General features: G+C 48.9%; 42 protein-coding genes across 42 annotated transcripts; 21 read left to right on the top strand and 21 right to left on the bottom strand.

Annotated features, from left to right (window-relative positions):
* Window positions 1-1939: 1939 nt before the first annotated feature.
* Window positions 1940-2686, top strand: VTN77DRAFT_9278 (uncharacterized protein; the record flags this gene model as incomplete). The annotated part of the gene is made up of 3 exons (XM_069425868.1): window positions 1940-2070; window positions 2129-2445; window positions 2505-2686. The coding sequence occupies 3 exons, from the start codon at window positions 1940-1942 to the stop codon at window positions 2684-2686; spliced, it is 630 nt and encodes a 209-aa protein (XP_069273959.1).
* A 614-nt stretch (window positions 2687-3300) lies between these two features.
* Window positions 3301-3936, top strand: VTN77DRAFT_9279 (uncharacterized protein; the record flags this gene model as incomplete). The annotated part of the gene is made up of 1 exon (XM_069425869.1): window positions 3301-3936. One exon carries the CDS (start codon window positions 3301-3303, stop codon window positions 3934-3936), a length of 636 nt encoding a protein of 211 aa, XP_069273960.1.
* Window positions 3937-4236: 300 nt separating this feature from the next.
* On the bottom strand, window positions 4237-4767 carry VTN77DRAFT_9280 (uncharacterized protein; the record flags this gene model as incomplete). Its single annotated transcript, XM_069425871.1, has 2 exons — window positions 4237-4262; window positions 4314-4767. The coding sequence occupies 2 exons, from the start codon at window positions 4765-4767 to the stop codon at window positions 4237-4239; spliced, it is 480 nt and encodes a 159-aa protein (XP_069273961.1).
* A 1096-nt stretch (window positions 4768-5863) lies between these two features.
* VTN77DRAFT_9281 (uncharacterized protein) lies at window positions 5864-7176 on the top strand (the record flags this gene model as incomplete). The annotated part of the gene is made up of 5 exons (XM_069425872.1): window positions 5864-6112; window positions 6179-6253; window positions 6312-6503; window positions 6635-6908; window positions 7001-7176. The coding sequence occupies 5 exons, from the start codon at window positions 5864-5866 to the stop codon at window positions 7174-7176; spliced, it is 966 nt and encodes a 321-aa protein (XP_069273962.1).
* A 547-nt stretch (window positions 7177-7723) lies between these two features.
* VTN77DRAFT_9282 (uncharacterized protein) lies at window positions 7724-10357 on the bottom strand (the record flags this gene model as incomplete). The annotated part of the gene is made up of 13 exons (XM_069425873.1): window positions 7724-7780; window positions 7842-8039; window positions 8104-8306; window positions 8389-8890; window positions 8938-8963; window positions 9023-9117; window positions 9170-9248; window positions 9303-9387; window positions 9449-9464; window positions 9529-9616; window positions 9708-9774; window positions 9878-10068; window positions 10126-10357. 13 exons carry the CDS (start codon window positions 10355-10357, stop codon window positions 7724-7726), a joined length of 1839 nt encoding a protein of 612 aa, XP_069273963.1.
* A 3734-nt stretch (window positions 10358-14091) lies between these two features.
* Window positions 14092-15962, bottom strand: VTN77DRAFT_9283 (uncharacterized protein; the record flags this gene model as incomplete). The annotated part of the gene is made up of 2 exons (XM_069425874.1): window positions 14092-15384; window positions 15456-15962. 2 exons carry the CDS (start codon window positions 15960-15962, stop codon window positions 14092-14094), a joined length of 1800 nt encoding a protein of 599 aa, XP_069273964.1.
* Window positions 15963-18054: 2092 nt separating this feature from the next.
* On the top strand, window positions 18055-19044 carry VTN77DRAFT_9284 (uncharacterized protein; the record flags this gene model as incomplete). Its single annotated transcript, XM_069425875.1, has 1 exon — window positions 18055-19044. One exon carries the CDS (start codon window positions 18055-18057, stop codon window positions 19042-19044), a length of 990 nt encoding a protein of 329 aa, XP_069273965.1.
* A 1703-nt stretch (window positions 19045-20747) lies between these two features.
* VTN77DRAFT_9285 (uncharacterized protein) lies at window positions 20748-22007 on the top strand (the record flags this gene model as incomplete). Its single annotated transcript, XM_069425876.1, has 1 exon — window positions 20748-22007. One exon carries the CDS (start codon window positions 20748-20750, stop codon window positions 22005-22007), a length of 1260 nt encoding a protein of 419 aa, XP_069273966.1.
* A 3223-nt stretch (window positions 22008-25230) lies between these two features.
* Window positions 25231-27900, top strand: VTN77DRAFT_9286 (uncharacterized protein; the record flags this gene model as incomplete). Its single annotated transcript, XM_069425877.1, has 3 exons — window positions 25231-25410; window positions 25468-25781; window positions 25845-27900. The coding sequence occupies 3 exons, from the start codon at window positions 25231-25233 to the stop codon at window positions 27898-27900; spliced, it is 2550 nt and encodes an 849-aa protein (XP_069273967.1).
* A 149-nt stretch (window positions 27901-28049) lies between these two features.
* On the bottom strand, window positions 28050-30605 carry VTN77DRAFT_9287 (uncharacterized protein; the record flags this gene model as incomplete). Its single annotated transcript, XM_069425878.1, has 7 exons — window positions 28050-28186; window positions 28327-28441; window positions 28509-29171; window positions 29249-29362; window positions 29421-29869; window positions 29934-30001; window positions 30385-30605. The coding sequence occupies 7 exons, from the start codon at window positions 30603-30605 to the stop codon at window positions 28050-28052; spliced, it is 1767 nt and encodes a 588-aa protein (XP_069273968.1).
* A 452-nt stretch (window positions 30606-31057) lies between these two features.
* VTN77DRAFT_9288 (uncharacterized protein) lies at window positions 31058-33593 on the bottom strand (the record flags this gene model as incomplete). The annotated part of the gene is made up of 9 exons (XM_069425879.1): window positions 31058-31405; window positions 31460-31725; window positions 31810-32075; window positions 32137-32299; window positions 32365-32622; window positions 32782-33092; window positions 33260-33322; window positions 33411-33464; window positions 33565-33593. The coding sequence occupies 9 exons, from the start codon at window positions 33591-33593 to the stop codon at window positions 31058-31060; spliced, it is 1758 nt and encodes a 585-aa protein (XP_069273969.1).
* Window positions 33594-33819: 226 nt separating this feature from the next.
* On the top strand, window positions 33820-34948 carry VTN77DRAFT_9289 (uncharacterized protein; the record flags this gene model as incomplete). The annotated part of the gene is made up of 2 exons (XM_069425880.1): window positions 33820-33865; window positions 33948-34948. 2 exons carry the CDS (start codon window positions 33820-33822, stop codon window positions 34946-34948), a joined length of 1047 nt encoding a protein of 348 aa, XP_069273970.1.
* Window positions 34949-35744: 796 nt separating this feature from the next.
* Window positions 35745-38373, top strand: VTN77DRAFT_9290 (uncharacterized protein; the record flags this gene model as incomplete). The annotated part of the gene is made up of 3 exons (XM_069425882.1): window positions 35745-36256; window positions 36306-37331; window positions 37395-38373. 3 exons carry the CDS (start codon window positions 35745-35747, stop codon window positions 38371-38373), a joined length of 2517 nt encoding a protein of 838 aa, XP_069273971.1.
* A 671-nt stretch (window positions 38374-39044) lies between these two features.
* VTN77DRAFT_9291 (uncharacterized protein) lies at window positions 39045-39632 on the top strand (the record flags this gene model as incomplete). Its single annotated transcript, XM_069425883.1, has 2 exons — window positions 39045-39422; window positions 39483-39632. 2 exons carry the CDS (start codon window positions 39045-39047, stop codon window positions 39630-39632), a joined length of 528 nt encoding a protein of 175 aa, XP_069273972.1.
* A 199-nt stretch (window positions 39633-39831) lies between these two features.
* VTN77DRAFT_9292 (uncharacterized protein) lies at window positions 39832-47191 on the bottom strand (the record flags this gene model as incomplete). The annotated part of the gene is made up of 7 exons (XM_069425884.1): window positions 39832-41150; window positions 41202-41963; window positions 42013-42915; window positions 42972-43708; window positions 43758-44094; window positions 44235-45668; window positions 45727-47191. The coding sequence occupies 7 exons, from the start codon at window positions 47189-47191 to the stop codon at window positions 39832-39834; spliced, it is 6957 nt and encodes a 2318-aa protein (XP_069273973.1).
* Window positions 47192-50114: 2923 nt separating this feature from the next.
* Window positions 50115-50657, bottom strand: VTN77DRAFT_9293 (uncharacterized protein; the record flags this gene model as incomplete). Its single annotated transcript, XM_069425885.1, has 1 exon — window positions 50115-50657. The coding sequence occupies one exon, from the start codon at window positions 50655-50657 to the stop codon at window positions 50115-50117; it is 543 nt and encodes a 180-aa protein (XP_069273974.1).
* A 761-nt stretch (window positions 50658-51418) lies between these two features.
* VTN77DRAFT_9294 (uncharacterized protein) lies at window positions 51419-53849 on the bottom strand (the record flags this gene model as incomplete). Its single annotated transcript, XM_069425886.1, has 15 exons — window positions 51419-51494; window positions 51553-51699; window positions 51763-51836; window positions 51900-51930; window positions 52005-52217; window positions 52304-52366; window positions 52434-52617; window positions 52672-52774; window positions 52834-52901; window positions 52957-53026; window positions 53097-53182; window positions 53249-53295; window positions 53367-53448; window positions 53523-53575; window positions 53647-53849. 15 exons carry the CDS (start codon window positions 53847-53849, stop codon window positions 51419-51421), a joined length of 1500 nt encoding a protein of 499 aa, XP_069273975.1.
* A 647-nt stretch (window positions 53850-54496) lies between these two features.
* Window positions 54497-55842, top strand: VTN77DRAFT_9295 (uncharacterized protein; the record flags this gene model as incomplete). The annotated part of the gene is made up of 5 exons (XM_069425887.1): window positions 54497-54560; window positions 54618-54719; window positions 54797-55077; window positions 55131-55593; window positions 55736-55842. 5 exons carry the CDS (start codon window positions 54497-54499, stop codon window positions 55840-55842), a joined length of 1017 nt encoding a protein of 338 aa, XP_069273976.1.
* Window positions 55843-56084: 242 nt separating this feature from the next.
* VTN77DRAFT_9296 (uncharacterized protein) lies at window positions 56085-57407 on the bottom strand (the record flags this gene model as incomplete). The annotated part of the gene is made up of 3 exons (XM_069425888.1): window positions 56085-56345; window positions 56404-56512; window positions 56563-57407. 3 exons carry the CDS (start codon window positions 57405-57407, stop codon window positions 56085-56087), a joined length of 1215 nt encoding a protein of 404 aa, XP_069273977.1.
* Window positions 57408-58453: 1046 nt separating this feature from the next.
* VTN77DRAFT_9297 (uncharacterized protein) lies at window positions 58454-59560 on the top strand (the record flags this gene model as incomplete). Its single annotated transcript, XM_069425889.1, has 2 exons — window positions 58454-58612; window positions 58676-59560. The coding sequence occupies 2 exons, from the start codon at window positions 58454-58456 to the stop codon at window positions 59558-59560; spliced, it is 1044 nt and encodes a 347-aa protein (XP_069273978.1).
* Window positions 59561-59954: 394 nt separating this feature from the next.
* Window positions 59955-60314, bottom strand: VTN77DRAFT_9298 (uncharacterized protein; the record flags this gene model as incomplete). Its single annotated transcript, XM_069425890.1, has 2 exons — window positions 59955-60017; window positions 60171-60314. 2 exons carry the CDS (start codon window positions 60312-60314, stop codon window positions 59955-59957), a joined length of 207 nt encoding a protein of 68 aa, XP_069273979.1.
* Window positions 60315-62818: 2504 nt separating this feature from the next.
* On the top strand, window positions 62819-64014 carry VTN77DRAFT_9299 (uncharacterized protein; the record flags this gene model as incomplete). The annotated part of the gene is made up of 3 exons (XM_069425891.1): window positions 62819-63316; window positions 63390-63492; window positions 63542-64014. The coding sequence occupies 3 exons, from the start codon at window positions 62819-62821 to the stop codon at window positions 64012-64014; spliced, it is 1074 nt and encodes a 357-aa protein (XP_069273980.1).
* Window positions 64015-64331: 317 nt separating this feature from the next.
* On the bottom strand, window positions 64332-65525 carry VTN77DRAFT_9300 (uncharacterized protein; the record flags this gene model as incomplete). The annotated part of the gene is made up of 1 exon (XM_069425894.1): window positions 64332-65525. One exon carries the CDS (start codon window positions 65523-65525, stop codon window positions 64332-64334), a length of 1194 nt encoding a protein of 397 aa, XP_069273981.1.
* Window positions 65526-66169: 644 nt separating this feature from the next.
* VTN77DRAFT_9301 (uncharacterized protein) lies at window positions 66170-67476 on the top strand (the record flags this gene model as incomplete). The annotated part of the gene is made up of 5 exons (XM_069425895.1): window positions 66170-66355; window positions 66451-66587; window positions 66687-66697; window positions 66766-67025; window positions 67171-67476. The coding sequence occupies 5 exons, from the start codon at window positions 66170-66172 to the stop codon at window positions 67474-67476; spliced, it is 900 nt and encodes a 299-aa protein (XP_069273982.1).
* Window positions 67477-68666: 1190 nt separating this feature from the next.
* Window positions 68667-70948, top strand: VTN77DRAFT_9302 (uncharacterized protein; the record flags this gene model as incomplete). Its single annotated transcript, XM_069425896.1, has 5 exons — window positions 68667-68937; window positions 68990-69049; window positions 69547-69744; window positions 69824-70425; window positions 70487-70948. The coding sequence occupies 5 exons, from the start codon at window positions 68667-68669 to the stop codon at window positions 70946-70948; spliced, it is 1593 nt and encodes a 530-aa protein (XP_069273983.1).
* Window positions 70949-71864: 916 nt separating this feature from the next.
* On the top strand, window positions 71865-73318 carry VTN77DRAFT_9303 (uncharacterized protein; the record flags this gene model as incomplete). Its single annotated transcript, XM_069425897.1, has 5 exons — window positions 71865-71983; window positions 72064-72372; window positions 72450-72677; window positions 72740-72776; window positions 72842-73318. 5 exons carry the CDS (start codon window positions 71865-71867, stop codon window positions 73316-73318), a joined length of 1170 nt encoding a protein of 389 aa, XP_069273984.1.
* Window positions 73319-73662: 344 nt separating this feature from the next.
* Window positions 73663-75784, bottom strand: VTN77DRAFT_9304 (uncharacterized protein; the record flags this gene model as incomplete). Its single annotated transcript, XM_069425898.1, has 3 exons — window positions 73663-74088; window positions 74154-74173; window positions 75628-75784. 3 exons carry the CDS (start codon window positions 75782-75784, stop codon window positions 73663-73665), a joined length of 603 nt encoding a protein of 200 aa, XP_069273985.1.
* A 1512-nt stretch (window positions 75785-77296) lies between these two features.
* Window positions 77297-78849, top strand: VTN77DRAFT_9305 (uncharacterized protein; the record flags this gene model as incomplete). The annotated part of the gene is made up of 9 exons (XM_069425899.1): window positions 77297-77353; window positions 77410-77447; window positions 77502-77555; window positions 77624-77630; window positions 77686-77730; window positions 77777-77934; window positions 78070-78126; window positions 78185-78539; window positions 78619-78849. The coding sequence occupies 9 exons, from the start codon at window positions 77297-77299 to the stop codon at window positions 78847-78849; spliced, it is 1002 nt and encodes a 333-aa protein (XP_069273986.1).
* Window positions 78850-80228: 1379 nt separating this feature from the next.
* Window positions 80229-81900, top strand: VTN77DRAFT_9306 (uncharacterized protein; the record flags this gene model as incomplete). Its single annotated transcript, XM_069425900.1, has 2 exons — window positions 80229-80565; window positions 80639-81900. 2 exons carry the CDS (start codon window positions 80229-80231, stop codon window positions 81898-81900), a joined length of 1599 nt encoding a protein of 532 aa, XP_069273987.1.
* A 398-nt stretch (window positions 81901-82298) lies between these two features.
* VTN77DRAFT_9307 (uncharacterized protein) lies at window positions 82299-84065 on the bottom strand (the record flags this gene model as incomplete). The annotated part of the gene is made up of 6 exons (XM_069425901.1): window positions 82299-82447; window positions 82526-82908; window positions 82964-83048; window positions 83107-83324; window positions 83383-83630; window positions 83694-84065. The coding sequence occupies 6 exons, from the start codon at window positions 84063-84065 to the stop codon at window positions 82299-82301; spliced, it is 1455 nt and encodes a 484-aa protein (XP_069273988.1).
* Window positions 84066-84855: 790 nt separating this feature from the next.
* Window positions 84856-85184, bottom strand: VTN77DRAFT_9308 (uncharacterized protein; the record flags this gene model as incomplete). The annotated part of the gene is made up of 2 exons (XM_069425902.1): window positions 84856-85107; window positions 85161-85184. 2 exons carry the CDS (start codon window positions 85182-85184, stop codon window positions 84856-84858), a joined length of 276 nt encoding a protein of 91 aa, XP_069273989.1.
* A 1837-nt stretch (window positions 85185-87021) lies between these two features.
* On the top strand, window positions 87022-88754 carry VTN77DRAFT_9309 (uncharacterized protein; the record flags this gene model as incomplete). Its single annotated transcript, XM_069425903.1, has 5 exons — window positions 87022-87241; window positions 87297-88144; window positions 88193-88300; window positions 88347-88513; window positions 88583-88754. 5 exons carry the CDS (start codon window positions 87022-87024, stop codon window positions 88752-88754), a joined length of 1515 nt encoding a protein of 504 aa, XP_069273990.1.
* A 1617-nt stretch (window positions 88755-90371) lies between these two features.
* VTN77DRAFT_9310 (uncharacterized protein) lies at window positions 90372-92495 on the bottom strand (the record flags this gene model as incomplete). The annotated part of the gene is made up of 4 exons (XM_069425905.1): window positions 90372-91285; window positions 91334-91514; window positions 91575-91974; window positions 92023-92495. The coding sequence occupies 4 exons, from the start codon at window positions 92493-92495 to the stop codon at window positions 90372-90374; spliced, it is 1968 nt and encodes a 655-aa protein (XP_069273991.1).
* Window positions 92496-96365: 3870 nt separating this feature from the next.
* Window positions 96366-97871, top strand: VTN77DRAFT_9311 (uncharacterized protein; the record flags this gene model as incomplete). Its single annotated transcript, XM_069425906.1, has 6 exons — window positions 96366-96486; window positions 96577-96602; window positions 96659-96695; window positions 96742-96815; window positions 96891-97270; window positions 97340-97871. 6 exons carry the CDS (start codon window positions 96366-96368, stop codon window positions 97869-97871), a joined length of 1170 nt encoding a protein of 389 aa, XP_069273992.1.
* A 3241-nt stretch (window positions 97872-101112) lies between these two features.
* Window positions 101113-103120, top strand: VTN77DRAFT_9312 (uncharacterized protein; the record flags this gene model as incomplete). The annotated part of the gene is made up of 4 exons (XM_069425907.1): window positions 101113-101127; window positions 101218-101382; window positions 101510-101994; window positions 102049-103120. The coding sequence occupies 4 exons, from the start codon at window positions 101113-101115 to the stop codon at window positions 103118-103120; spliced, it is 1737 nt and encodes a 578-aa protein (XP_069273993.1).
* A 1536-nt stretch (window positions 103121-104656) lies between these two features.
* VTN77DRAFT_9313 (uncharacterized protein) lies at window positions 104657-106509 on the bottom strand (the record flags this gene model as incomplete). Its single annotated transcript, XM_069425908.1, has 6 exons — window positions 104657-104933; window positions 104991-105348; window positions 105406-105603; window positions 105675-105931; window positions 106029-106231; window positions 106294-106509. 6 exons carry the CDS (start codon window positions 106507-106509, stop codon window positions 104657-104659), a joined length of 1509 nt encoding a protein of 502 aa, XP_069273994.1.
* Window positions 106510-107867: 1358 nt separating this feature from the next.
* Window positions 107868-108989, bottom strand: VTN77DRAFT_9314 (uncharacterized protein; the record flags this gene model as incomplete). Its single annotated transcript, XM_069425909.1, has 2 exons — window positions 107868-107982; window positions 108115-108989. 2 exons carry the CDS (start codon window positions 108987-108989, stop codon window positions 107868-107870), a joined length of 990 nt encoding a protein of 329 aa, XP_069273995.1.
* A 5728-nt stretch (window positions 108990-114717) lies between these two features.
* Window positions 114718-117508, bottom strand: VTN77DRAFT_9315 (uncharacterized protein; the record flags this gene model as incomplete). Its single annotated transcript, XM_069425910.1, has 7 exons — window positions 114718-114808; window positions 114890-115302; window positions 115430-115569; window positions 115690-116143; window positions 116225-116345; window positions 116481-116629; window positions 117266-117508. The coding sequence occupies 7 exons, from the start codon at window positions 117506-117508 to the stop codon at window positions 114718-114720; spliced, it is 1611 nt and encodes a 536-aa protein (XP_069273996.1).
* Window positions 117509-118541: 1033 nt separating this feature from the next.
* On the bottom strand, window positions 118542-120781 carry VTN77DRAFT_9316 (uncharacterized protein; the record flags this gene model as incomplete). The annotated part of the gene is made up of 9 exons (XM_069425911.1): window positions 118542-118738; window positions 118792-118936; window positions 119005-119065; window positions 119121-119276; window positions 119335-119835; window positions 119889-120362; window positions 120409-120473; window positions 120526-120566; window positions 120655-120781. The coding sequence occupies 9 exons, from the start codon at window positions 120779-120781 to the stop codon at window positions 118542-118544; spliced, it is 1767 nt and encodes a 588-aa protein (XP_069273997.1).
* A 760-nt stretch (window positions 120782-121541) lies between these two features.
* On the top strand, window positions 121542-123160 carry VTN77DRAFT_9317 (uncharacterized protein; the record flags this gene model as incomplete). The annotated part of the gene is made up of 2 exons (XM_069425912.1): window positions 121542-122013; window positions 122070-123160. 2 exons carry the CDS (start codon window positions 121542-121544, stop codon window positions 123158-123160), a joined length of 1563 nt encoding a protein of 520 aa, XP_069273998.1.
* Window positions 123161-124303: 1143 nt separating this feature from the next.
* On the bottom strand, window positions 124304-124628 carry VTN77DRAFT_9318 (uncharacterized protein; the record flags this gene model as incomplete). Its single annotated transcript, XM_069425913.1, has 3 exons — window positions 124304-124341; window positions 124403-124418; window positions 124476-124628. The coding sequence occupies 3 exons, from the start codon at window positions 124626-124628 to the stop codon at window positions 124304-124306; spliced, it is 207 nt and encodes a 68-aa protein (XP_069273999.1).
* A 1513-nt stretch (window positions 124629-126141) lies between these two features.
* Window positions 126142-126715, bottom strand: VTN77DRAFT_9319 (uncharacterized protein; the record flags this gene model as incomplete). Its single annotated transcript, XM_069425914.1, has 2 exons — window positions 126142-126328; window positions 126636-126715. 2 exons carry the CDS (start codon window positions 126713-126715, stop codon window positions 126142-126144), a joined length of 267 nt encoding a protein of 88 aa, XP_069274000.1.
* Window positions 126716-127618: the final 903 nt, after the last annotated feature.

The following is a 127618-nucleotide window of genomic DNA, read 5'->3' on the forward strand; positions in this document are numbered from 1 at the left end:
CTACGCTTAGCCGAATGGCTCAAAGCCGCTGAGGACGACGTATTTTTGGAAGACCATGTCGATGATGACCGCCCGCAGGGATGGAAGCCGAAGTCTAAGCGATGATGGCCAAGAATTTGAAGCTTTGGGCAGCTCAATTTAGACCAGGAACTGCACCCCAAAAAGCACTTCATAACAACTAAAGATACCGCTTTCTGATTGGTCAATTCAAAATAGGAACCCGGCGTACCGTCGCCTGGGGGCAGGCTCTTTTTGACCGGGGGGGTGATGTGACGGTCCGAACTAGGCGGTGCACTAGGCGGTGAGGCATATTGCTGGCAGAATCCGTGAGATATCTCGCTGGACCTCGTAGATAGCTTCTTCCCCCCAGCTTAGTCTCTTCGTTCTGAACCGCCTCATAGCTTCTAGATAAACCTACTAGCTAATGGGATTTGGGTTTGTTACAATCTCTACCTAAGAGTATCAGAAGCCTTTATGAACACATAAACTTAAAGGAACTTACTCATCCTTTGATGATATCTCTAAAGTTCTGCACTCCATTGTTGCACATTATACAAAGGAGTATCATCATTATTGATGCGCTAGATGAATGTACGGTCTCTGATGGAGGACGCCAGAAGTTTCTCAATGAGATTTTTCAGCATTCAGAATAAGACAGACCTCAATCTACCGACAAATTCGGGAAGACGGCGTTCGACCTCGCATTGTGTGCAGCAGGATGATGTGATTGTATCCTTGATTTGAGGACAGTGCACAGTTTCATGAGGCCACTAAGACAGGAGATGGGAGTCCGATCTATAGACGGCGATCATGACGAATTCGGTTGGGGGGAAAAGAATCACCGTATCTCCCCACGACGAGGAGGGCCATAGTTTAAAGAAGACGATAATTTTTCTAGCTCCCTTGCTTTCTGCCGAAGTTGTTTGAAGTATTTAACTTGAGAAAGAGCACCTAATAGCAAATTTCTCAGAAATTCGCTTAATTAACAGAAAACGATGGATTTGCTAGTTAGTGTAGGTCCAGTACTGAGTATGTACTGAGAAGCTGGGGCGTTTCCAAGCTGGAATCCAGTCGAGGGAATTCAGGAAAAAAAAAAAGAAGAAGAAAGGGAACAAAGCAAGAGAAGCGTCGCAAGTGCGTAGATCGAATCCAAGCAAGTAGAGAATCTAGATACATGAAAGTCTTGAAACATATGGACTTTGAGCTCTATCACGTGAGAAAATGAGGAAAGGAAACAAGCGTGCTTGGACCTACCTGGTTTATATATAGTACATGTAGGGAAAAGCTTTTTGCACCAATAGCACCACATCCGATAGTGCGAAGAACATTATCCCCGCCGCCCCGCAAGCTTGTCCGCTAGATGACAGGACTCCACAATGTTGCTTATCTTCAGACCACATGGTGAGATGCAATGTAACAGTGCCTAGCCTTTGCGATGGGCCAGGGCGCTTTTCCTTAAAAACCCATCCCCCCCCCCCCCCCCCTAATTGGCAATACAATTCCATCGCTGACTCTCCACAAGGGAGTACTCCGGACGTGCCTGATCCAGAACGGCCACGACCGTGGAAGAGTCGGGTGCTGTTGGCGCCGTGGCGCCTCCAGGCGCGTCCTCCGCCTGATACTACAAGACGGAGTAATAATTCTAATTTCTCGTCGTGTGTGCTAGCTCTGCAACCCCCGGTGCCTGAACACCGATTACCATCTTGTGATCAATAATGCCTTGCTTGATGGAGGTATCCAGAGAAGGGGCTGAATCCCTGTTTTGCCGAACTTACATGCCGAGCAATCTGGTCGTGAATACATGTAGATTTCAGGATGAGGAGTCCAGACTCAAAGGAGGTTTTGTCGGGGCATTCTTCTCATTCTTTTTCTACAGTCGCAAACGCCAGTCACAAAGTCGAAGTGTGCGAGCTTTTAGCCCTTGTCGCTCTCCATCGCAATGGCTGCACGACTGCTCGTCTTCTGCATTTTTGTATCCACCTCAATCGCGCAATACAGTCTTTGGCCAAGCATCAATGCTGATTCTCTGGCCCAAAGCCTTGGTGTGTCGATAGCTTGCCTGACAGCGCTGTAAGCAGACAATAAGTGCGGTGAATATTTCACAGGACTGACCAGAACTTTCTTCTAGGAACGAAACGGTCTCCTGCGATCCTACGCTGTTCAAACGGACCAAATCAGTCGACTACTACTTCTGGACCACTGATAATGTCACCACCCTTTGCACGAGTGAATGCCAGACGTCTGCGACTTCTTGGAATCAGCTTGTCGTGGAAAGTTGCGCGAATCAAACCATATTCTATAATAACAAGGCCATACCCGCGGATACAATATCTGGAAGGCAAGTCGAAGGATTGAACTTGGCTTGCATGATGTCCTCCAACGGAAGTTCGTGCATGCTTGAGTCGCAGGACTGGGTCGGTTCGAACATGTTCTACAATGCAGATGGTAAGAGACAGTTCCGAAGAGTTCTTCCGCAGAATGTACTCGTGCTCAAAATCCCCCAGGTACACTGGCAGACGAACAACCCTTAACAGCAATGTATGACAACGCAACCCTGTGTGATGAGTGCTTTCTCAGCATGTTTACCGCGCGAGTCAACTCCTCTTACTGGAGTTCAACGACTATATCTCCTCTGAACTCGGAAGTGTCTTGGAGTGGTGTGGTCAGGACCCGAATGTCACCTTGAACGCATATACTTCATTCCCAGCGACCACAGGGCCCCCGACAGCAACGACAACCGCTAACTCAACAACATTGGCGGTAGTCCCTTCGTGTACGGGTCAGGTAGTAGGGACATCTGCATATGGAAACATTTCCCAGCAATGCCAAGATGTCTCCTTAGAATATAATGTGCCAACGGGCTCGGTCATTATCGCTTCAGGAGGCAGTGACTGCAATATAACATCCTCCACCTGCCTGCCACCTGCGTGTGACATTCAGCAAATCGGACCGGATAACAACACTTGCACTTCACTGGCAAGTCAACTAACCGTTGTCGGCAGCAACGTAACCACGATGCAGTTACTTATGTGGAATCCCACTATTATCGGCACCTGTGATAGCCTGCAGGTCGGTCAATATATTTGTATCAGGTATGTCCTTGATAATTGGCAGCCCGGCACAGATACTTACTGACTCTCTATCAGCCCTCCCGGCGGCGCTTGGACACCCGCTATTGCAAACATCGCCAATGGTACTGTTGGAGATTCTGGTGGGGTATCGTAGACGTATGGCACTGGAACAACTGCAATCGCCACTCCTACCGACGGCATTACTACCCCAACGCCCATCCAGACTGGTATGACCACTTCCTGCGATGCTTTCCATCTAGTCGAAAGCGGCGATACGCAGAGTATAGCATCAGTCTGGACCAGTTCTACGCCTGAAATCCAGCGGTTGGTAACTTGCAGGGACCTTGAACTTGGAACATACGTCTGTGTCGACGTCCTTGGGTCAAATAGCAGTTCTACTACTACTACTGCACCTGGCAATACAATCAGTACCCCTTCTCCTATCCAGACGGGAATGGTGACCGACTGCGACAAATTCTATGATGTCCAGAGCGGTGACACCTGCGCTGGGATTGCTTCTCAGGAAGGCATCCCATTGAGTTCGCTGTACGCCTGGAATCCGGCTGTCGGGACTAGCTGCGCCGACTTATACCTGAGCTACTATATCTGCGTCGGTGTCGTCGCTACATCGACCACTTCGTCGCCCACATCCACATCATCCGGTGTTGTGACCCCGACACCGACTCAGACAGGAATGGTAACAGACTGTGACCAATTCTATCTCGTCCAATCCGGAGACACGTGTGCAAGTATCGTCTCTGCAGAGAATATTTCCTTGAGTGACTTTTACTCTTGGAATCCTGCTGTCGGTTCTTCATGTCAATCTTTGTGGTTAGGTTACTATGTTTGTGTCGGGGTAAGCTAAGCTGCACAAGGCAAAGATGGATAGTGCGTCATCAAGTACCTCCGTAAGAAAGTGATTATAACGGAATGAAAGAGTGATTAATGAGTTCCCTGCAGAACTGGATTTAAAATCCGGGTATGAACAAGTGGACCAGCTATGATGTAAAGCAGCACTGCCTTTGAACCTTTGGAGAAGAATCATTCCGAGCCATCATTAATGCTTCACGATAAAAATTCTGGCTTCGGTCTGATTTACCACAGCTTAAACCAGCTAAAAATTGAACCATCCTTAGTAGTGTCATGCTCCTGCTCCTTAGCCGCATCACGCTCTTTTAGCTGCATCGCGCTCTGCAATAGTCAACAATGATGCCATCTTTATAGGGGGTGAGGAATAAATACCATCAAGCTTTTCTGCAGCTTCTTTCATCATAATAAAAGCTTTCCGGAAGAAGGGCTTCATATGAGCAAATTGTGGATTGCGCCACTCGTCATATCTTGCCATTCCCCTCACGTACTCAAGAGGTGAAGGCGTATCCAATAATCCGGGAAGCCGAGGATCAGCACCATGCTGGAGGAGCAGCTCAATTATAGGAAGGTTTTCCTTGAGATACTTGAAGTCTGCAAGACCATTGTTAACAGCAAAGTCGAGAGGTCGGCCGAGATTTCTGCGGGCATCTGGCTCATGGTCGAGCTCATTAACATCAGCACCTGCCTCAATCGCTCCCTTCATCCTTGCGAGCTTAACCTCAATTGGGTGATCCGAGATGGGTTCATAGAACAAAGGAGGTCGAGATTTCCAGACCCAGCAACTCTCGTCTACTGTCTCCTCAGGCAGGGTCGCTTTCTCAGCCATATCCTCTTCTCAGTCATGCTCGCCTTCTCGGCCATATAATCAAAATTCAAATAGCATATCTCTAGGATGCATGAGGCAAAGGAAGAAGGATGAAGTTGGAAGTATGATGATATGGTCAGATCATGTTGGTAGTCGAGTCGCAGCATGTGACGGCCGAATAGTGGTCACGTGGACGGTAGGAGAGGCGGTATGTAGTAAATCCGGCAGAATTCGCCGAACATCATGCCCAACTCCTCTCCATCCTACGGAGTACATACTGATAGCTTTCCTTCTTTTCTTCTCCAGCTTTGGATCTTAGTCTAGTGCTACCGAATAGATTCAGTTCTTTTTGATCAATTCGTCACAGTTATTATAATTATAAGCTAAATGGACTTGGAGCATTGAGATTTGTATCCACCAACATCATGATGCTCACTTTCCTTTCCCTGAACTCCTCTTAGTAATGCTAGAATACCTTCCCCGCCCCTCTCTCTTGTCTCTCCGGATTACCTCCAAGGATTTCCTGCGCCTAGTTAACCCGCGAGTCTTCTCCGAGATCTCTTTATGCACTGGAATTGTCCCAGGGATCTTGAGCTCATCCAATCCATCTCTACATCATCTTGTACCTTCACCTCGTCCGTTACAACACTTCGCATTAGCTCAACATGCCGAAGTTTAGATGAGACAGTGGACGAAGAAGCAGTCCAAGCCATCCTCTCGGAACACCTGGCTCGATCAATATCAAATCTGCAGAATTTAGAAACTATCCTGTATGTCTGCCTCCCAAGTCGCCTGGTCTTCGCTTCTAGGTCCTAATACAATGCACGTACATTGCAATTGGACGCATATTCTTGATGTGGATCCTTCTTTCACCCTGGCACTTATTTCTGACAGCCTTTCCTCCGTACTCTCACTAAAACACGTGGCCATCTTGATCGAGTGCGAACCCACCAGCGGAGCACTCAAGCTCCCACCCCTCCGGAGTTTCAAGAGCTTATCTTCGTTATCTTTATCTTGCCCTGACGATATTCCCACGTCATATTGCGAGCGAGAAGTAGCGCCAGCCGTAGAGACATCGCCCGAATTGGCTCGGTTGAGTATCCGTAACATCTGCGAGATGGGAACATCTCGTGCCGTTAAAACCTGCGCCTCATTGCGAAAGTTCTTCGGGAACGAGAGACCAGATTTGGTGCAACTGAAGCTGGAGAACGTGCCCCTTCCTGTCACCGACCTTGAAGGATCCCTCACGCGTAAGCTACAGCGCCTCAGCATATCCACCTTGCCCGGTTCTCGTCGTATTGATTTCGCCTGGGATGGGCTATGGTCTGCCCTGGAGGCAAATAGGGTCGAGTTGTCTACACTAACAGTATCCGGCTCCGAACATGCAATGGATGAAATGTTTAATTACTTACTCTCCTACTCTGGGCTACAGGAGCTGAAAATCTGTTCCTTACAGATGGATCGGCAAGATCAGGAAGACATTGCTGGCATCCGTTTCTGGAATGAGGTTGTCCTCCACCACAAAGAGAGCTTGACCATGCTCACTGTGAAATGTCGCTATGAAGGCGCTTGGTGCTATGGGCCCATGGCGGCCACCGCAATTTCGCAATGCCTTTCGCTCAGAGAATTGGACTTGTGCGTGTGTAGTGTGGACTCTTCTTGAGCCCATGCAACGCTATCTCGAGGCTCGTGACACAGACCAGGTCGAGTTTCACGAGCCTCTTGAAGAGCCCTATGGCGCCTTACCGAACTGTGGAGTAAGTTTCCTACATACAATTCCTCCCAAAAGATAGACATCTATTTCTATCCTGCCTGTTCGCTTCCTCCTCTATCCCTGTCCCTTGCCTTCTTCCTAGCTAGTTATTTGTACTTGACTGAAAGAAATTAGGCCCTGGTTCTCTGCGACTTGAAAATACCGCTGATCAAGTTGAAGCTGGATCTCGCCTGGGACTCATCTGGCCGGTCAGCTGCTCTTCAGCGCGTGGAACGTGGCACTCGTACTAAGGGCAGCCCCGAAGGGTACTGGTCCCTCGTGCAGAGAGACCGCATAAGGGAGCGTATTGAAACATTGATACTTGGGATGCGAGCCCCAGCCTTGATGTCACAAAACTGGCCATCTGTCGTGGATGTTGATAGACGGTTGTTGAAGTGTCAAGATCTGAGTGAGTCGGGTAAATGGCGCTTTCAAAATAAAGGTCCGGCTTTGAGAATCGACAACATTGATCCGAATTGGGAGTAATTAATATTTGACTAGGCGATGCCCTAGGCGCGTCATTGTTTAATCCGTGCAGCTCCCAGCTACTGGTGACAGCAAACTATGAAGTAGCTCTCAGGGATGTAAAGGGGCGCGTTACAGCTGTCGAAGGGGTGTCCAAGTCTGCTGGTGGCGTGGCTGCCAAAGTTGAAGTTGCTCTCAAGGATATTAAATGAGGGTTAGATGGTTATCTGACCCCTCCTAAACAGACTGGTTTGCTGTGCAGTCTGCTTTGAATTGACTCTGTTCATATTACAGTCCTCTCTGGAAGGACACGCGTATAAAGGTCGTTGGAGATGGGTGTACGGAGGGAATGTTGCCTTGGAGCAGGGGATGGAATATAGGTTTGCCAGCAATAACTCGCAGGATTAGGAATGCTTTCCACTATTAACCTGATAAGCTCCATACTTTTTAGCAAAATTCATACGTATGTATATACAATAAATTGCTTAGGCTTCTGTTACTTGGCCTGTTAATCTGCAGCATGTTGCATGTATACTGCCGCGTGACATTCCCTTCTTTTTGGGCACTCGCCTCTTTCTAAAATGTCGCATCAGATAATCTTTCGTTCCGAAGCCTAACCATGCTGACAACAACAGAATATTGATCCGCAGAGAAGGGAAGAAATACTCAAGATGTGAGAATTGAACGCTCTGAGTCACTTCCCACGAATATTCATCAGATGCAATCGCTATATCCAAGGATCCGACCAGACAATGGTATCTACGTAAGAGCCACAACTTGAAAGTTGTAATTGCAGAGGTCTGAGCTGTCCGTTACCTGTTTTAAGAAATAGTCAGCATGACAGCGATCTCCAGAGTTGGCAAGTAGGATGGTTTACAGGAATGGGACCGGTTCCCGAGAGCACGACCGAGCCAGTAGATGTATCGGTAACGTTCACCACAACGGTCCCGACGGTGAGACCGCTAACATGAACCCCATTAAATCCTGGCGAGAGGCTGTTTGTCCCGAGAAATGTGTCGCCAGACCAAAAGCTAATATTGTACGACTCGATACCGGGACCCACAAGCACCGCAGCCTGCCAGATAACATAACCCTTTAGTGACATGAAATCGATGGATATAGGAGATGGATATCCGCACCGTCACGAAATCCTGAACAGTGTCGACTCCCGTCGGATCGCCAAGGGAATCTGCTGAGCAATCGGCTGCGGCGAGTAACGTGTGATGCCAAAAGACACCCTGGGCGGTCTTTCCGTTTGTCGGATACATGGTATCAGTGGTCGTGGCCCCGGATTTGTATGCCTTGATAAAGGCGGGAAGAACCTGCTGATATGCCGTGTGGTCTGAGTCATATGTCAGCGTCAGCTTGGAGTTATGCACGAGGAGGCTGTATCGACTGTTTTCAATAGGAGGGAATAGACGAACCGTAGTCCTCAGTGTATGCGGGGATGTTCGTCCCTGCAATGGGTTCAGGCCAGGAATTCCCCATGTAGTGACTTTCGCCAGCGTCATTCCAGGTCTGCAACTCCACCATGTCGGGCTGTAACTGAAGGACCTGGCCGAACCGATATTCCAGATTTTCTTCACCCCGCCGATACCAGTTATCGTTCGCGTCCATGTGCTTGAACTGCAGCGGGCTAACACCCATCATGAACGTCTTGTTTGCCGCACGGGCAGCGTTCAGATAGGTCACGTCATCGGTGGTAGGTACGACAATGTCGCCCTGGTCGGCAAAAGGCCACGAGTTCCAGTTCATGGCGCCATTCAGGGAGGGGAATTCGACGAAGAAGTCCGAGGTGACCGTAACATCCTGAAAAGCCGGGACAAAGTACACAGGATGACCGGCAGCCTCCATGACGTCGAGAAACTCGACTTTCCACCCATTGTTGACCGAGTCCTGACCGAAAGTGAACGTGCTTGCACCGCCCTGGAGCGATTAGTTCTCTGCAGAGGCATTATATACTTGCGACATACATTGAAAGTAGAGACGAGAGGCAATCCTGGAAAACGAGTCAGACTAGAGCTGTTGATCAAGAAGCTGGAATGACTCAGCCCGCACCATTGTAGTAGTAATATGACGAGTTGGTTACGTAAGAAAGGAGGAAATCGGTAAATTGGTCAGGATTGCTGAATCCCGTCATATCGAAAGAGAAGCTGGGCCGTTCAGGAAACTGTCTGCAAAACGGTAGGAAGAGGTCGGTCTTACAATAACTTGAAACCGTATACCGTGGCCCATTTGAACAAAGATTCCACCGTGTCGATCGCCCATGACTCGGTATCGGTAGCTCGAGTGTGTTAGCACGAGATCAAATCCCCATCCAGTGCATCTTGAAGCTCACCGAGGTTAAGGGCGAAGGCATCGGCGCCCAGCGCTTGGGCATCGAGGATGTCCTGTTGACAATGATCATCGGTGATGGTGCCGACCTGAATTTCAACTCCGCAGTTAGAGAGCAGGCGACGAGTTTCTACAGAGCTCGCAAAGTACCATGTAGTGGAAGAATCTACAGCATAGATCAGCTTTCTACATTGTCCAATGTCGAGGGCAATGGAGAAATATGTACTTACACTGGTCTTCCTGTCGGGCCTGGGGTTGGACTGGAGGATGCGCTCGTAGAGGATGCACTGGAGGACGTCGCAGTCGTCGAGGGTGCAACTAGGTGTAATTCAGTTCAAATTCCATTGCATCTCAATACGCAACTACATGAAAAAAAAAAAAAGGGGGAAATAAGCTCAGCCTCGCTTACCGGTCTGGCTGGTCGAGACGGAAGTAGCGGTCGTCGCGGTCGGAGAGGAACCAGAACCCGTCGACATCTAGAAGAATGCCAGCGCAAACGTTGGGTTACTTTGCCGGGAGTAAATGGCAGAGACAAGATATAATCCAATTCCTTGTTTACTTGCCCTCCCGGGAACTTACCAGTCTCGCCGGTGTTGCCGACGCGGTGCTCGTCGACGCGACACAGGACCCGGCAACTTGACTTGCAGCGTTGTAAACCCCCACCAAGCCTACCTCGCAGCAGAAGTCGTTTCCATTCAGACCCTGCCACAGCGACCAGCTGGAATCGGCACAGGATGGCGCATTTTCAACGGCACCGCGGCAGTCACTGGCTATTGAGGCAGTCAGTCTGGCGAGAGATGGTGCGATATGCGGGCAGGATCACTGACAAGTCGAACAGCACGCGGAGACTTGGTCTGTCGCTGCCGCATCGCAGTACAATGTCGAAGGACAACACCCCCCGTTGCCACAAGACACGGTGTTGGAAGGGCACACGCTGGACTGCAGTGACCACCCTTGGTTGATGGTGCGTTTCTCAACTGCGCCCAACTGGTGACGATTGTTAACAAATGCTGCTGCAACTGCGGAGGCGGCCAGCAGCCCATGAAGCAAGACATTCATGATTGATTATCTCTACTGACACCGAGGGAGGGAATAACCATAAAAATTGCACCTTGAACTCTCTCATTTGGTGGGCATCAACCTGGATTCTTATACATTATCTCTACCATTTGACCAACCCTGCGAGACAAAATTCCCGCAGGGCCGATGGCTTCCTCCACATGGTCATCCGGACAGGAGTCGCAATTACTGCGTGTTTCTCTTTGGCATGTTTTCACAGTCTGGCCGGGTAATCGTAGGAAGGCCTATGGGCATGGTAAGATGTAACATTTCGTGTGTACAGCAGAAACGTCATCTCCACGCCTCTGTCAATGTAACGGTAAATGCTGATAGAATACTCATCACAAATAGCAAATGATATCCACTGGTCCTGCAGAGTTCCGGCGAAGCAGACGCGGGGTAGCGGGGGAGAAGATCCCCCGAAATCAACGTTTTTCCTTGCATGTGGGGATTGCCTTAACAACAATACCGCACAATAAAAGCTCCAATCGTTTTTCATTCATACATCTGAGATCTTGTGGTTGGTTACAACGGTCCCCAGCGAGGTTTAACCTGTCTACTGGATCAATTAAGGTTATGGACTGTGCATACATACTCACTCGATCTTTTCTCCAACTTCTCTGGAAATAGTAATAATGTATCTTCGCATGATATACTATCACATTTCCTTCACGACGCCAAGGTGTACAAACATACCTTAGTTTTCAAAATAACACATTGGACCAACCGAAAACCGGAAATGCAGTTGCCTTTTACAAATTAGTGGACTGCAGGTTAAGATGTAAAGGCTTCGATATTTCGGGTGGCTCACGCTACTAATCAGAGACGAATACGCATGCTACGGTGCTACGGATTTCCCGCGAGTTGGACTGCGTGGCTAATTACCCCGCACCCCGCGGGGGAGAAGAGTCACAATGATACAGACATTTCACATGGCAATTGTTCGCTTCGCCCTATTGCTATATTGTCAGTACTGTGGACTGACCGCAGGAACGACGTTGGTGACTATTCGTGACGGTAGCGCGCAAGGTGGCAGACAAGCGGAATGATTGGAGTCCATTCTGCCACAACGCCCTAAAGCTGAGGTGGCTCAAGAAGAGAAGATGTTGAGTGTGCCTAGCATGGCCTGGCTATTCGACGAGTCTCGAAAGGGGCGGGAAACACTTCCTCCGCATATGTGGCTCGAATTTCTCTAGAGGTCTTTAACAGTGTGACCATTTGTGTTGCGAGCAGCTACGTCGATTTCGGATAGCCTCCCAGACTGTTGAGCGTCCAAAAGAATGCGTCTGGTGGAGTTGCTCCCCGTAGTTCGCAACAAGATGAAGCAACGTATCCTGGAGGATGGAGAGAACGTTATCGCTACCGGACACGAGTAAATGTAGAAGAGGAGTCGGGCCGAGGTTGTCAGTTCATTCAATGTCTGCTCCCTCCTCGACAAGGAACTCGGCCATGATCTCATTGTTTTGAGTGTCCGGAGGCCAGACACAAGGAGAGGTAAAAGGAGGTAGTAGTCATTTTGATCGGCCTGTTCGACGTCGGCTTTTGCATCCATCAGGAATTAAATACACTCTAGGTTAGTTGGTGCGACTGCCCAATGGAGAACGCCGCACCAAGTCTCGTGTGAAATCTCCACTCAGCTAAAAGAGTGCCATGTCTACTGCTTTTTAGCTGTTGGATCTTTTCTGGCGACATGTTGCCGGATATATTTGGGTTGGCTCCGTAGGAGATGAGGTCCCCTCCGAGTCCGTGGAATGGATCTTTGCGGTGGAGGTCGGCAATTCTTCCCTTGGATCCCTAGTAACAAGGCACAGAACTATCTTGTGCCAGACAGAGAACTGCCTCTCAAGGAGACAGTCCGAGTCCGAAACAAAATCTGGAGCTCATCCCTGGCTTCGTCGCCGACGTGTCTTCCTCCCCGAAGAATAGAGGTCCATGAACGACCAACCGGGGTACTAGGGATCGATTGGCAATACTTTGTGGCAACATTCGCACGAGATACTTACTAGCCTGTCCCATCCTCCTAGTAAGGATTAGAGCCAATTTCGACAAGCATTCTGCAGAGACTGAAACTTCCGCAGTAAATCGCGTACAGGAACGGGTAAGCAACTGCAGCAACAGTATACATCCCACGACTCACGTTTAGCGGGTTACTCCCGGGATTTTCGAACGTCCTTTCCAGATGCAGTTCGGCAGTAGGAAATGCCGTTCTCCCGTGTGGATGCTTTGCGTATAAATGGTACATCGTCGCTGTGGTAGGAGATGGAAAAAAAAATCAAAAGCAATAAAAAGAAAAAGGAGGACGAAGAAGAAGGAATAAAAGAGCCAACGGCTAGAACTGCATGCTAGACCTTTCTGAAACAGGTACTGGACGCTTGCTATGTCTCCTCGTTGCACGAGAGAAAGATTTTAGCGTTGTCTGGCACTACTCTTCCTTTCTTCGAAATATACACATGCTGTCCTAGGGTTGTCTTCACGATTTCAAAAGATATAGCCCTCGCAAGCAGCTATTGTGTAAAATATGATGTGACCTGAGCTGTAAAGGCTGATCGACGGCGATAAGAAGCCTCGTTGCATGGCGTATACTGCAGAGGATGCCCAGAGCACCCAGCAAACAACCAACCAACTATCATGTGCAAGAGCATGCGAGATTTAAGGCGCCTCCGCATATGGCACACAATGTTGGAGAAGTGGACGATCGATGCTAAAGGTTCTGCTCGTCAAAGCCCCGCTTCCGCTCTCAGCGCCGAAGTCATTGTGCGACGGAAGCATCGGGCTGCGACGAGTTGCCAACTCCTTGGCAGACTTCAGGGCCGCGGTCTTATCCAGCGCGGTGTCGATAAGAGAGCCCATGGGCTTTGTACGTCCTGGTATCATGCTGTTCATTGGAAGTCTTTTCAGCAAGATTGACTATTTGGGTTCTGATGTCATCATGTTCATTGGAGATCTGTCCCAACAACGTGGCAAGCTGCGCCCTGTGTCCCCCTGGTCGCGAGACATTTTCTCCAAGAGAAGAGCTCCAAATGTCGCTGCAAGGCTGTTTTACTTTCGGCGATAAAATGCTGTACTGGACCTAGCCACAAATCAGCGCCCTTGGTCCTTAAAATTGCGCGATGTGCCACGGAAGAAGACCATGATACCCAACTTGAGATTCCTCAATTCGGACTGCATCGCCTTTGCCCTGACTCTGGTCCTTCCCCGCTTGAAGGTATCTGCAGAGCGAGTAGGGTTTAGGTCGTTCACAAACTTTCCCAGCTCCACTACCTTCTTTTCTGCGAGCCGTATTGTCTAAGCCAGGCCACGGGACGGGATGAGTCTTTGGCTACCGGCAGCGTCGTTGAGTTCCATCTTTGGTGCTTGGTCTTGGGACTTTCAAACAGTGGTGACAAGGCATACGCGAGTATTCTGAAGTAAGAAAGGTATGACGTGGCCACGTGATTCATCAAGGGAAACTCATATTGGTTGATTCATTCTGACGGACTGACTGCCACTGTCTGCTTCAGCGGCGTCTAGAGGATCCTCGTCGTATTGACTCTTGGCTGTGAGTCTGACTTACAGATAAGTCACAAGTCATCCACGTAGTCCTACAATAAGCCTGCTTTAACTCCTTCGGAATCCCCTCGCTGTTTACTTTGATCAAAAAAAAAAAGGAAAAAAAAAAGGAAAAAAAAGAAAGAAAGAAAGAAAGCATGTCAGGTCAGGAGGACGGGTGAGTTTCCATCGATGGTTAGAACAGACTACATATTACTGTCTTCTTCTAACGCTAGAGGCTGATACTCTTCTGAGGCCGGCTGATACTTCTGTGACTTCCTGTACCATCCTCGAAACATACCAAAGATACGTATGCCACTTCCCACGAGAAAGGCTCCAACCAGGACGCATAACCCAAGGAGTAAAGTCTCCCCATTGCTCCATCCGGATTTCCTCTCTAAGACGTCTGTGACACCAAGAACCTTGCCTTGCTTGTCCAAAGCCGCGACACGGAAGCGGTTGTTCGTATTGCCTTGCGGGATCATTATCATCGACTCAAAGCCTCCTTTTGGAACTCGTTCTGCAACTTCATACTGCAAGACATTCGATTCTGAGCCGATCTCTGCCTCCAACTGCCACTCTGCCACCTCCGTAGCGCCATTCCAGCTCACATAGATCTCGTTGCCGATCAGACGGGCGGCCGGTTTGGTCTGAGGCCTGCCTACCCAAGAGCCTTTGAATACGCGGTAGGAAACGACACGTCCAAAGATAAAGTAAGCAGACGCGCCAAAGTGCACGTCACATAGAAGAGTCCCATCGGCGCTAAACTCGCTGAAAGCAGCACTCGAGCCCCAACCGATAAAAACATTGCCCGTCTCTTCCAGGACCTGCAAATTTCCTTGCGAGATTGACTTAAACTCTTGTGGGTTGTAGTATTGCGTCCGGAGGGTTGCAAGTCGTGCAGGGATATCCAACTCAATTGCCATGCCACGGCTTTGTCGGGCTGGGTCGAGGTGGCTATGTGCCGAGTTGTCCAGGACAGTCAATGTGTTGTTACCGTGCCAGCGTGCATCATGCTGCCACGAGAAATTCGTTGCGGCACCGCCGGAAAGATCCGTGAATTCATTGAGACGACCACCCAGGGTCCAGAGCAACGCACCAGTAGTGCTGTCGATGTTGCTGACAGTGTGTGTATTGCGCGCAGACACGAGATAGTTGCCCCATGGGTCTTTATCGACGCTATTGATGTGAAAGAAATCAAAAGGGTCCTCCTTGTTCTGTCCGTGACCATCCAGCTCCAGAAACGTGCTGTTGATAGGGAAATGCTCCGATGCGCGCCATTCGAAGATCAGCTCGCCCGTGGCGATATCAATCTCCTGGAAGACTCCATCGAGGATCCATCCTAACTCGGGCCCGCCAATGGACGACAGATCTGCAGGGATGGTGTCGTATATCGTCACGAGGGCGGTATCGTTCTGTGTAATCTTGAACTCGTGTAGGTCGCCGTCCATATCACCGACGGCGGAGACCACGTAACGTTCCGTATAGGACGAGTCAAGCTGGTGACATGACTTTTAGCGATCTGATCTCGGGGGATTGAAAAAAAAAAAGACAGTCGTTTGGTTTTTACCATATGCCACGATCCCCATCCGTGGCCCTTCACCTCGTCCCCGGCCCAGTATGTCAAATAATCTCGACCTTGATACTGTTGGACTCGGAAGTCCTGTGTCACCGCATCGATCTCCTGCATCCATACCAGATTGCCCTCACTGTTCAATATCATGGGGCCGGGATGTGCTACCGAATCACCCCGCGGGGCGAAGAAGATCAACCCGGTCTCACATCGTTGGTCCCACTGTAGAAACTCTACAAGCGGAGACTCATAGTCGAACGACACATAGCTCTGTGTACGATAAAAGCCGTACAAACCTAGGTCAAACCAACCTAAGTCCCAGCGGAAACGAAGCTTGGCGATGACGAAAACGTATAAAAGAGACAGAGCGCTGATCGTAGAAATCACGGCGACAGTGAGGAGTATAAGCTTGCGCAACGCTCTGCCTGGGCGACGCAGACTGGAGCGTAGGCTGCCGGCTACTGAGGCATTCCAGACAGGAGACAACCAGGCGACAGAGGCCATCGATACTGGACACAATGAAGTCGCCAGGCGGAGAGGCGTCTACCTCAGAGCTCTGGAAAGAAAGCGACCGGATGGCATACCATGGTCTTAAGAAGGGTGTCGATCATCGTCACCTTCTGTCTCGTATTGCTCGGTTTAATCTTTCCGGCTGCGCGTCCTGGCAGCTCTATGAATTGCAGACATGGTAAATATTGGAGCCAAGACGGCACAGAGTTCCAGATAGCTGGATAGCGTCCGAAGATAAAAAGTGTCAACAGCAGGTTCCTGACGTGCTGCAAGTACCGAAGACTGAGAGATCCAGCATTCTATTTGTCAAGTGACTGTGTCATCCCCGTCACTGTAACCAAGTTGTCTGCAGTAGCGTCTTGGCATCAAATAATAGCTACTGATCTGAATATACGGAGTATAGGCAGAATGTGCTGAACTCTCGAACAGGAAGATCTCTTAGTGCCATAATAACTAGAGCGGGGCCGGCGTGGTTGATATTCGCCCTGACAGGACAGGACGGCGCACGGGACGAGAGTCGTCGTCAGCTCCAAGATGCACGTGGAGCGTTTTGCAGACCAGAAACCAGCGATGCAGTTCTCCCGCCAATTGTACATTTGTACTTCTTCCGATAAATTGATCAAAAACACAACTCTCACGAATGGGTGTCAGCATGCCGTCAACAGCATAAAAGGAAATCAACGAACACTCGACTTGGAATGTCCAGACCTGGTTGTGTGTTTGAACGGCGAAGACAACCTTCCATCTCCAAGACAATATGCCGGGGAGATCATAGGTACGCTGACGTCATTAGTGTCTCGCCTAACGGATCGGTGATCGTCCCTTCTGATTGGACTGTTCCTGTCCACGAGGCCCTTCGCCTTGCGACGATTGGAGAAATTCAAAATCGATTGGGAAGACTGGACTACACGGCAGTGTTGCAAGCTTGATACGAATATCATCCTTGGTCGCCACACTTGCGCACTTTGGATCCGCTGGCTGATCCTTCTTCCACTCCATTCCTGCCTGAGGTATCGGCGCCTGCGCAGCAGCTCAATGCATTGACGCTTAGTCAGCAGCCCGTTGAATTGGCTGCCGCAGCCAGTATCAAAAAAAAAAAAAAGCAAACAAATCACGTGCTCACTCCGGTCAGGGAAATCGGGATTGCCTATTGTTGGAAAGGGGTGAATGGAGTGTTGATTGGGTGGAGGGTCCGATGGACCCGACGTCTATATAAGCTTACTCAGAGCTGACTAAGCTGAGGCGCTAAACTTAGAAGGGAAGGGCCTTCTAACACCTATCCCGTGGATCACATGACCTGCTTGACCTTCATCAGCACGATTCTTCAGGGCATTGTCTGGCTGTTCTTCACCTCTTTCGGAGTTATCATCTATCTGCTCCACGAGGGTCATCACGCCATTGCGCATGTAGTCCACCAAATGTTCCTCGACGTCACCGACAAGAGGAAGCCCGCAAAGTCTGCCCTCTACAAGTATGGCGGTGAAAAACTAGAGCGCGTCACATGTGTGCCTGATAGTTTGAAGTCTGAATGAAGGACGGCGGGAATCCCCGACATGGACATTTCCGATTCATGTATCTGATTCAGATGATTTTTGGTTAGAGAGGATGGATAGACTCGTCACGTATAGATAGATGTTCACGAACAAGACGAATACGAGATTGAAAGCCAAAACACCTTTGTCACGCTGTCGCTGCAGGCCGATATATATCTAGGTGGCCTGAAAATAAGCTCAAATAGGATTCCTCGGCTATGCCATTACCTGCGACAAATAGACGGCTGTCGAATATCCAGATAATCGCCATAGTAATATAATACCGACGGCCGAGTAGACGCGTTGAGATATGTTTTCTCGTTCACGCGGGAGTGGCTCAACCTAAAAATGTCTCGAGCACATCCCAATCATAGGATGACATCAGACCTTGGATCGCCTCGGACTCGCCGGATAAATGCTGTTCAAGGATTATGAAATCCACAGCGAGCTGTACAAAGAGAGAGGTTATTAAAGAGGTTAATTATGCCAATTCTCTACTTCACGCTCTAGTACCGAAAAGGAAAAAAATAATTCTATTAATTGAACTTTGTGACATGGCGGGGAGGAGCTTCGTGCCATCACAGCCATCATCTAGCCATCCAAATATTGTCGTTCTTGACAATGGCCTTTCTCAAGCATTACCAGACAACATCACTGGAGACATCTTTTCAGCTGGCCGAATCCTCCAGATTGAACAGAAAACCAAGTCAGCTGTGCCAATCGTCGAAAAGGCGGGCTTGACCGGTGTCGACGGTATTGATTACTGCAAGGCCAATGGTCGGATCTACTGGACAAACATGGGCTTCGCAGGTCGTAACGACGGAAGCGTCATGTCGTGCGACACGGACGGCAGTGACTTGCGGATAGTTCTTCCCACCGGAAGCGTGCACACTCCAAAGCAGCTTGTGATTGACCAGCAGGCAAATAAGATCTATATTGCGGACCGAGAAGGGTTGCGCATCCTCCGATGCGAGCTTGATGGCACCGACCTGGAAGTCCTTGTAAGGACTGGTGATTGGCACATCGAGCGGGATGACCAGACCAAATGGTGTGTTGGAATTGCTGTTTCACAGAAGATTGGAAGATTCTATTGGACGCAAAAAGGACCGTCCAAAGGAGGACGAGGTTGTATATTCAGCGCGAGGATAGCGACTCCTCCTGGCGATGTCGGCAGGAGAGGCGATGTTCAATGCCTCCTCGACCATCTCCCCGAACCGATTGACCTGGAGATCGATGAAGACAACGGAATTCTCTTCTGGACCGATAGAGGCGAGTTCCCCTTCGGTAATACCTTGAATAAAATTGATCTGGACGCCTCTGGCAGGGCTACGCTTCTGAAACCTGGTCCCATCAAACACAATATTATTGCACAGAATTTCGACGAACCCATTGGCATCCGGGTGGATCCTATGACGAAGGATATCTACGTCTCGGACCTTGGTGGGACGATTTGGCGTTGCAACGTTGACGGCGGGGACAAGCAGAAGATCTACGAGGATAAATCATGCTGCTTCACTGGATTAGCCTTGCTGTATGTGATGTAAGGGAAGAGGTTCTGCAAATGGTGTTTCAACAGCGGGCCCACAAATAATCTGTTATTGTTATTATCGTGGCCGTTTTATCCATGGTAGACAAGGTGCCACCTGCGCTACTAGATTTGCTACACATAATGCTAATTCATACGAAGATCACGAGATATCGAGAGGGAGAGAAATTTATTTAGGAAAAAAAAAATATAACAGCTCCCGGAACAACGTACATGATGCGGACATGCAGAACGGTTTGTCGTTCAAGACCTGTATGTCCGGTACACTTCGTGGAGTTGAAAGGGTCAGAAGAATGATCCTCTACAATAAGGGAATCCTAACTACACATTCTATCTATCCATCTAGACAGGTTGCTGAATGCCGGAAAATACTTCAGAGTGTGCAAATGATCCTTGCTTGGAATTAGTTAATTGGCATTCACGGCCTCAGGGGGCCTGTTGTTATTAACACCATTTGGAATCATAGCAATCGAGAGTCGTGCGTATCTAGTATTCAGTGCCCCTTCTGCCAGTCCCTGCATTGTATTTTATTAAAAACAAACCCTCATCTCGTACGGCTATTGTCTCTCTGGGCTCCTAGTACGGCTGGCTAAATGAAATGGATTTAGGCAATCATGCTTGGAAACTAATCCGGGAAGATCAATTTTAAATTCTCAGCAGGATCCGACAATTAGTAGATCGACTGCATGGACTATCACCTCATTTAGCAATCAAGCGTTTACCCGACTTCCCAGGATCCCGTGCTTTTAATAATATTAATATCTCTTGATGTCTTGGAGTAACCAACATTCGAGACCTATTTTTCTTGCATATGCGATCGATTATAGCAATGTTAAAAAGGAACTAGCCATCTAATCAAAATATTTTACCTCAATAGAAGAAAAGAAAAAAAAGCCGCCGGCGTTATTTCGGAGTGAGGAGTCTACGGGAATTGGATGCCCAAGGAAATCGTTAATATATAACATGTCGACCAGGCAAGATCGCAACTAAAATTAGGCCTGATGACCCGAATCGGCTGGGGGAGGAATACGGAGGCCTCCGGGAAGGCCCGGAAGTTAAAGTGAAGTAGCATTTCTCGTTTATATATAGTCCGTAATCATGACTGGAAACGAGCTGAGGAAAGCTGCCATGTCCTGCCGGGCCTGATGACAAGATGACAGGCTGCCAGCAATATTGATAGATAAAATAATGATTAGGTTCGACTGTCCCATATTTTTTCTCCGTATACTCGTGTTCATATAGTAGTTCCGCGGTACATTTCCTGACGTTTCTAACTCAACAATTCTCAACAAACGTTACTTGAAGTCCTATTTGCAACCAATTAAACCTACAGAAAGAATCTTGATTCCGATTTTATCAAAAGGTGGGGAACAACGCCTGCATGCTGACAACTTGCAGTGACAGGGCTGACGAGACGCCGAATGCGGTTAGGATGCGGAGTCATGACATCAACTTCTATACGGAAATTAATGTACTGCACTCGCATCACTGGCTATATATTGAATGAGACACTTGGTTACACGAGGCGTTCATCATGCTTCCCCTCACTGCTTATATATTGGTCGCCCAGACCTGAAGGGAGAAAATTCTAAAATCAAAACGACCCTAGCTTTGAATTCTGGGCTGTTAAAGTCCGTGTCTTGCAACTTGTGACCTTCTTTTATTGGTTATTCTGAGTCTCCTTTCGACTTATTCCTGGATATGGCGTCAAGTGAGAAAGAAAGGATTGTCATCGTGGGCACCGGCTGGGCAGGGTACACTCTTGCGTACGGCCTGGACTACAGAAAATACTCAATTACAATCATTTCCCCGGAGACGTCGTTTGTCTGCACGCCTTTACTTGCCAGCGCAGCCTGCGGATTGTTCGACTGTCGTCTAGCTCATGAACCAATCCGACGCAAAGACCTGCACGCCGCATACATAAAGGCCTACGTTACCGACATCGATTTTCACCACCAGATTGTATTCTACCGGCCGGCGTTCGAGTCGCTCAAAGATCAGCAGCTGCAAATCCCTTACGACAAAGTCATCATCGCGCCTGGTTGTGCCACCAATACATTTGGCATTCCTGGCGTGGAAGAACACGCCTTCTTCGTGAAGAATGTCAACGATGCCAATACCGTTCGTAGTCGGCTCAACGACAACTTGGAGATGGCCTCGCTTCCGTGCACACCCGAAGCCAAACAACGGCAATTGCTGCACGTCATCATCGTCGGCGGTGGTCCCACCGGCATCGAGATGGCGGCAGAGTTGATGGATCTCTTTGACGGGGATCTGGGACAGATCTACCCACACCTCAAGGGCAAAACCTCGGTGGCAGTCCATGACGTCGCCCCTCAGATCTTGTCTCCGTTCGACCGCAGGCTGCAGGAATATGCCACCAATACGCTGCGCAACCACAAGGTGGAGATCAAGGTCAATTCGCACATTACAAAGGTCACGGCCGACGCGATCGAAACAAAGGAAGATGGTCGGATCGGATATGGAATGCTGATCTGGGCCACGGGCAACAAGCCGCGACCACTGGTGGAAAAGCTCAACGTGATGAAGTCTGACCACGGTCTGAAGCGCATTCTCACGACAGACAATCTCAACGTTATCGGTCCGGATGGCAAAGTGATCCCCAATGCGTATGCGCTGGGCGATGCTGCAGACATCGACGGGAGCAGCCTGCCGACAACCGCTGAAGTGGCAGTCCAGAAGGCTGACTATCTGGTGAAGCTTCTGAATTCGGGTGGAAAATATGCGCAGCCATTCAAGTATCGGCAAAGATCGCTGGTGACCTATACGGGCGCCAGGGATGGCGTAGTTGGAGGGAAACACGACTACACGGGCTATGGTGCTTGGCTGAGCTGGCGGTCTGGCAACTTCTTCTGGACTCGTTCATGGCGCCGGAAGATTCTGATGTGCCTGGCGTGGGTGATGGATTGGATCGATGGCCGGGAGATTATTCGACACTGAAAGAAGATGTATGTACTTGGTAGTCGTAATTCGGGTGATATGTTTTCTTTCGGATATTTGCGGCAGCTGGAGTAGAGCTTGGTTCACATGTACAGTACTATGCACAACACTTGCAACGAGAACTCAGTACAGCTGATCCGTTCGTATCAGACAAACTTTTCTTTCTCCGTCCCCTCAACAGTTTCAAGATGTAACGTGTCAGCTCGTAACTCGTGCTTGCCTCTCATCTGATTCAGAACCGCGGCAGCTGTGCTGGTCGACGCTCCGCCTCCAATCTTCGCCTCATCGCCATCAAAGTACTTGGCGATTTCCTCCAGAGGAGTGTTCTGCATGTAGTCAGCAGAGATTCCACCATGTTTGTTCCAGCTCTATCCACTTACTTTGGTCTCAACCCACAAGAAATACACGACGACGAATATCACAGCGAGAAAGATGTCATAGAACTGCGGTAATTTGATCAGACATTCGAGTTAACGTTGTCACCGAATAGAAGTGTTCATAGCTAACACTCACGATGTAAAACTTCCACCCGGCATTTTCGACGCCAACCGGGTTGACATACTGATTTAGAAATAGTATTCTCTCATTAGAAGTGCGTTTGGAAGCGCGACCAGAGACTTACGAGAGCTGCTAACTCCAAAGAAAGTCAGACTGAGACCCTTGGCTCGGATCTCATACGGTAGAATCTCGATCGGATAAGCACTGTTAAGCCCCTGCCTGAAGACGTCGTCAGAAAAGGCATGACAAAACCATCCACTGACCCAAGGGACGCGGGACTACAATACCATCCACAATTAAAAGCTGTGTAAAAGAGGAATATCATCACGATGACCCCCTTCGCATCTCCCGCATTTCCCGTCATGTTGTATCTTGCAGACAGGGCAGTCCAGAACACGATGAAGACAATCATGGACCCGGTGCTGCCAAGGACCATCGGCCGACGACCGAAACGATCGATGTTCAAGGACGCCCATATCGCAACAATGAAGTTCCAGATCTGCAAGCCACCGTTCAATCCAGCCTGTTCCGAACTGGTGGTGATTCCGATCGTTTCGAGGACCAGAACAAGATAGTACGACACCAGCCCGTTGCCGCACCACTGCGAGAAAAATCCCTGGAGGTAGCAAATCAACGTCCGCTTGCGATTTCCCGGCGTCGAGAGGAGGTCCATCCAGCTGATGCGGCTCGCGAATTCCTTCTCCAGAGCTAGCGTCTCTTTGATTTCAAGGAAGCTCGCGTTGACGTATTCTGTCATCGCATCGTTTCCGTGGTATTTCTTCAGGATGGACAGCGCTTCGTCATGTCGATCGTTGGCGATCAAGAATCGTGGTGACTGTAGGATACATATCAGCATAGGCGCTCACCCAGTCTTCCAATGTTAACGGCCACCTCTGGAAGGAACCAGATGAAAACGATCTGAATGATGGCTGGAAATGCTTGCAGCAACGAAGGAATGCGCCACGCCCAGTCGCTGTTGATGTTGATCGTGCTGATAGAAACAGCTATTAGTCTAATGCTTTGCAATGGATTTCTCGAAACCTACCCAAATGTCACCCATGCCGCAACAATGGAGCCAAAGTACCAAGTCGAATTATAAATGGCCGTTAACCTGGCTCGATGCTGAGTATGTGCGAGCTCCGTGACCATCAATGGTGCGCTTCCATGATCGATCATGACTATATCAAGTGAGTTCCATAGCTTCTGCTGCGACTACGACCTTGTTGCACGAATTCGTATTTTGCATACCTCCAAATCCGATGATAAACCGAGCTCCGACGAACATGCCAACTAGACAAAAGTCTGATCAACACGTTGATTCCATGTACCTGCTATGAGTGCCGCTATCATAGAGCCATCGTACCCGTTCACCATGGAGGTGGTCAACGGGATGATGAGCAGGGCGTATAGACTTCGTAGACCAGGCTCCCGCCACCAGGTCACCTTGGGAAACGTCTGGTTTCCAAGGGTAAATGTTCCTTGGGATTGTGACGGAGCGGCAAGCTTGGGCGCCATGGCTGAGGCATGTATGTGCAATGAAAGACTGTTCGTTCAATTGAGTCATATCTACAACACTCCACAGGAGGCAATTACAATACTATATGTAGCTCTCGCAAACCAAACCATAGTACTACTGGACGCGGGGTAAGCTTATACCCTGTCACAAACTACTCGATTTGGACCGGCTTCATTGGTCAAAATATTCAAGCCGGAATGTCTCCGCGAGCTGTTATGATATTTTTTGTGACGCAGGAGGGAAACGAGTGGACGATGAAGAAGAAGTCGGCTGAGCCAAGCAAGGGGGTGAGAGGAAATGCCCAGAGAAACGTATGGTGACACCGAAGACGACGCGAGATCTATCCACAAGCAAGGACTGATTAATCGTACATACATACAAAAAGGAACCAGTTACCTAATGACGGAGATGGGCCTCTCGGATGCGACCTGCCATATGATGTATTGAAACTCGTCAAGAATGCAGTTATTGTTCAAGGAGGTGTTTCGCGGCTGAGAATATCATTAAGTTAGCTAGTCATCGAGCTACCTAAAGCATTATTACTGTAGTGTCAAACAAAGAATTCAGTCTCCCAAGCCGTGGATATCGACTACCATATTTGGCCCTATCAACCGTGGATGAGCATAATATTGCTGTTTACGGGAATGCAAAGTAATAGTTGATGGCTCTGGAACTCCTACTTCCTCTCGTAGTCTCGACCTCGAGTCATGAGTCAAACACATGATCGGCTATCTGAATATTTTAGAAACAATAGACGCTCACGTGGTGATGAGCCTTGGGCAGCTCCTACCAATCATCGATGAAACTACGTCTGTTCTGACACCAAAACCCTGGATTGTAAAGTGCTTTCCCCGCATTCTTGATAAGGGCCGGACTTGTTGCCTCTCTGGTCTAATTTACCATGCATGGAGCGCGCTTCGGCGGATTTCTCGGAGGGCGGCGCAATGCTGAGTTGTCCATACATACACACCTTCCTCGTTGGTCTCTGTGCAGGTTAATATTGTTCATGAAAGGAATTAGCTGGGTGGACTACGTGGTCATCCGTACTGTATATACGTCCGTCTTCTTCAAAGAGCGTTGATGATCATGATTGTGACAGAATCTCTATCCCATTCTTTATATCCACAACTTTCTTTCGTAGAGGGAAAAAGAGCACAGCATAGTCAAGACATCCAGATAGGGTGATATTAGGTATTACAACTGGACAAAATGGGATATTTCCCTTACCTACGAACAGAAATTGGCACCGGTTGGACCTTTAAACAAGCCGACACGTCTGAAGATTTCCTGCCTGTCGCACAGTTCCCCACAACGATCCATCTCGACCTTCTCCATCACGGACGCATTCCAGAGCCGAGTCAGGATCAAAACTCGCACCTGGTGCAGTGGGTGGGTGAAAAGAAATGGATTTATCGAACTAGCTTTGAAACTCCAGTCCTGGAAAAGTCCTCATCCTCGTCCTCGTCGGTCGACGGTGTTGTTAATCATGTCCTTGTTTTCGATGGCATCGATACCTACGCAACTGTCACTCTGAACGGGCACAAGATTCTCGACGCTGGCAACATGTTTCTCCAGTATCGAGTGGACGTCACAGATAAGCTTCGACAAGATGGCGCTAACGAGCTAACCATTCTCTTCGATTCTGCATATCTGGTGGGGAAGCAGCTGGAGAAGGAACAGGGATACAAGAATCTTTACTGGAACGGTGACTCCTGTCGCATGAATGTGAGAAAGATCGGGTGTCATTTTGGCTGGGATTGGTGAGTGGAAATCCAGACAGCTGTCAACGCACTCCCATCCTGATCGTAAAACTTGGGCTGTAGGGCACCGACGCTGTTGACCTGCGGGCCGTGGAGACCCATCTACCTCGAAGCGTTTACTGCTCGCATAAGCGATTTGGGTATTGATCTTGTAGTCAATGACGGGTTGGATGCGGCGATGGTGAATATTGCCGTCGAACTGGAGGGGAATGCTGCCAAAGGCGCTGCAGTACAAGTCGCGATATCTGATCCAGAGGGTAACCCTTTCTCGCAGACAGTTATCCAAGGTTCTGGAAGTTGCACTTTCACCATCCAAGACCCCCGATTATGGTATCCAATCGGCTATGGAAATCAGCCATTATACTCCATCTCGGCAGCGATCAGTGGTGGACACAAGATAACGCGTCGTGTAGGATTGCGACTGCTAGAACTCATCCAACGACCCATCCCGGGAAAACCCGGTACGACATTTTTCTTCCAGATCAACAAGATCCCCATCTACTGCCGGGGCTCCAACTGGGTGCCGGGGGATACCTTTCTTCCGAGAATGACGGCAGCACGCTATCGACAGTGGATCCAGCTCGCTGCCAGCGGAAATCAGAACATGATTCGTGTATGGGGTGGTGGGCTGTATGAGGACGATGTGTTTTACGACATCTGCGACGAACTGGGCATCCTCATCTGGCAAGACTTCATGCTCGGCTGCGGTGTGTATCCCGTCAACGACTTCATGCTGTCCACCATCCGGGCTGAAGCAGAATACAATATTCGCCGAATGCGCCATCACCCGTGCATTGTGTTGTGGTGTGGTAATAATGAAGACCATATGTTTGCGGAGCTGCATAAACTGGAGTACGATATCAACGACAAGAATCCCGACAATTGGCTCAAGACAAATTGGGTTGCCCGGTACTATTATGACAAGATGCTTCCTGACATCTGCGAGCAGCTGGTGCCACGGGTTCCATATCACAACAGCAGTCCCTACGGCGGATCCTACAGCAACGATCCCACCGTGGGCGATATCCATTCGTGGCAGGTCTGGATGGCCGATCAGCCACGGTATCCGTACCAGGACTACGAGAAACTGACGGGGCGGTTCGTGAGCGAATTCGGAATGAAGTCGTATCCAGCGGTGCAGTCGATCAAGCAGCTCATCACTGATGCAAAGGAACGGCATCCTCAGTCGCGCACCTTCGACCTGTGGCACTGCGCGCCAGAAGATCAACGGACGATTGCGATGTACCTGATCGACAATCTTCGTCATGGATACACGCTCGAGGAGTATGTCTACGCCACGCAGCTGAATCAAGCCGAGGCAACCGACTACGCTCTGCGAGCATTTCGTCGATTGTGGAAAGGGCCAGCAGCTGAAGAATGCGCAGGAAGCCTGATCTGGCAGCTAAACGACTGCTTCCCAGCAGTTAGCTGGTCTCTGGCAGATTCATTCCTGCGTCCCAAGTTGGCCTACTATGTTTCCAAACGGGACTTTGATTCTTTGATAGTCGGGGCATCGAGAAGGGTTGTCGAGCAGTCAGATACTGAATTCACAAAGGTCTTTATCCGGCGTGCTGTATACGCGGATATTTGGGCATCAAACGTTTCCACTAAGACGCTGAACATGAATCTCACCGTGTCGTTCTTCTCCGTCCTCGATGGTAGAAAACTATCCACTGTTGTCGAGGATGTGAATCTTCCCGCGAACTGCTCCATAGAATTGAAATGTATTCAGTTTGACGAAGACTGGGGCCTTCCACCAGAGAATGTCGTTGTGTTCACGAAGCTGACGAGGAAGAACGAGACCGTTTGCCGGTACGTCGACTGGCCACAGCCGTTGCGTCATCTAGACTTGTCAGGGGCAAAAATACACTTGCGGAGACAGGATGCTGCAACCACAGATGATAAGTTGGCAATTTCTGTGAATGTCGAAGGGGGCGTCGCCAAAGGCGTTGAGCTTCGTGTTGATACGGACGATCCCAACCTAGTGGATGCGTGTCGATTTAGTGATAACTGCATCGACCTAGTTCCCGGAGAGGAGCAATGCGTTCTCGTCACGCTTGAGAGTAGTAGTGGGAATTCTCTTGATTCACTCAAGATTGTCGAACAACATTACGTGTAGAATCCAAGCATCTGAATCAGAAAACTATGATATCGAGGGCAACATCTATACTCCTGACGTTAGATGGTATAAAATACAGTATATCTTAACACAAAACTAACTTATTCTGTGACCTAGCAACTAGCATTATAGCGATAGATAGTTGATTATCAATGCATCTGCGTATCCCACTCCTCTTCCAGACTTCGAATACCACGCTCCACGGGCCATGCTGTTTCAGTTTCTATCTGCCGTAGCATTTGTATGACTGCTACCTGCTCCGTGCGGTTTTTTATGGCGCGGCCACCTGTGGTATTAATATTAGTGAATATTTCCATTAATAAGCATAGTGATGAGGTAAAAAACCAAGTGGGAAAAAAATCAAGACAGAGAGAGGGGGGATGGAACTGGTAAAGCAACTTAACCGTGTAACCAGAAATAACCCACAGACAGCAAGAAGCCCAGCAGCATTCACGAGAGTTCCAGGATGCTTCGGATTGGGCGAGACAATCAATCCGCGTACAATCCCGCCCAACTGAGCCGTGTGCTCGGAGATTTCAGTCTAGCATGATAAATCATTTGATTTATCAGCATCAACGGTATATAGATGCACTCGACTCAAAACACACCTCGATATACCGAAAATAGCGCAAAAGATTGATCCCGCTTGCTTGGAGCGGGTAGTGCAGAGCCAGCAGGACTTTGCAGAGTTGGTAGAATTGCATCCCAATGACTGTTGACGGAGCATGATTAAAACCCGTCATATCGCACAAGGAGTTGCAAAGGCGTAGAGGTGTCTTACCGTGCCAGGTACAGAGATATGGGATGATTGGAAAAGGCTTCTCGTCCTTGATAATCGAGAGACGGCGGAAGGTATCTGGCAACCGCTCCCTCCACGAGTCGACGTCGCGCTGTAGCTCAGTCCACCTGTCGAGATTCGAAGCCATCTGCGGGTTAAAGTAGTGGTTGATCACCTTGGCAGCCAGCCAGGTGATATTATTCGTCCAGTCGTCATCCGAATCTCCCACGAAGACGACGTAGTAGGTACGGTCAGTCGTGTCGATGTTTGTGGGCGAGCTGTTCGGCAGAGCCGTCAGGATTTCCTGCCGCACGTAGGTCCAGAATGCCTTGTGTTGCAAGCTTCCTGGGCGGAATTTGTTGCGATTGTAATGAAAGAGGGAGATGCATCCGCGGAGATGCCGCTGGAAGTCAGTCTCGTTGCCTAGCATCTCGTACATGCGGAGAATCACGGTAGACAGGGGCAAGGCACTTTCAGAGGCCAGGGACAGATCCTGCAAAGCGGGTATCGATGATGCACACAGGAGTCGTGGTATTCAACTGCAATGAGAGAATCGTATGACGAATCTACGCGGCTGAGATGACTGGCCGAAAAGGCGAGAATGGCGTCCAGGAGCATGGGACAGGTAAGTGCGAGATGGGGAACAGCTATCGAGAAATGATGTTTGGGATCGTTGAGATCCAGCTACAAGATATCAAGTTAGAATTGCCAGCGGAGGATGTAATATCCAGCGAAAGCTCACCCAGCTAGCCAGATTATCAATGTAATGGCGCAACAACCGGGCCATCTGCGGATCTTCGAGCGGTGCCCGGGGTCGAGGCGTATAGATGGATAAATTCGAATGGAGACTCAGGGTGGGGGAATCCCCTGTCAACTCCAGATTTGTTACCAGTCCTTCTGAACCTGTCCCTGGGGACAAGTAATTGACAGGAGATAATGAAACGTGTGGAGGGGGGTTGGAGGCAGCATTGCTGGTTTGTGACGGTTGAATCCGTCTGTCTGCGATGGCAGAATGATCTGGCAGCAACTCGTCAGAGGCGTGTTCGTCAGGGTACAATTTCGACGGACCTTGGGTAACAACTGATGCGTTTTGGACATTCGTTGCTTGTAGCGTCCCAGTCGCCTGATCACCCTGTTGACTTTCGGTATCGTCATCGTCTTTGGTATGCCTCACTTGATGAATGAACCGAACTACGTAACTCCTAGATTAATTTCCTATCCCACGGAAACGTGATGGAGGAAGAATGACACATACGAGAAGAAGGTGTCTCAAGCCAGACATGGTCTGGCGGGAAATCAAAGGTCGTCGCATCCGGATCAAGACTGGATGTCGAGTCGAGTGTCGGAGTGGACGGAAACAAGCAGCTTCGTCGACCGATCTCACAATGACGGCACTTGGGCTTACGTTCATCGCCTGGTTGCATGCCGGGAATTAGACAACGAGCTGAATCAGGAAAGCTTTCCACTAAGTGAGGACGATGCGATACATTTCATGTGTCGTTTTTGACACGTTAAGCTACACAATTAGTCAACCCAGTTGACAAGGAATCCTCAAAAAAAAAAACAAAGGCGGACACCAGACCACACAGTCATGGAAAATTACCATCCTATCCAGCTGATGCATCAGCGATCGTCAAGCTCATACTATGGCCATTCTAATTGGCAGGGCAGATAGCATGCTGATGGTGATGACCAAACAAACTCACCGGTTTTCATCCGTCGTTGAATAATCCTGGCTCCCAAGACCGCGGTCGCCATCGTAGCAGACGCATGGCAGCGTCGTTGTCGTGAACAGAACAAGCACTTGGCTCGTTGAATTAGCCGGAGGAGAAGTCGATAGCCGAGCGATAGAAAATCGAGGCGTGGGATGGATCTTGATGGCGAAACAGCCGAACAGGATAGAATGCGGGGTTAGCGAAACTGTCATCTTGCTTCCCCGGATTTACTATTTTTGGACAATATTTATTATGGCCTTGAACGCATAGCAAGTCTTGTCCATTTAGGCGTTGGCGCTATGCCAGTACACTTCTCAAAAGACTTAACCCCACAAATCCCCAGCAAAGATAGTACTAAGATCGTCTACTCAGTAGACCATATTTCGAGGCTCGTCAGGGTGCTTAGACTATGTCCGAAATAGAAGACAATATCCACTTGCTCTATGTAACTAGGAGAGCCAGATATGAAGTGAAAAATCGATCAAGTCTTTTGTCTCTAACAGTAATGCGTATACGTGCTTCAGAGAGACGTATACGCGTTCAGAAATTTGCATTGTGTGAAGAAGAAGGCAGGTTACTGATAAGCCAAACCCCAACTATCCGGTAGATAGACACGGCAGATAGAGTGCCATCACGCCCAGATCGTCTTTTTCTTTTCTTTTTGTCAATCACTCATCATTCCTGGAACTTGCTCAACGTCAACCGAAGAAAAGACCATCTTGCGGCTCTTCAAACTCTCCTTCCTTGGACTTGGACTCTGAAAGATGCCCTCGATCTCCTCAAAGTTCCAGCCTCTCGTCTCGACAAAGATGAGGTGAACCACGAAAGCACCAAACGCGTCGAAAAGGATGTAAAACAGATAGAACCTCCATGAAACGTTTGCGATCGCGATTGGGGGCACGTACGTGTTAATGACCAGCACGATGTTACGGGTCAGGTTGTAAAAGGCGAGACACTTGCCACGCGCGTTGAAGGCGAGGACTTCAGAGGGATAAAGGGATTGACTAGGCACCTGCACCATGCGTCAATTAAATTTTTGGTATTTATTCCGACACAAAGGATTTACCCAGCAGAAGGCAAACACAACCAGGAAGATGTACAGAAAGGTGATCCCGACCCCGCTGACGACAGGCTTCCCCCCGTGCTGCGCGGTACAGGCCGTGATGATAGAAAGCGACACGCTCATCAGGATGCTACCGGTGATGAGAAGTTGGCGACGACCAAAGTGATCGATCAGGCAGAGACCGGAGAGCGAGGCGACCATCATGATTGGTGTCTGGAGCGCGTTAAGCAGGAGCTGGGTCTTGATGCTGGTAATGCCGACGGTTTTGACTGAAGAACAGATCAGCAAAGAATTTTTCAGTCCACCGTCATTACGGGGAGAAAAGGGATAAAAAAAATAAAAACAAAACGCACCCATCAGCGGAAGATAGTAGCTCGTAGGCGGAAGCTCAATCTCCGAGAACCAGGCCACGCAGATGGCAAGCAACGTCCGATATCGAGCACCTGGAGAATTGAAGAGGTCGCGAAAATCCCAAAACCGCTTATCAGAGCCTGTAATAGAGACCACCTGCTGCATTTCCTCCATCTCCAGCTGTACAATGGCCGAGTCCGGGTTGCCGTCGCCGTGGTACTGGACGAGGATCTCCTTGGCTTTGTCTGGTCGGTCTTGTGCCATCCACCTGCAGCAGTCAGATTGCTGTCTAGTAGACGTGCTTGACGGTTTCAACTGTATCTACTGACCATCGTGGTGTCTCCGGCATGAAATAGACGCACGCCAATAGTATCAAACTCGGCACTGCCTGGACGGCCAAAGGCAGCCTCCACGCCAGGACGGAGTTGTTGGGCAGGCAGCTGAGACCGAACTCGAGCCAGCTGGTGGCGATCGTTCCGCAGAAGAAGAAAGCTTGGTAGAGGCCGGTTAAGAAGCCGCGGTATTTGGGATAAGCCATCTCGACGACATATGCGGACCCGAAGCATTGGCAATGACGGCCCCGATGCCGAGAATAAATCGACCGGCCATCAGATCATGCCGGGTGCGCGCAGAGGCCTGGACGACTGCTCCGATAATGCAGATCAACGATCCAAATGCCATGCCGAATCGACGACCATACCAGTCGGCCAGCGGTCCGGCGAAAAAACAGCCACAGATTTGCCCGACGACATAAAGCGCAACAACGGCGCCGTTGTTGGCAGGGGTCAGATCGAAGTACGTTGCAAAATCGTGCTCTGCAGAGAGACCTCCTGGATGATCTTTCAGCAAGAGGATTTATTTATACTAAATACATACATACAAGGCATATAACAGATGGATAATGAAAGTGGGCATGCTGCAAGCAGAACGAGAACTCCGGAAAAGGCACGTAGTCGAGAGAGGTGCTAGCTTACCAAACGTATTGGCATCAAAACCATTCGTAGTCGAGCACATATATGCCACGGCCAGACACAGATACAGCTTCAGGAAGCTCTTTCGAAAGGGACGAGGATTTTCCTGAGCGAGGACCTCTGCCAGAGCCACGCTGCGAACTCCTGACACTTGCGCGGCGTCGTTCACTCTATCAGGAGCGTGCTCGACATGCTCCAGCGACGGGACTTTTACCGATTCCTGCTCTGGAATAGCCATCTTTGTCTCGATGACAGCTTCACGATTCCAGTGAAGAGGCTGGGGGTTCGTATACACTTGGGGAAGACCCGAGGTCCTGTGGAAGATTCCAAATACTAAGAAAGAGGTAAACACAGGATGGAGTCTCCTCTTTGAGAGAAAGAAAGATGAAGAAAACGCCGAACGCACGTCTCTTCTCGGGTATTGAGAGTGTCTGATGTCTATCTATATTGTCTGGGGGGATCGCTCAGGCTAGCTCCATACAATTCCGGGGATGTGGGGTATAGGGATGGATCAAACTCGACGAGAGTTTCTTTAATAAAGCATCTACAAGCACATCAAACTGCTATCCAATGCTGCAAATCTCAGGTATATCACGCGAAGTTGGCTGGCTGGTCCGCATTGACTGTCCTACGCAGGATCGCTCTTCAATCGCTTCGACGATGGTGCTGGTTTCAGGATCTCGGTCCTAGACGTCAGGGAGATTTGACAATATCCAACCCAAAATCACTGAACTCAACCCCGGGCCTGAATTGGGGTACTTCCTAAAATGGAGAACACTAACGCACGAACGCTTAGCGTTGCCTGTCAGATGCATGATCTCGGCTACCAGACGGATTGGTAACTACGCGAGATTGCGGGGTTTATTCATCATGCCTAATATGTAGCGAGTTTTCTTGGGGATGGTTGGCGAATATGTCGGCTGAAACAATATTGAAATATCCGCCGTTCAAAATTGTGCTGGCATATAATCTCCAAGGAATCGAGAGACGAAGCAACCCACTCGATGGGCCACGTAAATCCATCCTGTTCATACAGCAATAATGTCTGGAATCGCAATTATAGGTGCCGGAATCTTTGCCACTGAAGGTGCGACTCTGTCTGACGTACATCTTGTCTCAGGCAATTCCCATAACCATTGCTGGATAATGATCACACTGACATACAATAGAACATCTTCCCTCACTCAAGCGGGTCGACGCAAACCTCAAGGCCGTCTACTCGCGCTCAAAGTCCAGCGCAGAAAACTTCCTCTCTGCGGCGCAGAAACTCGGCTTTGCAGCTTCCCAGATAGACTTGTACTCAGACGACTCGGAACAAGGTCTCGACGACCTATTGAAGCGCCCTGACATTGCAGGAGTCATCATCGTCCTGCCTATTACCATCCAACCTGCTATCATCCGGCGTTGTCTCGCAGCGGGCAAGCATGTTCTCTCGGAGAAGCCCATCGCGGAGGACGTTCGTTCGGCGAGAGAGCTCATTTCGGATTATCAGCAGAAGTATGCTCCCGAGGGTCTCATCCTAAGCATCGCCGAGCAGTTCCGATACATGAAAGCAAACGAGGTCGGGAGACGGTGGATCGTCGAGGATAACGCCATCGGCACCTTGATCCAGGTCCATGTGCGGATGTGGCGAAATTTCAAGCCTGGGGGAAAGTATGTCGAGACAGCCTGGCGCAAGATACCAGCTTACCAGGGTGGCTTCGTCCTGGATGGTGGAGTACACCACATCGCGCTGGCGCGCTATGTCTCGGGTCAAGAGATCGTCGAGACGAGGAGTTTTGCAACCCAGCTTGCCGCGCATCTACCTCCGGTTGACACGGTCAACGCGGCGATCTTGCTCAGCGGCGGCGCTTCGGGGACTCTGTCCATGTCATTCGCATCTACTAAGCCAGCAACCGAGTTCGTGTTTATAGGCACGAAAGGGACGCTGACGATCAACATGGATGGCCCCAACACATCGGTCCTGAAACTGCAGAGTGAGGACGGCAAGCTTCTAAAAGAACAGACGGTCGAGAGCCAGGGTATCGACTGCGAGATAAAGGCATTCCTGCATGCTATTGCAGCCGGCAAAGCCGAAGAACGTGCCGGTGTCATTGAGGCTCTCAATGATGTGGCGGTTGTAGAGAGCCTTTATGCTGGCGGGGGTAGAGTTGATATCTGGAAGTCATAATCAGGGCTTTGGTACAGATTGTAGATAGATACAGCGCGAAGATATCTACTGATTTGTGTCGAGAACGGCAATGTTGACCGGATGTGAGAAGTAGTAGGGAGGATGATCCCCGCGCTTTAATTCTATCTGACTCTATCTCAAGTGTATACGGGACCCATACTGTGTCATGCAGTAGTGACATCCTTTAGAACGGCATTTGTTTGCTTGTGGCTGGGCAACCAGTAGGAGGAAATATATTTATTTCGAAGGCATCACCAGAGATGAATAACCACGACATAACAATGAGTTGGACAGAACTCCAGCCAGAATTCAGTACAGAACCGGACATTCAGACTCTCTCAGACACATGAACACGCCAAATTTGTACACTAATGCAAGTAGTCTACACAAGAATGCCGAGAGCAAACATCCCCCGAAAAGAATGCCATTGCCGATCACGTGTTCGGCAAAACCCCGTTCTTCGCTTCTTCTGGTACGTGGTGCGCCGTATCGCCTCGACAATAACTATCAATAGCCTGAATAATTAGCCGGGGAGAGCTGTTTTGTGATTTGTGAAATGCTGCCATATGAGTAAATCCGGGGATGGTGGTGATTAACTTAGTATAGCGTATAGCAGTTTTGAAGCCTGGGTGCAGAACGACATCGTGGAACGGGAAGAAATGTGCATTTCTCTCCTGCACTCGCTGGCCTCGTGCCAATATAACGTTCTGGACACACGAAGGCTGTCGTGTGCGATATCACGTTGAGTGTTGTCACTGTCACAATCCTTGCCGCACAGGAACAGCACAGCATGTCGATGCAAAGAATCATCCCCATCGAATCGGGCTGGATGTTCAAAAATACCTCCGAGCCAGATTCGTCCTTCATGCCCGTGGCCCAGTTCCCGACAGCTATCCACCTCGATCTAATAAAGCACGGCAAAATCCCCGATCCATTCCTGGACACGAACGAGGCAGCTGTGCAATGGGTCGGGGAAGAAGTCTGGATTTACCGCACGTTATTTCCTGCACCGCAAGGGCTGTCAAGTGATATCAAGGTCGAGCTGGTCTTTGATGGACTGGATACTTATGCAACTGTCTCGCTGAACTCGATGGAGATCTTAAAAACGGAAAACATGTTCATTCAGTACCACATCGACATCACCGACAAGTTGAAGGAGACTAACATCTTAGACCTCCGGTTCGATTCAACGTGGCTTGTTGGCAAGAAGCTGGAGAAGGAGGCGAAGGACAAACTGCTGTTCTGTCATAATGGAGATTCGTCTCGGCTGCAGGTCAGAAAGGCGCAGTATCACTATGGTTGGGATTGGTAGGTAACCTGCTCTAAGCGTCGGATATCAATTGACTGAAACTGTCAGGGGTCCAACGCTCCTCACACGCGGGCCCTGGAGACCTGTCTATCTGGACTGCTTTCTGGCCAGAGTAAGCGATTTGACTGTAAAGTGTGGTCTCTCCGCGTCGTTGTCTGAAGCCACCATTGACGTCCTCGCGCAAATCGATGGACTTCGTAACGGCAAGATTGAATTCGAGTTGTTTGATCCCGACCATAATCTTATTCAGAAGGAAGGAACAGAGCTGCAAGATGCAGTGTCCGAGATCTCATTTCACCTTGGAAACCCGCAACTGTGGTATCCTGCCGGCTATGGCTCTCAGCCCCTGTATACCGTCAAAGCCAGTCTCCTATCTGACTCGGGCCATCTTCTATGCACCTCCTCAAAAAGAATCGGTCTTCGACGAGTGGAGTTGATTCAGCGGCCCCTCAAGACAGCGCCAGGAACGTCATTCTTCTTCCAGATCAACGGAATTCCCATATTCAGCCGCGGAGCAGATTGGATCCCTGCCGACTCTTTCCTGCCCCGCGTCAGCCAGGACAAGTACTGTGCCTGGGTCAGGTTCACAGCGAAGGGGAACCACAATATGATCCGTGTCTGGGGCGGTGGAGTCTTTGAAGATGAGAGCTTCTACGCGGCATGTGATGAATGTGGCATCATGGTCTGGCAGGACTTCATGCTGGGATGTGGCGCATACCCAGTGACGCCGGCCTTCCTCGCACAGATCGAAAAGGAGGCCATCTTTAACATCAAAAGGCTCCACCACCATCCCTCCGTTGTCCTCTGGTGCGGAAACAATGAAGACAACATGTTCGCTGACCGGTATCCATCTGGCTATGACCCTGATGATCTAAATCCAGACCACTGGCTCAAGACGCGCTGGCCGGCACGCATTATCTATGATAAAATACTCCCAGAAATCTGCGCCAAATACATCCCCGAGACGCCCTACCATCCTGGGAGCCCCTGGGGAGGTCGGCCCAGCAACGACCCGGCGGTGGGCGACATCCACTCGCGGAGCGTGTGGATGAATGCACTGGAGATGTACCCATAGTAGTATTATCCCAAGCTGTCAGGTCGCTTCGTCTCCGAGTTTGGCGTGAAATCCTATCCAAGTCTGCGCACGCTGATATCCTGCATCACGGACCCTTCGGAGCGACACCCACAGTCGCGTACGTTGGATGCGCGTGGAAAATCTGCCTCCAAGACCCCATGGGCTGGTGACTTCCGGAATATCGCTCTCTACATGTTTGAGAATCTTCGTCATGGGTATTCCCTGCCGTTGTATGTGTATGCCTCGCAGCTGGTCCAGGCGGAAGCTATGACATTTGCGTACGTCTCCTGGCGACGTCTTTGGCGTGGTGAGGGACGCGAAGAGTGCGCTGGCGCGTTGTGCTGGCAGTTGAACGACTGCTGGCCTTGTGTCAGCTGGTCGCTGGGAGATTACAATCTGCGTCCCAAGCTGGCGTATTACACTATCAAACGTGCCCTTACTCCACTGGCTGTCGGTGTTGCCCGCGAGGAAATTGAAACAGGTCGCAGAGATGAATTCACACGAGTGCATGTGTATAAGGAAACGCGGCTGCAGGTATGGGCATCGAATTTCACGACGTCAAAGGCCAATGTAGATCTGCACCTACAGGCCTTCGAAGTCTCCACTGGCGCCTGCCTCTGGGAATGCAGACAGAAGGCAGCCAGTCTTGCGGCGAACCAGTCCACCGAGCTGATTGATATTCCTTTCCCAACACCACCGCAGAGCCGAGGAACAACCATCGTCGCAGCACAACTGCTTGATCCGGCCAATGGGACTACCATTGCACGATTTGCGGACTGGCCACAGCCTTTGAGACATATTCCACTGCCAAAGCCCACTATCAACCTGATTGTCGATGGCGATTTGGTCCGAGTCAGCGCAGATCTCCCTGTCAAAGGGCTGCAATTAATGCTGCAGGACGATGGAGATGGCGAGGATGAGATAGAATGGGACGACAACTGTATTGATTTGATGCCAGGCGATGAGCAGATCATCCATGCGAGAGGCCTGGCAGGTAGGAAGGTTCGTTTACTGCATTTAGCCATTGCGGCCGATGACTAGATAGAACGGAGGAGTTGCAGTCAAGGGTGGTATGGCTGCAGTGAAGCTCAGAAGATCAGCGCAGGAACAAGGTAGAGAACGCTCCAATCCCTGTGGTAGCTGCTAGGATCTCTCTCTTATATGATCGACTCATCTAATAGCAGAACGGTCAGTTTACATCATCATTCACAAGGTCACGTGTCATGAGCTGTTCACCGTATACTCGATGTATGAGCAGCTGATCACTGAACAGCTCTGCAGAATTGCCGGCAGCTCACACTCATATATTTCTCTTCTGCACGACTATCCGAAGAGAATAGATTGCCGAGGTACGTGAGGAGACGGGTCAAGAATCGGGAAATCGAAATATCCTCTGTTAACACGATGACATGAAACATTATTCGTCCCGAATAGGTTTAATAGAAGTGATCAGCAAACAAACGAACTGAAATTTGTCATCATGCTTACAAATTATGAGCTGATTACAAATTCGCGAGCGGGGTCCGCAATTTGTAAGCAGGATGACAAATTATGCTGTGGAGTCTCGAAGAATGAATGTACCGAGGGACACACATATTGGAAAATATATCCTCAATACCTGGAATGCGGGCGAGCTTGAGAAGTCCCAGAAATGAACAGGATAGTTCGTTGCTGTTTCCTCCTCATTTCTACTATACTATACTTTGGCCACCATGCCCCTGTACGAGTTCGAACACGCCATCCAGCTCTCTGCTCAGCAGAAGCAGGCCCTCGCTCGCGCGATCACTGACTACCATGCCACTACATTCAACGCGCCTCGCTTCATCGTCAACTGTCGCTTTATCGATGTGTCACACGGGCCCCTGTCTGACACGTACGTGGGCGGCAATCCACGCAAGATCAATCGATTGTTTCTCAGTCTGAGGAGCGGCACGGGACGGACCCCGGAGCAGCTGCAAGGGATGTCCGACAAGCTCAACGATATCTGGGACGGTATTGTCGGTAAAGACAGTCGTGAGAAACAGCTGCGTGGCATCTACATCAAGGGAATTCTTGACACCGCAAAGGAGGGTGGCTTTCACCTTCCCTTGGTAAGCCAATTGTTCCCGTTGTAATTGATAGAAACCCGCTGACTTCAAACTCTCTTCCAGCCTGGTCATTTTGAGGAATGGGTTAAAGTTAACACGCCTCGGTTCCAGAAGCTAGCAGCGGAGGGAGACCCCGACTTTGTTCAGCTCGTCGAAGAAATCGAAAGCCGTCCTGAGTTCCAGCGAGACCAGGGAAGAAAGGACGTTCTGTAGCTGGGACCTGCATATAAAATGCAGTGAAAACTGATGGACTAGTGGAATCTTTGGATACATAACAGTAGCACATGACAACAATACGAAGTCAATCCAAAGTTAGATTCGTCGGGTTGAAGCTCAGAATTGATATGACTCTTCAGAATGCTCGCTGACTACAGAAAACACCATATGATGGCTTCCCCTGGCCCCTTTCTAATTACTTGGCCAGCTCTGCATCTGAGACAAAGTGTGAGCCCCCAGCACACCGATATCCATTCTTCTGCTTGATCCATCGAAACCCTTGACAGCACACACCCATCTCTTGCAGTCTCTTCTGTGCCTTGCGCTCTTTTCGCCGTTCCTCTTCCCTTGCTTTTCGTTTCCGTTCCAGTTCATCTAGCTCTGCTTCGCGAGCTCTTCTCTCTCGCTCATGCTGAAGACGTGCCTCCTCATGCAAACGCCTTGCCTCATCGTCACCACACCTAGCTGCATCTTCGAGAGCGGTAGTGGCATTTGATTCGGCCTTTTGCGCCCTTAGAACCAATTGTTGTAATGATCGCTCCCTTTCCAGAAGGTCCTCGTACTCCTTCTGACGCGCTTCCGAAGCAAGCTTGTCCTGCTGTAGGCGGTGCCAGACCTCGTCAGTAACGCCCGGATCCCGTGGTATCTCATCACCGGCTGGTTGCAAGGTGGTTTCGAGTGAAGGTGAAATTGGTGGGTTGTTCTGAACTGTCTTTGCTGCAGACATATGCGTCACAGTCGCAACTGGAGTCATCGGACTATGCTCGAATGTCGCCTGTGGACCAGGGGAGGGTTGGATGTGCTTGTCTGGAATGACTTCTTTCCTATATGCTCTCTCTGTAATCATTGAGTCGACCTCTAAGAGGATTGCCGTCTCATTTACAGTGACCATTCCTTGAAATAATTCTGGAGACTTCATCACCTTGGAAAAAATACCTCTAGCGAGAGTCTCAATATCACGAGCATTTGCCCAGCTCGGCAATTCAGAGAGAACACGGAATCGACGTGTCAGTTCCTTGGCAAAGTCTTCTCGTGGGGACTCGAGAACTTCGATATTCAGATCTATCCCTCTCTTCACTAATTTGTTCTTCTGACGCTGCAGTTGCTGCGAGAATAATGCCGTGCATTCATCCACAGTCAGACCCTTGAATACCACTGTCTCCGGAAAGCGACTTGTCAGACCCGGATTGATCGACATCAGCAGGTTGATGTCGGAATCGTAACCGGCAAGGATGATGATGAGTTTCCGAGAAAACTTTGGCTTAGTGATACCGTCAACTATCTCATCCATGGCTTCCTTGGCAAAAGGACCATCCGCAAGACGATATGCTTCGTCGATGAAGAGAACCTTTCCGAGCCCCTTTTCAAGCATCTTCTGTGTCTTTGGGCCTGTCTGCCCAACATACTGACCAACAATATCTGTGGCTGAGCATTCCACGACCTCCGCAGTAGCCAGCAGGCCCATATCGTAATAGACCTTCCCAACCTTCCTCGCAGTCGTAGTTTTCCCAGTGCCTGAAATAGATGTAAGTAACACTCCTCAACGGGTTGGTGGTTCTCTCTTACCTGGAGGACCACGGAATAGAAAGTTAAAAGGAACCTGTTCTCGGGGATCCAGTTCCAACTTCCTCATGTTCTTCGCAGTCTGTTGATAGCCCTCTAACTGCTCGATGATCCCTTCACAGCCGATGACGCCTTCGAATAACATGCGCACGTTGGTCTCTGATCGCTCCCCACGATCGAAGTCTTCATCAAAGTCCTGCGCCTCGAGAATGGCCGAGTTGCTGGGCAACTTCCCTGTTGATAGCCGCTTCTGATGACTGGATTTAGCGGCGTTCAGCAAGATATCTATCTCGCCTGCGTTCCCGAAATGCGGCCGGTTTCTCGCCCGACGAAGAACTTCCAGAGCGGTCTTCTTGGCCTGATCTGTCGCCTCTAACCCCTGCTCATTCAGTTTCAGGTCGAGAATCTGACACAGCTCGTCGTCCGTAAAGTCCTCGAACAGAAAGGCCGAGTCGAGAGGAAATCTTCGAGTGAGCCCGGGGTTCACGTTCTGGAACATATCTTCCATCTGATCCTTGTATCCCAGTAGAAGCACGCACCGGTCATCTCCTGGTGTGCTCTGAACCTCGGCCACAATTGTGTCGATCACAGCCGTTTTATAGGGATCTCCCGATGTGCCACCTCCATACCCTCCCCCTCCGTACAAGCCATAGAACTCGTCAATCACGAGGACTTTACCAACAGTAGCAGCCAGGATGCCCTTCGTGTTCTTCTCCGACTCCCCAAGAGCGCTACCGACGAAATCCGCCGGGTTTTTGACGATCACTGGACGTGTCAGTACAGACAACAAGTTAGGCTTTTCAGGAATTCCCACCTTCGCCATTGGATAGAAAACCCAGATCAGCAAGTATCTGCCCGTAGAGTTTTGCGACAGTCGTTTTCCCTGTTCCAGGAGACCCGAGAAAAACACGGTTCAATGAAAAATCCACCAAGGGCTTCTCCTCAAGCTCCCGGGTGTAATTGTACTGGATGCTGCTGAAGAGTGCCCGAGCTGATTCCTTTACCGCGCCGAGACCAATGAGACTTTGAAGTTTTACCCAAGCTGCACAGTTCTCCAACACCTTGGACGGCTCAGGCCCAATGAGATCCTCCTTTGTTAGTAACAGATCGTCAACGGCAATCCCAGCTTTCCTCTCTCTATGAAGACGATCTGCTTGCCGTGCGGCGATACGAGCGACCATGTTCTCCACTGCGCGAGCGTTCCCAAATCCTTGGCGACCACGACCGCGACCGATGCGTCGTGCGACGATTCGACAATAGAGACCGGTCATCCCGTCCTCCACTTTCATTCTTCCCGCGTATTTCTTGCCAATCTTATGCGTCAAGATCTGAAGAAGTTCATCATCATCATAATCATTGAACTTGAGCTCATGGGGGAACCGGCTGGGCAAACCAGGATTATGGGCAAAGAACGCCTCCATCTCACGTTGATATCCTGCCAGGATAACGACCACCTTGCCGGTGAGATTTTCGACTTCTGGAAGGAGAAAGTCAAGGACCTGGACACCACCATAATTCTGACCCGACGCGAGCTGGTACGCTTCGTCTATAAACAGTGCGCCCCCACCGTTGTTGAGAAGATCTTCGATAAGCTTCTTACATCCAGATACCCCATCGTTCGCAAGACGGGAAGCAGTTGTTTCCACAAAGGAATTCCCAGGAAGGACTCCAACAGAAGTCAGAAATTTGGCATAGAGTCGAGCCACTGTTGTCTTGCCTGATTGTTGTCAGTCAACTCGACCTCGTGTAAAGACAACGACATGAAACACTTACCCGTTCCCGGATTACCAAGCAGAACAGCCCCAAATCGCTCGTCCTTTGTGTCAACATTTTGTCGAATAGCTGTGTCGACCCGTGCCTTGATAGAGAGAAATTTCTGCTTAACTTCCTCGAGGCCGATCATATCCATCAGAGAATCGATTGATTGATTTGTGGCACCTTCGAACTCCTTCTGGTGTTCCCAGTCCTCTTTGGCTGCTGACTTCAGGTTGTTAAGATTACCTTCGGCTCGGGTACTTGGACTGCTTTTCTTCGCGTCCGGAACGCGATTCCATGAGCGAGAGGGTGCTGATGAGTGGCTAGAGTGTCCATTTCTATGGTCCTGCGTCGGTAATTTCTTTGTGTTGTTCACAGTCGCTCTCAAATCTGCGAGATCTTGTCGGTGTTGTTGGAGGACCCTCTGTCTCTCTTCCTCTTCAGACTTCTCCCTCATGAAATCTCTCTGGCGTTCAATTTCGTCCTGGAGATCCATCAACTGCTGTGCATACTCTCGTCGCCTACGCTCACGTTCGGTATTGAGTTTATGGTCTCTCTGACGCTTCAGTTCTTTGGCACGGTCCTCTCTCTCACATATTCCGCACGAAACATTTTTCTGGAAGCACAGCCGGGTTGACTTATGCTTACGAGAACAGACCCATTCAACGAGCCTGTTGCATTGCATTTTAGAATGGTCGGAAAGTTGATGGCACCGCTGAGGACATTCATGAACGCCACATCCAAGTTTTACGCCACTGCCTCGGTCGTCAGTCTAGTGCCCAACAAGTTCTAGCGGTGGCTTACCAAGGCGCGGAACAACCCCCGTCAGGGCATTCCCTGTCAAAGTCTTCCTTGGTCTTGAGAAGGGCCGTTCTCTGGGGGTGCCGCTCGCATTTTACCGGCAGTCCATCATATAAGTGCCCGTCCGCGCTGAGTTTGTCTAGAAAAGGAAGCCAGGTTTCTTTGCCTCTCCGACTTTTCTTGAAGGTATTGGTATTTCCCATCATAATCAAAGCGTTGCGCGCTCGAGATAACAGGACGTTCAGTCTCTGAGGCGCAGCCATGAATCCGATGTCGGCGGCCGTGTTGCTTCGGGTGAGGGATACGATGACGATGTCACTCTCCTCACCCTGGTAGTTGTCTATAATCGTTAGCATTGGATGTGGTGCAAAGGAGATATCCACAAAAAACGGATAGAAGAGACAAGAAGAACAACGATAATAAGCGACGAAGAAACACATGAAAAAAAAAAAGTGCACTTGAATTAAGCCGGGGATTTACCAATTGTGGATAGTCGAATACGACGCTTGGTATACTGTGCACTCGCTGGAGAGAGGAGTCCAGCACGAACCAGATCATATGAATCAAGATCATTAAGGACCGGGTCAGTGTCCTTGATGAGCAGGTGTCGAAGAAGGTGCAGCTGCCCCAGATATGGTGTGAGAACGACCAATTTGTCCGTTCCATATCCTTGTTGTCCCAAATACCGTACGATTTTCAGCACCATCTCCGCCTCGAAGAGATTGCGCTTGCTGGATTTCGCGCCTTCATCTCTGCGATCTGATATTTCCGCGAAGTCGACCTCTAGATGATCATGGTGGAAGAAAATGACACGGTCTTGGAGACCACGAGGTTTGGGGCGATTTAATGTTTTCTCGTCATCCAGAAGATCAGGATAGCTGAGATGTCTCACCAGAGTGGAGATCTCTGGGCTCATGCGATGCTGTTTGGTCAGAGTAGTATGTGGATATCCTGCCAAAACAAGCCGTTCGAAGAGAGATCGGTTCAGATCATATCCGTCGCCTTTCTCGACCGTGAGAGCGTAATTATTGACCTTGGGACGCAGTTGTTTGTGATCGCCGATGAGGATCACCTGCTTGGTCTGAGATGACATGGCTGTCAGAACGTGGGACTCCAAGATTTCGCCGGCCTCTTCGAGCAATATCACTGCAGGAGACACACTTGTGAGCTCTTTAGCAAACTTTGCTGCGAACGTTGTTGTACAGCCGATGATGCGCTTCTGTTTGAGAATAGACAGAACTTTCTCGCCCCAAACCTTTTCTAAACGATCTTGGCAGCGATCAAAATTTTGGACGTGGCTTTGGAGGCTGACTACGCTCTCCTCGAGCAGAGTTTGGTTCCATGTGCGTATGCAGGCTTGCCGTGCAGTATCATCCATTGCCCAAACTTGTTGGGACTGCTCCGACAGCTCATCCGCAAAAACGCCCGCATCTTTACCCTGAGACCATCGGTCGTAGAGATAAGAAGGCTTTACTTGTCTTCCGCGTCTGCCCACTCTGGTCATGCCATTTGCTTCTTCGGGGACGGTCAATGCCTCGTAGAATGATGGGTCCTCGAATTCCAAAAACTCAAGTATCTCCTTGCTGCTGATGTTGAATTTGTTGTACGAATTAAAAGCATTTTTTAGAGACTCTTGTAATTGATATGCATTTGCTTCCAAAGTGCGGATCAGATCCCAGCTAGCCTGAGAGCGTCGGTATGTCGATCTCTGATTGAAGAGGCTGAGATTGGCAGTTTTTGCTGTTGATTTTGCCCCGAGCCGAACAATAGCATCTTCCGAAATACCAATCTTCAAAAAGTCCTCTAGAAACTGATCAAGCGCATGGTTCGTGTAACACATAACCAAGATGGTTTCGGAGGTGTAAGCATGGAACGCTTTCGCTAGCAATGCCCCGATAAAAGATTTGCCCGTTCCTTGAGAATTCATTAGTCTTCTGTGAATCATGCATGGTTGGGTAGAACTCAGCGATACCTGGAGGCCCTTGGATGAGGCTAAGACTCTGCCTCAATCCTGCAAGCAAGGATTCCAACTGCGATGGATCAAGCCGGATGGGAGTTGATGTTTGCAGAATATGTTGGATATTCCCAGCACCGCTCTCCTCTAGAGACCGTATGATGGACTCGGGAATCAGACCAGAGTGTGATGGCTTCTCCTCTGGATTATATGCCAGGAGCTCCTTTGCTAACGCGAGATCGGCCTTCTCCTGAAGGCATCTAAGGATCGGTTCGTATGCGAAGATTGGAGTGTCAACGAGCAGGAACTCAACATCGTTATAGAGCTTGAAGGCAGATAGAGTCTTCTTCAGCGCTTCCTCTCCGGAAATCTGCAAATTAATCACAGGATCGTCCAAGACCAGCGAATCAATATCCCGATCCACAGTGGCGAAGGCCACCACCTCTCCCCCGCGTATCAGGCACCCGAACGCTTGATGCTTCAGAAAAGTCTTATTTTCGTTCAGGAAGTCTCTTCGCTCCGCGACTGGCAGGCTCGTGAGCTGTCTGAGGCCAGACTGACAACGGATGGCCAGAGCGCATGGCTTCCATTTATTTATATCGCCACAAGAGATCCCGACGACGGCCAGATTGCGGAGGACTAGAGGTGATCTTCTACCTCTTTTCTGCCCTCTGGCAATTTTGAGATCCTCGCGCAGTTCTGACAGCATATCCTCCCGAAGGAGGCGGAACTGATTATCCAGGTGAATTGCAACGCGATGGTCGCTTTGTGCTTCAGAGACATAGTCTGCCCGTCGATAGAAAGGCTTGTCCGCTGCTAAAAGCTCGTCGGCGGTAGGCAAAATTGCGATTCGTCGAAAGTCCTCAAAGTCGTTATCATGACGACCTCCGGGGGCATTCTCGGGGTCTTGAGGGACGGTAAAGGATCTGACCTGCAGCGTGTGCCGGATCTTGTGTCCCAGACTGCGAATTTCGTGGGATGATGACTCCAGCAGATATCCATCGGCATCCACCGTCTGCGCATCTTCATCAATATTGACCTGGCTTGATTTGGGTAGCAGTAAGAGCTCTAATAGAAGCCAAGCAAACGCGTGTAGGGAGGGTTGACTCAAGGATCGAGCTTTGTATGATGCCAGTAGAGCATTCCACAAGGTTGGTGGCTCGGCAATCCTTATCAGGATCTCGTGGAGCAGGTGACCTTGGCACATCTGTTTGACGGCCGGTTCAGACAGATAGCGAATAAAGGGGGCCGTATTCTCATCGATGAAAGTTGGACTGACGTCGAGCCTCAGGCCGTACTGAAGAGCATTCAAAGCTGGGGGGCTGGCGACAAGCGTTTCAATACAAGCTGGCCGATCTTGCTGGTCGCAGATGGCCTCCAGCAATAGTTTTGTATCCGCGGCATTCTTGACTGTCCGTTTTCCCTGTCGAACCAGCGAAAAGAACTTTGTCAGCCGATTTGATCGAGTGGAATCCGCTGACATGGCGGCGGTGGGAGTGGTTTCCGAAGTGGAAAGCGACAAATAGTCCAAATCTATGTCCGTTGCAGGAAAGTGCTCTGGAGGAAATAGCAAACAAGAGGGTGGGCTGTCTGCATCAACATGAACACTGCTTGCCGTTAACACGTAGCAGGTTTCGCTGATGTTGAAGATTTCAATCGTCAAAGTACAAGTTTGTGGATGATTAGTCGGGAAAGACCTTGCAATAATGAACTGGAGCTGAAAAGGTTGGGTGGACAAATAAAGAGGGCAGCAGAATTCACACAAGTGAAAGACGACTTGTTTCTTTGTTTGTTGACTGTCTGGGTGTGCTTGTGGAAAGGCATAGAAGGCGATAGTCTCATCCTGCATGCATCTATCCAAAAGAACCATGCAAAACTGACGGATATAATATCCCTTCACCCACCACAACCTCAGATGACGTGTCTCCAGAAGGAAACAGGCAGCGCCGCATGACTCATGATAGCTGAGGAGTTCCAAAAGGCTGCATTGCTCGTCTGCTTTCTACGCCCCGCTGCTTCTGGACTACTTGACCGGAAGAATCCGAAATTTCGTTAACAGATTCTGAATTCTCAAGGGCTGAGCCTACAATCCGGTCGTGCACGATGTCTTCTGGTCAATACAGGTCGCTTGGATCAAGAGGCCGTTTGGGTCGTGGCATCTCATCGTCCTTTCATAGAATGAGAGGTTCATGGCGTACTGGGCCATCAAGAAATACCACCGAGATACCTCGGCCGCCATCGCCGCCGCTGGGTCCTATGTTGACAACACTCCGCCAAAGTGATCTGGAGGAATTTTCTGATCTGCCTGGGTCGTCCGCCAGGATAGTCGGTTGCAGTGACGTTGCATCATACAACTGGCTGAATAAGGAGGATCCTACCATAATAGTCCCTGGTCTGTTGCTCTTTTGACGAAAACAAAAATACGAGAAGTTAAACTGACTTGTGAACACAAGGGAGACCTCCTGCCTGGACACCGCTCACCACGCCCACAAAGCTCAGAGAGGATGATGGAGAATATTTCCGTGATCAAAACGCCGCCCGGTATCCGCCGCATCCCCTACAGCCTGCCGTCGAAGCCGTCCTCACTGTGCAGCCGCATTTTCCCACGTTCGCCATTGACATCTTCGCGTGTGCCAGCACGCTTGGCAATCTCCTCCGGTTCGTACAGAAGGTCGACAAGCCATTCCGGATCTTGGTTCAGGCGATTGATAGAACCGTCTTCTTTGTACGGAGGGAGAACTCGCCCAAGGAGTTGATCCAAGACGTGAAAGGCTTTGGTCACACATTTCCGGAGGCATACACGACCTGGGACGCGGATGTCAGGGGATCAGAGTCTCATCAGCGCATTGTCCGTTACGAGTTTGCCGGTCTGGACTGTCTTGTGCGATTCGAGGCGGATGGCTACCTCAAAGAAAAGGTGCCAGGAGAGTCCGAGGACTCGCTTAATGCCACTGAAGACGACACCATTGATGAGACACTTGCATCAGCCTTCGGCGATAGCACTATTGCCACCCGTCATACAGCGCAAGACAAACCGCTGACCGTGACGCGCGGCGGTCAACAAATTCCCAAAGAGGCTATCTTCGACCTGAAAACCCGCTCCGTCCGCAAGAAAGATCAAGATATTCTCGCCGAAGAACTTCCTCGTTTGTGGGTCGCTCAGATTCCCAACTTCATCCTTGCCTTCCATGACTGGGGCCTTTTTGAAGACATTCAGGTTCTGGATGTCCGTCATAAAATCCAACAGTGGGAGCGCGAGAATGAGGAAACTCTTCGCCGATTCGGAGTTTTATTGAAAAAGATTGTCGCTTTTGCTCTCAATCGGCGCGGGGGGAGGTTGGAGATAATCCGACGCGACACGGACACGTTGGAACTGAGGGAGCAGTGTGAAGACGCGTCCGCTGCGCTTCCAGCAGATCTCGAGACAGATTGGATCATGGGACCGCCAGGATCTCCCGATAACGGTTCTGAAGTCGTGGAAAAACGGTCGATGTCGGAATATGGTAGGGAAAGCGACAGCGTGGGCTGGGATGATGAATCGGAGAAAGATTTCACTGCTTGTTCGGCCGAGGACTGCGGGTACTGCGGCCACTGTTCCTACTAGCCATCGTCATCAAATCTGAATGTCACCCCAATCAGCCAAGGAAATCGATGAGTGAGTCAATTAATAGCAGAGATAAATGAGAGTACAAATAAATTTTATTTTTTTTAAAAAAAAAAATATACAGCGAATTATGTCTTCATGAACTCCGCATCTCGATCTTAACACTCCCGTTATATATATTTTATAACTCCGTCCATTGTCAACTCTATTCCCTGATTACCACAAACACCATTACAAAGGAAAGTGATGAAAATCGACCAAATACGGGGTTTTGGATTGTAAAAAGCCTATGTTTCTCTTATATATTTATTAGAGCAGTCATTAGCCTTCCAATATGATCTCCTTCCAAGTCTTCGACAAAATTGTTCAGAGTGATTGCTGAACATTCCGATGAGATTATCTCTTCGATGAATTGTCGACATGCTTCGCAGGCTGGCTGCATCTGCTCAATGGTCCGATCTCAAAGAGTGCCTAGAAACGGCAAAGATAATGGCTCCTGCTGGAGGCAACACGAATGCAAGAAGAGAGGATCCTTTAGAACTTGTGTTTTCTACAGCTGATATGTTACTGCCGATTTGTAATCACCTTATTTCCTGTAAGAACAAAAAAAGGCCAACAGAGTATGATTTATACTAGATTTTATCTCCCCTTTTGTGCCTAGCACTGAGTGGCTCACACTCTCTTCCCATTTCTTAGATACAGTTCCTTGTAGAAATATAATCATGTCGACTATGCCATTTTCTATTTTTATTTTTATTTTATTTTATTTTATTTTATTGTCACGACACGCAGGTACCTTAACTCAGCACAGACGTTTCCACATGACACATCTCCTGCTGATATCATGTCCCTTCTGACTCTCTGCTTCAATCTCCTTGACATGCTGCACACCAGCAGCTGCTGGCTCAACTTCAACAAATCCAAGCTTGGCATAGAACCTGCCATTCCATTCGAGGTCTCGATATGTTGTCAACGAAATATGCGAAAACCCCTCCTCACGCGCCTGCTTCTCCATCTTGGCTATCAGCTTCGTTGCAATACCCTGTCGCTGCCATGCCCGGTGCACAGAGAGCTCTGCGATGTAAAACCGGCTGTCCTTGGATTCTGCGGCGGAAAAGGCTACAGGCACATTGTCTGACGTGACTGCGACCCAGACGCGATTGCTGGATACCATCAAGTGAAGTAGCCCAGGGTCCATCGGCGGCATATCAGCGATCCAGCTGAGGTTGTGGATAGTGCGGAAGAGTGTGGCAGCAGAGGTCTCGACGGCGGCGAGTAAAGGCACTTCTTCAGGACGTGCATGTCGGATGCAGACCTGGTCGGCCTTGGATTGATTTGTGGCCATAGGGGGGATGAAGTCGCTAAATGCAAAGGGATATTATACACCTTTGAGGGAACGGTTGTCCTTTAATTCGTAGGAGTAATATTAATAATGTCACGAAATTACAAAACTTAAAATAATAGATCTGCTTGTGCTGGCGGAGAAGGTGGGGCAAGTGTCCCATTATCTTGATGGTTTGGCCATGAATTTGTGATGACCCAATTAATAGTCTATATACAGCAACCCATGGGTTATGGGGTACTTTTCAGATCCAGTTGTGTCAGATAGAGTCCAGATGAAACAACCAATGCGGTCGTGCTATTATACACGCAACAGTAGTGGAAAATATATACTTTCATAGCTAGTCGAACCATGGTTTTGACTCATGGATTAGTGCCTTAATCGTACCTGAAATTCTCCTAGATACCGTGCGAGTCAATTTTGGGCTTCTCTGTCTATAGTTCTCCCAGTCCTCCTGACGCCTACCATCTAGAGGGAAATTAAATTCGTAAACAGTGGACAAACTGAGACCGTTCGACATTTAAGGAACAAGACAAATCTCGACTCCATCCGGAAAACGGTTATGAATCCTCTCACCCGGTGTTAGACTTTGTCTTCTTAATTGTTGGAGCGATGACTTAAATGTATTGGGTAGTACTGATTGACCTTCCCGAGCCTATTTCTTCTGCATTTGTGCCTGAGTTCATTTCTTGAGTTCGACTCAGGACTGAAGCAGATCGTGTATGTAAAGAACTCCGAGAGAGGTCCTTTGATAGTGTCCTGTCCTACGCCTCATGGTCCACCCCGGTAATCAGCGCCTGATCAGCAATCTCACTTGATTTGCTAAGACCTGCGATCCTCCTGACGTGCTGTCAGCGACACTGGAAATTGTACATGAAAAAGGGAACTTCGACCGTACTTGTCTCTCCTCTCCAGGAACACCGCCAGCGTCAACGTGAGCGCAGCGCAAACAATCAACCCAACGGTGACCGAATTCCCTACCAGAAACCGAGGCGCGTAGTTGGTGTTATATGTTATGAGCTGGATCCAGGCGTTGAAAGCGTATCTGTGATAAGTTGCATCATATGGTGAGTAGAATATCAGTATGGGATGATGGTGATAAACTCACGCAACAGAATTTGTCGATCCCAGGATAATTTTCCTCTCGAGACTGTCCCCCGCGCAGACTTCGTTGACCATGGTCTTGATTCACACCAATTTTAGTGGACTATTTCGAGATTGTGTCTCATAGTTCCGGTAGCCTACCAGAAACACTGGACCCGAACCCATGGCAAACCTAGATAGATAGAGATTGAGACAGATTAGCCCTCACGTCTGCTTATCCAAGGTACTGGAAACTGTTTTGCTCACCCAGTCAGATAGTACGACGTCCATTTTAGTCCGAACGGGACTCCGTCCCAGATAGCCAGGTTCATCGCCGCGAAGAAACAGACTGCCAGGGAGAAGTACACGATAGGACTACGCAGCTGAATTGCGTCGCTGACCCAACCGTAGAGCAGAGTTGTGACAATAGTGACGGCGTTGATGACAGTAGGATACGTGTTGATCTCAGGGACGGTGTATCTAAAACGTCAAATCAAATATTCGAAGCATGTCAGCAAATCTGCATATTAATGCATGAGAATCGTTATCATAGCCGAGAGACAAACCTATTGAGACTCTTCAGCCAGAGGTTCATGTACGTCCCGATATTTTCGCTGCAGATGAAGAAGCTGGAAAGGACAATGACCATGTTAGCAGAAACTGCCATTCAAAACACTTTATCTACTTCGAACATACGTATAGTAAGCCGTGTACACCCAGAAATGCCACTTCTTGAGCACACGATACAACCCAGCTGTAGTTATGGGCTCTTCCAGATCCTTTCCGGCGTCTTTCATCCGCCGCAGCGCGAGCTCTTTCTCGTGGTCTTTCAGCCAGATCGCTCGAGTGTTGCTTGGGAGATCGGGGAGAGCAAAGTAGCCTGGATACTGCCAATTAGTTTGTGTCATAACACAATTTGAGGGTTCGGCCTCACCCCAGACTGCCATCGGGAACGTAATAATGCCGTCAAAAATGAATAGCCATCGCCATCCCGAGAGACCGCTAACTCCGTTCATTCCAGTGTACAGGGCCGCTTGCTGCGCTAGTCAGGTAGGCAGTTCATCAACTGAGAGAGGAAGAAGGGGGATCAGCATACCAGATAGCCGCTGAACATTGAACCAACAAAAGCGGAGCCAAAGAAAATACAGGCTCTCTTGGCGAGTTCTGTCGTTCCTGTTTGAGTATACATCTTCCAATATGTAAAGGATAGTGGAGCTACCTCTCTTCGTATACCATCCTCCCAAGACCGTATGAACGGCAGGATAAAACGTCCCTTCGGCCAGGCCAACCTATCGAAGGTCAGGACTGCAACAAATACATCAATATGCAGGGATTTACAAAGAATCGACAAATATAAACCTGGTATGGTGTTTTCACTGCTGCAGTGGCCAAGGTGACAATGACCCAGAACAGCTCCCATGAAGGACACCACACTGACAGGCGGACTAGATGATTCAGTTGGTTAATAGATCGTAAAACACAGCAACATCTCGCCTTTGAAACAAACATACCTCGCGTACAGATCATCTGCGAGGGAATCTGACTGATGACGTAGCCGCTTTGAGTGGGTTAGAAGATTCTGTCGACGACGATCCATCCAGGGAAGAGGTTGTTGGCAATCTGACTAACATAGTCCACATCGTCGTGAAGGTCTGGTACTCGTTCCCGACGACATTCAGTTCCTCCTTCATTCCGGAGACGTACGCATTTGCTGGAGACCTCGTCAGCTAGATGGGAATATTTTTTCCCGACGCATTAATTCCGTGATATGTGTACTGAACATACACAGATTATTGGAATTTAGGTTTTTCGAGAAATACGAGAACCCGGCCCGAGTACTGCACAGAAAGGATGGTTATCAGTATTTGACTTTGTACACAATCACAGGGACAATGCCTATTTCAAATACAGGACAAAGAAGTCGATCTTGGAGATGAACTTTCTCTCTTCGGGCGAATAGTCGAGACTGTCCCAGACAATGTCTTTCAGTCGCTGTCGAAACGACTGCTTGTGGTCTGATACCGATTCCGATTCATTCTGGGTATATGGATCTGCGGGCTGTACGACTGTCGAGAGCTCCGGAGATTTGTTCGTGGGAGAACCATCTGACATATTGACTGAGATTTGATCTCTAGAGATGCGTTGCGTATGTTGCAATGGCAAAATGAACAACAAAACTATTAGATATAATCACCTGTTCTCCTCACGCCAATGCACCTGCTCCAATAACGAATTGCATGCGCGGAATTGCGTCTTCACCGAGACCGCGCAAAGAAGCATTTAGCAGACCTGACTTCTAGATAAGAGACCACCACTATTGCTCTCGGCAGATTTACTACGGCTTAGTTGGAGCCGGTTACTCCTTATTTGCTCGTATGCCCATCAACCTTGGCTATATCTGGTGAAATATTTTGCAGCGGCTCGGAGGATGTCCCGAAATCTCGGAGACTACAGCGGAGTATTAGAACATTAGGACAAGGTTATTTTTGGGATATGTGATACTATTTGTTGTTGGAGAAACACTGGCGACTTACCACGTGATTGACGAGTCTACGCAATTATCTGGATAGATGATGTGATGATGGACCATTCGAAATCATCAGTGCGGTGATACCTAGGGGTCGAGTAACGGTGCCCCGGATATCTGAATTTCCCTTCATCGAAGCCTTAAACTTGCCCATTAAATGGGATTAGTGAGACATGTGTTCGTCCTCGAGTGTTGTACAACAGACAGTTCTCTCAAGGTAGTTGTTTGCAACATGCCTGCAAAGCCAGTCCCCGACTTGGAGCCATATGTGCCGCCGGCGCAGACCAAGGAAAAGTGTACAGAACAAATCCCGCTGCAGCTTGTTCTAAGTACTAACTACTCGCTATGGCCAGTGGACTGGGCTGAGCTCGAAGCCCTCGACATCTCTCGCTTAGATGAACCTGGTGGCAAGGAAGCCTTGGCGGAGCAGGTATTGAGATTCATCAACGAGAACGGTAGGCATCACTTATCACGGGGTTGTCGAGTAAGTGTCAGTTGGATATAGAAGAAAAGCTAACAGCCATATCTTAAGGCTTCTTCTACGTGACTGGCCACGGCCTCACGGATGAGCAGATCAACCGACAGTATGCAATTGGCAAGGCCTTTTTCCAACTGCCGCTGGAGGAGAAGATGAAATATCTGTGCAACACGGCCGTGGGGGATTTTCGTGGATATAAGCCGCGGTCTGTGGGAGATCTCAGCTCGAGGGACAACGATGAACGGTATAATATCCCCAAGTTCACTCCGGAACATGAACGACCGCATCCGCAGCTGATCCTGGACCATTACGAGGAGATCAAGGAGTTTTCCTTGGTAGGTTATTCAGCTGGTTATTGCGAGTATTCGCCTGACAATTCAATCGTCAGCACATCCATAACAAAATCCTCCTCCCGCTGCTACGCCTTTTCGCGTACGTGCTAGAAATCGACGAGGAGTACCTCGTCAATCTGCATCGCTACGAGGCAGAAGGACTGGAGTATCTCCGCTACACGCAGTATTACCCTCGCACACCAGAGGAGGATCAGAAACTGGACAACATCTGGGCCCGGGGCCACACGGACTACAACACGCTCACTTTCCTCTTCTACCAGCCTGTGGCTGGGCTGCAGGTTCTGAATACGGATACCAACACGTGGAAATACGTGAAGTCAGAGCCAGGCTCGATCATTGTCAACGTTGCCGATGCACTGGAATTCCTGAGCGGCTGCTTCTTGAAGTCGACTGTCCATCGGGTCGTGCGGCCCCCGAGAGACCAGGCTAATAAGCCGCGGCTGGGATTGATCTATTTCGCGCGTCCAGAGGCAGCGGTGAAAATGAAGCCCGTGAAAAGTCCGCTTCTAGAGAGACTGGGAATACAGATTCCAGATTCAGAGAGGAAGGCCCTGGAGGACGTCACTGCAGAAGGCACGTCGTCTAAAATCTTGTTCTGACAACCTGGGGGGTCTTCTTTGCTGACGCAGATAACCTTCAGAATGGGCAAGGGCTCGTATTGCAAAGGACCATCGCTTTCGCACTGGAGTCGTCAACCATCGCGAAACAGAGATTATCGCGGGCGTTCACCAGAAGTACTACGACTGAGATTGGGTAGATGTTCTTGAGACGCTCGTTCTGCCGAACTGCTAGAAGCTTTATTTCGATGAACAGCGTTCAGTCACCTCATTCTATCTAAAGTATTCCTCAAAAGTAAGATTAAAATATGCTGGTGCAATATTAGAGACAAGAAAGCAATCAAGTCGAGCCGGACTCTGCACCTTCACATAGTCTGAAGAATCAAAAACGGCGAATGAAAACCTTCAAAGACTTCCTCTTCTGATGACCTACTACAGCGCCGTTGAAGTCACATTGACAGTGACGTTCTGAATCGTACAACCACTCGCAGGGGTGTACGTCCCTTCCAACACGCTTCTCAACCACTCGAACGCCCTCGCATCGCCGTTGGTATATTCAGCAAGGTGTCCGCCAACCATATTGCGTTGATAGAGGATATTTGCTCCCACGGCGCAGTACTTGTCCACCAGTGCATCGGTCTCCCCAATTGGACTGATCTCGTCTGCAATCGCCTTGTAGACGAACAACGGCATCTGCGGGACGCCGTGGTATCCCCATCAGGCCATCTCGATCGAGCGCCTGCTGAACGACCTGCGCCTGCACATACGCCTCGCCATTGACGAAGTAGTCAGAAATATCCTGGTTCATGAACGTTGCGATCGCTTCAGCCCAGGTGATGTTCTTGGTCGCGAGGAACATGCTACGGTTGTACGGCCCTGCAGGGTTGAGATTCTCCACAAGGTATCGTACACTTCTGGATACTGGCTTGCAACGCCCAACAGGCCTAGCGGAATCAATCCCGCCCAATATTGCCCATTGACGGACTCGATCACGCTCGTGACGTTTGGTGTCAGGCCGCCCAGGTCTGCGCCGCTGAAGGTGAGCTCTGGCGCATACTGTACCTGAAGCTCTGCTGCCCACTCGTTTGCCAGTGCGCCGCCAGAGTACCCCCATAACGCGGATCGTGTGCTATCGCCGAGTCCCAGGCCAGAAGCCAGGACGGCACGGATGGAGTCGATGGTGGCATGACCGGACTGCACACCGGCCGTGAAGGACGCCAGCGGACCTTCGTAGTCGGGCACATTCACGTACCAGCCCTGGCTGAGGGCAGCAGAGAGGTCGCCAAAGGTACCTTCATAAAGAGAATAGAAAGCGTAGCTAGGGCTGGCATCGACATCGGCAGCGTCATAGGGGATCGCGTATGACAGGAGGTCCTTGCTCTGATCTGCGCGTTTAGACGTGTTCGCTGTAGTGTGGGATTGCGACGAGGGAATAAGCAGTGTCGTCACGGCCCACGAGGGCTTATAATGACTGTCTGTTGTGCGGTAGAGAATGTTGTAGACCGCGGAGGTGTTGGCCAGCACTGACGTCAGGTTTCCAGGGGCAGGACGAATGCGCAGAACCGTACCCGGCCTTGCCGACTCGTAGTCTGGAGGAGCCGTGTACCACGGGTCCTTGCTTGGAGGAAGAGGCGTCGACAAAGTTGAGGAACTTGGGGCGGAGCTTGGGACTGGTTGATGCGAAGTGGAAGGTAGTGCAGAGGAAGAAGTGAACAGAGTGCTGCATGCTAGCAGCAAATGAAAGAGCACCGACATTCCTTTGATAGGGGAGTGGAACAACAAGCAGGGCTATGAATTTCGGAAACTAAACAGTCTCAAGAGGAGCAAGTCCCCTTTTATACATGATATTTTGCCATGCCAATGCCCTCCTACCAAATCAAAAGCTGCATTCAGCTTGACCATTGCCCCGGAAATAATACTGCCTAACCCCTAATATTCGAAGAATAAGACGTATGGCTGTGTAGAAGCAGATGGGTAGATGTATGTAAGAGCTAGAGAGGGATTTTCACGTAAAGACAGCTCCCTGTCTGGCTGAGCCCCAACAATTCAATAGTAATTGCTCCGATGCCGACGGCATCAGGAACAACATTAATAATCTTACCTAACTTTAGAGGTGCATAAAGGTTCACTACATTACTAACGTAGATTGATAGCATGGCTGCCTATGGTTAATAACCTACCAATTATGGAGATAAGCTGCGTTAACGCGGTGAATTCAGCTCCGACGCCATTTATCTCCACTGTTCGTAATGTACCTGCTTATGACAGTCTCGTCTATAATCAGCCAATCATAGAATGAAATCCACCTTTTTTTTTATTTTCAGTTGGTTGATCTCCGGCCTTCATACGTCATATTGCTGTTGCTCCTTGGTCTGCTGGTCCATCAATCATTGCATCGTTAACCAACTAGTATTATGACTGCATCAAGAGTGTGGATTGATGATTTTGGATTGGCCGGATGGGATGAGGAACGACTGAGGCGTCGATGGACATGACCCTCGTTTAGACCTGCTTCGTCTATCCAATCCGTTCGTCAGGACACCCAAGACGAATGATTGTGATACCAATCCAATCTGCATGTCAATAACGTCCGAGGCCTCTATTCCCTCTATCAGACGGACCCCGCAGTCCCGACGGCGCTCTAGTGCAGCGCCAACGTTTAATTTATTTTTAATTGTCAAGGGGGAGCATTATTGACAGTCCGGATTTGAGTATAATCGGCGGTATGCTCACTATGAACTCTCGTTATTATTGCGTCTTCATCCCAGCACAGGTTGATTGATCGATGGTGTCATAACAAGATGCCTTCGGCCAAGTTCCGCGCTGCTGCCGTCCACGCAGCGCCTGAGTACATGAACAAAGCTGCCACCACGACAAAAGTTCTGCGCTTGATCGAGCAGGCGGCCAAGCAGTCCGTCACCCTGCTGGTGTTTCCGGAAGTCTTCATTCCGGGGTTTCCAGTAAGAAACAAAGCGACACCGTTTTGTTCTGCCTCCACTCACTGACCAGGAGATTCGATGTAGTACTTCATCAACTGCTACCCCCCGCTGAAACAGGTCGACGCGATTGTTCAGTACCGGCAACAAAGCGTCGCGGTTGACGGCGAAGAGATCGCGCAGATCCGCAGCGCCTGTCGCGCGTTCGGCGTGTCGATCAGCCTGGGCATCTCCGAGCTCATGTCTGAAGGCAGGTCCACGCTCTTCAACTCGCAGGTCTTCATCGACACTGATGGCACAATCCTCGGCGTGCATCGCAAGATCCAGCCTACCTTTGCGGAACGTTACCTCTGGGGCCAGGGCGATGGCTGGACCCTGCGGACATTTGACACCAAGGCCGGATATAGGCTGGGGGGACTATGCTGCTGGGAGCATACCATCAATGGTGCCCGCCAGGCGCTGATCGCTGACAACCAGCATGTCCATGCGGCCGCGTGGCCGTCGCTGTCGACAATGGCCGGATTTGAGGCCGTGGCAGACGTCCAGATTGAAGCTTTGATGAAGACGCATGCCCTGACGGCGCAGGTGTTCGTCATATGTGCATCGAGCTATGTCGACGAGTCGTGTCTGCGGTGGCTACGCGAGAATCTAGGCGAGACGGATCTCGTCAAAGCTGGGGGAGGCTGGTCCGCCATCATCCATCCATTTTGCGCCTACCTGGCTGGACCGGTGACGGGCGAGAAAGAGGAACTTCTGCAGGCGGAGATTGATCTCTCGCAGCTGGAGGGCATTAAGCTGTGGCTCGACGGGGCCGGCCATTCCTCCCGTCCGGAGATCCTGCAGTTCCACGTCGACCGTCGAGCTGTCTGGGCAGACGAGAGGGACGACAGGACGTATTTCCGGACTCTTCCTGCGACTGCTACGGATAATGACGCGTGCGAGCAGCAGTACACATCACCAAATGATATTTAATGATGAGATGTACATGATATCCCCCAGGTCTGTACATGCAACAAGTCTGGCAGATTACAAGAAAGGAGCAGGACGTTCGCCGGGGGCTCCACATATATATTCTAAGTGAATTGACAGAGGCTCGGCCTGAGAAAGAATGATATCACTTGACAATGGTCAACGGCTAAGGGAATGAATATTATGGCATCTCCATTCATACATTGTGTAAGGAGTGACAGGGAAGAACTTCAAATAATGAAGGACTTAATACTGATTGATACAATGAGCAACTGACACAATGATATGTCCCCGTACTAAGTGAGTGTCCCAATAATCCAATATATCGATTATCCCCTCTGTCTCTCTCTCCAGAACTCAACCTGCCACTGTAAATCGACTCCATGCTGACCCACCTTCAGGGGTATTGACAGTCTGTTTTGGAGCCATGGTCCTTGCAGTCGATCTGGAAGCACGCACGCTGTGGGTACACGCAATGACACTGACCATTTTTAAGATCGTCGCAGTGTCCGTTGCATTCATCCTAAGAGTAGAGAAATATTATTACCAATTTGTCTTCTTTGACCGGTCTCTTTCGTTTTATTTTCTGTTTTTTTTTCTTTGGGTCACTCACCTTCGGCATGGTGGTCAATCCAACTAGGACTGAAGAGTCCTGGATTTCAGGACTTGCGACTTCTGCACCTGCTGGCATAACTGCCGAAAGGACGGGCATAGCGCATAGACCCAGCATGAAGCTCAACCCGTTAAACACCTTCATATTGGAAGATATGGAGCGAGAATTGACAATTGACCGATCGATTGATTCGAGTGGGTGCAAGAATACGGGTGGAAATAGTTTCTTGATAGGCGTACTGGTTTGTATGAAAATACATTGAATACAAACAGAAGGAGTTCGATCTTATTGTATGTCTCCTTGCTTTATTGTATGTGCAGAGGATCCCTGCGAATTTGTGCAGTACATGGAGTCCATAGATAATCCATCTTCCTCCTGTTCTACCGTACGAGTCAGTCAGTGATGTTTCACGCCATTTTTTGTCTTACCTTTGCGAGTCTATTTCTTCCTTTGTACTCAAAAATTATGCAGCGTTGTGGTTGGGGGACAACTGCACCACCAAAGTGACCGGCTCAACCCGAACCACTTTTGTCTGTTCAATCCAAGACATTCCGTGGGTGCAAGGACAACCGGTTTCCTTTGCATAACTGGAAATTCTTCACAGTTTGTTAACAATAGACAGAAATCCTTGCCATAGGTGGTTGTCCTTGTTGGCGTCAAAGCCGTAAGATGGAGGAAGCAGCGGTGAGAAATTGCCTCGAACTCCAGCTATTCGAGTTTATCGCAGATGTACTCCCAAACGTATCATATTCAACTTGTGATGTTAGTACATTGTTCAATAACACGAATTTAACCCGACTTTGCTGATTGAATCTTTAGTATGCTCACGATAGCGAACTCAATAACCTTATTTGTACCCTCCTTTATCAACTTGTGTCCTCTTTCCTTTACTACTAGGTGTTCAATTCGATATGCGTGTGTGCAAGACAAAGCCAATCAGCATGGAGCAATAGAACTCCCTTTGTCTTGTTTTCAGGAACCTTTTGCCTTGGTTGTAATATGTGCAAGGGAACCATGCTCTGGCAAGTTGCAACTACTAGAACAGGTTAGGGTTTAGTAATAGACACCAAATGAGCAAACCTTTTTGGATTGGAAGTCTGATAGAGTTTAACTGGCAATGTGAATTCGAATCGAACATTGAGGTTATAATGATAGGCCCTCGGAGGTGTAGACAGAAAATTGGATAGACACTGACATTGACACGTTTGTATGTTCCTATCTATCTGTAGAGCTGTGTATCACATTCAGCATTACTGTGCTGCAACAACAATATTTATAGTTTGAACAAAAGTCGATGCGATGAGTCTTAGTGTAACCACGAGGCAAGCATCCGTAATTTTCCTATCCAATTATTTATTCTTATTTTTTTTTCCACCTACCAGTAGCGAGTATAATGACTACGGGTGTTCCTGTGACTAGATAGCCAGATTTCTGAACAACTTCACCAGCTGTCATAATAAGAGAGTTTGGAGTTATACAGAAATAGTGCAAGAGGCCAAATAGGGAACAGTCCATCCAGTTGGAGGACACCCATCGAACTGTCTGATAGACAACTGTGGCCACATGATGGGAAGGGACGTGGATTCACCCGCCTTACAGACTTACAGACTGTCAGATAGATATGACAGTCATTGTGTTACCCTGGACTTCACTGCGAAATCTGGAAATTGATGTGTTAACTCATTATATAATCCACATCACATACCCTAGTTAATGCAAACCTGGGAGCTACGGCTCACAACTATGAGATCCTCAGAAGACTATTAACCCTTTTCGTTGTATAAATTAGTCTTTGAATCTCCTACTAATCTTTCCGTTTGTCACTATTACTACGTCTTAGGGTTCCCAACTATAGTCATGTCGCACTTTCGGTTTGAAGGGAAGAGGAGCACAAGCTGCAATAGTACCTTCCTCCCCTGTGCCTCAAATTCGGTACCACTCTTCATGTAAATGTAAGTACTTGGTTGCACAACACTAGTTCAGATTTCCTGTAATAGTCAGATCGCGAGTGATTATAATATAAGCAGGACTTCAGTGAAACAGGCTTGGTACTCTATTATGTATAAATTGCCGTATATTTCGAACTTACTCCGTCCTTGAAAAACCAAGCGATAGTCCGTATTAGATAAAGCTTTTCAAGGGTTAGAGTAATAAACTACCACTCACTTTAATTTCCCTTCTATTCAAGATAAAGTATAGGGCCTCCTTGGTTGGATATTGCCAAACAACTTTCAAAGCATTAAGGATGGTATAAAGGTGCTTTTGAGAAAACCACCTTGACTGGGTGATGGAATTGCCTACATACATATCCACGGATATTACTGACATAATTTGATTGTGCGCCATCTATAGTCTGACTGTATGTGCATATAGCACCGCTAAATCCGACTAACGCCGTGGTTAACACCGCCAGGATTTAGAAGTAATAACTATTTGATAGCAGGAAGTAATAATGATCCATAATGTGGAGACGCGGGGTCCATGGAAAATAAATGACGGCATCGCCCCGCTTTACGATATCATTGGTTGCCTGTGATTAGTACAGCACCATGGCACATCGTGCTCTGATTATTTATTGACTGGCAGCGCCCATCCTACTAACAGTGTCAACACTTCTACCAACAGTCGTTGTATCTCTATCCGTCGCCATGAGCTCTACTACGGAGATCCCCCGCTCCCTCAAGGAGAGCTTCGAGGCCACCAAGGTCTCATATGTTCAATTAGGCTCCTCCGGACTGCGTGTGTCAGTCCCCATCCTAGGCGGCATGTCCTTCGGCCACAAAGACTGGCGACCCTGGGTGCAGGACAACGAAGAGGAAGTCGAGAAGCTGCTCAAGGGGGCCTATGATCGGGGCCTTAACACCTGGGACACGGCAAATGTCTACTCGGCCGGTATCAGCGAGGAGATGATCGGCCGTGTGATCAAGAAGTACAATATTCCCCGGCACAAGCTGGTCCTCTTGACCAAGTGCTATTTTGTGGTCGGTGAGGAGCCGAGCGTCAATGGAGTGCAGTTTCCGAACGAAGTCAGGAACAACAAAGACTATGTCAACCAGAGTGGTCTGTCGCGAGCGGCGATTTTCAATGCTGTCAATGCGTCGCTGAGGCGGTTGCAGACGGATTATATTGATGTGCTTCAGATTCATGTGCGTTGTCCACCCGAAAAAAAAATCAGAGAGACTCTAGTATCGGCTTTCAGATATGTTGACTCAAGCCTAGCGATACGACTACACCGTCCCGCCTGAAGAGACGATGAAAGCTCTCCACGACCTGGTCCAGTCTGGCAAAGTGCGTTACATCGGGGCGAGCTCGATGTGGACATGTAAGTGATGACGTTGCCCTCTTCTTATGAGCTGTATTAATATCCACAGACCAATTCGCCCGGCTGCAGCACATCGCCGAAAAGAACGGCTGGACCAAGTTCATCAGCATGCAGAACCACTACTCGCTGCTCTACCGCGAGGAGGAGCGAGAGATGAACCGGTACTGCCGGGAGACTGGTGTCGGGCTTATTCCCTGGGGTCCGCTCTACAGTGGTGTGCTTGCTCGACCGTTAGACCAGCAGGGCCAGACAACGCGGTCGGCCACCCAGCCCAAGGAGCTGACTGAGGCTGACAAGGAGATCGTCCGTCGGGTGCAGGAGGTGGCGGACAAGAAAGGCTGGAAGATGAGCCAGGTGGCGCTGGTCTGGATCATCCAGAAGGGGACCGTCCCCATTGTGGGGTTCAGCAATCTTTCCCGTCTGGAAGAAGCGGTCGATGTACGTGGAAAGACGCTGACGGAGGAGGAGGTCCAGTATCTCGAGGAGCCCTACGTGCCGAAGAACGTCCAGGGGCACTCGTAGAGTATAAAACGCATTATATAGATATTGGTACTAATGTAGAGTTAATTACTCCACCATAGAACACGAAATACAGGCAATTCTCACAGATGGCCTGTTAAATAGATCCTAATCAAGTCTAGTCTTTACAGTGATTGGTCAAAAACACGATTACATGGTCCTAGATCAGTCGTGCTCTGGCCGTACGGGATATATAAAAGCAAGATATCCTAGCCCGGCTCAGTTATGTACTTGTTGTTCACAGTCAATATACCATCTTCAGACTTGCGTAAAAGCCTGCAATCGTTGACTCAGGACCGGAAGCAAGTTACACATCTGGACTACTGACAGACACTCTCCATGGTGAATCCGGACAATATCACGTCGCCCTCCTCGACGACAAAGACCGACGTCCCCGTATAGTACGCTTGTCCTTCCACCTGAACAACTACACCGTCTTCTGAGATCCCCTTGCCGCCCGGAATCTTGACTTTCTCAACAATCTCCGCACAAAACGCGCCCGTGCCGAAAAAATTCGATACCAGCGAGTGGTAGGCCCAGCGCTGACCGACCGGTCTGAGGCCCTTTGCATGGGCCAGCGCCATCCTGGCAGTTACACACGACCCTGTCGGTGACCGGTCAATCTGATTGTTGGCGAAGAAGCACAGGCCGGTTTCAGCACCTGCCACATCGGCTGGTTTGGTCCCCAGGTCGGGGTCGACGATCATCACGGAGTACAGAAACGAGAGGCGCTTGTCCTCCGGGTGTTGGATGGCAGCGACAACCTCCGGATGCGTACTCAGATAGGGCTTCAGCTTTCGGACGCAGCGCGTGACAGCGTCGAGGTCGACGTCTTTCAGACCGTTTGCAAAACCCAGCTCGTGCGCCGTGACGAGGGCATAGTATGCTCCGCCATAGCTGATATCGAGAACGATGGACTCCCTTCCATTCAGCTCCGGCCATCGCACCTCCGGAGGAATGCGTACCTCCATCTGGATAGCCGCTGCAAAGGCGGGCGTCGAAAGAAATTTCACTGGCCGTGAGGGATCTGATTTCTGTCCATCCGGGGTGGCGGGAACGGTCACTCGCACCAGCCCACACGGCGCATGGAGGTTGACAGTAATCGTTTGAGTAACTGGGTCTAGCTTCAGTTCATTTCGTTTGGGAAAGACGCTCAGATCGTGCGTGTCGACGAGGAATCGGCCCAGCGCGATGGTTGCATGCCCGCACATGGTGGAGAATCCGCCGTTATGCATGAAGAGTGTTCCAACATGCGCGTCTCCAGACTCGACAAGCTCGGTTTGAGGTCGGATGATGGCGCCGTACATGTCGCAGTGGCCTCGTGGCTCGAGCATGATGCGCTTGCGGATGGAGTCGTACTGCTGCATGGCTTGGTCGCGCTGTTCGAGCAGCGTGCCTTGCAGCGGTGGAAAGCCAGAATATACGATGCGTGTTGGCTCCCCGGTGGTGTGCATGTCGATGCATTTGATCGGCTGCATGTTGGGACTGTTCTCAAATGCCTCTGCCAGGTCCATCGTGGGCAAATTCAAATTGACCCGGATCACGTTCGAACTCTGTTAAAAGCAGTCAACAAGGTGGGAGACAAAGAGGAAGAATTGTTTCCACAATCTGTAAATAGCAGCTGGGGGAGCGTGGTCTTTTAGATTCGGACAACTGTGATTATCAAGTCGGATACTGACCGGACGTTATCCGGCTCCCAGACGAGGTGCTTGCGATATCGGATATATACCACTCAGCTTAGAGTCTGTTGAGCTTGATTGTTATTATGTAGACGCTGGCTGGAATTCACGGTAGTGTTTTCCTTTCCTTTTCCTTTTCTTCTTGTTTGGAGGTGATGATTATTTACTTGATAGTTAACGAGGAATCCCCACCAATTGCTATCCGGTTCACCCCGCATACAAACCATGGACCATGCCATCGACGGTTCAGAAATCCGATCCAACCATTCATTATTAATATTCCGGCCGACCCATCCGACAGCACTGTTAAAAGGAGAGGCTCTATGAAGAAGATAGTCTATAAGTGGCCAGAGTCGTTTAGAATTATAATCTTTCTCACCCGCCACATGATCACTGACACTCCTCCGGCAGAAGATATCCGATGCCCCAAATTAATTAGTTTATTGTGCAGTGAACAAGTGATACCCACATGAATCATCATGACGGAAAACGCGACTCAACCCACCCGCCGAACGGTCATCTCCGCAGACGGGACCAAGATCTGGGCCGAAGCAGTGGGCAATCGAAGCAATCCGGCGGTTGTGTTCCTGCACGGTTTTGCGTCTTCGTGTGCGGTGTTTGAGAAGCAGTTTGCGGATGCTCTGCTGGTCAGGAATCTTTATTTGGTAAATGCGAAACCAGTAGACCTGACTTCAGCCTGCCTCGAATATCACAATATGACATCTGTGAGAACTGACAGAACGCTTATTATAATTCGCAGATTCGCTATGATCTCCGTGGCCATGGCCGCAGCGACCAGCCGACCACCCCGGAGGCATATACATCTGCCCAGATGGCAGAGGATCTTGCCGCTGTGTGTGAGGCCTTTGGAGTGACGAGGCCCTACCTGGCTGGCTGGTGAGAACCGCTTGCTTGTAAAAGGCGGCAAACATATTCTCCCGTTGCTGTATCCAAATTAAAATGCTTCCGCTGAGTGCTTGACTGAGAATTGTGCAGGAGTTATGGAGGTGAAGATCCCTATTCATTAGAAGATCTTTTTTTTTAAAAAAAAAGTTTTACTAAGAAAAGACCACAGCCTTGATCGCCACCGACGTATGCGCCCATTACAGACCCGAGTTTGTCACCGGCATCATCCTCCTTGCCGGCATACCGTACAAGTCCGCTCACGAGGCAGTGGCAGACCCGTGGGTGTTTGAACTCCTTCCCCGGCTGCTCAGTGCGGATGTGGACGTCTTTTTCCAGGCGTGTATAGACTTGGCCGACTCATGCTTCTCCCCTGACTATCCAGTCTCCGATGAGACGAAGTGGGCGTGGATGGGCGTGGTGGCTGCTCAGGTATGCGGTCATAACCGTTGATTCATTTCAACATTTTTCTTTTTCTTTTTTTTTCTTTTCGTTGTTGTTGTTGTTGTTGTTGTTTTTGATTTATCCACCTGCCGAGCTATACACTCTGAATCATGCTCACAACACACAACTTCAGACACCCGCCGTCCGCCGCATCATGGCAACTCGAACACAGGACGAAATGAATCTGCTCTCAGCCCTGCATTGGATGCCCTTTCTCGTCATCCAAGGCACTGCCGATCGGCATATCCGCCACGAGAAACTGGAAGCGCTGATGCGGACCCTTTTCCCTGCCGTGACCGAGTATCATCGCCTAGAGGGCGTTGGGCATGCGTGTTTTTATGAAAAGCCCGAGGAGGTTGATCGATTGATTGTGGAATTTGTGCAACGCAACCAGGCCAGAAGAGCGGCAGTTGATCCTAACAGCTCATCCTCGGTGTAATGGGACTGTTCATTGTCTACGGGAATATAGGAATGTGCATTCCTTCCTGCTCATCGATGTAATCGAAACATCGAAGGAGAGAATAGGAACAAGAGAGCTGCATGAGCACACAATGTCATCGGCATATGGAGTATTAACTCTGGATTGACGGGATTTCAGGAGAATAAGCGACTTCATTTGTTGACATGCTTGTGGCGATACATACCGAAGAGGCCTAATAGCTAAATGCCGTCAATTAAAGTCTAGATTCTATTTTCTCTGTTCCTTTTACATTTTTTCTTTTCCTCTCCAAGCATCACATTTCCATTCAAATGAAATTACGGCGATATATACTGTACTATAATCCTTTGCATCAACGGAGTTAGGTTGCTCTGAGCACCGATTCTCACAACATGCGGGTTCCCAAAGATCCGTGCCCAATTGAGATCCAAGATTCTATGACGTTTTTGGTTCAGTAAAGTATTTTCGAACTGAGAGATTTCTATTTGCTAAAGATTCCTCCAGTACTTTGGATTCATTTTCCAATAAACTTGTTTACTCTTATGTGCAGAACAACGCTCACATTTTGGACTTCCGGCCATGATTTTAGGAATTCATTCGCAGAGAGTGAATGATCGCAACCTGTCTCATTCGAAGAAGTTGAATGAATAACTCGATTTGCAGTAGAGTGTGAAATCCAGCTTATCTTCCAGGAAAGTTCCCGCGCCTGACAGATATCATTTGATATTTTGTAAAATCCGGTCTGTAAGAGTACACCCTGGTCTACTTCTGCTTGAAATCACTAATGACAGCGAATCTGAGCATTCTACCGTTGCTGGGCGGTACCTTTACTTCCATTAATTGCCACTTCGGACAGTCCCTGGCTGGGACGAAGGCAAGTGAATAAATTGTATCTATGGATGGAATGACGAATGATCCTGGTCATAATGCAGAAACTTGTATCGTCTTGTTCAGTCGGTCACTTCCCGCATACTTGGACTAATATGTGGGAATAACATTGCCTATGCCATCACCACTGCCAACAATCCCAGTACTCATACATAAGCCCCTTGACTCCTTCTCTAACTGGAAGAAACCCTTTATAATGACACTGCCCGAGGAAGACTCTCGTTACGACCCCCTCGGTTCACAAATTTGTCGTTCTTACTATCTCACAGATAAGTCATTTGTTTTATGAAATAGCATCCAAAATGAATCTGGCGTTCATTTTCCTCTTCCTGGCCAGGACTGCACTTGCAACTATCATCAACTCCCCAGAACAAGGACCCACGGGCATGAAGGCAGCTCGGTGGTGGCCCCAGACAGGCCTATGCTTTCCTTATCAGAACAGCAGCTGGCTGTCGACAGGTCCAACATGCCAAACCTCGACGTCTCCAACAAATCCAACGGCCCCGATACCACCTCCCGATAGCGTTCCCATCACGACGATTACTACTACATATACCACCACCACTTGTCCTGGTAAGCTGACTGTATCTGACATGAAATGAATCTCCAGCTCACAGCTTGTTAGTTACTCCTACCACTATCACCAGTGGTTCGGTGACCTACACCAAACCGGTTACCCAAACAAGTACCATTGCCGTGACCACTGTAATCACCTGCTCCAAGGGTTGTCCAAAATCAACACATCCTGCAGTGTCTCTCCCAAGTCGGACTCCCACTTCCCCAGACACTCTGACCTCTTATAGCACTTATTCTTTTATCCATGGTTCCAGTCCGCTAGGCAGTCTGCATATAATCCCTACCTCTTAATTAATTCCGAAAGCCAGCCTTACCTCTGGCCTCTAAGGAATTAACGGAGTCAATGGAGATTATTTGCGGGACGGGCTTCGTGTAAGATTTTAGTGAGATCCAAGAGTTTTGGTTAGTAGCGAAATCGAATTCAGCTGTTGCTTTGTCAGCTAGGCAGCTATTGTATAGAGGAACATATAAGCCACCTGATGAGTCGCTTTTGGTAAGGAAATCAGCGCTCGTGGAGATGGTTAAAGGGTCTATGCGAGTTGTATATTAAACTATACGCACATCTTTGTCACGACACCTTCATTTCGCTGTTGATTCTGTCTTCAGTGCCGGACTTACCGAGTAACAGCAACAGCGCCAGCGCTGGGCTGCATGTGAGCCCAATCGATAGCGTGTCGCTATATTGTATAAGACAAGCCGAGACTACCAGAGACATGGAGAAATTCAACGACTTCCTATCCCAACAGACAGCCCAGGGAAGCAACTGCGTGCATAGCTGCGTTTTAGCAGCAATCGACAAAGCAGGTAAGGAATGAAATGCACACATCTCTCTGTCTCCCTTATCTGGTTTGTCAGTTTGCATGTTTCTAATGAGCCAGCACAGGAAAACCGTTCTATACCAATACATCGGGCTACGATTCTGTCAGGCCAGATGCGCAGCCTGTGACCCTAGACACGACGTTCTGGATCGCGAGCTGTACCAAAACCTGCACAATCATCGCTGTCATGCAGTGCGTTGAGCGAGGCCAGATCACCCTCGACGAGCCAATCCATGGAGTGCTACCTGAATTAGCAAACCCTCTGATAATCACTCCTTCAGAAACTAATGACGGCAAAAGTCCCCCGTTCCAACTCAGACCTGCAACGAAGAGGATAACCCTACGGCACCTGCTCACTCACACCAGCGGCCTCGGCTACGATTATCACCCGTTGTTGATGACTTGGCGCGCATCCCGTGGCGAAACCCCGAGATGCATGGAGGGAAAAGTGATCGATGCACTGTCATTGCCCCTGCTTTTCGAGCCAGGCGAGGGATGGGTGTACGGTGTCGGAATCGACTGGGCGGGGGTAGCAGTGGCTCGTCTCAATGACATGAACACTCTAGAAGACTACTTCGAGCAATTCATCTATCGACCACTGGGTCTATCCTCGACGACGTTTCGACTGGAAAGAAGACCCGATATCCAGGCTCGGCTGATCGGAACAGTGGAAAGGTAGAGCGACGATGAAGGTAGTCTGAAAGACACACCCAGTTTGTGGCCCGCAGAAGCACCGGAGGATTCTGGGCGGAGCTGGGCTATATTCGACGGTTCCCGAATTTATCGCCATCATCGGAGACTTGATCAAAGATGACCCCGTCCTGTTAAAGAGAGAGACAATCGACCAGATGTGTGCGCCTCAGTTTATGGCCGGATCGCTGTGTCTCGAGTCGCTGATTGCATCCAAGGACGGTCTCCGATCGATGACAGGCGATATTGACAATGCCTCCGGATTGAACTGGACGCTGGCAGGCTTGACGGCTGTCAGGGATACTGGAGCGATGAGATGGGGCTCCGTTGCTTGGTTTGGCATGCCGAACTTGTCGTGGTTTTTCAATAGAGAGCGTGGAATTGCCGCTGTGTTTGCGACGCAGGTCAATCCGCCGCTTGATCGCCGTTGCTATAGCCTGGCAAATCGATTCTTTGATGAGGTATGGCGGCTGTCTTTGGGAACGGAGTCTGCTCGCTAATCTACTTGATGGAAGTCAATTTGTCGGTGATGGTCAATTTCGGTTATGGAAATGGTAGAACGGCATCTCCAAGTATTTAGCAGTGGTTAAACGATAGCAATGATCATGATAGTGTTTGGTCTTCTTGAGTCACCGTCTTCCCTAAGAGCCGACCCTGCGAAGAGAAGTTTTCAGCATATCAATTTATATGAAACATAGCATGTCAGTGACTAATCACTCGCATCCACCCAATAATCCCGGTTAAAGCTTATCAATCGGAATGGCATCGATGAAGGACGGCAGAAAGGAATATGAACAACCCGTTCGGAAGGTATGTATATAAAGGCTGCGGAGTCTTTTCTGGCAGGGTCTCAGTTGTGTAATTGCCAATCATGACTTCAACATAAAGGCTACAGAGGGGGAAGAGTTGGTAAATTATACTGTACTGTACATTCTCTGGAAAGCCTGGTTACATAAGGTAATGACAATAAACAGGCCTAGTTCTCCTGGGTGATGCCTTACAAATCATGATAATGATTACTGGTTTCTACCTGATCGGGTTCATATAATTATCCTTAGGTAACTTAAGAATCTACCCTAGCCCAGTCCGTTCTAACATCCAGGCCAATCACTTCGAGAGTATTATAATAAGATTACATTCTCTGAATTCTTCAATTAACGGATAATAGAAAATGACTAAGAGATTCATACACTTTAAGTAATCCAATATGACATCACATCCAAGGGCCAATAATTTAACAGCAAGGCTGAAGACTACCTACGAGCTGAAAGACCCCCACGTGGCTACAAAAATAAAAATGACATGACAAGACTACATTTATCCCCAGGTTCAGCTCGCCGTATGATTTTGTTTCTACAGATCGTGCTTCATAGATTTCATTTAATTTCATTGATTTCTGCAGAAGACTGCAAAATAATGGAGCCTGCTCCAGTGGTAATCAGGACGCTAATCTGTAGGAGCCACGCAAAATCGACTCTTGGCTGTAAGCCATGCAAGCAGCAGCACGTCAAGTGTGATGAATTACGTCCGCGCTGGTAAGATCCGTCCATACATAATTAATTCAATTTCAAGCCGGGAAGGGTCCAAAAAGGAACAAAGCTCATACAGGATCTAGCCGTCAATGCGCTCAGAGAAATCGGATCTGTGAGTATGCTGGTACTTCCCGGTCCTCTTCCTCACCGACAACGGCAGAGGTCAGCCAGCAGGAGCAGCTTTTCTGGCCAGCAACCATGGAGAACGACTGCAGGAGCTGGAAACAGACCGGGATCCCTCCCCTCCCACACTTGAGGGCCCTGTCGAGTCCCAGATGGCACAACTTTTCCCTGCATGATCTGCGGTATCTGCATCCATTGGGGCTGAGGGCGGCAATCTCCATTGCTACTCAGCGTTATGAATGGTATTTGTGGAACGATCAGTTTCCGCTGTAGGTCTGAAACAAACATTGAACCTGTTGCTTGCTGGCAAAAGGCCAAATTCGATGTGCTACGCTGATCCATGCAGCTTCCTCCGCCTGTCAGTGTCGTACGATTTCGTCTCTCACGCCGTCATCACCTGCTCTGCGTTTGTCCTTGCGCTGGCCACGCAGTCACTGGAAGCAGACCAAGTCGCCAGTCGGTACCGGTACCTGGCCATAAGAGGACTGCAGCAGGATCTTCGATCCTTTTCCAAGACAAATGCCGATGCCGTGCTCGTGACATCGATCCTATTGTCGATGCACTGTCATGAATGGTAAGCCTAGCCCGGACCATAAAATGAGGATTCATTGTGGAGGGGCTAATATCTGACTGCAGGCGCAGTTGGAAGGTCTTGATTGAGAGGACGTCGTCGGTATGATGATGACTCATGTACTTACTTCTATTACAGTAGGAACATGTCTTAAAGTCGTCACGCAGATAGCTACCGCGATGCAGCCGTTCAGGAGGGATTCGGAACTATCAGCCTACATCTCCCACGGTCCAGACGCAGACATGATGACGGTGGAAAGCGACTCCTCTTCCGAGGTGGACTCCTTGCTGAGTGAAGGCCTGGACTCTCTAAAGACAATATCCGTTTGCGCGCGGAGCAAACCAGAATTGGCTGCAACTATCCGACGATTATGTGACTGCATCCAGATAGTACGCAAAGAGCGAAATGCCATGACCGCAGAGGAGCAATTCCAATTGCTCTATCCGCTCGACGCCTGTGTTATTGCGACACTGTTTCCACTACCGGAGGATGATCCTCTTGTCATGCTCACACTATCCTACGTCTACAGCACCATTATCCTCTTTGCGATGGCCTTTGATAGGAAAATAAACCAAAGCTTTTACGCCCGTGTGTGGGTTAGGGCGATCCTGGGCATCCGCCGGCAGCTGCTGAGCCAGCCTTAGCTCTGTCTGTCTTGCCAGGCGATCCATGACGCTGGACTGTTGATGACGTACCCTTCCAATGTGGTCCAGCAGTGGTGGCAAAGAACAGGGTAGCCGTGAGCGAATCCGAGAATGATTTGCCTGTTGAGGAATTTGGATAATGTGAATTTTATGGGCTCAACGCAGTGAATCAACGGTTTTTTTTTTTTTTGCTCTATTCACGTATAGCAAGCATTCTTTCATATTCGTCACCGACATCTTGAGCAAGTATGTTTCTCGCTTTATATGAACATTTACTCCTCGCGAAGGACTATATGATCAATAAGCAGCTACTTCATCCAACCAGCCCCCCAAACTCAACCCTACTAGGTGCGCCAGATTCGTGATTTATCTGCCTTCACACCCACTTCCTCCATGTCTCGAAGAATATCGAAGATGTAGGCACCCGCGCCACTGACCTTGAAAATCCCCGCGATGGCGCAGTGGATGGCGAGAAGTCGAGGGGAATGGGGGTCAATTGTGTGGTCAGGGCTAAGGTAGAGTGTGCGAGTGACAGGGAAGGTTTGATCACTTAAAGGGAGCATGGTTTCCATTGAGTCGATTTTGTACCGATGTGGAACCTGATCTGCTGTAGGTTCAAAGTATATCACAAAATTACCAATTATCCGATGGAGATCAAGGCTCAGCGTAAGCACGTTTTTTGGGCTGTCAATATTAGTCCCATCGATCAGATGCACGATGCCAGGATCGAACATATCAAGGATTCGAAGGGTAGTTTTCTTCGAGTCACTCTGTAGTGCCAACGTCAGTTGCTCACGCAGAAAAAAAGATTGGAAATTGAGCATTTTTAACATACTAGCTCTGAATCTTCACCCCCTGTGGACGTCAGAGAGTGGGGAAGAACATGGACGACTTCTAAAAATTGGAACCGTTTATCGTTTATCAAAGGTTGGCCACTTCGAAACTGTCCCCATCTCGTTTAAGGCGATTTTTGGCCTCAGCCCAATCAAACTTGCGAGATATCACACACTGGTGGTGGTCACGAATAAGACAGCTTTGCCGCAGAGCTGAAATTCGTCTGGTTGTTCTAGCGATATGTGTAGATGCCTGTGCGGCAGATAGTGATGCTGGTGTTGGTTGGGGCGTCCTGGCAGATGAGGCCCTGACTGGAGAACGAGTGTGAACGTCTCCATATCACAGGGTTCAGTTGTCCAGGGACCTTACGTGGAAGAAAGAAATTATCAATAAGGTAATCAGCAAAGTCTTTGAGGGCTATTGCAAGCTCATCTTTCTGTCCCATGTCCCATGATGTAAAGGCGTCAAAATAAGACAACGCTTGAGAGAAACTCGATCGGGATACATCTTCTGGATGCCGTCGTCCATAAACATATAAGAAGAAGCAATTCATAAAACTATCTCGGGCGATGACATGTTCAAATGTAGTGTGGATAAGAGTAACTGGTTTGTAGCCTCTGTCCGCTAATTGATTGGGTTCATAATGGGCGATAAATTTGTTGAAAACGCCTGTTGCCTTATTACATTCATCTGGCTCCAAGTGGGAAGGTTGGGAGAAGTTTGGAACTATGTTTGATGTTAACTGATAATGATGACGAGGAGAGGCCATACTGGATGATAAGTATGGGGTGGGTGATGGAGACGAAGTGGGTGGAGTCAGATTACTTGGACGTGTACGGCAAGCCATAGCTCCCTGCTGCATCATGCAAAACCAAAAATCGCCGGTCCTGTAAGTTATCAGCCATCTCGAGCAGTCCTTCCAAACTTGCCATAGCGGACCATGGGATGGAATATGGTACCTGACATGGGGTTAGCTATGCCACTGGAACCATGGTGGAATGCAATTTATATTTATACCTGCTGGCCACTGGTTCTGCTACCGTTATTGTGGTTCCAACACAGATAATATATTGAAAGCGCCCAGACGGTTTGAGGGTCACCTCTCTAGTTTCCTCCAGGGCGTTTGATGCCTCCATGGAAGTAGAAATATCAATTTCATGCAGTTAGTAGCCCGCCTTGTCCGCTCCGTCCTCTTGGAACAGCCGATTGTCTTCCTTCCAATTCCCATTGGGGCAGAGCTGTACCAGAAAAAATATGGTAAGAGACCGTATTAAGTTAGAGAAACAGAGCCATGTGCAGGGGAAAATAAGTGAGGCTTCACGCGCCTGAAACAGGAGTCCCTGAAGAGACCAAAGTAGCATATGAACAACCATGAGATTTGAGATTCGGACTATTTCCACTACAACTTTGCAGATGCTTCACGAACCCCAAAGGCGTGAGTATGTTACATAATTCTAGGGAAAGTTATTCCCTACACTTGGAAATAGTGACGGGGCTGTAGGGACCGGATAAAACAAAGGTTTCGCGGTCGTAAAACCCTCCCATTGAAGAAAGGATAAGAACTTTAGGACGTTTTTTGAGAGCAGGGTTCGAAGAAACCCAGGGAGAACCCTTGAGCATGCCTGAAGACATCGTCGACGCTTTACATCAGTCCCCCAAGAGCAAATTTGTTACTGAATTGGCGTTTGCTTCAAACTACACCTAATACTCGTCAAAACTTTTCTGAAAATTATATGCGTGCGCCCCAAATGCCGTCTTCGACACTATACTTCGATTTTTTTTCTGGAGATCACAATTGATCTCCTTGAGAAAGCGCCATTTTGTTGCATATCCTTCGTTTTAGTGACTTCTCGCCGTCTTTGGCCTCGCGACAAAGATTATAACACCTGTCGATCTAATCTCTTCGTCTCCCTTTATTGTTCGTGTGAACCCGTTAAACTAGTATATGTATAACTTCCAAGGGCTTACCCTTCTTTAGTTATTACCTTGGTGTTTCTTTCTTTTTCTTCTTTCTAGCTCTTCAACGCCAACTCTCAAACAGTAAATATGTCGCATTCTGAACATTCATGCCGGTTAAAATTCTCAGAACAATGGGCAGCCACCTTACAAGTGTCCTAGCTATATACACTTGATAATGTCGTCAGTGCTGCTGAAGAAACTTCGAGGGAAGTTCATTGTCCACCAGAGATCTCAGGATAATCAGGTCTTCAGCTTTATCAGAAAACTTTCTAGTGATACTTCCTCTTTCTCATCTAACTTAGCACCGCTGAACCATCTTCTTGCGATTGGGATTGTTATGCTGGAGCAATGATTCTCTGTCCTTGTTTTTTTTTTTTTACCAATCATAACCTAACACCTTACTATCGTATACATCTCTTTGGTGTTGGCTCTTTTATCTCTTTGATCAATCTCGTGCTTTCTCTTGCCTAGCATTCTTCAGCCTCTAGCTGGTGGGTCAGTTATTCCAGGAAATGTCGGCAAGTCTCATCTTATCTTCATTCTTGAAGCTGGAGGACGGTGACGATCAGCAATACTTCTCTCGAGCCCCTCTAACTTGTTCTCCCGCTCAAACCAGCAGCATATTATGATACCCGCGTTCGAAAGCGCTCCCAATTTCTACCCTCCAAATTCTCCTCCTGCAACTCTAGGAACTGTATTTAGTCCATTAAGACTGTTGTTCCTGTTGTTGCAAGAGAACTGGTCTGGAACTAGAACTCTCTACTGTTCCTTCCGCGGGGTTAAAATATTTTCCATTCGCCAGGCTAAACGAAGATTGTTACACAAAACGTGCTGTAGCATGCATGGTGCAGAAGCGCTACGCCATTCCCGCGGCAAGCGACGACAGAAGTGACCAGACACATAGGCTAATAGCCCTGTCAAGCAAGGCAGATAGGCCATTGATTGGTATGTTATCCATACATTTAATTTGCGATGCATGTGTCACGCAAGCAGCTACTGCGGACTGACTAGATATGTAGTGTTGGTGGTGTCATGTCATAGCAGATAGATGGTCAAACCTGCAGCTGGGTACTGAGGGAGAAGAGCAGTTAGGTGTTTTCATAGAACTTCCCCCTCAAATGTTTCTACTACTGTTTGCCTACTCCATCTGCTCCTTCTCCCCTCCCCGAGGTCTACGTCGAAATCATGGCTCAAAGTCCGCCGGCTCAACATCCACAGGCTGAGAATACCCTTGAAGTAGACGTGAGCATCCGCTACACTCCTACTCTAAAGAATATACCAATGATTGTCTTGGTTAGGAGGCCCCTGCTGACACCGATTCGGCTTACAATGGATCGTGAGTGAATTTAAACTGCCCCAACTGTCGCAGCCTTGGTCTGATCTACTATAGCATTGGCACAGCTAGCTATGTGTCGTCCCTCAGCTCAAGCATCAAAGACTATAAGTACGTCTTAACTAGCTATACCTTCAAGTCCAAGCTTCTAACGAGATTACTCATGACCACGTTAACAGATATGAGGTAAGTCTTAAGGCAGATTATAATTGCTCGATAAGATACTGACACTTTCTTTTAGAACGGGCGTCGTTACCACGCATATCATGAAGGAGCATATATTGCGGTATGTGCAACCGGATCCTTCAGGGCTGCGACTGAGCTAGTTATAGCCAAACGACGAAGAAGAACAAGACCGAATTGATCTTCTCCATCATATCTATCTTCTGATGCTAGGAGGACGGCTTTACCTTGCGCCAATCGGCAACAATCCGCAGCGTGTGCTAGACCTCGGTACTGGCACAGGAATCTGGGCCATTCAATTTGCCGAGTAAGAGCTGTTCTCTCCCTTATGAGCAGGAGCATGGTGGTCCAGTAGAAGTCCGGGGTGGAAGCAGACTGTAGTACTGGAGCCGTCGGGCTTTGTGATGGTACTTAGGCTTGTTACTGATGTCGAAACCTATAGTGATCATCCTTCTGCGCAAGTAATCGGCACTGACTTGAGCGCTATACAACCTTCCTGGTAACTCCTGCAGCGCACCTACTTTTCTATTCCTTACGAGTATACTGATCTAGATTAGGGTCCCTCCAAACTGTATCTTTGAGATTGATGATTACGAGTCCACTTGGTTATATAAGACCAAGTTCGATTTTATTCATGGCCGTGAGCTTGAGGGGTGCGTCGCTGATGAAGACCGGCTCTTCAGTGAGGCATTTGAGCATTTGAAATCTGGGGGTTATTTTGAATTTGATGGTGCTTATTGCCGCTTCTTTTCTGATGATGATAGTGTTGACAAAGCTGAGAACCTTGAATTGTGGTCTGTGGAAGGACGTGCAGCTGGGGAGAAATTCGGCAAAAGCTTTATGAATGCTCCATTATGGAAGGAAAAGATGGAAAAGGCAGGATTTGTTGATGTGAAGGAGTCTGTCTTTAAGGTTTGTTGGACCCCTTCTTCTGCTCTTACTTATTATTATCATCTTCTCTGAATTCCAGCAACCCAACTAATTATAATAGGTCCCAATCGGTCCGTGGCCAAAGGATCCGAAGATGAAAGAGCTTGGAAGGTTCCAACAGGTTCAGCAAATACAAGCAATCGAATCCTATACCCCCGCACTGTTCTCGCGCATCCTTGGCTGGACCAGTGAGGAGGTAGAGGTACTGGTGGCGAAAGTGCGGAATGAGCTCAAGGATCGTTCGCTGCACCTGTGGATTCCATTTTACTTTGTCTACGGGAGGAAGCCTTGAAAATGTTTCTATCTGTTCTATTTTCCGTTGGCACTCGTGGGCCATGCTTTGCGTCCTCGTTTCATCATGCTCTCTCATGATCGTCCGCTTCCAATATTTCAACCTCGATTCACATGGCCAGTAGCTAGCTATACTCGGATCTTTTCCTCAAAGCTCGAAAGCGAATCCCTGTTAAAGGTGATAACGCTTAGTAAAGGAGATTTCGTCTGCTGAATGCATCAAACTTACGAAAAGCAACGACAAAAAGCAACGTTTTCGTTATCAGGATCTCTTGATCATCTATACCTCCTATACACAGAGACTTGCGATTCATGTGAATAGAGAGCGGCATCATCGTATCAAGGCCGAATTCATTGATTGTTCCTCGACCTCTACAGAAGCAATGGTATTCGACCTGACGCCCAGAACAGGAAGAGCTGCGGAACATCAAGCAATTACTATCGCATACGACGTACAGTGTATATAAATATATATAAGGTATATATATGGAAAACATGTGATAGAACCTTATCGTCATCTCCCATATTGCTCTGTACATGTATGTACATAGAGGAATAATAGAGGATAAAAATACCTTCGACCTTGATCAGTGCTTAATCCTCCATACAGCACAAACTAAACTCATCGTCTACCTACCAGACTAGTCTAATTAGTTAATACGAGCGATATTCCGCGACGGATCTACGGTACCAACGCCATTGTTGTCCTGTCGTATGCAGAAGGCGATCTGTCTGCTATGTCTGGATCTGGTTTATTTTACCCAGTTAAACAACATGACGCCAAAGTTTAACCCTGTACCTACTCCAGACCTACTTAGTCTGTACGCAGTGTCGGACATCCGCTGATAGGTGGAGAAATCTAGGACAGCCAGCAAGCAATAAATTAATTTCCATCAATCCGACCCCCAGTCCATTCCAGCTCAGCTCAGGTACGACAATAGCGAATTATAGCCTAATTATTTGATCTGCTGATTCTTGCAGCGGAACAGCAAGACAACGTTCTTGGCTCGGTTGGGTCTGGCTTTCCTTACCCCAGATTCTCCGCATTTTCTTGCGACGTTCTCCAGATTTAGCTGACGGAGGTGGTCAGTGCAGCATCTCAACCCCGCAGGGAATTTGACAGATTCTAGACAACAACTGTATGTAGTAACTTGCGCACGGCCTATGCAGGCGAGAAGCTGGGATAGAACTGGATAGCAACTACACTGCCAAGATACTCCGGTCAGTGCTATATTAATTAAAAGATGACGGCTGCTGCCGCTGCAAGCGTGGCTGCTATGTATTATTGGTATATTTATACTGAAGAAGAGCAGCCCATGGCCCGGCCCTGAACTTGCTCTCTTTTTCCTGTTGTTTATCCAGTTGTGTATTCCTGACGACATGGCAGACTATAGCCTCGAGAAATCAGCTGCCCACCACGTCGAGGACACCCTCGGCCAGGGCGCCCTCATCGAGGCCAAACACGCTTCAGATGAGGAGCACCGCCAGACGCTCTGGCAGGCGCTCAGCGCCAACCGCAAGGCTGTCGCCTGGTCGATGCTCATCTCCATGTCCATCGTCATGGAGGGCTACGACGTCATCCTGATCGGCAACTTTTTCGGATATCCACAGTTCGCGAAGAAATATGGCCACGACTACGGCGGCTCAGTCGGTTACCAGGTCTCGACGCCGTGGCAGACGGGGTTGTCGATGGCCAGTACGGTGGGGACGGTGTTTGGTGTGTAATCCATGCAAGATCTTTTTTTTTACATGCTTCCAGCATTGATATCCTGACATCTGTCTACTCCTAGGCGGTATTCTGAATGGATACCTTTCGTCGGCCTTCGGCTATCGCTGGGTCATGATCGGCGGCCTCTTCTTCATGAATGCATTCATCTTCGTCGTCTTCTTCGCGCCGTCCCTGCCCGTCCTCCTGGTCGGTCAAATCCTGTGCGGTCTCGCCTGGGGAGTATTTGCCATCGTGGGCCCGACATACGCTTCAGAGGTCTGCCCAACGAACCTGCGCGGTTATCTGACAACATATGTCAACCTCTGCTGGGCCATCGGCCAGTTCATCGCCGCCGGGGTGCTGGAAGGTCTCATCGACCGCGGCGACGAATGGGCGTACCGCATCCCCTTTGCGCTGCAGTGGATGTGGCCGCTGCCACTGATGGTGGTCTGCTTCCTTGCGCCAGAGAGTCCGTGGTATCTGGTGCGGAAGGACCGTCTCGACGAGGCCAAACAGAGTCTCCGCCGGCTGGCGGGCAACAAGACAGAAGAGCAGATCAATGGGCAGCTGGCGATGCTGGTCCACACGGCCAAGATCGAGGCCCAGATCGAGAAGGGCACCAGCTACTGGGACTGCTTCCGGGGGATAGATCTGCGCCGGACGGAGATCTGCTGCATGGCGTTTGCGGGCCAGATTCTGTCCGGCAGCACCTTCGCCTACTCGCCGAGCTACTTCTTCACCACAGCGGGCATGAGCTCGGACCGGGCGTACCAGCTCAATCTCGGGGGCACAGCCATCGCCTTCGTCGGCACGATCCTATCGTGGTGGCTGATCAGCCATGTCGGCCGGCGCACGCTGTACGTGGGCGGGCAGGGCATCTTGTGCGCGACTCTTTTCATCATCGGCATCCTGAACGCCTCATCCAAGACGTCAGGCTCGCTCTGGGCCCAGTCAGCCTTCTGCATCTTCTGGCTGTTCGTCTACTCACTGACGGTGGGACCAATCGCTTACGCCATCGTATCGGAGACGTCGTCTGTGAGGCTGCGCTCGCTGACCGTCTCGCTGGCGCGGACGTCCTATCAGTTGGTGAATATCATCTCGCAGGTGCTGGAGCCGTACTTCATGAACCCGACGGCGTGGAACGTGTCCGGCAAGACGGGTTTCTTCTGGGGGTGCACGTCCTTGTTGGCCTTCATCTGGGCCTACTTCCGCCTGCCCGAGGCCCGGGGACGGACGTATGAGGAGCTGGATATCTTGTTTGCGAAGAAAGTGTCTGCCAGGAAGTTTTCGTCGGCCCATGTTGATGCGTATGCGCAGGGAGATCCTGTGTCGGAGAAGAACTGACGGAGACGATGAATGTATTGGAGGGTTTGGAGGGATGTAGGAACCTATGAACTCTGCGAATTCAGTAACGTAAATATCTTCAGATTCCGAGTTTGTAGCCCTGCCGGAAAGGTAGGCTGATCATCGAATTAGGTGAATGTCATCCTTCCATTGAAATTCATAAAACAAACAATTTGTAAAGTCGATGCCCTTTTCCTGTACTTTAGATTGAAGGACAACAGGAAGGTAGGACCCTATCATAAAATGAGCATAAAAATATCAAGCTCTAATCTCTCAATTTCTATTATATACTTCCTTACAAAAATTGGATTAAACGAAAACGTAACTACAATTTCATAGATTATATAAATACACGGCACATACACAAAGGCAAAGAGGAGGAATGTGCACGAGTCTCACTAGGAAGGATTCTTTGCCAGCTTCGACCTGGCACGCAGCTTTGGTCCAAAGAAATAGAGCACATAGACCAAGGCGACAACCCCCAGCGAGACAAACGCCAATATCGCAAAGGCCCACGTCGTTGACAGGTTGTCAAACATGACAATGCCTAATGTCAAAGCGAACTGTCAGTGAGACTTCGCTTCCATATATTCATGAATGTATATATATGTGAGGGTCCACAAACCTATATGTACACAACCCGCAGCCAGCGCAAAGCTCGGGATCAGAAACGCGGCCATCGCCGACCCGGCCACGTTGGGATAGCTGTCGGCGATGTAGTTCAGCATGCTCAGCCACAGCAGCGGATCGGCCACGCCGAGGACGCCTCCAGCGATGACGGGCGACCAGAACGAGGTCTTGCCGTTCGACGTGAAGGCAAACCAGAACAGCGAGATAGGAAAGCCCCAGACAGTCACGAGGGAGAGCAGGAAACGGGCTTCCGGACTCGCGCCGCCCTTCCGGACTCGGTCTCGGGTGTACAGCCAGGTTTGGACGGGGACGAAGAAGCAGAACATGATGACGACGCCCACGACGAAGTTGAGATAGGTGAGATCGGCACCGATGATCCTACACGAGTCAATTCGTTGTTCCGTATATTACTGTCCTATACGGTTTGACTTACGATAAGCCGTTGTTGCCAACAAAGACATCAAAGACGCCGTCGAGATACAGGAAGAGAAGTCCGTAGGCGAAGCCATTGAAGAGTCCTGTAGACACAGATACATCAGCCTCATGGCCACACTCATCTTCATGCATATCACTCACCTAAGAACGTTACAATCGGCTCGGTAAACATGATGCGGAACGCCATCGTCGTGACGAAGCGCATTTCCTTGAGGACATCGACCTTGGCATCGGCGATGACTGCCTCGGCGTCGGGCGCCGGCAAGGCTTCCTTCTTGGCTGCGCGCGCAATAACAACGCGAGGGAGCGTCTCCGGAAGCAGGGCCATCACGGCAGCGAAGAGGCCGGCAAAGATCACACTACATCACATCACGTCACGTCAATTGTGGTCAGTTGATAGATCGAAGGCCGGCTCACTTTATCCAAAACACCCAGTTCAGGCCCATGTGCGGATTCTCGGCAATCCACTGGCCAATGGCGCTGCCAATGCTGGGCCCCGTGTTGGCCGACATGACGAACAGGGCCATGGGCTGGCCGGCGTTGTCAGCGTTGCCAAAGAGGTCGGCGATGGTGCCGGCGACGTTGGACAGGGCAGTGCTGCCGGCCACGCCGGACAGCAGCATGAAGATGACCATCATGGGGAGGTTAAGCGCGAGGGCACATCCCTGGGAAGTCAGTATGATCCAGCTGATACGATATTCTCTTGTCGAGAATCTTTCGACACTTACAATCTGCAACAGTCCATAGATGACAATGGACACGACATACACCCACTTCCGACCGTTGATATCGGACAGGGGCCCCAGGAAGACGGGACCAACTGCAGTTCCGATAATGAACAGACTCTGGCCGAGCGCGACGACCTGGTCGCTGCCTCCGAACTTTTCCTGGATGAGGAATTCGGCGCTGACGTACGAGGTCGAGAGTATGGTGACCAGGACCTGCAGCAGACAGTAGATGGTGGCGATCGACCATTTCTTCCAGGCGGGCCAGTGTACCGGATGATGCTTCTCGGTCGTTTCGATCAATTCCAGCACGCCGAGCGGCGATGCGTTGGCCAGGTCGGATGGCTTGTTGGCCTCGGTGTCTTTCTCGGTCATGATTTCCTTCGTCTGTTTTCTTCTCCGGCGATTGGTATGTTGGTTGACAGAGGACAGTTGATTCAGAGAAATCTGTTGACAGTGAATCCTTCTCTCTCTTCTTTTTGTTTCTCTTTCTCTTTCTCTCTTTCTTCCTTTTTTTCAATCGTTATCTCCCCGTCACCTCAGTCGATTTCAATCGTTGCGACTGCCAGGGCACACGCACGATTGCACACAATCACGAAGCAGATAATAGTCAACCCAATTGAATCGACCAGCAGGCAGCGAGGAGATGAATTCGATCTTCTATCAGATCATGCTCTTCCCCCGCGTGCTGCGCGTCGTTATCTGAGCGTGTGCCAGATAGCAGGATTTTTGTGGTGATTTTTTTCTCACTCGCACAATTATTTTCAGCCTCGTCCCCACCCTGACCTGCCAGATATGGATTGCTCGCAGACATCCTGTCGACTGAGGCATTCTGTTGCTAGGGCGGGATCCACATCCCACCAAACCAGCCGAACCGTGAAATTCCCCTCATCCGATTTTCGTGATTTGTGTGGTCTCCTGTCAATTACATAATAAGGTTAGTCAGATCACCAGCCTTGCCAGGAACTATGATTCCTATCTGGGATATTGCTCACGTTGCGCTGGTGCTGGTGCTGATGCTGATATTGATGCCGATGCTTTATCGCCAACGGCTGACAGAGATGGATAGATACGCAGTAAGCCCTTGCTGCAGATGAAGATAAGCATGCATGCATACAGCTAGTGTGGCGATGCGCCAAGAACTGCCGTGCAAAATCCCGCACGCCTACCCGGTTGTGCTGGCTCTCCCGCTTTTGATGATCTTGATTTTCGATCGGTTCCCATGCCTTTGATAGGCAATTATCGAGAAAACTGGGGTAAATAAGCAGGCACATGGTGGACTAAGTTTTAACAGTCGTGAGTCGATAAATTCAATCGGTGCGATAACGGACGGCGGGGTTGGATGGATTCGTTCGGATCGTGCCGCATCCGCCACCGCCTTTGCTGTCAGCAGTCCGGAGTAGTATGGAGTTGCACTCTGTCGATTAATTATCCGCTTGATGAAATAGATATCGGATCAGAAAACCTCACCTGTTGACATCCTTCTTTCGTCATTCAATTCAGGTGACCAGGACGATCTCCCTGCTGATGTCGCTCGCTATTTTTAATGATTTCGCTTGCAGCGTGTCGGGGAAGCGTACGGCATTTTGGAGAGTCTATTTATCAAATTGATATTCCGACAGAAAACCAGCCAGCTCTCTGGTAACGAGAGGAAAGGAAATAGAAGGAAAGCAGAAATGGGTATTCATGTGAAGTGTTGTGTCGACAGAGAAGAGAAGTGGAAGGAGGAGTGCTCCGTCGGACACGTGATTGCGCTCCTTCTGTTCTAGGTAGGTACCCCAATGGAGGTCACGCTGCTGAAGTAACATTCTATAAAGAGTCGATCGATTGACTGATCAGCCATGTGGATAACTGGACGATTTTCTGCTGGATTCTATATCCTATTTAGGAGCGCAGGGAGAAGAGAACGTCGCGATATATATTCGTCAGTCAGAGTCTTTGCAGACTTGGTCAGCTATTCTTTTTTTTTTCTGACGAAATGGTAATGGATATGGAGGGATGGAAAAAGAAAGGATCACTTAAATGGGTCACTTAAATAGGTAGAGGAGAGGCATGCTCCTAATGGGCATTTTACCGTTGTAATAATTCTCCTCCACGGTATGGTGGGCATTACAGCAAGATGGCACAACTGGCATTTTTCTTGCACTAAGATCTCAAAAAGATTATAAAATAACATTTTTCTTTAAAAAAAAAATAAAAAAAAAAGAGAGATAGAGAAAAGAAAAATGTTTACAGATAATTAATCTAGTTACAAAATATTTGTTTTCAATAGAATTAATTGTTTACCCGATAGTGAGGCAAACTATATAAATTGTGGATGCTGCCGGTGAGCTCCTCCGGCCCATGAACAAGCCCTAACCACGCCATATAAACCTCAGGAGCCGACCATTTGTTCTGATTCCTCTCTGATATCTCATAAGTACTTAGATGAGTCCAATATAGCTCTTTCCAAGGCCTTCTTTTTTCTCTCTCCAGTAATTGCATTGTGCTAACTCCTTGCATGGCGAGATAAATAGTATTTTCCCTATATAAATTTCCTGAGGAGTGGCTATTACTTTGGCTAGCCAAGGAAATATGATAAAATATTAACACTACTAAAAGAAAAAAAAAAGCATTGATGATAATAATTCTCTCGTAACAGTTTTATAGACAGCTTGTTGATCGACACTGGCACTCTTCGTAGATGGTCAGGTGACCCATCTAGTTTCTCCCGAGGAAGACACTCCTCTATCCTCCGTACAGTATTTCATCAGGAAGATGAAATTCATCTTTTGCAGTTCTCCTCAAGTACTCCGTATCTGGGTAGATGATGCCTGCCCCTCTCGCCATCAGGAGCCACTTCAACGGATGAACCGCGGCGGAGAATGCTTCCTGTCTTCCTTGGACCAACTAGCCACCAGTCAAGGCCCCCGTGCATAGCCTATTTACACTATCTTGATACTATCACTGTCGATAAGGTAGGTAGCTAAGCTGGGCTACCCCGCCCGGAGCACCTGACATTATGAACATGGGCAGAGAGTTCGCAGCAGTTCAGTAGCTCTGCAGGTCAGTTCCAGCGTCTACTGCTTCGGCCACTACAGTAAGTTAATTATTTGTTGTCAGAACCTTGACGCACTCTCTTGACTGTTGTATGTATATACTAATGATCATCTCAGTGACAAGTTTATAGCGGATACTCCTCAGCGGATTCCGCTGCAGCCCCACGACTTGTTTGATAGGAGATGAATCAATTATAAAGGCTAGTCGAATCGCGGACCTCGTAACCGTACCGGACGGGGTATTCCTGCCTTTTCTTCTGAAGTGAAGCTGCACTGTGTCAGCTTGACTCGATATGTCTCCCTCACTGCTCCTCTCAAATCCCTACCTTGTCACACTATCCGCATGGCTCGTCTATCTCATCGGCCGCGCCATCTACCGCCTCTACTTCCACCCGCTGGCCAAGTTCCCTGGGCCCAAGATCGCCGCTGTCACAAGCTTGTATGAGTGCTATCATGATCTCATCCGCCGCGGCATGTTTGTATGGAAGGTGCAGGAGATGCACGAGCGATACGGTAAGCAATCCCAGTTGAAGTCTTTCGTTCAACTTGCTCTGACGATGATATACAGGACCCATCGTCCGAATCAACCCGCACGAGCTACACATCCGAGACGCTGACTTCTACGACGAGCTCTACCCAGCGGGGTCCAAGAAGCGCGACAAATACAAGCACTGGGTCGTGCTGGCCGGCACGCCGACGGCGTCGTTCGCCACGGTGTCACACAATCACCACCGCCTGAGACGAGCCGCGTTGAATCCCTTCTTCTCGAAGAAGGCTGTGGCCAAGATGGAGCCGCTGATCCGCGACAAGGTCGAGCGGCTGTGTGCGCGATTCGCCGACGCAGTCGACTCGCAGGCCGTGATCCGGCTGGATGCGGCGTACATGGCGCTGACGATGGATATCATCACGCATTACGCCTTTGGCGAGAGCTACAACTACATCGGGGACGAGGACTTTCGGCTGAGTTGGAAGGAGGCCGTCATCGGGGCGCTGGAGAACGGGATCCTGCTGCGACGTTTCCCCTGGGCACTGCCCATCCTCAAGGCTATCCCACTGCCGGTGCTGCAGCGCGTGAATCCTAACGCGGCGAAACTGGTGGAGTGGGCCAACATCGTCCAGAACAAGATCGATGTGTTGCTGCGGGAGAATGCAAAGGGCGTCAAGGCTGAAGGGACCATCTTCCAAACGATGCTGGACAGCAACTTACCGCCAGAGGAGAAATCAGCAGCGCGGTTATTGGATGAGGGACAGTCAGTGGTGGGTGCAGGGAGCGAGACAACAGGGGGGACATTGACAACGATTACGTTTTATCTGCTGCGCGAGAAGAGGATCCTGAGCAAACTGCGCGAGGAGTTGCGGTCGTTGCCATCTGACCGAGAACTGCTGCTGCCATACCTGGAACAGCTGCCGTATTTGGTATGTCGCCTTCACGAGAATTGAGATGAAAGCTAATATATGTCTCAGACGGCTGTCATCAACGAAGGCCTGCGTCTGAATGTTGGCGTCATGAGCCGGCTGCCCCGGATCGCGCATGAGCCCATCCACTACCGCGAGTGGGAGATTCCACCTGGCGTGAGTTATGACACTCATTATCTAGATCTCTGCTAACCTGTCACAGACTCCCGTCAGCGAAACAATCTACTTCGTCCACCATGACCCGATCATATTCCCAGACCCGGAGGAGTTCCGACCAGAGCGGTGGATTGAAGCGCAAGAGAATGGCGTCCGACTGGATCAGTATCTGGTGTGCTTTTCCAAGGGGAGCCGATCCTGTCCGGGAATCAAGTACGCCGTCGTCCTTATATATCTCCTCATAATATGTATCTATGTTCGTTCATACTGATAATTGTCCAGCCTGGCCTACGCCGAGTTGTACCTCACGCTGGCGACCGTCCTGACGCGGTTCGAGCTGGAGTTGTTCAAGACGACGGTGGAGGATGTCAAGCCCGAACGGGACTTTTTTGTGCCGGCGCCCAAGCTGGATTCGAAGGGGGTCCGGGCAAGGGTGACTACAGTGATCGAATAAGCGCTCTTTTATGTCTGTCATCAATCACAATTACAGCCACGATATCCAAGAACATATATGCAGCTTATATTTCCCCGACTTCGCACAACAGATACCCCATTACCCTAATCTACAACTATGCATATCCAACCAGGGATTTTTTCATGAGTTCTATTGACATTGTTACTAATGATTGGTTGGAAAGATAATTTGTGTATTTCTCTGTTTATCTTTCTCGTTCTGCTTTTCGTCTTTCTTTCTCTCTCTCTCTTTTCCTTTTTTTCTTTTTTTTTTTCCTTTTTTGCTAGTTTATCACATCGTTATTGGCCATTTATTCTCCTACGAATGACAAATCCTCGTTGCTAGTAAGCGCACAGATCTGCGCACAGCTGACACTCACTGTAACTTCATCCCATCCCATGGGGCCTCCAAACGGAGCACTAAATGCTACTACCGAACGATGGAGCTGACATGAACGACATCCAACTACTCTGCACTGCCCACCTAAAATAAGGAGGCGATGCCACATGTCCTGTCCTGTCTGGATGTTCCATTTTCCTGGAGCATTCTCCCGTTCATCCATTTACTCGGTTTAACAGGTATATGCATAGTGAGCTGAGAGTCTGAATTCAAGAGTCAAAAGAAGTACTGACATGTCTGGAAGCAGTGGCATTATGATGCGGGGTATAACATGATGCTAAGATAACATGAATGGATTAAATCGAAAGTGCTGTTGAGCTTCGTTGAACAAGGCACACGATTATCGGGCCATGTCTACCTACGTAATGGCTACTGTAGTCTGTACCTAGAACCGACACTCCTACTAAGTGCCTTGAAGAATCGAATCCAGATCTCTTGTCACACCGATCTCGAGGACAAGCCAGCCCTGGGATTCGATGCGGGAATAGTAAACGATGCTTTACAGGGGCAGCTAGCCTTCAGCCACACTCTAATTAAGAACAAGATTAATATTATTGATTCTCAATCAGCGGTGAATGGTCTGATAACTGGCCGGCGATACGAGTGCGATGCTCATGCTCAGCTTATACTTATCCGGCATTGGTCCGACCTCATGGACATCATGATAAGAAAACAAATAACAACGTTATCACTCATCCGACGGTTAGTTCTATATAAGTTTGCTAACACACGGGCCTAACCTGCTCTCAACGGAGATTGATAATATCAATTGATCGATGGATAGATTGCATATAAAATGATGTGACGTTCATGCATATTTGCATGTCAAGAACGAGAACAGCAGAGCAGCAGCAGGAGCTCGTAGAGGCGCTTCTGTCATTCACTTCATCACATAAATACGGTTGAAGAAAGGCGAACAGTGAAAATGATTTATCTTGACTAAGGAATAACATTCCTATTAAAAAAAAAAAAGCGAAACTATTCCGGTCTAATCGACTGGATAAGAAATACTACAGGTGTGAAAATGCTTGTTCTACGTCTATGTCTCTGTGCAAATGTGAACATACGCCGTCCATCCCACATGTCAAACAAGTAGGAAAGAAAGACTCCGTGCAGATAGAAAACTCATCACTTGGTGAAGTATATATATTTCCTGACAATATTATAATCTACTAATTTACACAGATCTCTAGTATATACAGGCGTCAGACAAGTCGGCTACTGCTGCACCCTACACAGCCGACCATTCTGATCCGGCAGGCCATCCGCACTCTGCACCTCCCAGTCCTCGCTACCCACCGCCGTCGGCGCATACAACAACCCCGTCGGGTCATACTGCTGCTTCAGCGCATACAGCCGGTCGTAGTTCGACCCGTAGAAGGCCTGCTGCCAGTTCGGCTCCAGCGGATCAGCCTCCGACATGTACGCGCCTGATTCAGGGCAGGTCGCGCGCCACGGCCCCAGCACGTCGTACGTGAAATAGTTCATCTCCGACAGGATCTCCTCGTTGGTCGCCCCCGCAGCCCACGTCGTCGAGCTGATGGCGTGCATCAGCATCTGCCGGAAGGCCGGGTTGGCGGCGTTGGGCGCTGCGTCGGCCGGCGCGTCGGCCTTCATCTGGAAGGCCAGGATCGGGTAACCCGCCTCGAGGGTCTGCTGGTGCACGGCAAATGTCTGGTTCAGCAAGGTCTCGTTGACGAAGTTGGCGCGGGGGAAGATACGCGAGCCGGTCATCATGTCGACGGCGCCAACGGTCTCCAACGGGAAACCGGCGTCCCAGGCATCGTAGAAGTTGTCGAAGAAGGTCGTGGTGGGCGTGTACAACACACCCAGACTGTCCATCGTGTCGAACCACGGCTGCAGCAGCGAGGTGAACTGATCGAGCGTGTGGTTGACGGCGAAGAACGGGTTCATCAGGAAGGAGTACGAGTTGTTGCCGGTGGGCAGGATCCAGAAGTAGGCGTACGTCCCTGCGTTGGTGAAGTCGACGAAGTGGTCGTAGTAGGCGCGAACGGCCGCCCAGAAGCTGTCGACAGACGGGCTGGTGGCCGTCGAGAAGGAAAAGGTCGACAGGGTGACAGGGATCTGGGGATAGACGCGCGAGATGATGGATGTGACGATGCCAAAGGTTGCTGCCATCAGTCAGTAAGCACGATATAAATACTCGGCATTCCACTTACAGCCTCCTCCGCCCCGCAGCGCCCAGAAGAGATCCGGGTTAGTCTCGTTGGTGACCGTCGTGAACGTTCCGTCTGGAAGAACGACCTCCATGGCGAGGACTTGGTCGGCTGCCAGACCATAGACACTGGATAGGGGAGAGTGTCCACCGCCGAGCACGTAGCCTCCAGCCACACCAACGGTCTGTCGAGTTAGTACTATATAAAGATATACGATATTATTGCAGTCAAAACGGAGACATACCCTTCCTTCACCCCCCACGACACTCACGCCATACTGCTGGGCCGCCGCGTAGATCTCCTGCGCCTGCACGCCAGCCCCCATCTTGACGGCGGGACCATTATACGAAGGACTGCGGTAGTCGGGAATGTAGTCGATCTCCTTGAGATGGTGCGTCCAGATGCTGAGGGCCCCTGCGCCAGATGACTTGCCGATGAAGTCGTGGCCGGTGTTCTTGACGACCAGGCGGATGCCGGTGTTACGGGCAAAGTTGACGGCCAGCTGGATCTGGGCGACGTTGCTGACGTTGACGGCGTAGCTGGGATAGCCGCCCAGCGTGCAGTTGCTAGAGACGGCGATATCAGACGGCAGGCAGGTCCGGCCTTCGTATAGAGGCCACATGATGGAGGTGGGATCAGCGGCACTGGCAGATCAGTCAGCAGTGTCTATTAAGTGAGGGAGATTGTCTTACTGGAAGTTGGAATTGGTCCATTCCGACGAGATATTGCTGCATTCGGCGCTGTTGTAGTCTCCCCAGGCATTGTTACTGTAGCAAGGCGACGCCGACGGCACGGTCTTGATCAGCGCACCGCCCAGCAGCAGGTCGAAGATGTCCCAGATGAAGTCGGAGGGCCAGAAAGAGTCGCCCGGAAAGACCTTGCAGCCGCCGGTAGAACGAGTGGACACAGTGGCATTGGTGCTGTTGCCAAAGGCGAAGAGGGCGGCGGTGGTCTGGTTCAGCGTCGTGGTCAGATTGTTGACCACCGTCTGCGTCAACTGGACCTGCTCGTTAGGAAACAGCAGTGCTCCGGCGGGCGACGAAGCTGAGACTGTCTGGGCAGCCGGCGCAAGGGATGTAGGAGTAGCATTGGCTGAGGAAGACTGCGCCTGGACGAGAGTCGTCGCCAGCAGCAAGACGCTGCCCAGGCGGACAAGAGAGGGCATGGCAGGTAGGAGAAAGCTTGAGAGGAAAGATGAGAACAGCAACGAAACGAGCGTTGATATCGACAAGCGAATGACTTCAAGGCCAGCGCAACTGGCGAAGTTGGTTGCTGGTGCTTGTTAAAAGAAAAGAAAAAAATAATAAATAAAAAAAAATCCTTTAGAGACGCGACAGGGAGGAGGCCATCCTGGATCGCTATTATTATCCTTATTATTTCGACAAAGCTGTGCTAGAGAGTGGTTAATCGTAGCGATAGTCCGATAGTACGTACGATAGGGAGAATGTGGCGTGGCTGGAATGCTTGATTCCCAAACCAACCGGTTCCACTTGATAATAATGTCTCCATGGGCCTGTCAAACGCGTGGCTGCAGCCGAGTCGGAACGGTGCAGTCGAGCCCTAAGACGGTTGCCAGCTATGGTCTGGCAGACTACGGAGAACTATCGACTATTGAAAGAAGCAGAATGCCATACTCTTTCTTGCTATGCCCCCGATCGGACGCGGGGACCAGATGCACCTTGCTGTGAAGGGAAGGTGAGAATTAATTTGGTTATTCGAGGGCTTTAATTTATTCCTTGCTGTGTCGTGTCCTATAGTACACTGACTAACTACGGAGGACATTACTGTATGTCTCCAATTCATTGTCTTCTTAGAATTCATGCCACGCTACTCCGTACAGAATTCATATCGATAGCGATATCGTACCATGCCGATCAATCGATCAATCCATCGCGCTGTCGATCCCATCCTTTCTCAACAAAGAACTGCCGCTTATGGCGGGGAGATCTATCCAGACGGTGTCTTCTCATCGATCCACCCTATCTACTCCGTAGTCCATATACCGCGTGGCAACGATCTGACCCGGACAAGATCTGTCATAATAATACGGAGTATAATAATTCCCGGCATTATTACTCTGCCTAGAGTCTAGACAGACGGCGAGAGGGTCAATGCTTAAATATTTATTGAATCCATTGATCTGGCCGGGGTGGCATGCCGGATCGGGCAGGTAGTTCTCTTGTCTTTGCTTTGTCTTTAAGAAAGACAGGATCCAAGTTAGTAGTCTCCTAGTGAACGCGTGGTTTGCCGTTTGCGATGCTTCGGGATCTGCCTCTCTCCACCAGCGTTTTATCTCATTGGTTTTCTGTTCTCCACGGTCCAACAGTCGAATCCAAGGCTAGATCTGGACTGGACTAGAAAAGCTATTTTTTACTTTGACGGAGAAAACCTGCTTCATATATTCTTTTCCATTAAGGTTCGGCTATCTATACTTAATGCATCTAAAACACCTGTTCCTGGCGTATTATTTCCAATGCCGGCGCCATCTAACATGCCTAGGTACGGAGTACGGAGTATACGGAGTACTGACCGGTATTTGCCTGCGCACAATCCGGAGATTCCTAGGATTCCAGCCTAACCAGGAAACCCAGGGATTGAATCGGTTTCTGCCCACGTGCATGACTATCGATGCCCGGGCCCACGGGATCCATTCAACGAGATGGATCGATCGATCGTTCCGTACCCCAGTAAGCAGCACACGGAAGCACGCAGGGAACAGCTTGGTGGTCAAGCCAGATACCGAGACAGATGCTTGCAAGCTTTAACATTGCCGTTTTCCTTTGCCGGCTTTTTGCCACTGAGTTACTTATCTAATAGTTACCCCACCATGGCACCAACGGCGGTAGCTTCGGATTGAGTTTCGCTCAGCTGGTCAGAGAATAATACGGATGTATTCCTCCGATGAGGATGCTGTCTCATCAGACGGAACACTGGACTAACGAGTGGCTACGGACATGATAGCTGTATATTAAGGCTTTCTGCAGCGGCTGAGACAGAGACAGTGGACTGTCTGTGGAAGAAACCTAGAAAGTTGGCATGGCCGAACTATACTGCTGAACGGTGCCTGGACCAGACCAAAGTGGTACATACGATGCAACCGTGGCTGGGGATGGAGCGTGTACATAGTTACTTACCTAGCTAGATACGTAAGGTAGGTACTCTGTAGGTTAGAACTGAGGAGGGAGTAATATTAGTAATAATCCCTAGATATGTAGTTAGGTATTTTTTTTTCTCGTCCGGCAAACTTTATCTGCGTCAAATGTCAGTTCGTGGTTTCGATAGCCGAGAATATTCATACTTAGTATAGTACCTAGAATACTAAGAATATAATGATAAATAATGATAAATAAGCGCCGGTGAAATATTTCCGCGCCTCGTCCTGTCTCATCTATAAATCCTTAATTATTCCTATTAATCTCGAATATATCCATACTCTGTATTCATTACTGTCTAGTATAGTGTCTGTCCTTTATCTGCACGACTGCAGGCAGTCTATCTACATGTCTGTCTGCCCACTATTAGAATTTAGTAGGTATGTTTTTGCTTGACTGAGAACGCAATTCCACCTTCTCCTTTCGACAAAGTGCCAGCCACCCTTCTTAGTAATCGCCTGCTGGCCGCATTCGGAATCGACTGCCAGCAAACTTCCGGCTCTCAGATTGTAAAGACGCCACACGATGGAGAGAGTTTCGGTGGCGGTTTACAGTGACACAACACGGTTAGATTTAAAATAGAATTCGAACTCGACTGTGTACGCAGCGATCAATTGCAAGTCTGTGCGTTGGTTGACACCTAGCTAGTCATGGCGCGTATCGTACCGGATAAATTCCGATTGAGTCCGTGCTGAGCATGACTATTATTGTAGTTGTTACCTACCTAGGTAGGTATGTATGTAAATAATACTGCGGGTAGGTATAGAGCGTGATCGATTCTCCTTCTTGGCACAGAGAAGCATGCGTTGACATTTGCTCGCATGCAGGTTATGCAACGAACTAACGATACTCCCCGAGATGAAAAAAAAAAGCCGAAGGAGGTTCCACATCTGCAGGGGTATCCTGTCAGGCATTTACGCTATGAACACTTCTTGCTTGGAATCGATTTAAAACCAAACGAGAAGGTGAAGACATAGATATACTCCGTATGAACCAGGGGGGGAAAAGAAAAGAGATAATGACGCAAATATAATAGAATGCCTTTATTATTGACTTACCTCGCTAAGAATTGCTGCTGCTGTGAGACATCTCCTCTGCTCCTCCGGATCGAGTGGAGAAGATCCAGAGCCCTGGCTCACCGGAACCGTGGGAAGAGATGGATATCTCCACTACGATTGCCTTCTGCACGCACACACACCAAAAAAAGTATTTGGTTCTAGAATAGATACTGGAAAACATCAGCTCCAGGAGATCTTGAAAACCAGTTCAGCTCCCTCTTTTCTTTTTCTTCTCTTCAAGCGAGTCAAACACGTGCACGCTCTGTGGAGTAACTCACCTATCATTACGGAGTAAGATCGAAGTTAATAGTAGTAATAAGACGAATCATAAGAAGTATCTAGTCGGTTGCTGCGTGCTCAGGCAGTAGTATCTCCTGTACAATGGTACTACTGGACTATATGCTCAGTGGCGTCTGTGCCAAACTTAAAAGAACACACAAGACATGAAGACAGAGGAGTCAATCCACACAGCTTCTGACGTCCCTGCAGTAGGGCCAAGTTTAAGGATCCGGAAACGGAGGCAGACTGCCTGACTGGATAGGATAGTGGTGAACCTGGTAACCTTCGTGGTAACCTTCCGGGAGGGGTCAATCTAGATCAAATCCATATCCAATCCAAATCAAATTCCACGGGGTAGAAGAACGGACAATTCCCGAGTCTATTACTCGTGCTGCATTTTGTATAATATTATTCATCCATATTCTCTGTGTAGGGAGGAAAGACAGTTTTTCTGTCTTCTTCCTGGCCACCTGCCGGAGGATTCCTCCTCTTACTGCCCTACCCAGGACGACCACAGGCAGATTTCAGAATGTGATGGACGTCTCGATGGATGACAGCTACCAAAAAGTCGCCCTCGGCATCATCGTTGCCTTTCCCGTGCTGGGAGGCATCGCGGTGTCACTGCGATTCTGGGGTCGCAGGATCTCCAACTCGTCGATCGAAATCGGTTAGTAAATTCCTCGTCCAGGAATGGATCGACAAGTCTATCTCTATCTTCTATCGATAACTGGATCGCTCGCTAACTTTTATCAACTAGAGGACTGGCTGATTCTCGCTGCTTATGTATGTCATCTTCATTCAATCCAATTCAATCTAGATCGTCACTGACTGCTCGCTAGATTCTTGCCCTTGGTGAGACGGTCACCTCCTGGTACTGTACGTATAGTTCACAGCGTATCCATCAACGCATCTAACGACGCAGATATTAAAACCAACTACGTCGGCATCCACATCTGGGAAGTTCCCAAGGACTACGATGTTAAAAAGGGGCAGATTGTGAGTGCACCGTTATCTCTCCTCTTTATTTCGACCAACTCCTTAGAGACTGCCAGGGTATGCTGACTGCTGCAGTGGAACTACGCCAACCAGCTCCTCTACAACCCCATCCTGTCGCTGGTCAAGATCTCCGTCCTGATCTTCCTGCTCCGCCTCGACTCGCGCTCGCGCCTGGTCCACCACCTCATCTGGGGCACGCTGTGGTTCACGGCGCTGCTCTGCATCGCCATCCTGTTGGCCGACCTGTTCCAGTGCCACCCTGTGGCCTTCGTCTACGACAAGACCATCCCTGGCGGGACGTGCATCAACCAGGGGGCGTTTTATGTCTCGACAGCAGTGATGACCATCTTCACCGACCTGCTGGTCCTGTCTATTCCGATTCTCATCACGTACTCCCTGCAGATGCCGATTCGGCGGAAGATTGCTGTTGTCTGCATTTTGTCGCTGGGCGGAGTGTAAGTTGTCCATCTACATACACACTCCTATACTCTCTTGACTGGTGTCACTGATAATATCTCATCCAGCGCAACTGGCGTCGGATGCTGGCGTCTCGCCCAGCTCGTGGAGGCCTTCTTCCCCAGCAGCCCCAACCCCGACCCGACGTATAACATCGGCTTCGCCTCGTCCGCCGTCGAAGTCAACACCGCCGTGATCGCCGCATGCGGACCATCCATGAAGGCCATCGCCAACCGCTTCCTTCCCAGACTGCTCGGCACGTCGAAGAGAGGCGGCACATCCGGATACGGCAAATCCGGCACTGGCAACCGCTACCATCGGTCCAGCGTGCTGGGCTACTCGCGCAACGTGGCGTCGAACCCGGGGCCGGATGACGTCTATGAGCTGGGGCAGCAGTATCGCAGCCAGTTGCACCACCACCAGGTTGTCGACGTTTCAGGACCAGGGAAGGGTCGCCCGCGGGCGAAGACTGACAGTCCTAGTCTCAGCGACGAGGATGGCCTCACGACGAGCATTGGTATCGTCAAGACGACGGACGTGTCGGTGCGGGAGGAGAATGTGGGGGATAATAAGACGGCCAGTATCGATAGTTTGGTTTGAGTGGACAGGGAACAAATTGAAAGTTCGAAGACGAAAAAGAAAAAAAAAATCACCGTGTAGAAAAACCTGCCTTTTTTTTTGTCTGTTTTCTCGTTGCCTGGGTCTCGCAAGGGAGGGTCTCTGATGGTTGTGGGAACTGACTACGGCCTTATGTACTGTACATATATACCTACACGTATACATATGCAACAGGTATGACGCGGATAGTGTTGTATGACAATTTCCTTATCATCATCGTCATCGTCATTATCATATTCATCTTGTTTTCTGCTGATACATTATCTCGGGGCACCTACTCGATATACGCTGTGGTCTGTTCTTGAATAGATATTCTACCATTCTTCCGTCCTTCAATGCCCTATATCCCCTCCCGTTGTGTATATTGTATGACTCTCATCGGTATATAGCTAGTATTTTGTCTTATTGTCATGATTTGGATAGACTTTACATTATCTCTTCGGTAATCTGCCAAACGGAGAGAATGAGCGAGGATCCTCCTTTACTACACTAGTATGGAAGAACTTGCAAGTGTCAGTATAATTCCTGCAATGACTGCAAATAGGAAGCTGATGTGACCAAAAAAAATTAAACTCAACTAAGCTCAACCGCATTATGGCATCCTCCCTAGCTACAAGCGGAGCTTGAACTAGACTGAAACGTAACGGTACAGTACCTAATCAGTTCTTTTATTGACATTCTACTTCCCTGGCAATCCTAACAGTAACTAACTGTTATACCCGTGAATATCAAAAGCGATATATCGACCGCCATTTTTACCTGGGCCTGCTGTTCAAGTAGTATGTCGGTTTCTACTAACTTATATGAACTCATAGAGTGAGTGATCCAGAGGTCTTGCAGAAAAATAGAAAGGGGGAAAAGGCAAGAACGAAAGAAAGAGAAGAAAGGGAAAGGGGAAAAAAGAAGAGAGAAGAAGAAGAAGAAGTCTCTAAAGTATTAACTCCTACAGGAGAAGGTCATGGAACTTTTGTTTACACATTCTGCGGATCAATCAGTATGCGAAAGGGAGCTTTACAGTCCACCTGAAAATCTATCTATCTGAACTCAAGCCCGATATCTATCAATGCAGATACTATCTGGGGAATAAGCTTAGATATAGATCATCTGCCTCAGAAAGCCTTTTTTTTCCCATTTTATTCTCTTCTTTTCTTTCTATACTCTGGGATCCTATACTCACTCTACTCTATGTCTGTTGACTGACTTACAGTCTCTTCAGCACAGCAAACCCCAGAAATAGCCACTATATTTGAGACGAGTGGCTGCTACCTGGCCCTTCACTATTTATCGAAGGATGCGGTATCCATCTGCCGGAAATCTGACTTTTCTTTTGTTTTGTCCTTTTTTATTTCCCTTTCTTCTTCTTTTGCTTCCATGTCCAATTAATAGAAAGCCCTTTTGAAGATAGTCCTATATATATCAAACCTAGACGTATACTAACCGTTTGTTCTTATCTTAGCTTTAGTAAGGTGGCCCTTTATGGAAAGGAATTGATCTAACTAGCAGGAATAAACTTAAGATTTCTGCCAAAAAAAAAATGGAGGCGCAGTATTAATAAGGAAGAGAAGATCTCTACTCCCGACATTAATTAATTACTGTATGTACATACGAAGTCCTCATTAATTTGGCACTAAACGCAAGACGAATGGTCAAATGAAACTCTGACCCTCCTCAACTATATATAATCGCTCAAATCATATCCCTAACGTGGGTATAGTCCAGTACATCCTTTGGAGCTTCTCTACACCCAATTAATTATCAGCTCTTCTCAAGGGCCATATTAAAACGTCTCACTCATCATGGTGCAGTGTATGTAGTTAGTCTTCCTGTCAGGCTGCTGATCATCAGTGACATGGCACAACGCCTCTTGTTTTGTTTTCCTGAGCATAAAAATAAAAGCATTTATTTATGCACCAAGGTTCGCATGCTTCATTGCTTCACGATTACTGCTACACTCAGTTGGGTAACTAAATCCATGACTTCTAGAAGAAGGCTTTTACAGATACGTTGAAGGTTGGACAGGATGCTAGGAACGAGTAGGCATTGTATATCAGCGAGGGCCGTACCAATTTAATTTTAGGGAGAAAAGATGAATCACGTGAATATATCCTAGGAAAAATCATTCTTCCCACCGAAAAAGGATCGATAGATCTAACAACTTGGAATCTACCTAGATATATACAAGGGTGTGATGTTGTCATTCAAGATAGTCCTTCTATTGCATACCTGTACCCGCCAGTGCATTCAGTTATCTCATCTCATCTTATCTGACAAGACAAGAGTAAACGACCAGATGTGGAGTTTGTTTTGCCGATCATCCACGCTAATACATAATAATCCATTAGATACTAGGAGGTACGTAGGTAAGGACTGGGAAAGATGGCCAATAAACACACCCCACTGGGACCCTTCAAGCTTTTCAGGAGAGATGAGATACTGCACATGCATAAGTCCATGATCAATCATTCTGGTACTCTGCTGTATGAAGCACGTATCATCTTATTTTCGCCAATGAATGGACTTGAAACCACAACAATTCCCTTCCAACATGAAGGGTTGAAACCAGAAAATCAATCCCATCACTGCAAACTACCTACCTACACAAAGCCTCCACAGTCACCAAACCATCTAATCTAAGATTAGATTGCCTACGCAATCAGCACGGTAGATGGCGTCAGCAGGGAAGTGCCAAGACCCCCGTACACGCGGCAGGGATGGATGCCAAGACAGTACATTCTCGGAAAGATGCGCAACAGCCCTAACTTGGACGTCTACAGAGAGAAAGGTCCATTCAGATGGGACACTGGCCTGAGGTATGGAGACTGCGGGCATGCGCATGCTAATGATGGAGTTGAGCTGAGCCTCGAATGCGAAAACTTGTGATGACCAGTGGGAGACGTCCTAGCTGTGTGGTGTTGAATGCGCCTTGTTTCTCTACCTACAATGCTAAGTCATCTTAGTCTGTCCTTGTCGAGATATTATTGAATTATATTTTCTTTTCTTTCTCTTTTCATAGCGATACATGCATAATACTACACTGTCTTGTGTTTTGAACATTCTTGAAATTTCTTTCTTTTCTTTTCTTTGCTCTCATTTCTTCAGGAGACATATCTAAATCATGCCGTCATTCCTTTCCTCTTTCCTTCTTCTGTGCACACCTCTATTACTCAGTACATCCATAGCAGCAATCGAGCCGGTCTCGAGCAATAGCGATGGCGATGACCTCATGTCCTTCGTAACAGTCAGTCAACCCAACACTTACAACCACCCAGAAGATCCATACCTATCTTACCTGTGCATGTGCTAAATCAATCATGAATAAAAACTGCAGCGCCCCGAACTCAAACCGCCAAAGTTCAATGTCAAAGTCTACGACAAAGACCAGGTCAGCCCCGGCTACTGGTTTGTTGCTCCCTACGCGGTGATTGAGCCGGAGGCGCCGTCGAAGAAGTGGTCGCCTTGTCAGGTTGGGCCGCATATTTATGATGGTGATGGAGTATTTTCTTCCCCTGTCTAATTCTCTTTTCTTCTTCTTCTTCTTCTTCTTTTTTTCACCTTTCTTTTTTTCTATTCTCCTTTATTACTTTCTCGATTTTTGTTTTCCTGCTCTAAATTTCGTATAGATGCTGATCTGGTCCGGCGCATGCCTCTTCCCTAACCGCAACATCTTCGACTTCAAAGTGACAGACGTCATCGACGGTCAGCAATCGCATTCACATCTCTCCTTCATCCTCCAGCACGCCTACAACAACGACCAGACAGAAGAACAAAGCAAAGGCGCGGGTCTGATCCTCAACGGGCACTACGAGCACGAAGCCGTCGTTCCGGTCACGAACGACCTGGACGCGTTCAACATGCATGAGTTCAACGTGCTTGACGGTGGGAAGACCGCGCTGGCATGCACGTATAGGACAGAAGTCGTCGATTTTGCGGCTCTGGGACTGCAGGGTCAATCTGGTCGAGTGGTTGTGGGCGGGTTCGAGGAGATCGATGTCGCTACTGGAAAGGTTCTTTTCGAGTGGAAGTCCTCCGATCATGTACCGCTGTCGGAGAGTGATTTTTCTGTGCCGGAGTCACCGGCGCAGGTTGGGTCTGGTTGGGATTATATGTGAGTTGTTAGTCATGAAACCCTGACCACCTTGCACTGATATATGATGACTAGCCACGTCAACTCAGTCGACAAAAACGCCGACGGAGACTACCTGCTCTCAGCGCGATTCACAAACACGATCTACCTCATCTCCGGGAAAGACGGACACATCATCTGGCGGCTGGGAGGGAAGCGATCGGACTTTGTCCAGGACTTTACCTTCTATCGGCAACACCACGCCCGGTTCATCGAGTCCAACAGCACGCATACAATCATCTCGTTTTTGAATAATGCCTCCGACGAAGGAAGCCAGCGAGAGGACGTCTCTGCGGCGCTTTATGTCGTCTTGGATACTGCAGCACGGCCCATGACGGCAAGAGTCCTCCGACGTTATGAGCGTCCAGACGGCGGTCTGACAAGGCTTCGCGGGGATGTCCAGACATTACCCAACGGAAACGTCTTTGTCGGATGGAGCCAGCAAGGCTACCACAGCGAGTTTACGCCCAATGGTTCCTGCGTGATGGAGGCGCGTTTCGCCTCCGATCGGTTTTCGACTTATCGGGCGTATAAGTTCGACTTTGTCGGGAGACCCTCGGAGCCGCCGGTCCTTAAGGCCGCAGCATATGGCTCGACGGCGTCTGATCTGACGACTATTATATACGTGAGCTGGAATGGCGCGACGGAGGTGGCTGCGTGGAATTTCTACGCGAGGGCGGATTCTACCGGGCCGTCTGTCAAGATCGGAACGGCGGCGAAGTCAGGCTTCGAGACGATGTTCGTCGCTGATGGATATATGGATTGGGTGTCTGCAGACGCTATTGATGCAGAGGGTAATATCCTGGGCACGTCAGAGGTAGTCCGGACGAGCGTGCCAGAGGAGTGGTTTGCGTCACAGCTTCCAGTCCCCGATTATCCGATGGCCTATGAGGCCGTCGACTCTGAGAGTGCCGACTCCGACAAAAGTATAGACTGGACGAGTGATGTTCTGGCACCCATTGGCGCATTTACTCTTTTGGTCCTCTTCACAGGTATCCTTGTTGGAACTGGCGCGTCTTTGTTCAGGGTGATCCAGGAGTTTCGAACCCAGACCTATACTGAGGTCCCAGACGATGACCGGTTTGTGGAATCAACTGAAATGGCCTAGTTGCGTTTCCTTGAGAGAAAAAAAAATAAAAATAAAACAAAAATAAAAAAATTAAAGGAAAGAAAAGCAAAACAAAAAAAAAAGGAAGAGAAGGAGGAGGACACTCTTTCGAGCTACCGCAGACTGGGTCCTATCCTCTTCAATGGGCAATATCTTTTTAATTCCGGATAATTCCTCGTTGTATGTATATAATATCGTATGGTTTCTTTAGCTTTCCTTTAGCTGTATTGTAGGGCGTCGAGACACTGATGCACAGAAAATGCTCCTAGTCTATCACCCATATCAGGCCTTAGACTCTTTACCTCCATCAATGTCTGTGTGTTGATTTCAATCATCTGACCTCAATAAAATCCGATGCACAATGCCGTGTCTGATATATATATCATCCAAATTGATATTAATGTTGATACCGCTCCTTGACCTCCTTCGGCAGCTCCTCCAGCCACGCCCTTTGGCCCTCATCATCATTGCCATCCGGCATGACGCGCCCAAACTCCGCCATCTTGGCAATATCACAGAGATAGACCCAGAAATGCGACTGATCGACGCCGCACGCCTCGCTGGCCATCTCGACGATGCGCCGCACCATGGTCCTCTTCTGCTCGTCGGTGCGTCCCGCGCGGATGTCGCCGCGGATCCAGACCTGGTCGGCCGAGACGGGCACCTCGTTGATGAAGTAGTTGTTCTTGTTCTTGCCCGGTATCTCGTTGAAGATGACCTGCACGATGAAGCGCGGGGTGCGGACTTCCTCGGAGTGGACGGTCGTGAGGACGTTGGCGAGGGCTTTTTTGGCCTCGGCGGAGAAGCTCCCGGCGGCGACGGTGCAGACGTAGGTTGGCATGGCGAGTGGTAGATAGAAATTATTGTCTCCGAGACCGTTGATAATGCACTGATCTTTGCGGTCCTCAGGGTGTATACCAGCACATTGGGTTTATTTATGCGTCAGGGTTACGACACAGCTGATGACAAATTATGTACCCCGCATCTGAATTACTACCACAAGGCTTATTAAAAATCGAAATTAGCTTTGTTAGACTTCTTAGCAAGTATTTATTATTGATTAGTGATGGATCAGGACAGAATTGGAAAGAATGAGGGGAAAGGAGCGATAGTCACGTAAGCATCCTGACTCAGCAATCCGATCCAGTTCTCTGTATGAGATAGCCCACGAGGGAAATTATCAATTCAACATGCTGAGAATGCCATCAAGAGACTGTCGGGGATCGAGTTTTCTTGAAAACCAGACATTTGACAAGGCAACATTACCGACGTCCAGCGGAGATATTAATTGCATATATGTATGTATGTACATTGTATATGGATGTACTACTTCCTGTGTGACAATGCTGGCATTACACACACGGTGAGTTAAAAGGAACTTAAACATAATACTAAGAAAAAAAAAAGGATATCGAAGGATATGAATCACGCGATTACTGAACCTAATTCATACGTCTGCAACAACGATCGTATCTGCTCCAACAGATCCATGCTATCAACCAACCACCCTGAACACAGCTGCAACAGCGGACAGCTTCAGAGGTAGTAGAAAAAGTCCGGATGGTCGTCACCAACCTCCGCCACACCCAGCACCCTCATCCGCTGCGCCGCTTCAGTGTGCTGGTTCCGCGCCTTCTGAAGATTCCTCCGGTGTAGATACAACTGAAAGAGCAGAGTAGTAATGATGCCCACGACCATCGCTCCCAGAGCAAAGCCGTTGCCTCGGTAGTAATGCGGCGGATCGCTGTAGACCTCGACGCCGATGATGGAAAAGCACTGTCCAAACATGTTCAACGCGGCCAGACAGCCTGCTCTGTGCGTTTGCATGTGAGAGGCAGATCGAACAGCGACAAGAACGGTCTAGACTCACCGTTTCGTGTAACCGATCAGATTGCCGTTTATCCACGCCTGCGTGATGACGACACAGGGAAACGTCCCGATGCCGATGAGGAACGTGGCCGCGAAGGAAAGCCGTCTGGAGCTGTGGCTCACGAGGAGGAGAAGGTACCCTAGGGCAGCAATCGCAAAGACTGTGACGAGAAAGATGCCTCGTTTCTTGCAGTAATCGGAAAGGAAGCCAAAGATAAGCAGAGCCACGCCGGCGCAGATAAAGACCGGAATCGTCAGGGTTTGCGTCTGCAGAGTCGAGCATCCGAATGACTTGATCACGACGGGCAGGAAGCTGCTAAAGGCTGCTAGACTGACGTTGATGCAGCAGTAGATGACCACTTGAAAGAAAATGAGGTCAGCAAAATTCCCGACATGACAGCAACATGTTTACTTACCACTAAAGTACACCTTTGGATCCTTCGCCAGCACGATCAGATGCTTCCAGTTGACGGCTGCATTCTCGACATTGTACGCCTTCGCCGTGCGCTGTTTGGCAATTTCTTTCTCTCTCGCGGTAAAACCCCATTTGACTCTCTCTGGGACTGGAGGCAGCGAGAATAGGACCACAAAGCCGTATAATGCGGAGATGACCCCTAATAAATCAAGATCAGCCTGCTGAATATGACGACATTGCGGTTGCATTCGATTCCTCATTGCAGCTAACCTTCAATCAAGAAAATCCACCGCCACGCCGCAAGACCCCGAACACCATTCAGATTGTGCTCAATAGCATACGAAATCACCCCGTTGAAACTACCTGCCACAGCAGCCATCGAGAAGAATACCGCTCCCCGGAACGCGAGTTCATCGCGCTTGTACCACAGCGAGAGGTACAGCGGCGCAGCGTTGACGAAGGCCTCTGCAGTGCCGACCAGAACGCGGAGGCCGACGACGGTGGCGTATGATTTTGCGAGGGAGATCCTGTCCAAAAAAAAGAATATCATCCCACATAGTTAGCAAGAACCTCATATATTAAAAAGAACAAAACAGTGGAAGAAAAAACTTGGACTCCGCCTACATCGCGGTAAAAGCACCCCAGCCCATCAGCGCCAGGGCCAGCTGCCTCGGAGGAGTGATTTTGCGCATAAAAATAGCAGCTGGCAGCATGAAGAGGATGTAGCCAACGTAGAATAAGGCAACGCAGTGGGAGAGCATTTGCGGCGTGAGGCCCAAGTCGGTCGTCATGCCGGCGACGGCGGCATTGCTGATATCTCCGCGATCCTACTTCTCTCTCAGCACTGGATCCTTTATTCATAACTGAGGCAGGGATATAGGATCCTCACCAAGGACGCAAGAAAATACACTACCGCCAGAAGTGGGAGAATAATCAAGTCTATCTTCAGCAGAAACCGACGCTCCTCTTTCCTTTCTTCGCTTGTCTTTGGCCTTTTTTCGTGATGGGCAAGGCCATTATTGGGTTTGTTGGTGACATTCGTATTAATATTTTCCACCGTCAAGGTCTTCTCCACCTCCGTCTCTGCTGGTACTGAGTTCGACATCTTCTCCTCTTTCATACTCTGGGATTGTATGGCGGTCATTTCGTGTGATGGAGGGTTCCGTGTGTGGTACCTATTTTTTTTTTCTGTTTACAAAAACAAAAAGAAGAAAGCTGACTTATTACCCTTTCAGACATGAAAGAAATATGCCTAGATATCTTCTCAAATATAAATATTTGTATCAAAATCCAGCTGCAGAAGGGGGAAGGAGTTCAGAGGATAAGTTGTATAGCCAACCCTAGCTAGTCCAATTATTAGATATGTCTGACCTCCATAAATATGTAAATCCATTCACGACTATTTGACCGCTCGCGAGTCATTTGTTGACCATCCTCTTCACGAAATGCGTTTGCATGTGCTGTTCCACCTGCGATTTTGGCAATCCTTGCGAAGTCGCAACAGGCCGCGATCCGACTTCTTTACTGGCTCTTGAAGACCATTGCCCCAGTGTCAGCGACGAGAAGAAAATGCAGAGACGGGATTAGCTAAACTCATGCTGTTTTGGTTGTCGTTGCCTGGATTCTACTGGTACGGATGAGCGCGTTGGAACCTATGACGGATAACAACTATAGTATGCAACCAGTCTCCCTAGGTACCGAAGTTACTCCCCATTCCTAACCATATGGAACGATACGATGGGATGTGGCGTACGGAGCATGTGAATGGGTCGCAATGGTACTCCATGCCAAGAGGAAACGTCCTCGCATGTGTCAGGCACCGAAGGACGCACTGCGAATCATCCAGATCGTGTCGTACCGATGACAGTTACACAAATAGTACAGAAAGGGTGCATAGATTGATAGATTCCATGCCCAGACAGGACTGAACTGCTCGACAGGGGATGATAATGAATTAGAAGTTCCCAAGCCATGAGTTTTCTGGCCTGGGGTCATGTTGTATAGTACGTATCAAGAGTTTAATATGCAGAACCCGCCTTTCGTTTGCTCTGCTGTTCTCAGTTTAAATACCTAAGGTATGTACATGCGACTACACTTAATAACGACGAGCTCTGCATTATTTCCATTTAATGCCCTAACGTATATATATGTGTGTATATATATTCAGGATATAAATATGAGAGGAAAATAGCGAATTATCATCTTGTTAGCAAACAGGAAAAGAACGACTCAACTCCGATCCGAATCGCATGCAATATGCATATATCATAAGAATTTCTGTAAATGGAAAGAGAATTGACGCTTCGCTTTACTTCAGGGGGTATTTCCAATCAATCAGATATGACAATATCAACTAACCTGATCTCAGTACGGGAAATTACACGTCATCTGGTATTTGATCTTTTCAGGAGTCCGATTCCACTTGCTATAAAGAGCTCTCCCACCTCTTTAGCAAAGTCCAGGTCAAGAGAACAACTCCACAGCAGAGCTGTCCACCTTTCTCGCTTCTTCAAGGACTTCCTTGAATAACTTCTCTTCGAACTCTCTTCCATCTGGGCCCTGGAGAAACGGAGACGATCTGGTGTGGTCAGTTGTCTATCTTTCAAGTCATAACAAATGAAAAAGAAAACCAACAAAGAAGGCAAAAAAAAAAGAAAAAAAAAAACAATCACACACAGTGCCATTTCATACACAACGGAAGGAAACTAACTCTGCTAAATGGCAAGACTCCAGAAACTTGCCATGCGTCTCCTCTTCCGCCACTGCAACAGCATGGACCATCGTTCTCGCACCGACCGACACCCGGCGCGCAAATATCCGCCGTATGAACCACATGATACAGCGGACATACCACGGCAGATGGTCATTGATTTTGGTGTCGACGAAGCCCGGACAGAGACAGTTGACGATGACTGGGCTGTCCTTATTCTTATCCAGGGGCAACCGCCTCGCCAGCTCGGCGACAAACGCGTTGATCAGGAGCTTCGTGTCGCTGTACCGGTGGTACTGGACATAGTTGGCCCGGTTGTCGAAATGCTGGATGATGGACTCGTCGCGGTGAATCGGGATCTTTGCCAGCGTGTGGTCCCGATGAAAGTAGCTGGACACCAGGCTGAGACGCGTGGGAGAGCCGTCCTTTGCGGCGGTGCGCTGCAGCAGTGGCAGCAGTTCCAGGGCGAGGACTGCATGAGACAAAAAGTTGACCTGCAGGATCTGCTCATGACCGGTCGCGCTGGTCACGTAGTCATACTGAGTCAGCCCGGCATTGAGCAGGAGGACGTGTAGCTCGGGCAGGTTGCGCTTGATCTGGTTGGCAAATGCGATGACGCTGTCATAGCTGTCGAGGTCGAGATGCATGACCTTGATCTCGGCGTCGGGATTGACCGGTTGGATCTGCGCCGCAGCAACCTCTCCCCTGCCGATGGACCGGACGGCGAGGATGACCCGCGACGCCTTGAGCTGGAGGAACTGACGGGCGGCCTCGAGGCCGAGCCCGGAAGAGGCACCGGTGATGATGATGGTTTTACCTGCGACAGTGGTCGAAGGGGGGAGGGGAGGGACTGATTCTTGGAAGAAGAGGCCCATGATGTATCAAGTCAGAAATATCCATATATACTGAATCAATCGAATAGAATCAAGTAGAAAATATTAACCCCCTCCGTTTCTCAACAGGATGTAGCCTATGTAATGAATCTACATTCCAGGTCTTCATTTATCCATCAATCAACCAACTAGGCATTAACTGGATTGTCCCGGTGATCGTTTGCGCTGATCTCTTAGCCGCTAGCACTCCAATCCAATCAGATGTAATTACAGGAGAACCAAGACGTTGGTCGTCTGGCTGTAATGCAAATGTCGGTCGGGAGTGGACGACAAATAAAAAAAGCCCCGAATTAGCAACCAGTGAATAACCAATAAAGAGAGGATATAGAAGGAGAATGTAGTGTTGGTATGTGGCAGTGTCAATAAATGCGATAGTTCTAGAATAGTCTTTTTAAAATATCATATCAAAAGAAAACCAAAAGTGAAAAGGGATAGATAGGTTGGTTAGTTATCGTCGAGACAGTATTTTTTTTTCTTCTTGTTTATGCCTATGATCCTACGCGAGTGCATTTTTGGAGCTGTTGTTCTGTCACCGGCGATAACCTTAATCGTGACAGAACCTTAATTTGGTGATACCCAAGATTCTTTGTTCAACGCTTTGTTGATAAAACTATCTGTTCCATTCCTGATTTATTTGATCTTGCTTTCGTCCTAAAATAGCTGTATCGATAGGTCTGTGGGAGGTTAGGTAGAAATCAGACGTTAAGTTGGTTTGATAACTAATACCTAATCAGACTACATATCTAACCCAACTATAGGTATTTTTGACAGCAAGAATAGACCCCATACATGTACCATAAGACCTTCGTTTTTGCTAGGAATATGTAGATCTGGGCTTGACTAGCGTGTATGGTTCATGGCAATTGGTATTCGCAAACGGTCTAACTAAGCGTAGGTATCCTAATGGAATATATATCTTGTCATTGAAGTCCTATCTTGGCCCCGCAAAATTGGGACCCAAACTAAGCATATCCTGTGGTGTTAAGTTGAAATTTGGTGTTTCGATCAAATCAACTGCCACCTCCCAAACACTCGCCAATCTGGGTTTTGAATTGGGACTGCCGATCGTGGTATACGTAGAAATTACCAAAGCACAGATTTCACAGGCGCTGGTTGCTAATCCCCAGCAGGGTTTATTGAAAAGAAAAAAAAAGATACGGTGGAAGTCAGCCACCATTGGATGGAGTATATACAGTCCCGATAGGAAGCGTTTTGAATTGCTGCATATACAAACACAGTCGTGGAGATTTTAGGCTTTACATGCCTAAATGATTGGCATGTTCCTGCCACAGCTCTCGCGTCATAATGTCATTCTATTTGGTTTTTGCGGCGCTGCAACGAGCCGGTTGTGTCTAACCATGTTCTGGGTTGGAGCATATGTAAAGAAGTCGAAGACATGTTTGATCGATCTGAGTTCCCTGCTCCACGAGAGAGCGTGAGCACCAGGTGTGTTTGGAAGGCATTTCCGATCATTGCTGCCTATGTAATTTCCCATTGTGTTGGGCTATTTCCACCTAGTTGTACATAATCTGAAAGCACTATGTTCATGAGGACACAATCTAAATTTAAAGTCATACGGTTTCCATGGTGCTCCCATGGCCTGAGGTTTGATTCTGCGCTTTAACCCCACATGTGACAGAGAGGCTGCATTAGTGACCCGATTCTGCCACCAGTGGACAACTGGCAATACCCACCTCTGCATTACCTTCAACATCTCCAAGGCGTTGCTGTCTTGATGTAGAGAAATAGAATTAGCCTGGCCTCACTGTAACTCCAATATTGCGCTTCCCTGTTTGTATTGAGCAGCAATCTGTGCTGGATGTGAAGGCCAGTTTCTGAGGTATTAACTTCAAATAATTTCGCCATTATTGTATGCGCGATAACAAAGTGGTCATAGTTCTACCTACCATCTCCTTTGAAATGTGAGTAATCTTGGTTATGGGATTATGTAGCATACTCTTTAACAACTTCAAGTCAGTATCAATCCTTGCTTGGCCTCCAAAACAAAAGCAGCAGTCCCAAGCCATAATGGATGATAGACACCTAGGCTCAGATGACCAAGCTGCAATCGAAGAAGGCATTGTGGGTTAGTGGTGAGCAGCAATTGTCTTCTTCCCGCTGATATCTCTCTCACGAGAATGGAAATAGTCTCAAGCTTGAAAAGCCTCGCGAAGACGCAAGTCATACTCTTCCTTATCTTTGACCTTTTCATGAATGACTTTGGTCGCGTTGACGGTCCAGTAAGACATGGCGATCTGGAAGAATGCAGCGTTGTCGATGTGTTCCTTCGCGAATCTGGGCTGAATGTAATCGTAGAAAATTCGGAAAAGCCCCGTGGGGCTATCAAGGGCGAGTGAATACCAAAACGTCCCCATCTCCCATCCACGTTTCAAGATCGGGGAGAGCAGTTGTTTTCTGGCGCCAGTATCCTTCTCCTTCTCCTCTGCCAAGGCCACCATAAATTCGTTGTGAATCTTCTTACATACTCTCTCCCCGATGATAGTCCGAATCCGTACAGGCGTGGAATGGGCACAGTTGGACAATTTTCCTGAAGCCACGCGTATGTCCCAGCCTCGCAGCGGAGTTTCTCATCCGCATTGCCTGGGCGAAAGTCTTCACCGACCCGATACGGCAGCGGGAATCGCATCATAACCCGTTTTCCATGATGCTTTCCCCATCTGTCCTGATCACTGCAAACCGTGATCGGGATACAGAGATTAAAGCTGCCATGCAGCCAGTCCTCCGCTTCGGCGATGCGGCATGTAGCTGTCGATCCTAAGCCGAGATGGTGCAGCGTCACTGCTCCAATCAAGCTGCGATTCCAGTGCAAATGGCTGAAAAAACTTCACCCTTCGGTCCCAGTAGCCCAGCGCGTGAAGGACATTAGCCTCACTGTTTCGCGCGGCGGAATAATTGATTTGTCCACGTAGCAGTTGACGGGACTTGGGCATGGCGATTGCTGAGTCATCGAGCTTGTCATCGCTCCATAGTCCCCTAGGCGACGCTGTGAACCGTCATTGAATACGTGAAGTCGAAGAGAAAGATCCGATAAGATGCTGACACGCAGCGGAGTATTGTTGTATTATTACTCCGTATCTTGAACAGGATCCCCGGGGTTGGTCAGGTGATGTCTTGGCTGGGGTAACCGCCATTAAGCGTGGGGACGCTAAATTTCATTAATCTATAGTCTATAGATAGAACAATCGAAATATTCCATGGGCTTCAGCTCTGAATTCTGGAATCAAGATTCCCCATTAGGCAGTCAGTTAGGTAGCAGGTGTCAAAGAAGCCCTATTTTAAATTTTCTAAAGAAGCCAGCCTTATGTCACGGGACCATCCTACGTGTGGAAGTAGCGGTCCTGTCTCAGGCAAATCAAATATAATCTTCAGGTATTATCTCTGAGGTGTTAGTAAGAGATAATGTGACTTCTAGTATTGGTTGGAGGTTAGCGGTAATATCGATATTTATATATTTACATCTCTACTTATTGCCTATTAGGCACAAAACCTCGACAATAAGCCCGGAAGGACACAACTGATATACCCTTCCTTAATTAAGATCCTAATGATGATACCAACAGGATCCTGAAGGCCGGTATTGAGCAAGACTTTTTTTTTTGCTCTAGGTTAATTAACCCTGTTAATGTGATCACTGTACTCCGTAAATTTCCTGAAATTTGTCACCGCGAACACATGATATATCTGAATTCGGTCTTCTGACGACTATTTCGGTAGACAACAAATTCATCATAGGAAGAAAAGAAGAATAAGACTTGTGCTGGCAGAAAGTAAGGAATGATCATTTTGTGGTCAATCTTGAATGCAGATGCGCGATGGACATGCTCGGGGATTAACTCGCTCTCGACAACTCGACGGGGCTGTTTATGCTTTTCTATAATACATTCAGTCGAAGTTTGCAAAGGTAAATTACCACATCAACAATTTTTCATTAATTAAAATCGAACTGTCTGAGTAACTAGACAGTCAACGCGACCAAATTCCTTCATGCACAGGTCATCAAAGATAAGGAATCCTCTTCGCGAGGCTTTTCACAATCGAGGCATCCCAGCTGCTCTACTTAGGTTACGCCTATGAGAGACCTTTGCGAGAAGAAGATAATCAGTAGGAGAATAATCGGTTCCATCGCATTTGTGCTTGCTGCTCACCACCGCCACTATAACTTGCTCCTGAATTTTGGTGTTCACTTGTCAAGTGAGTTGTTTTGCCGCTTGTGCAAGTGACTGCAGTGCTTTCCACAGCCTCTTCTCTTGGGCAGCTCTGCCGGAGGAAGAGAGCAGGCAGATAGTTTTGGTATCCACCCTTATACCCAGAGTGGCCTCTTCAATTGTAGCTTGATAATATGACTTGGAGCGTCTGTAGTCCATTATAAATCGGGAGCGTTGCTCGTGTTGTGAAGGCCGACGATCGATATTGGCTTGAAGTTGTTAGACCGTGCTGAATAATTGCAGACCCAGAAGGCTCACCTTTGAAGCACATAGAAGGGTAAATTCAGTATAAGACAGGAGCAAGGTTGCTATCAGAAGTGAAGGTGGAGAAACTCGCTTTTAAATATATACCACATAATGTCGTACACAGAAGGCAAAGACCGGAAAAGTATATTGGACCTATCGTGAGGCGAGTGAGACAGGCCAATTCTATTTATTTAAGTCAAGATAAGATGTCCCGGCCACGACGCCTTGCAGCTGTCGAAGCATCGCAGAGGCAGTGGAGTATTGCCAGTTGTCAACCGGTTGTACGTAGAATGAGAGGGTCTCTCTGCCACACTTAAGCTTAGATGTGGGAGCTATGAGGCTTCATGACTGTATAAGTTGAGAGCTTTCGGATTACGTCCAGTACACATAGAGGAAACAAGGCAATAGGAGATACATAGGCAGGTAGCAACAATCAGCAATGGTTTGCAAGCAGTGCCATATGGCATGCTACTCTCTCTCACAGAGCGGAGGACTCTGATGGATCAATCATGAACGAGTCTTTGAACTTCTCAGATACGTCCCGCACCCAGTTACCTATCAGAAGCGTGGTTTGATGCAATTGGCTAGCCACAGCAGGGCCAAAAGAATTCGAATAGAATGCCGTTTTTATACGCGATGACTGAGGCAGAAACCTGCCAAAGATTAAGGCGAAAAAAGGCTAGGACGGCAACTCTCTTGGAGGACTTTTGTGGAATCTGTACTTTGACGATTTCTATATATACTACGGAGGCGTTTCCAATTCCAAAAAAAAAAAAAAGAATTGAGTATGGGGATAAAAAAAATATCCATGGATCAAATTCTAACTTGTACACCTAGGTGAATGACACACGGAGATGAAGGAAGACAGACAAACGGGTCAGGCAGATCACTCTGGTGAGCAGTGGATTTGATCTCAACATCGAATTTTTATCTCTTGATAAGTGTAAGTTGCTAAATAAAGTAAGGATTGACTTGTTCCTTACTGTTTGTCCTTAATGCAATTTTCTCCACTAGCTTCTCCCTGGCAGACTGTAATAGTGTACATCTGTCAATTAATAGTGCGAATGGCGGCATAATCTTTACATTTAAATTAATAGATGGAGGGATGCCGTAATGTCCTCATGACAGTACCGGTTCAGCATTCTCAAATAGATTTAACTAACAGTCCAAGCGTCAACCTTGAACATGTGCAGCGTCCTTTCATACGTATCATAAACGGATGGAAGGCATCTGCCAACCTACTGCAAAGGGATAACAGGCAGGGTCAGATAATTGACATAACCCGATCCAAAGTGAATGTAGTTCTCCCCCTGAAAATCGTCCGGACTCCTGGAGTAGAATAGAAAGAATATTAAGTAAAATCCACAGAAATACATAAAAAGATTTGTCCATGTTTGGAATTCCACCTACCTGTCAACAGGGTCATTATGCTCCCACACCCCCGTTTCCGTTGTATCCCCCGATGCGACCTCCAAAATGAGTCGTCCCCCAGCTTCGACTACAACACTGGTTGGCCAGATCTCCACGTCAACTGCGTAGATCTCATTAGGGATCACCGGGACGTCCGTGGAATAGTAATCGCGATGAGGCAGCCACTCCCGATGATGTGGGTGAGTTGGGTTGGTTTTGCGCAGGCTGACGCGCAAAAACCCCCTCGTCACAGGAGTTGGATCGCCAAAGGACCGCGTGTAGAAGACCTCCTTGCCTGAAGGGGACAGATCGCGGAGGGTCAGGAACAGATCGATATCAGATGGCACAGGACCCCATCGATCCCCCGTGACAGAGACGTTTAAATGGGCGGTGATATGGCCGGTGATTTCGGTCTCGGATTAGAATGGAGGAGTCGTGAACGAGATGGACTGCCGCGAGTGGACTGTCCCCATCGCTCTGTAGCCTCGCTTTCGCGGGGTAGTCATCTCGGGACGAGTAGATGACAGGCCACCTTCGTACGAGAGATAGAACTTGGTATACTGTTTCCGCCCTCCTTGCGAAGTTGGACGCAACATCCCCCTTTCTCACGAGAAAGTCGACAGCCGGCACGGCGCCTTTCTTGGACCAGCCAACCCGGTCGTCTCCCTTCAGAAAGGCATCTAGAAAACTCCGCTGAAGTTCGACTTCTTCAGTCTCGAAAAAAGGTAGGTCATGTCGCCCGACGATGAAACGGAGGTATCTGAACTCGGAGCTTGCGTGCATGAATCCGTAAACATTACCTCGCAGATGCAGGGCGATGCCGCCCCAATTGGCGACGCTAAGCACCGGTACGGTGACATCTTCCAGGTTCCCGTTCACCGAGGCAAAAAGTGGATCATCGCGGTATCGATGTTTCCCATTATCCGCCGGCAGGTCGACCCTGTTACGTCGAAGGTCCTCTTCGCTGAGGTCGCCATCAACAGTGTCTGGACCGTAGTGACGTGCTGCTCGACCAGGCAGACCGTACTGATTCGATGCAACTTGTCTGTCCCACCAAGTCTGGAAGAACTTTCTCGACAAGATTCCGCCGTGTCGGACGGCGTCACGATAGAGGTCCGAGAAGCCCTCCCAGGGAACGATTGCTGCAAGACCCTTGGGAGGTGGACTCTTGGCGGCAACCAGCCACTGCATCGCTGCAAAGTAGCTGATCCCCAGCAGGCTGACTTTGCCCGTAGACCGTGGTTGCTCGGCAGCCTATTCGATGAGGTCGAAGAACGCGTCAACCGTGCTGGCTGAGAGGGCATTGAGAAATCCGGGAGATTGGCGTGTGCCGACTTCGTCTGCGCGCACAACCACATAGCCATGCTGCGTCCAGTAGACAGGGGTGGGAGTCTCCCACGCTGTATGTTCGGTCTGATGGTCTGGATTGAGCAGAGCATAGCTCGCGGGATTGAATCTGTTTGCAGTTCCGTTAGAAATATAAATTCACTCCGGACAGAAAAAGAAAAAAAAATCATGTAGTTTGGGAAATAAAGAAATAAAATAAATACTCTCGATAAGGAATATCCTTCCATAAGGCCTAGTGGCAAACTCGCCAACCAGCTGCTCGAAGATGGCTTGGATTTCATCCGCGTGGGCCGGGGGTTTCTGAAGAACCCTTGCCACTGGTATGCCCATGTTCATGCTCATTCCCAACAAATTTGCATGAAAAAATGCCCTCTGTCTAGGATGAGACCACATCTGCTCAGAAGGCAAGCTCAGTGTCAGTGGTCCTCAAGCAGATAGAAGTCGTGGGGTGTTTTTTATCGCATTATCCTCTGATTCTATCAACCAGAAAAGGTCCAACAGTTAGTTGTCATGGCACTCTTTTTAGCCGAGTGGGAATTTTCTGATAGATCCGAGGTCAAAATGATGAAGTTTGTCTTATACCTACCTCCTTCCTGTCTCTTGGTGGTTTTTTTTTTACACTTCTCCCATGTAATGAGATGCATCGTCATAGTAGCGGAGGCATTCCTAAGTTCCATACTCCTCCATATTCCAATTAAAGCATTTGCCTCCGATACGCTTCTCTGTCAACTAGAGAGCAAATGCGAGTCTTTTCCTGCTGACTGAGGAAGACTGTGTGTTTAACTGAGCATCCCAACAACCTCGATCTTCTACATCGGCACACACGTCTTCTAGACCATTGATTTCCTGAATCTCAGTCTCGTCCAGATCCCAGCAAAACGCCGCTCGCCTCTCATGTCGAGCTAACGAGCACTCATCAACCGACCACTATAAAGAAACGAAGACTCCGCCCGGCTGGCCATCGAGGCAATGTCTGGATTCACCCGGGGAAAGCTTTGGTCACTGCACAACATTGGCATGTCCCCTCACGGACTGCACAACATTCGGGTTCCCTCGCACAGGCTGGACAATATTTGCATTTCCCATCCAGGGCCGTGGTGCCTCTGGTGGTGGTGGTGGTGCTGGTGGTGGTGGTCGGAGAGGCGGCGTTGACGGTGGCGATCGAACATCACGCGGTGGTCTGTTCAGTCTATAGTAGAGATAGCCCGCAACGACGCCGGTGATGATGAAGACAATCAAAATGATCGCTATGACGTCGTTCTGTTGAGTCATGGCTTTATGTCGTGAACGTGTCGATACATTCAGATATAGATATCCGGACGCGGGTTGAGATTTGTTTGCGCAACTAGGGAGGACAGCGTGGAAGCCCTGTTTAACTGCAAGCAAGCCAGCCGCCAGACACTCTTAGATGTTCGCCATGTTCCTAGAAGCTATGTGCGAGTCTTGGAGACAAATTAACGTGAGTAGGCATGTAGGCAGGCTGTTTCATACAAACATCTTGTACCGATGCTTTTGATATGAGGGGAGTCGAGAGTCGACGCTATGCTGCCATTGATATCGAGCTTAATCGTTCATTCGAATCCAAATGATGATTGATAGCTCCTCGAAGAAAGATTGTAAGCATTTACTCTGGCAGAGTCAGTGGCAGGAGCAGCTCACTGTCTGGGATTCAATGACTGAACAGCGACATGACATGAAATCCTATGGTAAGTAAAAGGAAGTGAAAACCAAGTACTGACGGATGCAACACAAGATAGACGACATTCATCTCTGGAGTATTCCCCGCACATCAATCCTGTCGTGAAAATCACGGCGCTTACGGCAGGGTCCCTCCGAAGGGACCAGCGCGAGGCTCTACCAACGAGGCTGAAGGAGGGTCGTATAGCATTAATTAATATCGTGCCGTGCAGGGTTGCACTGTTATGCAGTCGCTAGAGCAATGACTGGGATTTGAGCCAACAAAATGACAGGGATGAAGCCACAGAAAAACCATTCCCGGCACCCTTCAGCTATTTAGGCAGGTAATGGTTGTGTAATTCCGGGGCTGACATACCTCGCTCTCGTCCGTAATATATAGGCGGAAAAAGGCCATAAGTACGGCAGCTGGAATGCACGCTAGTCCGTTGATTCTTCGCTTGGATAGGTGTTCATCAATCACGGGAGACTGCTACTTTATGGTTACACCGCAAGGTTAGGTGAAATATTAGTGCTGTGACAGGTTCAATTGATAATAACTAATATCTCAGCCGAGTTTCACATATCTGTTGAATACATGCAAAGGGCTGCTCTTCCGTATGCCAGCCTCCTACACAAATTCTGCCTTAGCCTCGAAGCGTTCCTCATTGTATACCAAGGCGAAGCGGATGCTTCCCGAGTGAATCGTCGTCTCGATTTTGTAGGGGATCTTGTAGAACCACTGATGGCCCATTCCGCGCTCCCTTGGGAACTTCCCGGGTGGAATCCGGCTGACATTCACGCTGAGTTTGACGAGTTGGGAGACATCTGGAACAGGTTACCAGTCTCCCCCTGCTGGCAGAGTGATCATGAATACTTACTTGAATCCAAATACAACGGTGGCACGGGACTCTCGCTCACGTAGATCGTCATCTCGATGACCCTTGGTGGTCCGTTTAAGACACTGAGGTCCCAGTAGAATTCATGCAAAGTCCTCACTGGATTTGAGTCCTCGATATGCGAATTCTAGGAATCGCATCTCCATTTAGAATGGCACCAGCCAACCCACCGTCTCCAGCTGTCATATGACTTACCTTCTTGATGAACCACTGCATGGCCTCGACGCGATCTCTATCCCCAAAGGGACTTGGCCGTCTGTTGTTCTTGTTAGCAGCTGACTGGAACCCGACTCCAACCTACGTGTATACACCTTCTACTTTCATCGTGTTTGCCTTCAACAAAGTACTCGTAGGCCACGGTTCCATAATGCCTCCGAGCAACCCTGGACTTAACGCGGATGGTTGCAAGCCCCGGTTGCTTCTCGGACAGTCCTCGGATCAAGGCTCCTCTCACAATGGCCGTTGCACTGTCCCATTAAGTTCTCAATCCTGCAACCCATCGAGTCTGGGTGATTCTGCACGCACCCGTTCGCGACTTTTCTCACCTCGACATGCTCCCCAACTGCATCCTGGATCCTTTCCCGGAGGTAATCGCTCAAGCCGAACCCACCCGCCAGGAGCACCGCCTTGACGGGCTTCTGAGTGTCGCGGATTTGCCCCTTCACCAGGGCGATGATTTTCGGGATCACTTGCTCGAAAATGTCTCTGATATCCTGTCCTGAGATCTCGAGATTTCCCCTCCGGATCCCCAGCTCTGGTTTATGGAGACCGCGGGCGGGAATGATGTATCTCTGTGTGGTGTCTCCCATGAAGTTCTTCTTGATGTCATCCTCGAACGCCTTCAACGCATCAGCCTGGTAGGTTTTATCCCAGTTAGGGTAATTCTCGAACCGGTCCTTCAAGAGCTGCGCGAAGATGCGGTTGAGGAAAATGCTTCCACACAGCTCGCCGGATCCCGACGCGGCTTCGTAGAGGACCGGAATCGGCTTCAGCGCAGCGACGGTGTACGACACCAAATCAACAGTCCTGCAAGTTTGTGTCAGCGGACTGTGATCGTTGATGATGAAGAGGAGACTCACCCGCCACCTGCATCACAGAGAACAAAGGTGTCATTGATATTCAAGCCGATGGCGGGAATAGTGGCCAGGGCATATATGCCCGCGGCTTCTGGTTCCGTGATGATTTGAACATGGTCGCCCATTCCGGCCTGCTGCGCGCACCTCCTGGTTCTGTCCTGGGCTCTGTCGGACCATACCGCCGGCACGGTGATGATGTATTCTCGCGCCATCTTGGAGAACAAGTAGGGCCCATAATTGCTTTCCATTGCCTTCTCTGCGTGCTTGCGGAGGCTCGTCAGGTAGTCGATCACGAGCTGTTCGTTGTCATATTCTCCATAAACCGTATGCAATGCAGTGAGGCTTGGGTAGTCCCTCACGAGATCCGATTCTTCAGCCTCGGAATAGAGGCCTAGTTTGAACCACTCGTGTCTCAGCACGGTACCCTTGATCTCATAACCCCAGAAATGGGACCCGTTCCGCCTATAGAGCAGCGTCCTATGCAAGCGTTAGTCGCATTCTTTCTGCCTGTATGGCTACTCACGTTGGAACCTTGTCATGGCTGGCAGCTTCACCAGGCCATTGTTGAATGAGCTGAGTGTCTTGAGGCTGGCAACCAAATTATCAGCAAGATTCACTCCCTATCGCTTCGCGTACTTACCTTGTCGGTAAGCGCCCAACAAAGCCCAGAAAAAGTCGTTCCTAAGGGGGTTAGTTAGCACTTCGATCTTTTTTTTTTATATTTTTTTCCCCTTTTGCATAGCGACCCTGTCGCTGGCAGGTAGCTTACCAAAATCGACCGCAACCAAGGCCTTCACCTTCAACGTGTCACCGCCAGATCTCGGCATCTTGAAACACTTGGGATTCCGCGAGTCTGTAATAGTTCGTTCACGGAGGAAGAGTGAACGCGATGACATGCTCTGGATGGGAATTGCAGGACAAGGGAAGATTGTGGTCACGCGCAGCGGCCATTTATGTATCTATTATGTACTATACATTGACCAGACCTCAAGTCTTCAGCACACCAACTCAACAAGGCCATGCAAGCACTCTGATGGTAAGACGCATACAGGATGGACTCGTTCTCCCCTGCCTGCATATGGAGATGAAAAGCCGCCGCCACTGCAAGCGGTGGATGGTCAAGTGTTATGCCGTGTAACCCGGCGATATTGACCATCTGCAGTTGAGCTGAATGTGATTGCACACCCGCATGGATTGAGTTGAGCAGGCACCAATGAGAGCTGCAAGATAGGTATCAGGCTGGATGTCCTGCGAATCCAACTGGACACGAGAATCGAGTGGACTGTCCGATGAGGCTCTGAGAGAAGGACCGCATCTTGATACCCCGCTCTGCCTTGTTGCAACGAGAGGCCGCGAGTCAGGAAGGACCGGCGGCGTGCATTCGAACTACTGCGGTTCGTGCTTTGTTGCGGTATATGGTGTGTCTCGCCTGGCGAAGGTGCAGATGCAGTTTGCCAGCTTGGGACACGGCCTTTCATTCTTCTATCTGCTTGTTTCCTCGTCGCAATCCGAGCAGATACCTGTCTGCTCATACACTCTCACCTCGTCTCAAGGGTGACGGCCTTTGCGCAGCTTGCCAGACTTGTTCTGATTCACTTAGGACGGCTTTTCTGCTGAGGTCTTGAACTCCAGGGTGTAGACCATTGGACCACCAAGATGGACATGTCAGCCGACGCGAGAGAGTTGAGAGAAGAGAATCAACGGCTGAGAAGCGAGCTGTACGAATGCACATTACGCCTGGCGGAGCTGTCTCATAGAGACTTCCAGGTGCCAGATGGGGCCGTCCGGGACGACTATCAAAAGATCTGCCAAGCGATCGAGACATGGATTGACTACGCGTCGCGTGACGAAGACGGCGACTTCCAAGATATCTACCGAGACGCTCTCGACAGAGAACAGAGGACACATAAGCTGCGGCACCTTGGTCTCGACCCTGAACGCCGAGCTGCGTCTGACCCAAAGCTGAAGGAGTTGAAGAATCTCGAGACAGTCCACTACTTCATCCTGTCGCTCGTGATTGGGCGGCATATCTTCGACCTCCTGCAGCAACCATATCCGGTCGGAATGACGAAAGAGCAGCGTGCTATGCTGGAGGATATTGAGGCTGAAATGCTCCGGATGGGGAAAGGTACAGTTGCCTGGATTGGCATTCACTTCGGCGTACTGAAATGAGTTGGGTGGCAGCACCGTCCAGAGTCTATCAGTGGAAATCCGAAACCCTAACCGCATTGTGTGCGTCCGAGTCCTTCAAAAAGCGGAAGGAAGAAGAGGTGTCTGTTCTGTGGCATGAACTGAAAGATGAGCTGTCAGGCTGGCTCAGCGGTGGTGACACGTTCTCCAAACACAAGGATCGGCTGCGACAGGAAGTCCTTGAGTCCGCTGTTCACCTCCATCAAGCCATGCGGTGTTCCATTCAACAGTACATGGTTTCCTGGAGACCGGAGGATGGCCAACAGGCTGACACTGATTCCATCGGGGAAACCGACTCGGCGTGGACTTCGAAGGACCTTGCTACATGGAGAACGGTAACCAGCAGCAACGACGCCGGACATCACTTTCACCGTCTTTACCCTGGTGTCATACGACTTGCCATGGAAGAAGGCCAAGAGAAGCTGCAGCTGGTGAAACCAGTGATGGTTGTCCATAAGACACCCGGTCCTTACCACGCAAGACGCTGGATCATATCATCAGCTCACTCCTCGCCAGTCCGCATCGACTCGTTGACAAAGGAACCACGACAAACAAAACGTCATCACAGGTCCAGGACCTCAAGCAGCGTATCAAGAAGTCACAGCCAGAGCCGGAGCCAGAGTCAGGGTCTCTTTGGCTGGTTTGCCGGAGGCAGCGCATCGAGTCGCAAGCCCGAGGAGAGGGAGAGCAAGTTCTCTTTCAAGCGGCATACAACCGGCGAGACAATGTCGTCGTCGCGAAGCCGACGTTCATCACATTGGCCAACCATGCTAAGGCGGGCTTCAACATATCACGCTGAGCCAGCAGAGCGGGGTCGTTTTTATATGTCCCATCCAGGACACAGTCTCAACCAACAGGCAAATCAAATGCAAGGTTCCTCTCCCTATGCCTATCCCTACACAGTCCAAGGCCAGCAGCCAAGAATAGGGTACGATGGCCAGGCTGAACAGGAGCTTTATCAAGAACCTGAGGAAATGTCGGATACTTCGTATCCCGATCTAAGACAGCACAGGGGCTTCTACGGTAACGCGAACGTCTACCATGGACAGACCATGGGTGGAGAGGGGAGCAGCCGCTGGCGATAAGCGACAATAAATAACGTCGAGCTCACCGTCAAGTTGATATCAAATCAAGCGGTAGTCAGGTCTAGATTCAGACTGTATTTATTCAATTACTACTGTCACACAAATGTCAGACGTTTGCTCTGGAGACTTTCCCATCACACAGAAGTGTCGATAATATATCTATATTCCTTCATAGTCCTATTCATTGCTTGCTTCTTGATATAACTACGTATAGATGATCCATTTTCCTGTGGTTGCTTCAAAAGTTTAATCCTCAGCACATGCATTCAGAGAATATTATACTAACAAGCTATTTTGCCATACTCACTTTCCATGACCAATGCGGCATTGACTATTCCTCGACATCCCAGCAGCCATTCCTTCTCAGAATTCTCAGATCTTGATGACCGGGTGTTCAGCCCTCCATCGAGCCAATGCCCTTGGTTCATGTCGGCCAAGCTCTGCTTTAATCATGTCGATACATTTATAGACGCTGTGAGGCTGTAGGTAGTCATCGATGGTAGACCAGTCCCACGTTAGAGTTATATCATTCAGTCTACCTTTATGGCAATGCTGTTATTTAATCATCCACTTGTTTCTTCTACTTGATCCTTTAGAGTCTTAAACGCACATGACAGGATTCATGTACTAATTGCATTACCCCCCATTCCTATTATTGGTTGCTCTGATTCATCTGCCCTTTTATTAGGAAGCAAGAGAGGGTGATTTTATATTGATCAGGCCTATATGTACAATATAGGAGAAGAGAACAAAACGAATCAGTCAAAAAGAGTGGATGGTCAACAGTTGGCTCGACGTGAGCATGACATATCAGCATAGAGCCCTAATATAAATACTCAAATCCTTGATCGTTTAGAAAGAAGAAGTCTGGATGTCAATCTCAAGCTGCAGAGACAAGAGACAGGAATTGGCATTTGATAAAAACGAGTCACATTCTAAAACACAGGGCCATCTGGTCCACCGCAAACGAAGGACCCAATCGCATCACCCCAGCCATTACCGAGAGAGGACAAATCTCCAGAACCTGGATAGCTAATGTCGATTTTGTCAGGGCATCCCTCATTGCTAGTGCAGGACCCTGGTATGGTACAGTCGGTGGTTCTGTGAATGTCTGTCAGAAACGATCAAACTACCTGGTCACTTTCAGGAGCGACCCACATGAAGAGCTGGCAAACAGTGTCCTGGTCAGGGCCAAAGGAATTAGTAGCATACAGGCTGTTGCATTCCCCAGTCAGTTCTCACCAGTACAGATGTAAACCTGTATACATATCGTCAGTGGATCAGTTCCCAATCCTGCCTCTCAAAAGATACATACTCTGCCTTCCGTGCGTTTCTGAAAGCGGCCTCCTGGGGTAGCCTTTTCAAAAACAGCAGCAGTAGTTGCAGCAACACATGTTCCAAACAGAGTTGAAACAAGGCCTGCCAAAGCGAGACCTGAGACGAGCCTGATGTTGAAGAGAGAAGGCATCTTGTTTGAAACTTGACTTTCATTTTCTTGCTGAACTTGATGTGAAGGGACAGATTTGATGGGGTTTTATAGAGAAACAGGGTTCGCCTTTCGATCGAAGCACATGATCAGGCGATCGTCTTTCTCACCAAGAAGAGGAAGCGCTGATGCGTTTCCCGGCCGAAGTCCGGACCACATACTCGTGAATTTGACTTGACCCGCAAAGATTTGATTCATGCTGACGCTGTAATATTGTGGTGCTTATTCAAAACCAGCTCTAAGTGTATTTTCCAGATCTAGCCTGTGGGGGTTGGTCATCTTGACATGATAGAGTGAGGGGTGAGAGGCAATGTGTGACCGATCCACTCTCGAGACACGAAGTTTGTGACTTGTCGTAGACTGAAAAATACTTTTTGTTTAGGGAAAATGTGTTTCCATATAGTCTTATGCCCAGTACCATCGAACGTAAAGATACTTAGGCTGATTAGACTCATGTTCTCGTCGTCTTCTATACTCGGTAGCGGGGCCAATGTAGCATCGGAGACATTAGCTATCAGTCCCCATTATGAAGGTCACGAGTGAGTGCTTTATTTTTAATACTTACTATAATGAGCAAGTCTGCGCCCGTGAACTATCTCTACGGATTTCCGAAAAAGTATCATGTACCTTGTTGAGTTCAATCCTGGGAAGCCAATTGTCCCAGTCAACTGGTCGAGACAATCCAACAATGTTGAGAGTTTGTTACTCGAATTGAGCATACAACTTCCGGTAAGCTGGCTATGTTAGGACCTCAATCCTAATAGTTGTCCATATCCGAACCCTGAGATGTCAAAGGCTAACTCTAACAAGTATCTGCTGACTAGTAGTCTATCATGACGTGCAATGTCCCCGCAATACCCCAGACCTGTCTGAAGTTTCCAGCCACCCTAACAGTAAGATCTTAGTCGTAGAGACTGCAGTAGTACACCAGATACCAATGCTGATATTTCAACATGACACGTTCCTGGGCCAAATCCTATAATAGTGTTTCTATTGTTTGTTGCCTGCTGCCAGGTACCCCATATTGAGTAGTAGAATAAGAGTCGAGTAATCCAATTGGATCAGAAAGGCGTTTTCTCACTAACATAGATGTCTATTAAGCTTTGTTGGGGCATAGAATGGCCGATCAGTTTATGTTGCAATGGAGAGGACTCAATACAGTAAGAATGACAGACTCAAGATATAGTAATGTAAGCACTTGAGAGATCGCGAAAATCAGAGTCTGTTCCACTTCTGATCACCAAATGAAAGATCAATCTGTTTGGATAAAAAAACCACATTCTTGGGGACAAGGTGCTAGCGGATGTATACATAGACAACTTTATTATTGAGACCTGGTCTATTTGCGCGACCCTGAAAACAACGGTTTTCTGACGGTCGAAGAAACGCAATCCGTGATCAATCGGTTGTTCTTCTTAGAAACCGAATCGAATCCTAGGTTTGAAGTGAGGTGAGACAAATTTCTGTTGCTGCTGATTGGCAATTCGATCGCTGCTCATGCTGACAGCTCAGTGTCCACCTCTCTCCCACTGCGCGTTCCGTCTGACGACTCGTCTACGATCCCTGCACAGACACGGGCTTCCAGCTGGTGAACGACAATCACCGCTGTCTTCTCGCGTCTTCGTTTCGAAATTTTCCGGACTGGGATGGCGTGCTGCTGAACGACACGGGTGGCATCGGTCCTGCATCTGGAGCTTGAGACTGTCTGCATTGAGAATCCCCGAGACGCTGCATCGCGGCTATTTGTCGTTGATGGATTTGATCAAGTCGATCGAATTGGTGATAGTCTTCCAGAAACGTTCTACTGGATCTTTCACGTCCTGGGCGCAATGTGGCGGTTGCTTCGCTTCTGGCAGAAACATCCCAGCTGGCAAGATGGTGTTCACTTCCATTCACCATCCAGCAATAGCAGCAATATACAAATCGTCCGCGATATGCATGCTGGTCTACTCCTGACATTCGGTTTCTTGATTGCTCTCCGACTCTTACTCGGCCGGCGGATCTTCTTCCAAACATGTGTACCATTGCGTCCATCCTGTGGCGTGGCGATCTTTGTTGTCGCGAAACATTCTCTTCTTGTGGCTGGTTTCCCCGATTCAGGATCGTACCGCATGGAAAGCTTGCTCGTTCTGCTGTGTTCATTTCATCTTACTATATACCATTGTGAGATGATTCGAAGTGACTATAAATCAAGTGATGGCAAGGTCAGAGATGTAGTCAGGTGACTGATCCTGTGACTGTCACTCACATTAGAAATTTCCTAATCAGGAAACGGTTGAGTTGCTTAGCTACTAGTTCAGTTCCCCTCGAATATTTGTTCGATAGCTGCCAATACAATCCGAATTCATTTGCTGAATGCCAGAAAACTTTCATGCTAAAATGAGGTAGGTCAAGGGCTAGGTTTGGAGACATAAAAAATGTTCGAATGACTATATAAAAAAAAACAGTCATATATCATATTCATTGTCTATGTACACAATTTCGAAATGTATTTAATAGTCCGTTTCTAATGTGTTTTGTGGACGCAATTTGCTCCAGGAAATTGAGAACAACAATCAACGTCACATGTGTAAGGTCTGAATGACTTGTGCTTGCACTAAGAGAAAGTCGCCATAGACAAGCAAGAGATACAATACTAAGAACCCTAAACTAATGCCTTTTATAGAGATAGACCCCTACTAGAATACCTTGATCTACATAAAAGGTAATAATGTATACTGATTCTGTTAAATATCTCCTTAATAGTAGGTTCCTACTACCTCGGGATGAAGTAGGCTGGCCGCATGGAAGGGGAATGAGGCTGCTCAGGCTCCTTACACGTCGACTATTCAACCTCGGTGACATTATGTCCTCGCCTTGTACGGTTCTCTCCAGGCTGATAGCATGAGATGCGACTATTATTATTATTATTATTATTAATCAAGTTTAACGTCCATACCGAGCCTTTCGGCTATGACAGACCCCGAATCATG

The sequence above is a fragment of the Rasamsonia byssochlamydoides genome (assembly GCF_041956645.1).
Source record: "Rasamsonia byssochlamydoides strain NRRL 3658 unplaced genomic scaffold VTN77scaffold_86, whole genome shotgun sequence".
Taxonomy (NCBI): domain Eukaryota; kingdom Fungi; phylum Ascomycota; class Eurotiomycetes; order Eurotiales; family Trichocomaceae; genus Rasamsonia; species Rasamsonia byssochlamydoides.